General features: G+C 40.1%; 2 protein-coding genes across 8 annotated transcripts; both read right to left on the bottom strand.

Annotated features, from left to right (window-relative positions):
- Nucleotides 1–14,741: 14,741 nt before the first annotated feature.
- Nucleotides 14,742–57,078, bottom strand: MND1 (meiotic nuclear divisions 1). Of its 4 annotated transcripts, XM_065634220.1 has the most exons (8): nt 56,980–57,078; nt 55,573–55,638; nt 54,725–54,782; nt 52,759–52,907; nt 36,211–36,285; nt 34,275–34,389; nt 17,271–17,315; nt 14,742–14,994 (listed from the first exon to the last, which is right to left on the bottom strand). In XM_065634220.1, exons 1-8 carry the CDS (start codon nt 56,980–56,982, stop codon nt 14,888–14,890), a joined length of 618 nt encoding a protein of 205 aa, XP_065490292.1. In that variant the 5' UTR covers nt 56,983–57,078; the 3' UTR covers nt 14,742–14,887. The 4 variants fall into 4 exon arrangements, with proteins under 4 accessions (XP_065490292.1, XP_065490293.1, XP_065490290.1 ...); XM_065634221.1 differs by lacking the exons at nt 14,742–14,994; nt 17,271–17,315; nt 34,275–34,389 and adding exons at nt 41,587–41,676; nt 51,902–52,159 and having other exon boundaries at nt 36,210–36,285; XM_065634218.1 differs by lacking the exons at nt 14,742–14,994; nt 17,271–17,315; nt 34,275–34,389; nt 36,211–36,285 and adding exons at nt 51,403–52,159; nt 55,748–56,522.
- A 4,417-nt stretch (nt 57,079–61,495) lies between these two features.
- Nucleotides 61,496–133,364, bottom strand: TRIM2 (tripartite motif containing 2). Of its 4 annotated transcripts, none has more exons than XM_065633653.1 (12): nt 133,285–133,364; nt 101,876–102,057; nt 99,527–99,764; nt 93,048–93,199; nt 92,232–92,412; nt 88,377–89,100; nt 79,431–79,534; nt 77,991–78,158; nt 71,591–71,759; nt 69,857–69,927; nt 67,115–67,255; nt 61,496–66,104 (listed from the first exon to the last, which is right to left on the bottom strand). In XM_065633653.1, exons 2-12 carry the CDS (start codon nt 102,007–102,009, stop codon nt 65,952–65,954), a joined length of 2,235 nt encoding a protein of 744 aa, XP_065489725.1. In that variant the 5' UTR covers nt 102,010–102,057; nt 133,285–133,364; the 3' UTR covers nt 61,496–65,951. The 4 variants fall into 4 exon arrangements, with proteins under 4 accessions (XP_065489725.1, XP_065489728.1, XP_065489726.1 ...); XM_065633656.1 differs by lacking the exon at nt 133,285–133,364 and adding an exon at nt 122,180–122,389 and having other exon boundaries at nt 101,876–102,054; XM_065633654.1 differs by lacking the exon at nt 133,285–133,364 and adding an exon at nt 106,608–106,645.
- Between the last annotated feature and the right edge of the window lie 10,815 nt (nt 133,365–144,179).

Below are 144,179 nucleotides of genomic sequence, written 5' to 3'. Positions count from 1 at the left end.
TCACAGAACATCTGCAATTCCCTGTAAGTGCTGTCACTGTCTTCTGAAAATGACACTGGCACTGGTACAGCTTCCTTCCAAATAATTGCAGGTACTTTCGGTTCCTTAGGGGAGCTCATTGTTGATGCACAGGGCTTTACCTCCCAGCACCTCTGCCCTTTCCCCAGGGATGCACCTGCAGCTGGCCCTCGTACCGACATCCCAGGGGCCGTGACCCTTCGCTCACCAGCTGTTCCCAGCAGCACAGCACTCATGGCTGGCTGGGAAGAGGTGCAGCTCCAGCACGGAGTCTGGATGAGGATCCCGTCAGCCACAGGAGCTGGGTGCCTAATTCTCCACGTGCCGTGCCAGAAATATACTCTGCTGGGTGCCTGAAGGGCAGGCAGGGCTGCTTTTCCAAACCTATCGTATATGCCAGGTGATGCTCAAATGAAATGCAACTGCGGTGTTGCTCCAAAGGGCTTGATAAAACATTAAACGAATAGACCTCTGAAAACAACTCATCCATTCTAGGAGATAGATTTTGGTTATTCTAATGAATTACATGCATACAGCCAAGGTCTGTTTAGTGTTCACCAAGAAATTAGAAGGTGGCTAACATGCAATATTTCCTTAGGTCTTGCCAAAAACAGCCATCTGGCGGCTGGGTAAATGCAGAAGGATCAGGACTTTCTTTAGGATATTGAAAAGTATTGTATAAATAGGTTACAAATAATAGATTGTGTTTCTGTGTAAAATTGTTACCCTTTTAACATTCAACGCTCCAGCTTTGCTCTTGGCTTTCTGAAGCATTATTCCTTATGCTGCTGACTACACACTTACACTTATATGTTTTCTTATTTTTTGGCTCAGTGGAGCAAGCAGTCAGCTTTTCCCTCATTCCTGAGGGATATCAGGTTACAACAAGTGTTGGTCTGATCTTATATACTTACCCAGTGGCATATGAAAAATGCATATTTTCCATTTGATTTTTCTCCTTGCCAGAGTTGGGTTTAATGCCACTTTTCTTCTCCCACTTGCTAGATACTGTTAACAAGCTACTAGCTTATTCCCTAATGTATAAAGGCAGGCAACAACACGTACCCTATTTAACCCCAGCTGGGGATATAGTCCTTGCAAGTCACAAAAGAGCCAGTTCATTTTTAACTACATAAATTTATAGTGCATCCCTGCAGCTAAATTATTTTTGAGTGTATTAGTTTTTTGAGGAGGTAGGTGAAAGGCGGGCAGAGGGTAACGTGACAGCCTCCCGCAGCTGCCTGCATTCCTGCCCCACAGATGCACGGGACGTGTTCCCATCGTGGGCCCCGGTGCAACTCGAGTCCCTGCCAGTGGGTACCTCTTTGAGATCCGTTCAGTTATTAAAATTGCGCAGCACGTTCAAAGAAAAAACAGCCAGAAATACAGTGCAGGCTCGCTAGAGCTGCACGCTGAGTCTGCGAGGTGGTGAACATCCACCTGCCCCTCCCTTGTCCACCACTGCCATGGCTCAGTTGAGTGGTTTCATCCATGGGATCTTCTCCGTCTCCAAACTCTTTAGGTCCAGGAGCAGGCTTACTGTCTTGCAGATGTGTGCACTCATCAGTACAATTGAAAAAAAACCAACACCTTACCAACTGATTTTCTGTTTTCTTGTTTACAATTAGGTTAAACACTTTGAAACATTAAGTAGGACTGATGCGAATAACACTTTCTTACAGAGGTGTTAGAAACTGTTAGGATAGGAATCTCAAGAGGCAATTCATCACCATCACAATTTCCCAAAACACCAAGAAGAGGGTTGTAACTACTTTTCTTATAGCAAAAAACTGTAAAAGTTTGAAGTTTGAAAAGCCTGAAAATACATTTGTGACTGGGTAATTGTCACGTGTGAAGAGCATGAACTAGAAGACTAGGCAGACAGAGAGGTATGGCAAATCATACGGATATAAAAGCATGTTACCACTCAAGCTAGAAATACTGTTTAACGGAATTATATTGTCTGTTGTCATAATGTTTTGTTTTCTCTTAACCGAGTATATAAAGAATTAGATCACTCTTCAATACAAACTTCTGAATTGGTGCCTCGCTATTTGGATTTATCTGTGGCCATACAATTATGGATGTTCAAAAATAATTAAATGCATTCATTAAGTAATCATCTTACTAACAGAAAAAATATGAAACTGAAAAGTCAAAAAAGTCCTAGAAGAAAATGTTCTAAAATTGTTTATATTCTAATATGATGTACAATAGCAAAGAGGACAGGCTGGTATTTCCAAAAGGTCAATTTTTTGTGCAAGTAACCAGTAATGAAAAGACCAGAATGACATATTCCACATGATTCACAGTCCTAGCAGCCCGAGGTAAGAGTTTGCATGGACATACTGTAACTATTAACCTACAAAGGGACACATCTTCAAGCAAATGAGCTAGGTTTTCTTCCTTTGTTTTATACAAATCTAAGCATTTAAATTCTATCCATTTGAGCAAAATTCAAAAGTGTTTTTGGTTTGGTTTGGTTTTTTATTCTATCTAGCATGACCAGCATGTGAAAAGAAAATAGAGGATGCTTGATGCAACTTTCTCAAGGAAAAAGAGCAGAAACTCACATCTAACTCTCCTGGGAAACCTCCCATTCCAAACAAGAAAACAAGGGAGAAAAAAACATAATGGACTAAACCTTGAACTTGGTTTGTTTAAATTTCTGGTTTTAGTTGAAGGTAATGCATCCATGCTTCAAAAGCATTGAAAGCCAATGAGAATGATTCTCAAGCTGAAAATGGGCAAGGCTTCTGTCAATTCCAAACATAGTTATTCAGAAAAAAAAAAAAACATCTGCTTTACCGCCTGTCTCTGTTGAGACCCCAGAACATATCCAAGGTATTTGGGCTCTGAAAACAATAGTAAAATAAAACTACTTTAATCTAGATTGCATGTTCTGACTGTATTAGGAACCAGGCTCGATTGCTTCTGCAGTAGAGAGTGATTTACAGTCCTGATCCTGCTGTCTTTAGCAACAGAAAGCTTAAGCGAAAAAAACCCCTCACAAAATCTTCTTTATTTACTTGAATTCATCTAGCTGCCCTAGGGAAGAGACTAACTTGACAGATTGTTAGTCTCCCAGTTCTCCCAGTAGAACTTGGTCTCCTGAAAAGCTCTGAAAAAAACACAGATTCACGAGTGTCTCACATGGCATTGAGCAGAGCTGTACTCCGAACCCCCAAGGATGCCAAGGCAGATGCTGAAAAACACTCGACATCTTGCTGAGGAGCCAGGAGCAAAAGAGACTGTGTTGTGCATAAAGCACACCAGGAAAGCTTCAGTTGGTAAAATTACACTGTGGAGTAAGATCTTTTCCTTAGTTCTCAGGTTAAATAGAGGTATAAGTAAAAAAATAATTAAAGAAAAAAATATAGCAATACTGTTTATGATGCTCATGAAAAGATATGCTCAGGCTGGTCCTTTCTAGAGGCTAGGCTGCAATACAACCACACTTTAAGTTTCATTTGACGGAAGCACGTTTTTCAACAAAACCTGCTCAGTCTCGAAGGCTTCTGATGCTGCAGAGAGATTCTCCACAGCAGGCTAAAGCTGCATCTCATGTCTCATTTCGACGCACAACACCTGTTTCTGCAGAATACATTACAAAACACATAGCATCCAAGGCTTGTTTGCAGAGACTCTTTGCATGACTCATCTCTGAGCGATCACAAGTTTTCCTCGAGAGAAGCTCCACAGTGCACGGCAGATTACCAAGGCTCTGCCTTGGCATCGAGTGCTCCAGCTGAAATATGTCCTAGGGCTGAGGCATAACAAGGCATCAGCAATGAGAGCAAGGCCGGAGGAACAATATCCTGCATCGCTTTACGTTGCGCTGCCTCCCGGACTTGCTGCAGAGAGCACTCCGGCAAAGTTATTCTGTTTTGATAAAAATAGGGTGCGATTCAAGAAGCTTTAGCCGAAAGGTAAGGTGGAAGCCACATGCCGAGGAATTCTGCAGCTAAAACCTCCCAGATTTTTATGCCTGAAGCAAAAGGTACCGATTTCAACTCAGAAGGCAAGAAGGAGCTGGAGAGGGAAATTGTGGGGGTGAAACCCAAGGCGCACTTGGTGGAGGTGAATGGAGGCAAGAATCCTGATTGCCTAGAGGTGAATAGAGTTCAAGTAAAAAGGGAATTTTACTAGGCTGAGCAGAGGATTCCTCACGAGGAAATTATTTTCCTCCTTTTCACGGACAAAAATTGTTCTAGTGACAGAGTTACCATGGAAACTGATTTTGAGAATAACAAGAAAGCATTTATGGTACAGAGCTTATTTTAAAGGATGGTGAACCAGCAGCATACCATTCCCCTAACTGGGCTGATAACCTGATCAGATGGCCCAAAGAACTAAAATAATATGTTTTAAAGTAGTGTGGAATGGCAATGCTAAATGGACCTGTCACAGCTTTGTATCACTGTGCTTTTATGACCTTCGAAGTGGTGGACAGAGGACTCGAAAGAAAGTTTCTGCCAGGACACGGCTTTAGCCAGGCTGACCAGCACCACATCTCTCAGGGAGTGAAAGCCAGAGACCAGTGAGCACCTCTCCTCAAGTTAATTCAATTAGCCTGTCATTTTCTTTTGTGTCATTCAGTTTTACTATGAAGGAAAGAGGTTTTTTTTTTCCTGCCAGTAGACTGAAAATTCACAGTTGTCAAATGCAAGGGCATGCACCACTGACTGAGGTGTGGAGGGCAGTGCTTCTTGCCACGGTGGCTGTGCTTACAAATTCTGGTTCTTCCCGTGGCTGCCACACAGACAAGGGAAACCGAGAAGCGCCTGCTACCCCAAGGGCTCCCGTGATGCTGACTGCACACCTTGCTGGCAAATATTTTCCTGACCAGCTCTGGGGAAGCTGCTGAAAAAAGCAACTAATGTTACCTCTAAACTGCAGCACACATTGAGCCAAGCACATGGCCCCAAACTGGCCATCTGTGATTTATTCCAGCCCAAGCAGAAACAGGCAACCCCTTCACACTGAGCACAGAGGGGGTTTCCCGTTATCCCAGCCCCTTGGTCTCAAGAAGCCAGGAAGAGCGGTGACCTTTCGGAAGGGCCCATCACCTCGCCAGTCTGCTCTGTAGAGTGAAAGGGTTAATTTCTGCCAGGGTAGCTCAAGTCCTAAGGAAGGAGGAGGAGGAGATCCTACCTTGCACAGCTGGGGGTATTCTCAATGAGCAAGCATCCTCTGCAGTGAGGAATAAAAAGCCACTATAATAATGGTTGTTGCAAGCACGAAGTCACTAGCACCTAAAGTTTTCATTCTCGTTAAATGGAAGTGCAAGCAAATGAAAGCGATTTGTTTATGTTGCCCCAAGGTTTCCCATCTTGGGAGCAGCCATGTGAGGCTGCAAGTGATAATACTCATCCTCTGTGAACAAGAAGTCTGGTTTACATTGATCTGGGATCCAAGCAAGAGGTAGAGATAAGAAAAGACACTTCTATGGTCTCTCTCGACACATAATGTTAAAATGTTGACTTCAGAGTAGAAGTCATGAGGTTATTTCCTTCCCTTCATCTTCAGTCTTTGCTCTGTTTTGTATTTACTCTCTATTTTTGTTGCTTCTCCTAGAACCTTGAAGGCTGAGGGATGGGAGGCCAGACACATGCATTATCTGTATTTCGGACTTCAAAGACAAAGAATACATGGACATGAGCTCTAAAATAAAGGGAATAATGTTCTACTAGCGCTGCCGCAGAACTTTTCACGCAAGGCTACCAAGAGCTTTTCAGCTTTGCAGACAGATGTGAGGCTGTTCTCCGCACACGAGTAACCGAGGAGCAGTATCTCAGCTCGCAGCCACCCGCAGTGCTGGAAGGGGAAGGTTCGCAGCCCAAACTCCTGGCACCAGCCTCTAACGGCCAAAACCCAAGATAAGATGACACCTGTCAGGTGGAGCAAAGACAAGAGGGAAACCCCAGGCTTTTGCAGGGCGTGAGCGCAGAAGTGGATGAGAAAATAAACCAACTTAATCAGATTTGGATGCTTTTCGGAGTAGTCAGAAATCAGGCAGGCTGTAAAGGCATTACTGCAGAAATGTTTATTTTTCAAGTAGACTGATTCTGCTCAGAAGGTTCTTCTCTGCTGCCTTCTTGGCAAAACTTCTTTCATTTTAGTAGAAGCTGAAGCCATGTGTCCCACCTTCATTGTCATTGTGCATACAAGAGGTGACAGAATCATTCCATTAGCATTGAATGGGGAATGAAACTAAAGCCTCTGAAACACATAACCTTGAAAAAAATTACATTGTTAAGTAGATAGCTTGACATCAAATGGTTTCTTTCAGTAGCTCCATAGTACATCTGCAAGCTTGGCCCTCTGATTTTTTTATTTAATTATAAATGGTTGCTTGCACTATTTCATACTAGTTCATGATGCAAAAGCACTTGCATTAGAGTCCAATTATTCATCATTCAGTTGCCAAGATAAGCATTTGTAAGGATTACTATGCCAAAAATAAAGTTGTCTAGAAGAGCTGAGAGGGGAACTGCCAGCAAATATAGATCTAAGTGTAGATCTTGCTAATGCTTTTTAAGCAGTGAACACTCCTCCCTCTGGCCCTAATTCAGGACGGAGACATACTAACCAATAATAGTAACCACAAAATAGCAAAAAGCTTCACAAAAATTGTCTTCTATCTGCTCCCCACCAAAAGCTGGGTGATGCAGCTGGAGACTTGGTATAGGAAATATTTGCATAGCAAGTCAAGAATCAATGCTTTTCATTTATGATTTTCTAATTCAGGAAGTTGGTCCAAAACAGACATCAGACAAACCCACTCCATTGGCTCATGACTGACAAGGCAAAAACCTAAAAAGACCAAAAATTTGAAATCAAATTCCCCTTTTTCATTTCCCAGGTTCCTATCAAGTTAACAGCCAAATTTGCATATCAGTAAAGGGCACTTAGCGGAAAACTCTCTCTGTTTCAGGAACTAGCATAAGCATTGAAGAAAGAATAAGAAGAACGAAAATACACAACCCCAAAATGCAGATTTATGTCACGCCTACTCAGAATAGTGGAGGCCTATGTCCTACTCAGACATGCACAGTTTTCTGAGGTTTGTACAACCTTCTAATTATTTCGATAATTAACAATAAGGAAAGGGCATCTAGATTTTTTTTTTTTTTTGGTAAAGACAGCTTCGAAGACAAGATAACCAGTTTTGAACAAAACATTTTAAATTGAAGTTTCGATTTTGAATTATTTTAACTGTTTTCATTCTTACTGCCTCCAGTCTAAGGACAGAACAGTAAACCAGTGCTTCTATAACACCTTTACTTGAAAGGACCAGAAAAAGTTGATGGACTCCAAGATGGATTTGAAGCTGGTTTGTTCAATATATCTGTTTAAAAAAAGTTACTTACTCACTTACCACTTTGATGGTACTTACACCAAAACCAGAACATATCACCCAGGCTTTTTTTCCTTTTTTTTAAATAGCTGAGGATGCTGATGATAAATACCTAATTGAAATCAGTGCATAGTGGAAAATAAAAAAATCAACCATCTTACCTTTCACTAGATGATACTGAAACTGGTATTTTTGAGCTTTTGGTATAACTTTCTTCAGTGTTATTTCTCACATATTCTTCTCAAACAGATAAGATATTTATGCCCATGGAATAACAAATAGGTCTGTTACAGAGCCTTGACTTTTCTTTTTTTAATCACTGATCTCAGTGACTGACTTTTTAAAAACATAGTGAAAAGCATTTTCCCTAGAATGTATTTTAGGAGGGAAGAAGGCCCACAGAGGAATATAGTTTATTGTGATGATTAATTGATGTCCATGCAAAAAATTAATCAAAAAGCATTTCTACCTGGAAGTATGTCTTTGACCAAGTACAGCATAACAGGGGAAAAAAGATAAACTGACTCAATAGCCAATAAATTTTTCTGAGAAACTGAAAACAAGATACAAAAATCTGACTTTTATATTCCTTCAAAAATCCTCCAGAACGCTAGGATCAGCCAGAGGCATTATTTTGCATGGTTAGTAGTGATAATGCAAGAAAACATCATGGGATTGATATTTTTTCCTCTCCTCCTTTTTTTTTTTTTTCTTAACAGAAAGGGGAATCACAGAATCACAGACTGTCAAGGATTGGAAGGGACCTTGAAAGATCATCCAGTCCAATCCCCCTGCCGGAGCAGGAACACCCAGATGAGGTTACACAGGAAGGTGTCCAGGTGGGTTTTGAATGTCTCCAGAGAAGGAGAATCCACAGCCTCCCTGAGCAGCCTGTTCCAGTGCTCTGTCACCCTCACTGTGAAGAAGTTTCTTCTCATATTTAAGTGGAACCTCCTGTGTTCCAGTTTGAACCCATTGCCCCTTGTCTTACTGTTGGTTGTCACCGAGAAGAGCCTGGCTCCATCCTCGTGACACTCACCCTTTACATATTTATAAACATTAATGAGGTCACCCCTCAGTCTCCTCCAAGCTAAAGAGACCCAGCTCCCTCAGCCTTTCCTCATAAGGGAGATGCTCCACTCCCTTCATCATCTTCATTGCCCTGCGCTGGACTCTCTCCAGCAGTTCCCTGTCCTTCTTGAACTGAGGGGCCCAGAACTGGACACAATATTCCAGATGAGGTCTCACCAGGGCAGAGCAGAGGGGCAGGAGAACCTCTCTCGACCTACTAACCACTCCCCTTCTAATACACCCCAGGTACCATTGGCCTTCTTGGCCACGAGGGCACAGTGCTGGCTCATGGTCATCCTGCTGTCCACCAGGACCCCCAGGTCCCTTTCCCCTACACTGCTCTCTAATAGGTCATTCCCCAACTCATACTGGAACCTGGGGTTGTTCCTGCCCAGATGTAAGACTCTACATTTTCCCTTGTTATATTTCATTAAATTTCTCCCTGCCCAACTCTCTAGCCTGTCCAGGTCTCGCTGGATGGCAGCACAGCCCTCTGGCGTGTCAGCTACTCCTCCCAGCTTGGTGTCATCAGCAAACTTGCTGATAGTACACTCAATTCCCTCATCCAAGTCATTGATTAATATATTGAATAATACTGGTCCCAGAACTGACCCTTGAGGCACCCCACTAGATACAGGCCTCCAGCCAGACTCTGCCCCATTGACCACGACTCTCTGGCTTCTTTCCTTCAGCCAGTTCACAGTCCACATCACTACCTGATCGTCCAGACCACACTTCCTCAGTTTAGTTGTGAGGATGCTGTGGGAGACTGTGTCAAATGCTTTACTGAAGTCAAGGTAGACCACATCCACCGCTCTGCCATGGGGAAAAATCATTTTTCCCACTGTAGACTGCAGAAATGAGAAAAAAAAAAAAACCCAAACCAACCAAACAAAACCCAACCGAACAAAAAAAGTCACAACAACAACAAAACCCCAAACAAACCAAACTACATTTTTGCACCTCAACGTAAAAATCTGATTTCCAGAATGCCACCGAGCTGCAGCCTGAGGCAGGAGACACGACCAAAGGTGGCCAGGGAAGGAGGTGGATCCCTGCGTGACACGGCTTCAGTATGCAGGTGGTAACTCAGGCCCTTTTCACTGCAAACACAACTTCTTCCCCCACTGGCTTTCTCTAGGAGTCATAATTTTTAACAGCTTTTCCTTTTGAGCTGCAGCAGCAGCACAGTTCATCACCTCCCCTGAAAAAAGGTGGCCCCTCAAACTGGTTATAGGATTTAATTGAGAACTGGCTGCCAGCTGAGCAGTCAGGGTTCTTTGAAACAAAAGGATGGACTATTTCTTAAAATGAAGTCTTTCATGTAGAAAGGCGCTTTGTTTCTCAGAATAACTTGGATTTTCATCAAACAACTGGAAACAGAAAATTGCCCAGCAGGTTTTACTTGAAAACTGTTCTTTATAAATACTTCACCAGGATTTTTTTTTTCCATGAAGAAAATGTTTCTAGCTAGGTTAGGTGAAATAATGACCGGACGACCAAGTTATCCATAGTAGAAAAACTGTTCATTCGTTTGTGGGATGCTACAAAGCTTCTGAAGTGACCCTGAAAAGTTCAGTGCTGATTGTGGTGTTCACAGACGATTTCGCCCTCTAGCCTTCTTGACAAGCAACCTTCTGCACATAAAGAGGCAAGTCTTATTTATAGATGCTTGCCTTCCTATATGCCCGTGCACTGGAAGGTGTGTGCGCTGACAGGTGTGTCAGCGAGAGGAGGAGTAAGACAGACAGCCATCTGTACAGACTGCAGCGTGTTGCTCCATCAGCCCACGTGGCTTCTGTGAGCAGATCTGAAAGGGAAATGACAGTGGAGGGATGGAAGAGAAAACACAAAAGGGACAAGGGAAAAAGGGAGCTGAAGAGAAAGGCTATTGCTGGTGCGAAGGCAGATAGATCCCTTAAGCACAGGAATATTTACAGAAGCGTATCTAGATGGCAGCTAACTGCAAACAGAAGAATCCAGTCCCTTGTGTGACACCGGGGGTTAGCCGAGGACTTCAGCTGTTGAAGCCACCACACGTAGATAGATTTCTGGGGTTTCCTGATCCTCTAGAGCAGGCAAGACATCTAATCGCTGCCTCAGCAAAGCCTTCTGTAAATTTACAGTGCCACAAATCCCCAGACTAATAACCTCGAGCAGCAGAAGCAACGAAGTCTGGCTGCCAAGAGATCATTTTCCCAGATCCCTGTTCCTTCCCACAGAAATGCTGCACACACCGTCCCATCTCAGCCCCAGCAATGCTGCCGGACTCACATGAACTCCACCACCAGCAGCCACCAAATGCTTCCAGGTATTTTACAGCCATCTTTGACGTTTTTCCTTCCTCCTCGCACCCCCAGCATGCTCTACCCCTTCTCGAACTGGCAGGGGGGAAAGGGAAAGCCTGTATTTATTCAGGCAGCCAGCCACGCAGAACAGGTAAATCACGAGCTCACAGCGCAGCCCCTCAGACTAAATTTGGCTGAAATCCACTGTGAAATTTAAGAGCACTGGGAGGGAGAAGGAGGAGAGAAACGACAGAAAACATAATCATACCAACCTCACCTCTGCAAGAAACAAGGTGAAGATAAGCACCAGCCAGATCATCTGACTAGCAGAAATACAGCTGGGTGACAGAAGGACTCTGTAAGGAGCTCCTGCATCAAACTTTGTAGTCACCATCACAGGTTGGGTTTCTTTTCCCATCGTTCTCCTAATAAGTTTCACTTCCAGCTCTGCCACTTGGTCACAGCATCACTGTGCCCTTTGCATCAGAGCCTGGATTTTCCCTTTTAAAACATGTAGGTTACTACATCCCCAAAAAGTAATGACATTTCAGAAGGTGCATTAATGAAAGGCTTAGCAGATGAATTACATCAAAACCAACACTCTCGTGACTGTTAACATTTTAGTGCTCTGCAGGTACCATAAAAGGAGCCCTAGAGTCCATGCTTGACCAGTTAAAAGAAAAGCTGAGGAAAAAGACGTTTTTTCAGGGCAGATGCAGTCAGGTTCCTAAATAGATCGGGTACAAACAAATATTTTCTCCCGTGTCTAGGTTTGCTTCACAGTGGCTAATAAAATCAGTCCCAAGTAGTAGGCTTACCCAACAGCTCAGCTTAGTACTGCAGTGATAAACTCCTCATGAGATTATTTTGAAAAGCTGGACCTGACAATGCTGCAGCCTCTGCTAAAAAGAACCGCCTTTGATTTTCACGCTTTGCACTAGTATCTGCTTTAATTATAAACCTGAATTGTAGTAAGGGCCTAACCTTCTGACTTAGCTGTAACAGTTGAAAATATTTACCTTACATGGGCAAAAAACCCTTCAGGGCAGCAGGAAAAAAAAAAAAAAAAACAAAAGAGGAAGACATATGCATAATATAGCTGTGACATAACCACAAGAATGACAGCAGAAGTGAGCATTTAAACCCCACTATTTCCATGTCAGATTCTACTATTTCCATGTCAGATTCTTTAGAAATATCCAAGAGGCTATGTCAAGAAAACTCCGAAGAAACAAATCGGGACACAAGATCAGATTGATTGTTTTCATTTTGTTATAGGCTCATAGCCAAAAACACCTCAGAAGGAAAATAATTTTAACTTTTAGCCACTTTTAACTCAGCAGAAAACAAAAGTCTCAGCTTCTCTTAAAAATGAAAGTGAACGCACATCTCAAATCACATACTCATACCTGGTTTTACACTGTGTGGCTTAGCAGTCTGCTGCGTATCTTTTTAAGAAAAAAAGCTCTAAAAGTGAGCAGATGCAGCAGTCCGAAAGTGTCCTGGAATATTCAAGACATATAAATTGTCTCTTTTTGTCTCAGAAAGGATCTCGATTTGCTTTTCCTGTTGAAAGTCACCTTCGCTAAAAAAAGGCAGAATCATGAGAGAGGTAGTGTGAAATACATCGACTTCACTAGAGTAATAAGCATCAGTTTCTGACAATAATGTGCCTCTTCTTTCCTGTCTCTCTTTAGCTGAGAAATTTCTGTTCTGGCTGTTCTAAAATTGTGTCCTTATGGGAGGAGATGCATTCTCCCACCAGGCTTGCAAACCAACACCAGAAGAAGTCAGCAGTAGAAAACAGTATGATTGCGTATCTGTCTTCTATTCTACACCCGTAAAATGAAAACGAAACTCAACTGCAAATTACATTGCTGAAAATTCCTTGCACTCAAACTACTTAAGTTTTGTGTCCAAAGCATGAGGGCTGCGTTTGACATTTTAAACGTATTGCTCGTGCCGACTGACTACAGCACCTCCAAGCAAGTCTACTTCAATTACAGTTATTTAACTGCTATTTATTATATTTAATGGGTTTATTGCAGTCCACAATGCTTTCACCCTACAGACAGGAAGCCACAATATTGCAGCTAAATTTACATAACTGGTCATCCTCATTTCCTTTTGAATTTGGAAAGTAGCCAAAGCAGTAAAAATCAGTAAGAAACCCTCATCCCCACAGGTACCAGAGGAAGTCTTGGTGCTCTAACTACTACAGGCCATAAATTACCCGAGACTCCTTGACAAGTAGAAGTTCAGTCATGTGAAAGTGATTCTAAGAAGAACGAACCATCGACAAGTTCATGTGCTCAACATTCCTTCATATGAACAAGCCTTTGAGTCATCATCTTTTGTGTGTGTGGCAGACGTGCTCTCAAATGCAGATGGGCTGAGGAGCTTCTGACACCTGCCAGGTGGTACAGAACTGATTCACAGAAAAAAAGAGACTGTTAGGGAAAAAAAAAAAATAATCTCTTAAGAGAGATATTCTTCAAAGAACAGAAAAAGCTTTCTCTACTGTTTTACAGCACAAAATCCAACCCTTAGAATCACCACCCACGCTACATGTGTATCAGTACCTTGGTTTGGCAGCACCACGTAGCTTTAGTGGAGGGCACTCCATCCACAGGGCAAAAGCCAGGCCTGGTACAAAACACTGCATTCAGCTCAGTACTACCTACTTGCATCAAGCTTTTACCAATTAGCAGCTGGTGAGCTGTTACTCGGTTATCAACACGTTAAAAATTGGACGTATTAGGAATAAAATCTTTCCAAACACAGAAAAGGAAATGCCTCCATCGCGATGACGCTGTAAGCACGATGACATTTTATTGTGTGCCAGGCATCACATGCATTTTCCTTTGGGTAACAGCTTGCGACGCTACCTCTGCAAGAGGAAAATCTTCCACTTGGTATCTTCCCAATTATTTTTCTGTCTTCATAGACGTGGAAGAACAATAGCTAGGGGCAAACCTGAAATCCTTGGATTTTAACACACACTGAACTGCAAGGAAACATTTTAATTGGAAAGGTCACAGGAGACAGACTTCTGAGCACATCTCCAGCTAAATGTCACCTTTTCAGCGATACTCTCATCAGAGGTTACGTCAAAGGCAGATGGACATTTACACACATTTACCTTGCAGCAGGCCCCTCTGCCCTGTAAAGGTAAAGCCTATATCCTCCAGAGGGGTACAGCAGAAATGCCACCTTGCAATCCATAGCTATGGGAGGGACAAAAACCAGCCTGGACCCTCCACTCCTCCCTTTGTAGCCACACACTGATCAGAGCTAGAAACCAGCAGCTGATAAAAGAGCGAGATGCTTGTGAAATTTCACCAAACAAAACTGAGACATTCTGAAATGCATTATTTTGATTTGCTGCTTTTTTAGTCTGAAATTGAAAAATGTACATAAACCCAAAGATGCTCAGTGTCTTCAATTCAATTTGAACAGAAAATTGAATTTGGTCTCTCACATCCCAGAGTAGCATCCTAGATCCTGGTGCACTGTGGTGCAAAGCATTGACCAGAGAATGTTTCTTGGTCTCAAATCCAGTACATCCGCTGGAACAGATTTAGCTCTGATGAACTAGTATTTTCCAACAACACACAAAATATTGTCACTAAATTTACAAGCAGTTCTAGCAATAAAGGACAACTTGAAATCAGGCCTCAGACTTTCTACTCACATCCTTACCATCTTCACTGTTTTCCATTAATGGATTCTGCATATTTTTTATTTCATTGTCAAGATGAGGGAAAAATTCATTCTATTCCATATTGCTCCCTGTTATTTCCACTCCAAACACTTCAAAATGTTTAAACACAAATCCCTGGAGATTCTACTTGCAGTCAAGCAGAATAAGAGCAAAAATCTGCCTCAGGACTTTGTGATAATTATTTCCTATAAGCACTGTCTATTTTCAGTTTGTCTTTCATAGAAGTAACCCAGTGATTTACTGTCCAGAGAGTACAAGGAAAAAAAGGAAATACAACAAATATTTTTAGAATTTTATTAACTTTAACAAAACCTGCAAATTGAAGGGTGGTCAGCTGTTTGGAGGGGATTCAGATACACATTTAAATGCTAATTGATAATATACAACAAACTATGTACAACTGTGTCAGCCATCAACTGCTGAACACTAATCAATGTAATCCAAATCTTCTGGGATTCCAAAACTTTTGTCTATTCTGCTCTCTTCAAATCCAAATTTACGTTTGGCCCAGGACTTTATTGAAAAGATGTTATCTGTAAACAGAATGAAAAACATTCAGTTTTTAATGCTTAGGAAAGCATGAGCTACATTGGCTACAATATAATCCTTCCATTTCCACTATCAGCATGTATGTGAAAAGAGTAGATAGTGGGGAACACCACTATTAAGCAGATTTAGAACAGAAAATGGGATGCTTTTGTTAATGACATATTTTACTCAGTACTAAGTAAAACATGCTTCTTTTTTGGAGGTTTCCTTGATCTTATCTTGCTCCTCTTCTATGAGAAGACTGAAAGCTACAATTACAGTGTAAGCCTGTTCTAGAGTGATGAGGAAAGTGTGAATATGCATAATAAGTACTTTATAGGTCCTTTTTCAACTAGACAGCTACTGTGTGACTGTCTACAACTGCAAAAATCAGATTCAAATTAACCATAAGGTCCTTTCTAGTCCTGTTTGTTCAGATAATATGTATTCTATTTGAAAGTAAATAAAAAAAGATTCAAGTAGCTTTATTTTAGTCAGCATTTCTCTTGTAGCATCACATTATTATTTTAGCATATACATTCTCTTCAATTTAACACCATTTTTCACTGCAGTATTGATTGAAACTCACCACTTCATTGCTAACACCATAAATTGCAGCATAAGACAGGAAGTATTCACTGTGTCTGCACACCTGAGAAATATTTTTTCTTTAACCACCAGACACTTTGTTTTAAAACCGTCTCTTCAAAAGAAAAACCATGCTACAACATATAAGTGAATTGTCTTATTAAACAGCAAAGTACCTTCTACAGCCTTACCTCTCTCAAGACCTTGAGACCAACAGCCTGTCACCAACAGCAGAAAGCCCTGATAACAGGACCCCTAGAAGTTATTTTCAAATACGTAACAACCTTGCTTCCCCATATGCAGTAAACAACCCAGTGCAAATGAAGATATAAAATAATAGACAGAAGACTATAATATCTTGCTGCACTTGGCATAACGAAGAATAGCCAGCAGTCCATCAGTAGTAGATGAATTCTAAACAAAAAAGTTACAAACAATTTTCCAAATAATTTTTTAAAAAAGGACATACATATCGCTTGCTCTGCAAAATGGAAATTACAGCAATATAGCTGTCCTTGTTTCAGCTGGGAAAGAGTTAATTTTCTTTCTAGCAGCTGGTATAGTGCTGTGTTTCGGATTGAGTATGAGAAGAATCTTGATAATATACTGATGTTTTAGTTATTGCCAGGTAGTCAAGGACTTTTTAACCTTCCTATGCTCTTCCAGGTACACAAGAAGCTGGAGGGGACACAGTCAGGACAGCTGACCCAGGCTGGCCAAAGAGGTATTCTATACCATACGATGTCACACTCAGTAAATAAACTGGAGTTAGCCGAGGGGCAAATACTGCTGCTTGGGAATGAACTTGAGCAATTGCATTGCATTGTGTATCACTCGTTTTGTATATTCTAATATTATTATCTTCCTTTGCTGTCCTATTAAACTATTCTTATCTCAACCCACGACAACAGCAAAGCTGAGCAAAAACAGAAAATTGAGTTAAACTTCCATACAAATGTTATCACAGTAATCTTCTTCAAAACTGTGCAGCATTTTTCCTGCATGTTAAATCTGATGAATTAGCTTCAGGAATACCTACTTTACATTAGCATCAATCATATGGTAGCAGCAATAAGGTTCCACAGAGCATTTTACTCCTTAGAAATAGACAAAAATTCAGAAAGAAAGAATTAAACTTTCTGAATATCTCAAATTATGACACTGCCAAACTAACCACCACCATTTCCAGTGTCTGTCTTTTAAAGTCTTCCTCATCTTGAAGAGATTTTAACTCAACCGAAAAAATGAGCTGCCAGTTTTAACATGGTGTGCAAGATGGTTCCAGAAGAACAAACCTGCTCTGTTACATTCACTAACCAAACTGAGAAAATGTATTATTTTGAATCATGATGATTTATATTTCTGTATATAAATATATTTACTCAGTACTAAGTAAAACGTCTTCTTTTTTGGAGGTTTCCTTGATCTTATCTTGCTCCTCTTCTATGAGAAGACTGAAAGCTACAATTACAGTGTAAGCCTGCTATAGAGTGATGAGTGATGTAAATTACAATTACAATATATATATACAGAAATATATGTATTTCTGTATCTATATATATTTCTGTATCTTTTTATAAGGGCTATCCTACATCATATCTTAATGAAATTTAAAATTGTTAACAATAAGGACTCCTTTTACTCAAATTCTTCTAGTCTGAAGCTCTGTTAAGCAATATAAATGCATACATACCAGTCCATCTATTGGCCGCCTCCTTGGCTACTTTGTTTGTTTGTCCTGAAATAGAGAAGGAAAAAAGAAAAGCATACATCAGAGTAAAATCATACAATGAATGATTTCAAGGCACAGAGATTCATTTTTTTTTATTGATGTCATTTTTAGGGAACCATACACTGTAAGGAAGTTATTCTACTGCTTCCAAACCTTTCTTCTGCTTTACACTTTTAAGGTTCCAACAAGCACAAAGCTAAGTTAAAGAAAAAGAGGAGCAAAGAAACAAAAGATACCATATGAGCAACTTTGAGTTTTGGAAGTGTATTTAAAAATATAGTAACCCTGGTCTGGTTTGCCTGGGGGCTTAATTGTCTGTACCAAGATTGGAACTAGATACATGGCCTGAAGATACTAGAGGCAACTGAGGCGGAAAATATTTTATAATCCTCTCTATACATAAGTAATCCATTACATAGATATGCATGGCTCTATACAGATAAGAAAAAGACAAGTGTTACAGCCTATCACATTAACCCAGAAGTTAAGCATCTAGTTCTGGAAGGCTTTCCCATCTTTGAGAACCACCTCAATTAAATGAAGACAAAATAATGCTCCTGGTTATTAAACTTGGCTTCCCACTCTTACTACTGCTCCAGAGCTAAATACATAATAGTAAATTACCATTACTACAAATAGCTTTTATATAGTTTCCATGAGGCAAAACCGTACCAAGAAAAATTCCTGTTAGATCACCTTGCTCTCATTAAAGTAAATACTGAATCAAATCAAGCAGGTTGGTTTGTAACATGGGAATTTATCAGAATGGTTATGGTTCTCACGCCCACATAACAGTTACTTCCAGCTAGTCTCGTTCATACTTGCTTGATAATACTCAGTGGATTGGTCAGCATGAAAGTTGTCTCCAGGGGTACTGAGAAGTGAATATATGATGAAGTACCCATTGTTTTAAAGATTATATTTCAGGTAAAATTAAATTATGTTGAAAAATCATCTGCTAGCACACAGGAAGGTAAGCACTCATTATTCTACCCTTAATACTTCAGTAAGGGATGTGAAAAATGTCTAATTAAGAGTAAAATACCATTTTAAAATCAGTGTAGTTTTTAAAAATGACCTACAATCAGAAAGTTTGGGCACAGCATGAAGAAAAACAGAAAATTAAGATGGGCAAAAGAAGGGAGAGGGTGAGAAGACGGTATTTTTGCTTGCTTACATGCTATTCCTTATTTCCTTTGCTGATTTCTTGTTGCCACCCCGACTTGTTCAGTTCCACGGCTGGCAGCACTGACGACACACTGGCAGTCAATGGCATTTTGAACAATATTTTACCTAACGCTACTTAAAGCCAGTCTGCAGAGTAAGGGCTCCCACTGGTCAAGATTTTAAATGTGTTACCTATGATAGTTCCCTCAGCATTTTCCTGAAACTCTAGAGTAAAACTGGAAAGCTGTATTTCACTCCAAGTAACGAAGTTTGAAATGAAGGGGGGTAAAGCAGGACATATGGTACAGTGCATTTAAACAAAAAAAAAAAAAGTGGCAGCATGGTGCACTGTCACCCTTCAAACATTGCCAACACATGTTCAAATACATACGTGTGATGGTGTGTGTTTAAAATGTGATTTCTTGCTGCAGTCAAAGAAAAGGCTAAGGTGACCAGCAGATACAGGTTGGGCAACAGGGTGGTTAGAATGGCAGTGGCTGCCTGTAACTGAGCTGTGCCTAGAAATGAAATCATGGTACTAAGAGCAGGAAGCTCTAATGAGGAAATCCCACAGTGGGCAGTGCTTTCAACAACTTAAATAACCGAGAAATAAAAACAAACAAAAAACAATGAAAGAAACTCCTGAGAGTGAAAGTTATACAAATAAAATGAAGAAATATTTTAACCATGTCATTCTTTCCATGTACCACCTGGGACTGATCACAGACTGGCAGCACAGTGTCATGGTAGAAGTGTGAAGGATCACAAGTGGAGCCATAACTTCAGGATGGGGAAGGTAACATTCAAACAATCTGGTTTAATATCAAAGAAGAGGCTGCCTCGGTCTTTCAGAGGCTAGGAACACACATGCCTGTATCACTCTGCTGCCAGGGGTCAGGGTTGGGGAAACAAGACCCACTTGTAAAGCCTGACGCACGTGATATCTCCAGGAAACGCATTCACAAGAGGCTGGGGCAAGTGTTTGCTGCTTGCAACTTCCCATTTAGACTGGCTGCTCCACACGCCCATATGTACGATAACATATGGGGATGCAGGTATGGATTTATTCTGCCTTGTGGAAAGCTGCTTAGACCATCAGGCATATTGTATCAACAGCAACGCCAGCTAGCTTGGCAAGTTGCAAGGCACCCGTTTGTTCCTCTTGTCCAGCCTGAGCAAGCTCATTCAAGCAAGACAGCTTACAATGTCTTGTCACCAAGTGAGACTGTCACTGCCACTGCTGCAGGATGGCACTGCAGTCTGCTTAACCACAAATTCCTTCGCTTACACCTCAATACACCTCATCCATCCTTCAGAAGCTACTATGTCACCACCTCAGCTGTTGCCTCCTGGCTATGGAGTGAGCATTTAGCTATCTGAATTCAAGATTAAATGCCTTGGGATCAGGCTTAACTCTTGTCTACAATTCCACTGCTGGATCTTGTCTGCCTGCTGTATCCAACGCCATGCCTGAAAGAGGAGGGAGAAACAGGTATTGGCAGTGTTGGGCCTGCATCACCTGAAGACACCAGCTACATCCGCATCACCGACAGCTTCTTCCAGAGAACCCCAACTCCATCACAAGAACTGAGAGAAATGAAGGAATCTGCACCTTGACTACCTTCTGGAAACCTTTTACACTTGCTTGTTGGAACTTTCACTGGTTGAGTCATCTGTATGCGAACATGCATAGAGGGTGCAGGAAAGGAGGAGTAGTAAAATAGACAACCCCCAGACACGCCTGCTTTTGTGTACTGATGGAACTCAAAGTCATGCTCCTTCTGACTACCTGTCCTCTAGCTCCACAGCATCATATAGCCATTGTCTTCCTAGTTTTTAGAATGCACTGAAAAGACAGTTTAAGACCAAAAGAAGACAATAGCAATACAGGAGGCAACATATGTTCCAGATCCTTCCAGATGTTCTTATTACCACTGTTAGGCCCTAGTTACACTCTCCTTTATGTCTATACATCTGCACATAGGCTGACAATATGTACAATTGCTGTCTGGAAGCAAGAGAATACTCCCTTTGTTCTGGCCATTACAAATTTATTTCACCAATTTGTGTGACAATGCATCAATAGACTCGCTTGCTCCCGTGCCTGCAGGATACGAGTCATTCACTTGGCTGAGACACACACCTGTGCCTGAAGCTGGTCACCAGAGGATACACTTGGCATTTTTTAAGCAGGAAAGCGGAAACTTGCAGTTTCTCTCCTGAATGGAACAAAAGCAACACCTATGTGTACGGCAACGCAGGGCCCAGGAGCAACACCTGTGTGTACAGCAATGCAGGGCCCAGGAGCAGCATGGCTTGCAACACTAGTCTGTTACATTAGCAAAACACACCTGGAAAAATGCCCTGAACAGTGAAAGACTAAGGGTCAAAGAGATAGTGCTGGCCAGTCCTTGTGGAAGTCTCTTCTTCCCTCATCCCCAGGTATATCTGGAGAACTGCATGGAACTCAAAAACCCCAGATTCTGGGAAACGAACCATTGTCCTAAGCATCTGTGATTGTCCCGATCACAGCAACAATCCCCTGTACACCCTTAAAGAAAAGCAAAGGTAGGGAAAGGAAGGCCCAGCAGCGGTCAATGTCTAAAAAGAAAGCGAGGGAGGGTTGGAAACTTGCTTTTTAATGCATGTGAGTGACATTCTACCAGCAACCTGCAGGGATTCAGAGGCATGCCAGGAGACAGAGCTGACAGAAGGACAAGTGGACAGCTGCAGCAGGTGCCGTCAGAAGCCTTCTAAAGCAAGTGGACAGCATCTGGTCAGGAGTGAAGTCCTGCAGCACAAAACCGTTGACGCAGCAATGCTCCTGAACAAATCTAACTGGCAACATATATCGGCTCAAACCTTAGCATGGTCAGGCCATGTAGTTTCTGATCTGCCTCAGGAAGCCTGACAGTCATTCTCAGCATACAGCACAACTACAGCCGTCTCTTTCCTCCTTCCCCCAGATTCACTTACTTTTTTCCGGGAAGGGGTGGTGGTCCAAATTAAAGGCCCTATTCACATTCCAAAATGTAATGGCCAAAACCTGTTGAAGCCTCAAATATTTCTGCCAGAGGAGAAGACCATGACATGCGTCATCAACACGATACAAATATATGCTCCAGGAGACTGAGTCTTTCTATCAGACTTCAGACACTTCCCTTGGTGAAAAACACTTGCAATAGCAACAAGCCCCACCACGTCTTCCCAAACATTTTCCAAACCTGCTTTCGGGTTCTTTTAAAAAGCTTTTTTAAGTCCTACACATATCATTAAAGAAATACTAAGGAAGCAGTCACTGAACAGTATTCAAAATCGGACTGTAAAGGTAACATATTAATATTACAGCTCCAACAACCATACTAAAAACATCTCAACAGCCAGAACCAGCTCACAACCACCTATAGGCTTGGAAGTGAAGAAAGAGCTATAGCTTTCTTTTCTCTCTCAGTTTCTAGTCTGGCATTTTCAGGGTAACTTTAAGGATTATTGTAACTAATGTTTTGATGTGTAAACAAAATTTTCAGGTCCAGGAATCTTTAATTCTACAGAATAACAAAAGCTATTTACATTTCTAAAACTAGCACTGTTTCGTGCCGGTTTTGACCTACCACGACTAATGCCACAAGAGAATTGTATGGATTTCCTCCCTTAAAAGCCGCAGGTCTGCAGAGGCAACCAGCACCTTTTCGAGCAGACAGCCACCCATCGACCTGGGAGACTGTTTGCAGATACACGCAAAACACAACCGCAGCCTTCAGCACGTGTGTGAGGCAGTAATTTTACTGTGTGAATCGCAACTCTTCTGCATGAAATGCAGAGAACAGCTGCAACTGTTCTCACAGGCCAGTGAGGATTATTAGGCCAAAGCTTCCCAATCTCTCTCATGGAACCCGTCAGGGTAAATTAATTGCATTAGGGGGATCTGAATTCCAGTAATAATTCTGCATGCACTTGGACTGAATTTAAATATGAAAAATGGCAACTACCATAAGAACAATATACAAACTTGAATCTCAGATGTCTCTGATTATCCATTGCCTTCTGCAGAGTTATCCATGCTCTTGCTCGCAGTCTGTCCTCACTTTCCAAAAACGTATCACCACACTGCGACAGATTTATGTTTCTCTACCTCTCTTGCAGAAGCATCATTATAATATCCTGTGATGCAAAATTTCTAAAATCTTTCCCATTAATGAAAATGTGTCATGCAAATAAAGAGCCCACCTCTAAAGGTCGGGGTAGAAGGTGAACACAGAAATTATACATAGAATCATAGAATCATTTAGGTTGGAAAAGACCTTTAAGATCATCGAGATTACCTGTGATCCACAGAGAGTACAAAAACTAACTGCCTAATAACTCCTTCTGACATGTCCATCCACAAACTGACACCAGAGACCCTCGTCAAGAGACTGTAGTTTGCCACTGGAGGCTATTCGTGTCCAGTCCACATTTGAGTATCCTTGAAACTAAGTAGTCTACACCACTGTCAGCAGGGTAACTCACAACATAGCGAGAACAGCTTTACAAGAATGTTTTGTAACGAAGCATTAGGCAGAGATACCTCTACACTATATGCAATCGTTACTTTCCCCCATGCTTCTTAAAGAGGTGTTTCCTCTTATAAACAGAATAAAGAGCTCTCGTGTAGAACAGCACATCAGAATTCTGCCAAGTCCTCCGAATCCAAAAGAACACATCATTCTACCCTCATACTCCAGTATCCCACATAAAACTTATCCCCATGATATTAATCAACAAGTAAAAATGCTTCCGAATTCACGACTAAATTCAAGTCAATGCATGGATATGATTTCTCATTTAAATGACATCACAAATTCAACAGAGCCATTTTTACAGACATACTATTAAATAATAAAAGAGTATCTCTTTTTACATTTAGACTCTGAATAAAGTTTCAGAAATAAGACATTTATAATAGAAAAATACAAAATTTTGATATATAAATGAATTAAATTAACATTTCTGTTGCAATAGCTCTGTGCATGTGTGCACGTGTGTGCTTGCAAATATGCCTGAGCAAATACATAACTTAGCTCCAGCCTTGTCTCTGTGGTGAGACACAGCACTGCATAGTAAAGCTAATAATAAGCTGATCCACGTCTCTGGGAATATGCTTTTAAAGGGTCTGTGATCTTTGTTAGTGTGTTTGAAAAAAGTGTCAAGTCTCATCAGTAAAAGCTCCTTCTGTCCCATGTGAAAAGGTCACACTGTCAAATTTCATCAGGATGTACACATTGTCTCTTTGAAAAATGTCCAACAGAATTTGTCAGAATTGCTACCAAAAGATTCCTCTATGCAAAATACACGCTCTTGCACTTAAGTTTACTATATTCATGTACCCAGAGAAAAAGATCATTTACCTTGCAAGTATTCTACCTGAAAGCCCAAGCTGAAATCTTAGTTGCATAGCTAAAATACATCTATTCTTATCCAAAGAACAGAGGGAAGCAATATGCTTACAAAAGAGAAAAAAGTGCCCCAACTTTCTGATTCAGGGCACCCTAACAACACTTTGTTTTCCCTTCAATGGACAAGTCCTTCCTCCCCACTTCATTTACTAATTAACACCATACCCGCAGCACAACTAAAAGAACTTGTAAACTTCTATGCTGCTGAACTGCATTTTGCAAGGAGGCCCATCCCAGAACACTCCGGGTTTTGAGGATGTCACTCTGCTGCACATCTCGTGTGTCACACGAGTTGCAGACAAGTGTCTGGAAGGCATCGCAGGAGGGACTCCAGTCTCTGCACCCATGACTCACTGCATATCCAGCCTTACCTATGCCATTTCTGAGGCGTTTGTAGCCTGGTTTTAAGGTTTCCAGTGTTAGAGCTTTTATGACCTTCAAAGGCAATCCAGTTCTGTGTTTGACTGTTGCTACAATTAGGATAGTTTTTCATCTAACTTGTTTTCCCCTGAAATTTAAGGCTATTACTTATTGCCTAGCTCTCCGTGAACCTGAGCAGAAGTCTGTTCCTTTCCTTTTTGAAGGACATACAGGTATGTGAAACCCACCAGAAGCAGTCTTCTTTTGAGCCCTATTTTTGTAAATGTTTTTCTCCCAGAACGTGTCATTTTTGCTCTACTCTGAATCCTCCCTAGTTAGTTATATGCCTCTCAAGTAGGATATCCAAAACTGACACAGTTAAAACTCAAGCCTCACTAATGCAACTTGAGTAGAAAGACCTTCATGCAGAAGCAGAAACATAGCCAGCAATGAGAGGTATCTTAGTATGGCAATTTTTATTTTCTCAACAAGAATGTCTTAGATTAAACTTGTAAACTACTATAACTCTGATATCTTTTTCAAACCCTCCCCCTTAACCAGCTGCTCCAGATCATTTGTGTAACACAATATCCTTGAATGCATATACGTCCTTGCACTTGCCACTAATGAATTTTGTTCAGTGTTTTTCAGATTATCTTTGCAATTCATCATGCTCATATTGAAATCTCACCTTGTCCTTTGCCTATGCAGCCTCTCCTAGTTTTGTCACCTGCAAATGTAAGAAAAGCATATCTTCTGCTCTATTATCCAGCTCATTAATACAAATCCTGAGCAGATGCACATACATGACAGATCCTATTAGAACTTACTTGATTCAACCTCCCTTTGTGATACTTAGTTACTAATGAATACATCTTGAGTACAATTATAACATTTGAGATTCATACAACTGCAGTTTCATCAGGATTGTATTTCCCTACTTTCCTTACCACAGTATCATGCAAAACTGAGTCAAAACACCAGACTTCTCCCAGTCTGCCAACGTCTCTTACAGCAGCAAAGATAAAAATCTCTATGTTCTTCTAGGTGTTTCCAAATGGCTTCTCTATTCCAGATTTTTTTTTCTGATATCCTGTTCTTTCCAGTGAAACTACCTCCTAAGATGCTAAAGTGAGGAGGGGAAAAAAAAACCCAACATTGGAAATACTCTCAAATACACTACCAGTGCCAGGATTAGTTTTGCACTCACAAAACCTGCCCTGCAAAATGTCTGCAGTTAAATAGTACAGAATAAGGTATTTATATTAGGAATATACGCTTGTAATATACAGTCCTAATCCAGATAAACTCTACCATCCCATACCATATGGGAGATTTCCTAACATGTGAGACTGGCAACACGTTTTTTTTAAACAAGGCCAAGGAAGACTACATTTGACAGTCCCGCAACTTAGCATGAAGACAACTAATCAAAAATCCGCAGTACCTTTTCTGACCTCATTTTGCATATGGAAGTCATGAAAATATATAAACCAGTATTTTTTTTTTTAAATTCCTTTGAATATCACCATAAATTTGCCCAAACAGCCTGAATAAAGGCTACCATACACAACTAACCTAGCAGGTCTAACACTGGGAAAGAGAAACAAAATAATCACTCCACAAAAGCATTTTTGTTTCATATGTAAGTGATCTATAGATTACTTCCATTTGGTGCTCTCCTAAGGGCTTTAAAACACGACCAAATGGATTGCTACCGACTCATTTCTAAATCAAGCAGTGCCATAAATGTAGTCCCAAGTAGCCATTTTCCACGTCACAAATTTTATCAAGTGTCTACCATTCCTAAGCAGCTCAACGGCTTTTGCCATAAAGATTTACTGGCTCAGACAATAAAATTATTCTCACATATTTCACTCGTCTACTTCTTACCCTACATATTTTTTTCTGCCATTCCAATATAAACAAATAAGGAACACAATAAATAGAAAGAACAAAAATAAGCCCTGTGAACATTCTCATTTAATTTCAAGAAAAGGTAACTTGCCAGAGTAGCCAGTTTATTTAAGCAGGATGTTACATATGTTAGCTAAAGATCTGATCTTCCAACTGTCTCTTTTCCCAGTGTCCAAGTAAAACCCCACTGGCAAAACACAAGTGATTTTTTTTAAAATTTTTTAAATTTTTTTTTAATGCTTAACCAGCTAAAATGCAGCTTCATTTTAAAGCAAGCTGGTCTAAGTTAACACTCTCCAGGAAGAATAGTCTTGCTAGAATATGCTTAAGGTACAAAATCACAAAGAGGCATGTGTCTAAACATTAGGACAGTTTTTCATTGCAGACTAACCTCTTAGCTACAGTCCAAAATTACGCCAAACACAGAGATGGAGAAATTCTCTGAAAAGCCGAGAATTAGGGCCTTTCACTGAAAGCCGAGAATTAGGGCCTTTCACTGAAAGCCAGATGATGCCTCTGAACCACAGCTTCCCAGCTTCAGTCAAAAGCCCCACATTTCACTTTAAGCTTTGTACCTTAGTAATACATGTGCATCTGAGGCTGCAGTAATCTGTCCTGGTGGTCATCATTCTTCATGGCTGTTATAATTCTCTTTTCTTTTTAAGTGCCAGAAGCTGCTCAGCCATATTTTGCCCCTGTTCCTCTCTCATTCCGTTCTTTCCAAATCCACTTTCTACACAGTGCAACTCATTGCGGAGTTCGGGAAGAAGCCCTTTGAAAATCTGTCACCTGATGTGCTCCTAGTTGGTCAGAGAGTCCCTGGTTGCTCTTCAGGGCAACTACCACAAGACAGACAGTCCTGGGAGACCATGATGAGTTACCACGTGCACAAAAGCCTTCTGAAGGAGGCAGTGAAAACCTTCTTCAGACAGACTGTTTGGTGGAAAGAGAGATTTCAAAGACCTCAGGAGGATGCACCACAAGACAAGGATCTATACACCATCAGTCCTTAACCCAAGCTGACAACTTGCTGTTACCACTGGTGAAACGCAGCAGAGGAATGAAAGGCCAAGGTGAGAACTCTTTAACCTGCTTTTATCAGGGAAGAGCCTTTAACCACCACATTATGGCCTCCTGTAATCACAGCCAGACTCTGCTCTGCAAGTGTTTGCTCTGTCGAAGGACCAGCATTTTCAGTAACTGAACTGCAAACAAGCCTCCCTTGATTTTCAAGAGGGAAAGAAAATTGGAAGGGATGAAGATCAAGGAGCAGAAATACTGCTTAAACTTGCAATTTCTTCTCGCTTGCTATGATTACCAAAGGAGCTTGGAGCGTCAGCGATCAAGTAGACATTTGTAATTCCACTCATTAGTACCCTGTTCCTTTTTCAACTTTCACTCAACAGTTAAAATTTATGTTAACTGTGACCATGTGTAACTATGATTACATACAAGTACTTTTATAATTTTTATAAAGAAATAGAAAGAAAGCTATGTTTAGTTTTAGTAAAGCATTTTGCTTTGTCTTTTAATGTAGCTTTTGAACAGGTAATTTAATTTGCCAACCTTCCAACTGAATGACATGCCATTCAAAGAACCGTATGGGGAGCGGTGGGATGTATAAAAAAAAAAAATGTTAGCTTGACGCAATTAGTTGAGTAAGTATGTTCTTACATTATTGGTGCACATCTGTATGCATTCACTCCATAGTGAAGGAGGAAAAAGGTAAAAAAAGGGAAGGGGGAAAGCAGGCTTTGTGGTTTTGTTTTTATGAGTAGCAGATAGCCCACAAGTTATGTACACAAACATACATTGTCTGTCTCCTGTCATATCCTCATCCAGATCTTCAGGAGACGAATACATTCACGATACAGTTCTCTGAAAGACTAGACTAAGTAAAAGAAAAAAGGAGTGCTTGCTTATAAATGTCTTATTTTTCTATGTACTTGTCAGCAAGGGACTGGTTCACTCCAGAGAAAGCTCAGTTTAACCCTCTAAGGCTACCAGAAGTAGAAGACACTAGCCTAACTTCAACAGAATTACTAATTTCTAATTGCACTTTGTTAATGCTATTGACGCATAAACCGTAAAAAGTACAGCTTGTCTCTCAGATGCCAGGTGCATATTTCATGTTTAGTAGCTATTATAGAAAAATCCTCTTAATTGCAAACGGAACATATTGAATCTAGAGATGAATAAAACACCCACTCTCTACAGGCTTGATCTGTACCCTATTGATCTTGGTGGCACCTAGACCAAGCTTAAAATTATTTGGAGATGTTCATTTCCCTAAGTAAATCATTGCATTTATTTAAAAAAAAAAAAAGCTACTTAATAGTTCATTAACTGAAAGCACTGACAAAGCTCTTCAGTTTAAACAACCTTTTTCATATGTTTTCTGAACAACAGTCTTTGGTATAAAATACAAAAGGAATCTCATTAAATCATTTTGTAAGTAATCAGTGTTTTGGAGAATTTTGACTAAAATTTTGACTTGATTAAAGCCCCTCCATTAGTCAGGATAGTCTAACCTTCATTTTCTTTCTTCACTACTGTTTCCCCTCTGGGAACAGGCAATATTCCCAGTATTAGTAAGAAACCTCAGAAAGAATCTAGCACTTGGTACTAAGTTTTTGTAACATTAAATGCATCTATATACATAACAGGTTTTCAAACTGATTTGAACGTAACAGTTAGAACATGATAGCTGGGTGTATCAACAACAACAACAACAAAATCCCAAACCAACCAATATGCAACCCACAAAACCCAGCAGCTAAATGTTTTCAGCATTCGGTCTCAAGATATGAAGATGAATGAGGAAACTGATAAACCCAGAACTATTTTCTCATACTGTCTGTATACCCCGATACAATTCTTCGCAACAGTTTGTCAAGTTGAAATCTTTAGTTTAGAAACATCAGAATGAGAAATTTTTGAAGCATCTACAATGAAAAAAGACACTTTAAAGTACATACTACATACAGCATGACATTTTCACAGTACTCAGTAAAGTCCGGATGTTTTCCCAAAATTTATTTTCACACAGCCATGTAAGTATTAGTTTTAGAAAATAATCTAACCATGAACTGGACTGGTAGTCATGCCTCTGAGATCACACTGTTGGAGGATAACTATCTGGATATTTGTGGTTCGAAATCCTGTCCATTTGAACCACTTACACCTCTTGCTACAGGGTAAAAATAAGCGAAGAGAGCAGAAGTAAGAAGGCTGACACCAAAATTGCTGCATTACATGTGTTGCATCTGGCAGTTTGCTCATTTTTGAGAATACAGTTTGTCTAGACATATCCAGATCACTGTTTTAAAGGTAAAAGCTTAAGACATAATAATTAGCAGTAATTGGACATTCTAAATGAAACAGGAATGCTGACAGGCAACATGTAAGACCAGCCCCATAAATATTAGCAAACATACCACACGGAAGACACTGACTGCAGTCAGCATATATCTGTTTCTGAGATTACTGTCCTATGCAAAGGCACAAAGTAACTGAAGCATGGCTACTGTGAAAAAAAAAAAGAAAGTTAAGACCCAACAATGTTTTAATATAGTATAAATCAACATTCCTCTAATTACAGTGGAAGAACAAAACGTTTGAAATTCTAGAAATGTTTATTTTACAGTGAACACTGAAAATGTTTAGCTGTTTCCAATTACAAGCTGGCCAACAACTCAGAGCAAGTTCCATATCATTTATATACTTAGGCTGCGAGATAAACCTTTCTATAAAATTAATTGTCAAAAAAAACTTTATTAGTTCTTTAACATCTCTCTTTGGCATGCAGAAAGAATTAAACTTATGCAGCAGCTTAATGTTACATGAAGGTTGTTTGTTGGGGGTTTTTTTTGTCCTTACAAAGATCTGGATAAATTCCGAACTATTGAAAGCTTGCATTCTCCATGCCTTTGTCCTCTACCATAATCCACAGAGAATTTAGCAGCATCACATATATCCAACTTTGCATACACACATTATGTCATATAAGCCTTTCTCCTGGAGGAATAGAGAACCTCTTCTCTACAATGGCTGCTTCCCCATGAGAATATCCCCAGCCTACAAAAATCTGCCTCGAAGCTGAGAAGCAAGGGCTCTGTCCTGTGCCAGCTAAAGCAGGATTACAAGTTTAACAGAAGTATGAAATCCCAGGGGTTTTTGTTTGGTTGTTTTTTTACTTATGATTGTTGTCAGCTTTGCTGCCTTTAATGTTGAGGAAGAATTTATTATTCAATCCTAACTCATGCAAGATGGTGTAATCAACATTTCCAAGTAGCAAAGAAGAGCAGCTTCAACCACTGAACTACAGCGGTCATTAAAATAAATCCACATATTTTGCAATTCTAGATGTATTTTTACAATACCCTACCTGTAAGATGGAATTATCCAAATATATCCACAAGACCAGACTATTATGTAGCTTCCTCTAGTGGCCAGTACCTAAATCTTGTTTCTTCTGCCATTTACTGTAGTTAATTGTTACATACGAATATTGAAATTCTGTGTTCATCTGTTGTAAACTTGGGAAGGCATTACAGTCAAATACAAAAGCCAAGAAAATGAAGCCAAAACATATAGCAAAACCTTTGCTACTGATATTAAATGGACAGGCAGCAAAGTCAGCAAAAAACAGTTAATATTTTAGCATTCTGGTTTGTCCCCTTGTGAATAGGCATTATAGTATATTTAGTTACACGGTCAAACATGACTTTCCCACCACAAGACTCAGGAAGCAAGACAGATGTTCAGCTTTTAATTGAGTCTTCAGATATTTGCTATTGAATCATCCAGACTTCATTTTGACCCTGGAGTCGGTGTGTGCGTGTGTTTTAATGAGGCTTGTCACTGTAGAACGTTAACCTATCAAACACCAATAGGTTTGCTTCTGCAATACTCCTTTGAGTGAAAGAGCACTTAAAAAGGCACAGCAAAGCATTCACCAAATTTGAAGGCCACTGAAATCAGATGACAATTTGATACACCCCCAAAATACCACAACCAAAAAACAATGCAGCTCTTTGATTTGGCATGGGAAATCGATAGAGTTAAATTTTATACTGAGCAGCAGAAGGATTTCCTTGCAGGCCAAAGTCATTAAGGAAGAAGAGGCAAAACCCAAATGTAGAAAGTGAAAACTACCCATTACAAAGCATATTATATTGAACAATCCAATGCCTAGAAAGAGCGCAATTATACAACATAACAGCCATCTCTGATTTCTCACTCAAAATTAAACTAAAGTTAGCAATCTGCTCAGATAATCTAACTGAAAATAATCACAAGGATTATGTTATCTAAATGGTACACCTAGTAGAAAAATCACATCACACACGTGCAGTTTGAAAATGCTTTAAAACCTGTGATCCTGTAACTTTGATCCAAGGTTATTCGATGAAACAGTGCCAGTAACTTTCACGTCTAGCCGAACACCTTCCATTGCCTGAGATTTTTATTGCTTTCTTACACTAAAAACCATAACTTCCTGCATCGTTTTGCCTTTGCACTTCCCCACACTCTGGAATGAGAGAAATACCTTCAATCTTCCCCCACTCCCCTTAAATCCTGTAAAATTCCATTCAACTTTCACAAAAACATTAAGCTCCCAAAATTGACATCACCATTCATTGACTTATACATTGCAAGCAACAATGTGAACTGCCAGTGCAACAATGACTGATGAAATATATAATGAATCAGAAACTTTCGAATTGGAGGTCAGGAACAAATTATTTTAAAAACAGGACTGCATATTCCCCTGGGAATCCTAGAGGTAGCCCAACAAGGTTAATCTTACCCTTAAATGCTCATCCCTCCATTGCAGAAACTCAAGTGGAACTTCCAAACATTTAAAAAAAAAAAGAGGAGAGAAGAGAAGGGCATGACCAAAGCAACTAATGATCACATTTCTTTCCTTTTTCCTCTTTTCAGGATATTAGTCTCTGTGTCACCAGCTAATGCAGTTAGCCCTAGCACTCAAGCTGTGATTTGCCCCCTTGTGCCTAGTATTCAGTAACATGCCCACTGCAAACACTTCAAAAGAGAGGCTCTTCAAATCATCCGGTGCAACACTTGCTATAAGGGTACTTCAGCAGCTAAAATACCTGGCACTATGAATGTCTCTGCTGGCAGTTATCTGCCTAACCTCATTCATTTTTACAGCTGGAATCAGCTGGAATGTGTCTGTTACTCGTCCTCAGGAGAGCACACAGCGAGGGATTTACAGCACAGTAACTAACCTCAGGTCTCGACTTTGCTTATTCCCTGGCATACCATTACATCCTTGGGGAAAGATAATGCAGCTGACAAAAAATGTCACAGCCCCTCAAAATAAATACCAGTCCAAGTTTGGGATGTGCTGCCAACTCTGTTTATGTTCTTGGCTTTTTCTCAGCACATTTCTAAAGCTGCGGACTTTGTTAGAAGAATAAGGAAAGAGAAAGATTCAAGCAGATATCTTCTCAGAAAAAGGTCTGTGCCTGTTCCTCATCACTCTGTAACAGCATTTTGCCATTACAGCAACGGAACATGCAGTGGTGTTTGGGTAGCAGCATAAGAGCCTAATAAATAAAACATGGAAGTTGAAGTAGAGAAAATTCAATAAAATCTCATGCATGATTTTCATTTTCCATGCTAAGGATCAGAATATTAAGTACATTTCAGTGCCCAATACTCTCTTTAGTATTAAAGTCACTCATCATTCCTCGTATTCCATCAGAATTAGAAACTCCAACTGAAACTCAGAGACAGTACAAACAGTATGTCAACAGTGTAATTATCAATAAGTAAAAATTGAGGGTCTCCAATTAAATGCTTATGTTCTAAATAGACAAGACTGTGACGGGTGCCTCAACCCCTTGACCAGGCTGGTGGTGATTTGGCGCAGCCTCTGGAGGAGCAAAGGCAAAGGTCTGAGCCGTGGCCAGGCCATGAACTCCCCCAGCTCCCCCCAAAAGGAGCAGAGTGGCACAGTGAGCACCGATGCCCGTGAGCTTGGAACACCCGTCATGCGAGAGATGGATGAACAGCGGGCAGCTTTTCCAAGACTCATTTACCAATGAACAGAGAAAGTTGTGGGCATGAGGAGTCTCATGCATACCTTCCCATCACATGTGATTTGACTACGAGCCAACCACTTTATTCCATAAATACAACAGCCTGGGTGAGCCTTCTCTGAGCTCTCGCTGCTCGGCAATGTGGTTGAATAGTGGTCACCTCCCCTTGAGCTGGGACACCTCTCAGGGTTGCTCCTTGAGGCACAGAGACCTTTTACCAACAGCAGATCTTTGGTAAGCGACTGATATCACGTATAACCTTGTAGTATAGTAACTTGGAGCTTGCCTTGATAACTTCGATTGCATGCCGAATTGATACTAACAAAACATTACTCAGCTGGAGGGTTCCCTTACCCTTTGCATCTCCAGTCTCTGTGTGTAACATTCTAAGTCGAGGTTACCTCAATTTTCCTCTCTATATTTCCTCCATGCAGTAATTAATAAGGTCAATCTTGCCATCAAACTTGCTGAACCTTGTCATACCACTGTTAACTCTGCTAAATTCCATATAATTCACCGAACTTGGTCAAATTATTATTTTACCTCAATAAATATATTGCTGCTTCTCTCTTTTGAGTGAGGTGCATTCCATTCATCCACAACAAGGACAATGGAAGTAAAAAGATATTTGTTTTGCTAGCATGGAATTCAAGGTAAACGGGAGCCAGTAAATACTCTTCCAACAGACATTCTAGGCTTCAGGACACTTACAAGTTATAGAATTCGTATGTTTCCAGAATAAATGGTCCTGATATTAATTATAATGCATCAGAGCATTTCCATTTTAGGATTGTTTGTTAACTGCTCAGTTGTTGGCAGAGTAAATATCAATTAAAAATACCTTATCCAATATGACAGAACACAAAAAGAAGCAGTCACTGTACCTGTATTGTGTTGCTTGCAGCTTTAAAAAGAAAAGCAGCTATTCTTCAGTTTATCTCTGCATACCAGATTTTAAGCTAAAGAAATGCATGCCTTTTCACACAAAAATTCACTTTAAACAATATAAAACTTACGCATTTCTTCAACGACGTCTGGATCACATTCTCTGTATTTGTCTATTTCTGCCTTTAGCTGCTCTTTTTTCTGCCGAAGGGCAGCAAGTTCCTCTATAAGAGCTGCACGTTCTGCCTGAGGATTCAAAGTATGTTGGGAGATATAAAAAAATCCAAAAATTTAAAAAAAAAAAAAAACCAAACACAACAACAGTAATTACTGCACAGAACATTTTTCAAAAAAATAAAAAGACATACATTTAAAAGCTGTTTTCACAAATGTTTACTGTCAAGGAGCCAGTTTAGCATTTCATGCACGCACAAAACTCTCAGTGACACTGAATGATACAGAGGTACAAAATGTAAGGAAAAAAAGGCCAAAATGGATAAACACAAGAAAAATTTTTTACCACCTTTGAACTCGATGTGGTTTGACAAAGTGTGAACAGATCTGCTTATTTCTCAGCTTAAAGGCTAAGGCATATTTAAGAGTGCCAGTCTTGTATTAGGCAGCATTACAGAAACAGCTACCATTCACACTTCCATAAATCAGGATGCTGTCTATGAACACCCTCTGAATTTATTTTCTCCCTCTTCTTTCCACAACATTTAAGAGCAGCAGTCTCAAAAATAAATTCAGATATTTATGACATGGTAGTCTTTGCTGGGAGAGTATGCAATATTGACCTCAAATATTCTACTGATCAATAAGAGTCTGCAGACTGACTCAACATGAGCTCTCCCACAGCCAACTCAGCACATATTTCTGATTCAGCCTGGACTTAGAGCCACACACTGTAACTGGCTGATATTCAAAGATCTCATGCTAGGGTATTGGGTAGCCTGGCTTTTTTAGCCAGATAGCATCAGTTTATAAACCACCAGGTTTTTAGCCAGTGGCAATCTCCACAGCAGACCACCAGCCTGAAGGGTTTTTTTAAATTTCCATGTTCCCAATGACTTTGCCAACAGCCTGGATTCGGCACATTCTGAAACTGCAGGTTGGAAATCAAAAGCTTCTGGATGCTGAGGTATGGAGACTAGCTGCTCAGAGACCTACATCATGACCGGATTTCTCAGGACTTCTTCTTGATGTATAATCCGGAACCAAAATGTTGGAAGCACCAGCCAGAACAGGACTTCCAGGACCAACAGCTTCTTGTGACTAGGGCAAGCCACATGGTGGACACGTCCAAGTCTTGAACAGTCCATTTGGAAGCCTTACGAGCACAACTACATGAGAAACCTGCCTGTGATTCCCTGATTACGGTCAAACCCAGAGCATTTCTGTATAACATTTTGGATTCTAAGATCTGGCACCCTGCAAAATTTCATTCCACCTGAAAACTTCTGGCCATCCCTGTTTATGCATTTATTTATTGGAGGTTTAAACCAGTTTAGACTGAACAACTCAAAATAAATCAGCAACTTAGAATACTATGTGAAGTATTTCTAACTAATATGCAACTTCATATATACATATATAAAAATGTGAACCCTAAATATTACTTTGCAGTGTTAACAGCTTCAGCACGCAAAGAGCACCAAGCTTACAATAACTTAGAAATCTAGATTATAAATTGGATTAAAAAAATAAGACCCTCAACTCCTAAGTTTGCAATCACTAGATTTGGTAGTTCAACAACCACTGGGAACTTTGGTAGGTACCTGGAGATAGCTCAAGTTTTAAGATACCTTTAAATCTGAAAAAGTCTGGAAGATTACCAGACTTCAGGCAGTCACACATTTTCTCAGCCTTGGAGCAGCCAGTTGTCAATATTTTACTGCATGAGCATCGAAGGAATAATCTATTATTTGATTTTTCTCTCTCCCTCTCTCATCTCCTGTACTTAAAAGTCTTAATGGATTTCTCACAACTACATTAGTAGTTACAAACTGTGCATACTTGTGACCCTGTTTCCCAGTAGGAATGCCTCCCCCCTGCAAAGCAACTTACGGTATCTTCACGTCCAATTTTTGATTTCTCAATGCTTTTTTGTAAAGTCTCTTTTTTCTGACTGCTTTCAGCAAACTGATAAAGGAAACAAAGAACAAAATCAACCTATTTCAATAACAGATATTAAACGTACCTATAAAAATGTGCATACACAAATATATTTAAATAAACAGGTGGATATACACTTTTGAGTATATAAATTTATATATATAACTATTTTGATAAAAATAAATACAAAATAAATACAAAACCACTCGAATATAAGTCTGAGGCTCTGAACCACAGAAAATTACAGGAAGCAACCTGAAGTGTAAGAAATTTTCACTCCCATGGCATGTAATCTTGTTACGTACTGCATGTTCAGTATGAGGCTAATATCCTATTTCATACCATAATCTGGCATCTCTACACAAAGGACTCCATGACATGGAGGCTTTGGATTAGATTATTTCCTTGGTCCTTTTCCAGCTATCTTTATTCAATGGAAGCAGTGACAAAAGCTGCAGCAGATGCACCTGCTCAGCTGCTGACACCAGCCTTCCCAAAGCCTGGTGTGCCACTGGCATGGCCCCAACCCCTTTTGCATACTGCTGAATAGAACCCTCGAGAGCCTAAAGGCATGCAAAACCACAACTCCCATTTTCTGTGCTGTACTCACACTGCCAGACTTCAGAGTTCCCTTCCCTTGGGCCTGAGGCAGAGGAATCTCACAGAAGAAGTTGCATCCCACGGGGCTCGTGTCAATACTCCCTACATTTTCCCATTACTGCACGAGAAATCCCTCGTCAAGAGAGATCTCTCTCTGTTAACCTGCCACCCATCTTGAACCAGACCCTTCCAGTTTAGCTGGAAGTTTTCCAGAGAAACTTTGGAAACTCTTAAGCTGAGCAGGACGTATGACATGAATGAGAACACACACACACAAAATTCTAATAAACTATAGTTTGGAAACTAATTATTGCATTTGAAACCAATGCCAAAAGAAGAAAAAAAAAAAAAAAAAGAAACAATAGTGTGCCTTGTAAGTACTCTTTGGTTTAGCTTTAAGATGTTCTAAGCACCAGAAAGGGAGAAAACTAGTATATCAGAATAGTTGTGAAGACAATGGATGTGGCTGTCAGAGACCAGGTTTCATTCTGCCTCTCCCCGAAAACCCTCTCATGAAGTCTCCACTTCTATGTTCTCTTTCTCACTGAGGATCCCACAAAGTGGAAAAGCATTCCTAGACATTTCTTGCAATCCCTAGCCTTGATAATTTACCATATCATTTATATTCTTGTGCAGCTGAAACACCAAGAGCACATTCATAGAATGCAAACAGAGCTGTTTTGAGGTATAACCACTTCTCAATTTCTATTTAAACTCATGTTCAGCACATATTCTCAGAAATACATATTAAACATAAACGCATGATAAATGTCAGGCAGAGCTTACTGCCAAGTCTTCGAGATCAGCCATTCTGGTAAAAAGAAACTCCATACTGGTGATCCATATAGATTGGGACCCAAACCAACTGCAGCTCACTGGGATTAGAAATCCCTTTTATAGCTCAATTTTTAAAAGTTATTCTTTCTGGATAAGTATGTGTTCATGCATGTGTGAGTATACATACAGACAAGGTGGTCTCCTTTCAAAAATAACATTTTAGTTTTTTCTTCAATTTATACAGAAATTACACTAATGGTAAGGCATATATGATTTGGGGGAAAATATGTCCAGCTGTTTACTCATCACTCTCAGCGCAAGTAACCACAGAGGCAGTGTGGGTTTCAGCATGTGGCTTGACGTACACCAACACGTTAATTTTGGTGGCTAGTTAAATAGTACTCTTTCTGGACTTTCCACAAAATTCTTTAAAAAATTAAGTGTGTTAGTCCCTACATTATGTTATACTAAACAGAAGTATACAGTTCAGAAGAGGACAAGTACTTAGGTGTAGCTTGCAATTCATGAAGCCCAGGGCAGAGAAACGCCAGAGGACACATCATCCAGTATCTCTGACTGAAGAATTTTTCTGGAACAAGACTCCCAGAAGAAGCAGAGAAGCCAAGGAGCTTATCTAGGGCCATATACTGCAAGTGCAAAAAATAAGACAATGCTTTCTGCAAAAGAGAGGTCATAAAGGTGTCACTTTCTGTGTTTCTGTAGGGGGTTTTTTTGTTTGGTTGTGGTTTGTTGGGGATTTGTTTGTTTGGGGTTTTTTTGGTTGGATGGTTTTAGGTTTTTTAATATGTATTTGTAAGGTTCTTTAGGAACTTTCCTGCGATCTCTAAAATGGAAGCACAGAAGGAGCTCTCAGAGAGTTGCAATAAAATCATAAAAGCTGGTTTCCATCTTGGATGCATGTTTCCCACTATGGCATCTTATTATTTTCTTGGTCCTCTATATTCCACAACATTTAATCACGAAAGAGACAGTAATGACAAACACTGAGAACTACAGAAATTCCTTAGATTCTGACCTACATAATATGCAAGGTTGCTGTGCCATGAGGTTAGAAGATTAGAAGAACTTCCTCTGTCTAAAAGCAATGATGATTTTTATACAATTTTATTCAAGATTTTGCTTTCTTCTCTCACGGCTTTTAATTTGTTTGTTGTTGGGTTCTGTTTGTTTGGTTTTAGTTCTGTCTTCACAATCAAGACTTTACAAAACAAACTGAAACCACAGCTCTTTGTGTATTATTTAGAAGCCACAGTGGGTATTCCCATGACAACAAATAAAAGATGAAGATAAGGAAAGTGTAGCAGAAGGAGGCAAGATATTGAAAAAAACAAACGTAGGACAAGGATGCAAAGCATGAGGAACAGATGGCCGGGGTCTGTGCAAGGAATCTATGACGATGGGAGAAGCAGGAAGGCTTAGATAAAGAGGTGGGAACACAGCTGAAAATAATCATACATGAAAGAAGGAAAGACAGGTCAGCAAGGATAAAGGAGATGGAGAAAGGATGATACAATTGAGAGGTAAGGGCAAATGGCACATGACAGGTCATAGGGCACTAAAAGAAAAAAAAAAAAGGCAGAATTTGCAAGTGTTTTGTACATATGACAGCAGAGCATGACATCTGGCCAAATACAGTGACTCGCTTTCCCACTCACCAGCTGTAGCAAAGCCTGATTGCAAAGAAGCACAGTAGCAGATGGAAGATTTCAATCTTTGGAGCAACCTTGGAACATTTTTCAAGGGAACTGGCAAATAATTTCTCAAAGAACATTAACCACCCTGTGAGGGTTGGAAGGGACCTCTGGAGATCATCTAGACCAACCGCCTTGCTAAAGCAAAAAAATCTGACTCCTGCAAATCACAGTGAGATTGATCTGGAGAAAAAGCTGCTTAATATCTCCCCTCTGTGTTGCTTAAGAGAGATGTATGGTCAGACACGTGAACAACCTTCTGCCACAAATATAACTGACCGGGTGTGGAAAACAAGTCCAGAAAGAGATATTCTACTGTACTAGAAAGTTTCATGTCTCCAGTCTGTCTGACTCCTTCAAAACAGCACATGATTAAGTAAGATGCAAGAAAGCTGGAAAAACTGTCATCTACAGGAAAGCTGTTCAAAGGAGGAGGGAAGACTAAATTAAAAAGTGAAAACAATTATCCACAAGAGGATTCTCAGTGTTTGCAAAACATGCTGGGAGCCTACAAAAAGACAGATTAATGAAGTAACTAACTATCAGCTATAAAACAGGAGAGTTGGGAACCGGTTCCTTTTATAGACCCCTGTGGTCAATTAACTGACCACTGGCCTAACTTTGACACTAATTCAACCCAAAGTCCCCCAAAGGGATGTTCCTTCCTACTTTGCACAGGTCTCACAGTGTTTAGCTACACATTTGTGCTGCAGTTTGTATGTGCCGAATGCTCCGTGCTGATGACAACCATCAGTTCCATCACAGGCCTTGGGGAGCAGTTTGTATCAAAGGACACAGATTAGATGTATACAGGTAACTTATAATTTACTACGCGTGCATTATTACTGGGGTTCCGCTTCGGCAAATCGGTGATGTACATTTGGAAGAGGAACATTTAACCCTGACACACAACAGCAGCAGGGTTCATTTCTCCTCCTCAAAACTTGCCTGATACCGGCTCTAACTTGCTGTCCTGGCTCTACACTTGATTTTTTTATTCTCCAGCAAAAGTTTTTGTTGGTCGTATTCCTTCTGATTCCTCGTTCTTAGCCACTCTAACCACCAATATCCCACCAAACATGTAGCTTGTCTCCCTAGCACATTAAAATACCTACAGACCTGGTGTAAGCCATGCAAACACAGGCCCTAATATGTACACTGGACACGAATCAAACCAAGGTCTTGTACGCCAACCACCGGGAGCATTCACAGCTGTTATCCCACTGTCATTATGGTCTTACAGAGGAATATCGTATGCCAACTTTTCTTTCAGCCAAAACACTCAACCAAAAATGGTATTAAAAACTACTGCTATTGTGAGCACCACTCACTGTGGCGCTACAGAAGAATTCAAGACATCCATTTTTTAATTGTTTCTAACTTTGTAGTTACTTACTTTGGGTTTGAAGCTCACTATGCTTTGTTTCAGGCAAGAGCTTGTTTGCTTTTGGCTTAAACAAGAGTGTTAGGGTGACGTTTGCAATAGATGGTTGTATTTCTTTCCAATGTTAAAGCTAACCCGCCACTGAAAAACTTAAATGGAATTGACAGAAAGCATGGAGAGAAAGAACTTCAAAGCATTCCTCTAGATTTTAAAGAAAGATAAAAAAAATCTGAAGCCAGAAAGTAGACTAATAATATATAGAGAGTAAAACTGCAAAGATTAACAGCCAAAGAGCCATCTGAAAATATTGAAAACAGACCTGCTGTGTTAAAAGAAATACACAGAACATTACTAGAAGAAACCACTCAGCAATCATTGCAGACTAAAACAATAAAACTTAAAAGAGGAAAAAAAAAAAAAGCAGCGCATCAATGTGCAGAACTGCTTTCTAAATCACTACACAAAGTAAGCACACAACTACTTGTTTTACATACACAGTCACAAACACAGACATGCCAGGGCCTCCAAGTACACAGAAGTAAACTTTTAAGCTAGCTAATCATGCTGGCTGTGGAGTAGAGACTGCTACCGTGCACTGCAGGATTGTCACTTCTGCTCCGCGCCCGGGATGCCCAGGTACCACTCTGGAAATGCCATTTTTGCATATAACCCATCCAGCGAACTGAACCACAACAGGAGCAGGCCCCAGGTTCACCAGGACTTGAGTCAGGGACATTAGGTACTTTTAGTGAAGCACAGACAGCAAACACTCACTTGTTATGTAAATATAATTAAGAGATCTTTTTTCCTTTAAGGCTTGTGAACAGAAGAGAAAGGCAGCATGCAATGTCTCACCCCAAGTCACTGTCAGTCACTTCAGCCGTATGAAGTAGGGACTCGTGTTTGCTGGGACTTAGAAGGAGCATGAGAGAAGCAACTGGGAGACTGCAATGGTTCAAGAAATACAGATAAGAACAAGAGTAGAGTTTAAAGCAATAGAGAATAAGAATTTTAAACTCAGAAATCGAAGAATAAACAACAAGATTTTTTTCAGCAAGAGAACACCATAAAATGGATGGGAAACAGACTGTAGAAAAAGAGAGTTAGGGCCCACCATATTTCTATAGTCACAATATTTTTCTTCTTAAATTCTGCATTATAGGTATGCTGGAGAAATAAATGTTCAACACAAGAACTCTCTTCTCTTTATGCATGCTACAAATTTTACCATAAAAATATTACCTCATTTTTAATGTAGTCTTTGAAAGGGTCAGTTCAAAAACTTGGGAGAAGGTAGGGAATAAATATAGTTTTCTGGAGAAAAGGGAGCCCCAAAACAAATTATATTTGCTATTCAAACGGAAGGGCTAGTGCACTGATTCGTTTAAGTAAACAATGCTTGTTCCAAAATATTATGCTATTAATTCTGCCAGTGTGCAAGTTCTATGTTTTTAAAGAAGTACTGAAGAGGTTACAAATGGGTATTTTATAGTTTTGGATCGTAAGTTATATCAGTGATTAAAAAAAAAAAAGTATCAGACACTCAAGCTAAGTGAAAGTTTTTTTCAGAGATCTAACTGAACAAATATCTGACTCTACATGCAATTGTCTGACGAAGGGCTATAAAAATGCTCAAAAGAAAAAAAAGAATGTTGAAGTTAGATCTCTGCGCTCATAAGCAGTATTTATATGTTTTGCTAGAGTAGTCATGCGAGTAATACTGATTTACTTGCCCCTCCCACAAACACAACCCATTTCATGTTTCGAGATTAAATTTAGGCCTATAATCCTGACTTATTTAGCATGTTAACACATGAGAGTGAGACTGAGATATCACATGGTAAATTAGGCACAGCTCTGTTCTCAGGTCACGCTGAGTGTGAGATGAGTCCTTCTTATTGCAATGGCTTTGGGATAATGAAAAAAGAATGTGCAGAGTATCCAGAACAAAGAAATGAGGAATTCTCCCTCCACTGGAACCTTCACCCATCCACATACAAACCTTATATTGCTATCTGCCGTTATTTGAAATAGTATTACTATAATATATAGTAAACCCCTCTACATTAAAAGCAGCTTTTAATTCAATTATTTTCCGTATTTTTAGATTTGCCATAATTGTTAAGTTAGAGTTTACTTCGACAAGATGTCTTGCCGTGAGCTTTTGGTTTTGCTCCATTTATTTGGAACACCATTTGGCAAGTACTAGTTACGCAACAGAAAATAACCACTCCAGGCCAATCTCCTTAACAGACAAAAGGTGAAAGAAACAGTTGTGCAGGCTGAATGGAACAACTGAATTTCTCTGGCTGCTTTCAGAGTTGGCATAATTGGCACAACCTGAGGGACAGATGGCTGGCTGGCTGCTCAGATACAAATACCAAGTATGCCCAATCAAACTAGAAAAAAAAAAGAAAAAAAAAAAGGCTGAAACGTCTCATTCTTCAACCCTATTTCACAAATGCAAGCAGTGTAATGGGGAAAGCTGAAAGAGCCAAAAGGCACTTGCATGACTGACAGAACTACAGAAAATTTTAATAGCCGGACAAGAAGGACACTTGTTACTGCACATTAGCATATTTAGTAAACCTGTGAAGTCCAAGGTGATAGTTAACACGTCTGTTGAAGGCAGAAAGAACACTGAAAAATATTTTCCCGTGGAAAGAAAGGAAGATAAATAAGAAAAACTCAATTTTTTCCCTAAAGGGCTTTTAAAGATTGCTAACCTAATCAGCTGGGCCATACACTGACAATGCTGTCAGGGACTAAGCACAGACAGTCCCAAGTTAAAACACAATATTCATCTGATATTCCCTGAGCCCAAGTTCTGTCCAAAGACTACAAAAAAAAATAAATCAAAACTTTATTCCACAGGCTTTAAAAAGGCCCAAATTCTACACTAAGATATTATCAGTAAAATACATCTATCAAATTTCAGAGTTTTGACAGCACTCTTACACATTCACTCTTTATGCCAATTTAATTGTTTTCAAGTAATGCTCAGACAGCCAAGTCATCTCAAATTCCTCATACAAAGAATAGTCTTTGATGGAACTACCATGTAATCAACAATGAGCTGTTTGACTATGTCAAGAAAGACCTTTCCTCTAAAGTCTCTCTGCTTCAAACTAACTTCACACATTTTGGTTTTGTACTCTGGGTTTTTACTGGTTTTATTTAATTCTTTCAGAAGAGCAAAATGCTATGAAGTGAGACTTGCATAATTGCATGCTAGTGTTTTCATTTCTGCATGCCTGCTAATTTTCTGAAATAAAATACGCTATACTAATTGAATGACAAGATTTTAAGGTAAAAGTCAAAATCCAAATTAAATAAGATTACTTCTCACCGTTCCCATCAAATCCAGCTTTGAAAGTAGTATCGCCTCCACCTCATCCCCAGGCTGGAAGCTCCTGGCCTTACAGCAGAGCCGAACTTAGATGTTCTGTGCTGTCTGGCAAACCCCTAAGCCTTTAAACTTGCTCAGAATGCTGGGGTTTTGCTGATACGCTGTCACTCACACCTGCCATGCTCCTGTGGGTGCAGGGAGATATGTGGGCACAGGGCTGCCCCTGTGCCAGGTTGGACCGCGCTTCTGCAGTGACAGCCCCATGTTTACTCTCAATCTCTTTGCATTTCAGATCAACAGTTTCACTGCAATGTCAGGAGCAGAGCCAGCAGCCAGTGTGCAAGCTTCTTTGAAAAGGAAAGGTAAATTGTGTGATGACATTACCTAAAAAATTCACAGTTTCACAGAAAACACTGCTAGAAATAGCTAGTACTTTTTCCTGCGTTATATCAGAATGAATATATAATATATGCTACTGGGGCACAGTAACAATACATCCTTTTTAATGGTGCAGGATTCTTCTTTCAAATTTACTTTATATTCTTTACAGTTACTACAGAGCCAGATTTTTTTAAAAAAATTGCTCTTAAATCATGCCAATTTTAGCTTATGCTCATGATGAAGGCAGGAAAGGAAAAGCCTACGCTTACACAGTTGCCATCAGTCTAGTTACATATTAACAGCTAGTAAAAGGAAAAGCATGAAATTCAACTAATGAACACCAAATTAAGAGGTTGCTTAATTCTAACAGAAGCCTCCAGAGCACCGTATTTTTAGAAGCCTGCCATGACAGCAGTAACTAAGCATACCCTCCAGGGCTTTGTAGCATGCCATTAAACATAATTCCAGAAGGCTCTAATAAGTTACAGCATTAGAAGAGTATTCTCTGTTGGACATTTTAGGACTTGCTAAATTCAGAATCATTTCAAGGCACCAACATTTTTTTCAAATACAAGATGCAAACAGGTAACAAAAAGCCTGGACTGCTTCAAATAAAACTTTATTAGCGTCTTCTAGGAGACTGATGCCGGGAATAGGCTTTACAGCATCAACAAAGAAATATGCATAGATATAATCGACATATTCTCAATGTTTAAATGATGCAAAGCTGCTTGCTTTTAGGATACTTCTTACTGCCACAACTCCCACTGGATAGCATGAAGTTAGCTAGTCATACCATTACCAGCTTCGCACTTGGCCATTTCTTTATGTGTCTAGTCCTTCATTTCAAAGAAAACGCACACATCTGTGAAAGGCTGCAGGTCAAAAATAGGAAGAGCTCAGTAATCGCCTCTGTTGGGAGAGTCATTACTAGGTAAGTGGAATAAAAAAAAAAAAAATTAAAAAAAAGGCAAGCCAGAAGGGAATAGAATCACCCAACAGACTGGGGCTGCAGATTATCAAAACAGCCAGGCCAGTCCAAGGAAGAACAAATAAATAAATGAAGTAGAAAGCTAATGAGATGGCCTCAAATATGAGGGAAAAAGGGAGTCCCAGTCTGGACATGGGAAGACTGCCGTAACTGCTTAGTCAGCACGTTGGGATCCTGACTATTTATTACAACGGGCATTAAAAGAGAAAACTTAGACTTATTTTTCCTGGAAAGCAGTAATTTATTATTTTTTTCTGCAATCTAATCAAATTAACTTGTAAGCACATATATTAGAGAAAATATCTAAACAAATAATTCCTAACACAAGTCACTTGCGCTAGTTGCAAAAGTACTGATGTACTTCTCTAATTTTAGAGGACGATTCTATGCTATTTCCTAACATTCATAAAAAGACTAAAAAGATAGCCCTAACCTTTTGTAAAAGCTATTTCAGAAAAGCTTATGATCATTGTAAACTTTAAGATACTTTATGCATACAAGTCCTTTATGTTCAATAAATGGAAAAAGCAGTTTTAAAAACATACTGAATAATTAATTACTACAGCTATTAGACTGATCACAATGTGAAAATCTTGCACCCAAAAAATAAATTGCTCTATCAAAAGCATTAGGCCACGGATTGCAAAGGTGTTGCATATGTACCTCTAGGGATGGCCTGCTGCCCCTCACCGAACACCCGCCACCTCCACGCATCTGTACCTCAGCTCAGGATCGCTCGCTTCAAGCCAGCCGCCTCTGAGCAATCGTACCTACTTGAGCCCAGAATCAGTCTCCAAACTGTGTGGAAATACCCTGACAACTGAGCCAGTCGACTGGATCAAGGAGGAGGCTGCTCAGGCTGAAACAACCTGTACAGCACAAGTTTCTCCTGCTTTAGTCAGTGGTCTCAGTCTCTATCAAGCAACTTCCCATGCAGTAATCCAGTCACAGTATTTGAGGAGGAAAAATGTATCTGTCTAAAAGGATAGAAATAAACCAAGCTACATCTTGAAAGAACTTTATGGTTAAAATTGAAAATTTTCTGTGTGCATTCTGAACAAATAAGGTTCTCTCCTTTCAGCTATGTTGTCACACATCTCTAGGAGGCTCCAAGCCAGATTACTCACCAATATGATTATTTTCTTCCATTAACTACTTTCAAACAATGTACATTCCTAACAAAAGCGTCTCCTAATATAGCATTCCCTGAGTCCTTTTTAAAAATTATTTTAAATAAAATAAATCCTTTCTCTTTTCATATTTCAATGCTCATAAGCACAAACAATTTGGTCACCCTATTTTGACAAGTTCATTCCTGGGGTTGTGTTGTACGGTTTTAGAAAAATTTAGAAAAATAGCTGCCAAAGGAGAGCTAGGATGTACTGACTTCTAAATTCTTCCCCTGGCTCAACACATGAGTCATGGGAAGTGAAAATCCCTCCTCTTACCAACCCTAGGGCAGGGATGTAAGGAATGAAACATCAACTAATCTCTTTCATCTTAACCAACACTGGCCCAATGCAATGCTTAGTGGGAGAAAAAAAAATTGCCAGAAACTCTCCCCAAGTCTCTGTTGCTTATGTGTTTCTTGAAGGGAACACAGGGAACAGCATAAAAAGTCCATCCCTTACCTTGCTTTAAAAAGATTCTGTTTCATCACTGTTGCAGCACAAAGTGACACCACCTTGCTCTCAAAAGGAACAGCAGCTATAATGCTGTTTGCCATTAAACTTTCTCTTGCAAAGCCTCAGAATACAAAAGAATAACCCACGAGAAAGCAATGTCATGAGAAATGACATAAATGTGTCAACTAACAATAAAACGGTGAAAGGAACGGTTTTGAACTGAGCAGTGACATGAACTGTCACAAACCAGACTGGGGAAAGGATGTAAACTGGTTGTTTCCCCAAGCTACTGGATTACAGTGCCCACAGCCAATAGTTGCAGTAATAACTTCAAGATCTTTGAGGAACGTGGTATTTCACATACCTGTCTGTTAAAAATATTATATTATGCTGTGGCAATCCCCTATGACCTTATGGTTTGAGCACATATCCCTGTCATACTGAATGCCAGACACTCTTTGATGTCACCAAGGATCACTGAAATTGCTTCTGCCTCCCTGAAGCCCTGTAGTGTCAGTACTAAACTGTAGTGTCAGTACTAAACGTGCCCAGTACAGCTGCAGCTGAGATCCCCTGGACAACGTGCTGGAGAGGTGGGACACTCCCTATGGCTTCTGAGGGTTGTGGTCTGCAGCATCATCAGCTCTTAGGTGAAAAAGGCCTCACTGTTCCTAGTGACTTTAATACTTAATTCAAGCCAGCATAAAGCAAAATGCAAACAAGCATTAATTCAGCTTATCTAAAACAGACAGCACAGCTGCAAGTGTTTTACCAAAGATGTAGATGACAAAATTAAAGAAAATCTAAGCGGAATCTGTTTATACTAAGGTGACATGAGAAAGGTTTTTCTTTTCCTCACTCACTGATATACCATTTCCTACCTCATAAAATTGTTGTCAAGGTTTTGGTTGCATATGTGCCTTCTCTTCTTCAGCAGGTAACATATCCATCACATTCATACCCCTCGTCTAGCAATATGTACATCAGACAAATATAAAACCCAAACACGCAAGGAGATTAATTGTAGGAAACATGTTAGCAGTTCTTGCCTGAGATTGAAACATGACTGTGATTAACATGCTGGAGTTGCTCATCTCCAGTCTCCTCATTTTATGCATGCCACAAAATCAACAAAAGGCAGCAGAATCATCAATAAATGATCTTTCTGCTTACACTGCATAGGTCAACTTCTTCGTTACTTGAACAAAAACCCCTAAGCTTCCAATATTGTTATGCCCAGAATAAACATCTAATTTTGTCAAAACATAATCGATCACAGGTAATTCAAAACTTCAGAACCTGACTGCCAAGAAAATATTGATGAAGAATAAAACCCCATCCTTGCACCTTTTCTTGTGGGAGGAAAAAAACCCCACCCTTTCAGTAAAGCTCCCACAGTACTCTCGACAAAGGTGAAGTTCCATGAAAAATTTTTCCACTTACAAACCCTGTTAAAACCACACTTTTCAATCCACACCCTTGCTCTAGTTTCACCATCTCATAACTACACTAATCCAACTATAAACTTATCTAACCAAAATGCAACTTCCAGCATCTCTTACTTTTTCAGTGGTCCATTTCAGAGCTGCCTAAGTATAACCATGAGATGAAGAATAAGCATCTGGCAGAAGACATAAACCTTTAGGAGCAGCCATGCCACTGCAAAACAAATCAATACAAAATCCATAGGGACCTACTTAGCAATTCTTACTCTGAGAGCAATCAGCAAAACCAAAAATTGCAGCAGATGCTATACAAACTAAAGATATTTGCTGTTCTTGCTTTTCGGAAAAATGGGAAGGAGTCTAAACAGTAACCCTGGGTTAGAGGGCAGCACCAAGATCCTAATTCTGATCAGATCAGCACAAGATTTGCCATGTATGTCAGGCGTTAGCATCCCTCTCCAAACACCTGTCCCCACAAAAGCAAGTCGAAAGATAGGGTTGAGGGGGAAGCTATGTCAACAGAAACTTTATTTTAAGCAGCATTTTTAATTGCCATATCTCTGCTCAAGGGGATCACACTGATGACATAGTAACTCCTACCTGAAAAAAATCTAAGGTATACACAACCACTGTGAGGTGTAGCATGAAACATCCAGACAAAACTGGCTCTTCCTTATAAATCCTGAGTCAGATTTCTTTGCTACTCAGTCTCCAAATTGGGATGTGGCTCAATAATCACTAAAAATCCTGAAACAAAAGGTTCATTTCAAGGACAGTTCCCAGACCAGCCTCACCACCATCATGAGCCCTGCAAGACGCAGAGAGCTACAAGCAGCTTTGCTAAAACATTATGAAGTATCAACGTATGCAGGCAAAAGGTTCTGTAGCAGGCTCAACTTGTCAAGTGTAAGCCTTAGTGCTATGAATTAACATAATTTGCCTCATGAAGAAGCCTGTTCTGTTCCTCCACATTATTTTCAAATGTCTCAGTTCAGCATTTGGGATCATTCCTTTCCTTTCAGCACTCACCCATGCCCTCAACAAACAAAAACATTGCCTCCTGGTAAAAAGCTTTAATTGCAACATGAACTGAACTGCTAGATTTTGAAACTTTTGCTTTAAGTAAGGTGGCTTGATTCCAGCTTTTAACTGCTGAAGAAGGAGGCCAACTCATGTAGTTGACAAGTGATCTGGACAAGACACAGAAAGAAAACACGTCTCTCAGCATGCCACAAGCTGTACACAGGAATGATCAAAGACAACATGCAACAGAAATGGTACAATAGCTTACTTTTTTTCTCTGCTTTGCATGTTCTGACAAGAAGTTTCATGATACTCAGTGACAGGATTTAGAAATCCTTGAGAAAATCTGCATGTGTTCGCATCATTAATACAAACACTAAAATAGCTAATTTGAACTCACAGACGGAATCTGTTATCATCTTGTAAAAATGTTCAGAGAGCTATTCATCGAAAATGCCACCTTTCCACTGCATGAACAGAAATGTTACTTTCAGCTACTGAAAATTTTTCCCTGAAATGCTGAAACACTTCAATACTCATCAGAAAAGCAAGGTAGTGAATATAAATCTTTTTACAGACTCACAACATGGTCTAAAGAGAGCTCTTATATCAGTAAGCTCATATATTAGAGCCAGGACTTGGTTTACAAATAAGGGTCTGGTAACAAAACTATTTCTTCCAACTAGAACAGTTCTACATTGCAAAACAGATTATATCAGGATAGTTTGTTTCCTACACAAAAATAACCATAAAATAATATTACAATACAATAACTGCATGCCTATCACATTTCCATAATAATAGATGGGTTTATGTTTAATAATGTAACAGTACACTTAAAGCTGTACAGCATATGCTTGTAGATAAACCCTGGATACTTATGGTAGAGCACATTAGGCAGATTCTGCAAGACATTCCAAGGAAGATATTCATCAGGATATGCCAGAGACCTGCTCAATCGATTATCTTTAAAACTCATTATGGGACCAGGCCCAAGAGCAAAGACAACAAATATCAAGTCCTTCATTCAACTACTTGGCTATTATAAACAGCATGAGCAAAACCAGAAAGTATCCCACAGCAAGTCATTTGCATTCAACAAGACAGTGGCACTAGGGTGTTTGGTGAACAAAGCAGGAGTTTTGGCATGCTTTGTTCAATTGCTTGGTTGGCATCTATGTTCTGGCAAAGCAGACTGGTCTAAAACGTGTGTGAATATACTAGTAAGTTGAGTAACTTTACTAGGAAACCCTGTTCCAAGTCAGTGCAGAGGTAAACTGATCTGCCTTAGACAAACAAAACTTCACTGGAAGAGGAATCAGTGCATTGTTACTACCAGTCAAAAAAAAAAGAATTTAAGTCCAGTCATGCCAGACTCTTAAGTCCACACCTGAAAACAGTACAAGCATATCCAGCTACATCAAGGAAGTTTTTAATGTCAGGACTCATTTGATGAGTTCTGAAAATGAAGGCAGTAAGCAAGCATACAAAATTGTCAGTGGGACAACTTAATATCAACCGAGTTTCAGTACACGTAAGGTATAGTTCATATCTGTGATACTAACAGGTCACCTGAAATGCTGAGAAAGTTACTCAAAACATAAAGCAAGTCAGTTGCAAAATCTGAAATTAAAGAGTAAATAATTTTGATGACCCACACAGTACAAGAGCTCTCTCAGGCAGCACTTTCCAACTCATCCAAAGCACCTGCCTGAAAGGTTGTCAATGCACAGCTCCAGTTAATGATGGGAGGACTGCAGTACTTCCTCCTTACTGCCACAGACCCCTAAAGGTATCGCTGGCTCATTTAAAAAAAAAAAAAAAAAAAAAAAAAAAAAAAAAAAATCACATGAATCAGTGAACAAGGAAAAACGAAGTGAAAGTTCTAGCTAGTCTTGATCTTGAAACCTGCAGCAGACTCATCAGGCATGTGAGAGTATCAGTACTCTCCTCCCTCTGCCAGATCCACACAAGGAGATGCACAAAATGCCTTTGGAGAGCTGTCTAGAGCATTCAGGCCAGCAATGAAAACATTCAGGGCAAAGGGAAATGATCTTATGTTGGTTAAAACAGACCAGTGGACTGAACTCTTCCAGGTTAGTAATGACTGAGATTTACAAGCAATGACAGCACAGCAAGGGATAACTGCTGAGGTTACCTCTCAGCTGGTCACACTGCACTCTATGCACAAACAAGAACTATCAACTGCATTGACCAGTGTATTTAATTTGCTTTGGTGAAAAGTTTTCAGGTTCACAAACTGCTTTTTTAATTCATGTTGAGGAAAAAAGCATGTTTTTATACAGTTGATTTGGAGCTTTAACGAAGTAGCTGAAGTTGACAAAGCTGTACGTACGTAAGATAGAAACAGTGACACCAGAGCTATGCCTGAAGAAAATAATGTCTGTAAAAATGCATTTTGCATTAATTCAAATGATTCTTTGATGAATGGACATGAGGGAACGTGGGACGCAAGCATGGGAAAAGCTGGCAGTGTTGTGGTGCAATCGGACAATAAAGCTAGTTTATTGATCTTCTTATCATGTACTCCAGTTGCAAATAAACTGATGAATAGATGCTTTCCCACTCCAATTAAAAGCAAAGAAGACAGTTCCTAAAAAATAGGAAAGAATCAGATCAATAGAACAGCAATGCTGCAACGAAAGATGCCTTGTTCTTCTGCAGAGGGTCATAACCAATTTGCTCTTCTCTCCTAACCAAAGTGCAATATGTGATTACACAAGTGCTCACAAATTAAGCTATCAATAAAAACAGACAGAAAAGCACAACGGCCATAAGTAGTATCCATTGTCACATTTACTCAAGATATCCATTTCAGTCCTCTCACGGCTTTCAGATCATTACTGCATGATGACCTACATTATATAAAAGACATGTAATAGCATACACTGCCTAAATATTTTGAGGAAGTCCTTAAACTATGTTTTGCATCATGAATAACATGCTTTCAGCAGCTAGTAGACAAGAAGTCCTCTCAAGGTCAAACAAGAGCAATCTCGAAAACTTTTCAGAAGGGATAGCAAGATAATGAGAAAGTCAAACCACACGTGCCACATGATTCCTGTAGTTAAATCTCTGTGTGTGCCCACATACACACACGAGAGAACACAATATGAAAAGGAATGACAAGAGGGTACAGGGACAAAGCAAACCCATTCAGGTAAACAAGTCCTTGCATTAAAATAGATTTACCTGAGACTCCAATTCTTCCAATTTACGCTTCCTGGCATGAAGAGCTTTGCTTGGAAAAGCCCAGAAATAATTGGAAGTTCCAATTCTATCAGTGTCCACCATGCCATCATCAACTAAGCTTTGCAGAATCTCTTTCACTGACATTGAGGCTAATAAAAGCAAAAAATACCAAATTAGAACTGCATAACGTCTAAACTATGGATATTATGAATACCATAAGCCATCATCTACAATCACCTGCAGGAATATTTTACTATAATGTCAGCTAGCTGGACAATTTCAACAGGACACCACGCCTGATGCTTTACTTGAAGAAATGAATCCCTTTAAAAGCAGCAGCTTATACATAAAGGCTGCTATTCTACACAGTCTGCTACCAGATGTTTGTAAAACATCGCTCATGAGTATCATAAAACATAGATGCAGATTGCAGTACAATACCAGTACAAACTCATGAGAGGGTAGTTGAGAAGTTGTCTCGCAATCTTAAATTTAACATGGATTAACTTATTATTTCTTCATTAGGAAGGTAATTACATTTCACTTCATAATGCTTATCAAAGCATTTAACAGCAGCAGAGGCACTAAAGCCATTTGCCTACAGACTCAGGAGGGGCAAATTTTACTTTTTATTATATTCAGTTCCAATAAAGAAAGTAATCTGCAGTCGGAAGGATCCAAAACACTTCTGAACATAATTGCTCATTTTCTAGCAAAGGTGTAGTATAATTCACCATTTAAAAAATGATACCTGTTCAACAAAGCAAAGTAGTTATTATCCTCAGGTGCTCCAGATACAAAGACTTTTGAGATAATTAATGGTTTTCAGTGTCTGACTTGCAATGTCAAGTCCAAGGAGGTCACAGATCAGGAACATTCAATTTTTTGGAAGCTATAGGCTGGATGCCAGTAGGGGGGTGTTTCCATAGGCTAGATGTTTTCTTTTTTTTTTTTTTTTTTTTCTTCAGAGTAACTGTGGCTTGGGTTGCATGGCTAGATGTCTTCATATTCAGAGGCAGGATGAATTTGGACTATTCGAAGGTGCTAACGGTTTTAGAAACTCTACACTCCAGATTTTTAAATATGAAATTCCATTTCTTGTCTTTACTGTTTTGCATCCTCTTCCTGCAATTTGCAATTAAACATATGCATTGACAAACCAATCAAGACAGCATCACATCTCTTCAGAAGCCTATGAGTGCCTCTGTTAGCTGCTGATGTAACAGAAAACCACCGCTTTGCAATATTCACGTCTGTGGTTCTTTCAACAAGTTCATTTGCTCTTTCTGTGCCACAAAGATACACTAGTCAAGGACAGTGGCAACTACACAAACAATACGCTTCGTCCTCCTTTTGTCAATCAACATAGAAGGAAGCAAAATGAGGAACATATAAAACAACTCAACAGCATAAGATAAATCCTCTTGGACGAAATCCTAAACCAAGGGATCTCATCAGAAAGGCTTTCATTGACAAGACAAACCCCTTCCATTTGCAGCTGTCCAGTCATTTTTTGGGGGGGAAACTCAACAGAACTTTGACCGTGGACTAGTATTCTAAGATATTTGCAACATTACAGACAGAAATTTGAATCCTCTGTTCACTGCCTAAGTACACATAACAATTCCATAGACTGACAGTCACTGCAAGTCAGGCATCTCAGAGCCCAGGAAAAACCCCATCCTGTGTTTTAGTGGTTAACTTGGAGTCAGCTGTGACATTTTAATAATCTCCCATTTTGGCCCTAACACCTAAGTGACAAACAACAGCAAACCGAGGTAGGAGCATGCTGTTAATATAACTTTTAATGCTACAGCCCTGCCATTGACCAGTCTCCCTTTCTAGTTATTTTTTCCATTATAATTACAGGCAAAACCCTAAAATTGTAGCCTGAAAAATTTACACTGTATGACCTGTCCCAGAAATGATTAATAGCTCAAGAGAAATAGCTTTTGTAAACACTTACTAATTCCTTTTTCTTTTGGAGCAATCTTCTCTATATCCTTCAACTGGAACACGTCTTTCTGTGCAAAACATAAAAGACACTTTAGCTCCAAATGACAGCATCATCTAAGCCTGAGTGGTTTTTACACTAAATCAATGCCAACAAAAGCAAGCAGGAAACACATTGCATATTTATATTTTGCTAGGCAAGTATCCCTCAATAGAATTAGAACATTCTGAGAATTTTTTTTTAAATACTGTTATTGTAACAAGGCCTGTTCTTTTATTTGGTACTCTAAAGTCACCGCATTTTACCTGAAGTTAGACTGTAAACCCCTTGGGGCGGACAAAGCCAAGGTCAGACTGTCAGCACCAGATGCGCCACATCGCTCAAGTACTCAAATGTCGCAATGTTTTTTTAACAGGTGAAACATCGTGAATTACACGTCACCAATATAACTGGAGCTCTGCTTCTGGATCTCCAGGTTTCTTCTCTGCAGTGACTTCTTCCAGGTCTACTCTCATCTTTCCTTACGCTCAGATTTCTTCCTTTTCCCGCAAGCATCAGTGAAATAACTCATCTCTTGCTATTACTCTCATGGTAGCAGACTCAAAATGAGAAGATTTGCATGGGGAGCACATGAAGCATTTAACACCACCTGTGCATCTTCATGCCTTAGCTCCACCCGAGGATGAGCCACCTGATCAGAAGCTACATGAATCAAGCCCTGTCCCTGTAATTAATACATTGATGACACAGGACGTGAGTGAAATGCGGGATATACAGAGTTCATCTACATCTTCAGTTAAGCTCCTTTTAGGGCCTGTTTTCTCACCGATATAAATGCAGGACAATCACAAGTTACTTACTGTTTCAAAAAAGATCTCCATCATGCGAACTCTCTTCTCCTCAAAGCTCAGACCTTTTTTCTTGGACTAGAACAGGAAAAAAAGCCCCAAACATTCAGCCATTTAAATAATTAATAACTACTCAGAACTCAAATCTATTTACTACTGAGTTACATTTGCCTTTAAAATAACTTACCACTAACCCCAGACTTTCAGATAAACTATTTCTTCCCAAAGAATCATTACACCAAGTTAATCCACCTGTAGTCTATTAAACTGATGGATGTATAAACTGAGTTTGGAGCCAACCTTTCACACAACGAAATCCAGCTCAAGCCTCAATGTTTCTCGGCATACCCAAACAGTTCCTTGTTTTACTTTACTAAAAGTGTGTATTTATACCAATTCTCAGCAACTCATCCAAATGTTTAGTAGTCCTTAGAAAGATAAGAAGGAATATTTGGGGTTTGCCGTTTAGAATTTTTTATTAAAACTTGTGATATAGAGACACTGGGCTGAGATGTAGGCCACCGAAGTTTTTTAAGGAGATAAAAGTGCATTTTGAGGTACTACATCCTTCTTCAAATTTCCTACCCAATTTTGTAATTTCGAGGTCACATTTTAAAAACTGTGTTTCTCTTATTTCCTTTCTCTGCAGTTGTGTGACCAAGCAGTAAATAACATGGATTGCAAGAGAAGCAAAAGGCAGAAACCACCGTTCACAAACTGCTAGCAGTAATACAAAACCGAGAAATACCCTCCTCTGATCACGTGCAGAGGGACTATTTTGACATGCCCTTTGTAAAGTTAGGCTCTAAAATATTTCACAGAGAATTGGGGGTTTTATTAATAGTGTTCAGCGTAGTCCTCAACAACCCAAAAGCGGTGGCCCGTAAGGTGAACCAGGAACAAGTTTCGCCTGCCCCAGCCCCTGCTTCGCCAGCTCCAAGAACCTGCGCTGCTGCGTGCGGCTACAGAAAAAAAAAAAAAAAAAAAGGGATAAATATTATTGCCCTTGAGTCAATGGAAGTCTAGTAACATGGTGCTTTGAGAAGGATGACGTGCGTTTCTTGCCAAGTCCTGACAGGAGGGCTTAACCGCTGCCTCCTCCTTAAGTAAATCACACAGTAGGGCAGCATAAAATTATAAACGTGCGTCAGGAGCAAAATGGCCAGATTGGTTTAGATTGCAAAAACTTTACTAACTGTCCCGTTGGCTTCTCCCTCCTACCTCCTTACCCGGTGTTCCGCACCAGGCCCAGCAGCTGCGCTGTCGCTCCTGAGGTGGCCACAGGCGCGGACGCGGCTCCGGGCCCTGCGGCTCCCACCCGCCTCCGCACGGCCACACCGGGGGCCCGGCCCACCCGTGGGTCTCCGTGGGAGACTCCACTCCACTCCACTCCACGGCTCCACCCCGGGCGCCGCTTACCATGCCGTTGATTCCGGCGCCAGCGGGAGGGAAAAGGCCGCCGGGAGCCCGCCTGCGCAGCTCGCAGCGCCGCCCGCCGCGGGGCCGCGTCCGCACAGCTGAGGCGGCGGGGCCGGGCCGAGGGGCGGGGAGCAGCGGCGGGGGCCGGGCCGAGGGGCGGGGAGCAGCGGCGGGGGCCGGGCCGAGGGGCGGGGAGCAGCGGCGGGGCGCCGCCCGGCGCCCCGCCGCTGCTCCCCGCCCCTCGGCCCGGCCCCCGCCGCTGCTGAGGAGCAGGCCCGATGCGGGTTGCGCGGTGCGAGGCGTGATACTTGACACCGTCGAGAAACGGATCCTTGCGATTTTACGCACCAGCCTTGCTGCACCAGAAAGCGGATTGTCGCTGCCCTCTGGTTTTATGCGTTACTTACAGCGCCGTGGTTGGCTGCTGTGTTTCTTTCAGACGCGTAGGCGCTCGTAGGTGAAGCCGGCAGGCAAAACTCTGCTTTTTGTCACCAGCTACCGATGGGTTGCACACGGTGCAAATGACAGAGAGTGTTAAGTTTTGTGTTTCCCAAGCTTTAGAGCACAATTTTATTGAGTTCTAATCTTGTGTTTCTCAGTACCTACTTCATATTTCCCGCAGACAGTGCGATGTTCTTGACGTGTCCTTGCCACATCTTCAGTATATATTTGCCGTATTATTGAAATTAATAAAAATGAGCAAAATTTTTAAAATTGAAAAATATTTTAAATCCCACAAAAAATAAGGTGGGTCTGATCGTCCGGGGGGGGAAAAAATACTCGTTTCTGAATCTCTCTCAACACGGGTGTGTTTGACAGTCTGCGGGAGACGTGCTGTGTGCCTGCGGGCAGCTGCGCCTCCGAGACGAGGCCCTGGGCCTCTGTGCCAGCGCTGCGGATTCTTTTTTTCTCCAGGGTCCAGCAGCAAAGGTAAAATATTAATAATTAACAGTGGTCTGCGATGATGCATATGGCACAAACAGCCCATGGTAGGAGCAACAGGACATGGAGAAGTAAAAGCGTCTCTTGTCTGTGGAAGCACATCTGGTGTTGCTTGAATTGGTTGTTGCGATGACTGTTCTAGGGACTTTAATTACAGTTCATTTTAATTACTATATGTGCTGTAAATTACCCTCCCTCAGCTACAGCAGTTCTGGGAAACTGCTTTGCAGTTTAACAGCAGTTCTGGGAAACTGCTTTGCAGTTTAACAGCAATGGGTTCGTATCTGCCATACTAATCATAGGGTTTAAATTCAAGCAAATGAAAGCATGCAAACTGAACTGTTCAGGCAGCCCCCAGCAATATTTTCCATCGTCTTTGCAAGGTGCCCCTTCTTCTGAAACATGAGGTTCTCTTCCATGCAGACTTGGCTGTGATCCTGTGCCTCATCGTGCACACCAGTGTATTACTAAAAATGAAATGCAAGTTAGGAAGGACATTATTAATACAAAGTTTAATATTCATACAAAACACAAAGCTGCTTCTGTGCTTCCTTGTGCACCACGTTTTCAGCTCGCTCACCTGCGATGAAGTCTGTTGGCACGCCTCCTCATCTGCTGTGAGGGCTCATGTTCTGTCCCACCGCATTTCCCTTCCTTTGGCCAGCCCTCAAAGCCAGCATGTCCCCGCGCTCCCTGTGACAGTTGTTTCCCTCCCGTCACCGTGACCTCCTCGCCCAGGATGTGGGCCCCTTCCTGAAATAAAACTGAGCTCTGCTCCTTTTTTTTACCGCTGCCAAGCAAATGATCGTTACGGCACTTGCAAGGCACCTGTTGCAGCGTGGGTTTTCTGCAGCCGACACGTGAGCAGCAGATTGGGTGTGCGAGCTGAAGGTGCCGCTGGGAGAAGGGGGAGAGGGAGGACGGGATTTCAGAGGGACGCTTACTCTGAAGTGGGCTTGAGGCACGTACCTCGGGGCTTCTGTTCAGAACAAGCACCCAGCTCTCACCCCTGGATGGAACTGACGTGTGGCTGGAGCACACACCTGGAGCCACAGCTGGAAGGTGTTCCTGGTTTCAGCAGTTGAACGTGATCACAGCAACCAAGCCAGCCCAGCACATCTGCCTCCAAAACATTAGGTCACGCTCTCAGGCGATGGTGGGGCAGGAGGCCCAGCAGGTTTTCTCCACCCCCTGGAGATAGCCAGGCTCAGCTGTCCTGGGTGCACTGGCAGCCCTGAAGCCCTTTCATGGCCAAATCTCTAGGCCTGATTTACTCTGTAATAAGAGGATCCTTAACACCTCCCAAATTCTGCAGTGCCAGATCAAAACTCACTAGTTTGAAAGAGCACTGGGCGGAAGAGGTCCCAAACACAGGGAGAACACACAGGAGCATCTCATCCTCTGTCATGTGAGGGTAGTTTCCCGTTACTGAGTAAAGTGGAATGAACGACTCTTAAAATACAAAAAGGTCTGACATATTTGACGGGCTTCAGAATGTCTAAATATGGTATTTCACAAAACTGCTATTCATATACTATTCATATAAAAACTAGACAATGGATAGAAATACTGTGGAAGGGTGATTCATAACGGTGCCTTTCTATTACAAGATTGTTCTCCTTTCCCTGTGATTTTCTTAAGCTTTAGCAGTTTGGGCCAAAGTTCTCTATGCTGGGTGCCTGTCTGAGATTTTAAAGTACAGACAAAACACTTCCTTGCCATTCCTGGGGTAGAGAAAATACATTGCTTTGTCAGTGTTAAAATATGCTTAGACGAGATTAAATTTGTACCCTCCTTAATTTGGCTCTTACAAATCTGTAACTGAATGACATTCATAAACTCTGTTTTGAAAGGACATTAAAGCGGCAATGTCAGGCAGGAAGGCTGGGAAGTAGGAGAATGAAAATTGTCTGACCTACTTTAATTTTGTTCCTTTCATATATATGCACCATAGTGCAGTCTTTAATTACATGAGCTATTTTTTCAGCGGAAGGAATTCAAGTTGAACAGCAGATCAATTTATTTCCGGAAAAGTAATAGCAAACCCTCTGAGTCCTGTGGCTACCTGCCACAACATCTGTATAATTGACAGCAAAAAGATGCTTCAGTAGAGCTTGAGGATGGAGGACAAGCAGATCTCTAGGAGATGCTCATCCATAGGAGGTGATACTAACTCCTCGGAGGTCCAAGCAGTCTGTGGTGCGATGTGGCCAGGGATGAGGAAGCAGTGTCATCCATGAGTATCCCACACGGGCCAGTCTCTACAGCATTTGCTGCCTCATTTCATCCTCAGATGAGGATCCTGCTGGACTGTAAGCAGATCTTCTCCCTACAAACATCTGACATGGTGAGAAATGCTAGCTGGCCCTCGTCCAAAACTAAACTGCTTCCACAGCTTTGCTAGCAGAGCTGCTGAAGTGAGCGCTTACCAACTCATTGGGGTGAGTAGCTTAAATACCGTTTTTTGGTAACTAGGCATTTCACTAAAAGAATGAGTGAGCATTCATATGCCTTGCTCAGCCAACAGATCTAAGGGTCAGGAGCCTTCAACTGGAGGTAGCAATAAGCAGCAAGGGGCAGGTATCTCTTCCACTAGCACAGCTGGGGCCTGGGGAGAACATCTGTCCACAGAAATTACACTGACTGTTCCAGTTCACCCAGATAAGTTTTGTTTGGTGCACATGAGGGAGCATTCACGTGAACTGTCAGCAAAACTATGGGGACAGTTAACTGCAGATCTGGATATGAGACAGAACTTCAGCCTACAGAACAATGAAACGTGTTTGAACATGCAATGATACGTTAAGTGGTCAGCACTCTAAAGACAGAGATCCTGGCTAAACGTGGGTGCCCAAAATACACACACCTTTAGTTATTTTGGCCTTACCCTCCCTGACGCTGTTTCTCCTTGGTGATACTGGGCTCTGTATTCCGGGTTACAGCACTTTTAAAAGAAGTTCTTGCTGCCACATTTGTGTCAGTATTCAAATAAATACCACAGGGAGGCCAAAGAGGAAGTTGGCCTTTTACTGCAGAATTTTCCTGGTAAAGGGCAGTGTTCCCCAGTTTAAACGTTCTGTCTGTCTGATTTTGCTCACTGGTCGAGAGCCCCTGCTGTAACGATCCAGGGAACAGAAAAAATTTCTGTCTAGTCCCCTCCAGTGAGGTTGTTTCCAAGCCAAATGATATGTCTGAAGATTCTCTTTTACTTCGTGGGTGAGTTGCTAATCACACTGAGTTCTCAGAGGATTCAGGTTTGGAGCAATGACCAGTGACCAAGAAGACATATGTACTATGTAAAATGAAGTTAACGTGAGGTGAAAATTTGTTCTTACAGGAAAGGAGTCAGAGTGAACTCCTGAGGCAATTTTTCTGTTCTTCTACAATAATTTATGTTTGATTTTCTGCGGCAGACCCTTGAAAGATTATAGCACAGCATAGCTGAAAGGTACTGTATACTTCTCTGGAGCAAATGAAAGATTATAGCTCATAATCTTACTGCTGCCAATGAAAACATTAGTTTTGATGACTGAAGAAGGAAAAGACAAGGAAGCTCCAATTCCTCACCTTCTTCCCAATAAGGACCCAAGTCCCTCTTTTCCTCTGTGTCTACATAAAAGCTTAAGATACATGAAACAATCAGTTTTCTTGGCTTGTGACCTGTGGTGTCAGGGTTTCCTTTTGGAAAAAAAATACCCATCTTCCTGCATTATGGGGCTATTTTTAGGGACAGTGAGTATGAGACATGAAAAATAAATCCTCAACCATGAAATTAACAGAGGAAACAAGCTTTATTTTTATTATTTGAAATTTTTGTGCGTGGTAAAGATACACATTTGACTCTGGTTTTCCTACTTTTCCAAGACAGAGTAATTTTTTTTAATCGTCGGCTAAAGCATCAAGAATACCATGACACACAGGAAGCTAAAACTACACACACACGCAAACACTTTGATGTGCATCTTTCATCCTTGACCTTAAGGAGACAAAGTTTGTATTTAGCCTTATGGGGATTTAAAAATAAAAGGTGAGAAGAATATTTCATTATGAGTGTCAAGAGAGTGCAAGGCTTACATGTACACGAAACATATGAGATTGACTTACAAAGATGGAATGTACAAAGACTTTTAAAAAAAAAAAGGAAAAAAGACAAACTCACTCCTAGAACTGGAAAGCTCCAATGTATCAACTGGTAGAGATTGCTAACAGGGGTACTGCCATACACTGTGCAGCTTAGGGAACATTCCCATGTCATAAAGACAAAGCAAAAGTATCAGGGTTAAGGCCATGTTGCTCACAAACATCAACTGAAGTGCTGTACATTCAGCAGGAATAATACAACCCGTTAGGAATCTTCTTGCTCCGTAGCACAAATACCTTTCGCGCACTCTCCACAAACAGGCCAAAACAGTCACTGCTCCTCATTCTTGAAGAAAAATTTCAATGTACATCATGACTTCATAACTTGCTGTCACCCACAACCAAAAGTCATTTCTTTATTATAAACACAACGTATTGGGCACTTGTAGTTCTCATTATGGCAACACTAGATCCTTAGTTATAGAAAATATTGACATAAAATCAACAGCCCTCTAGCTCTTACAGAAGAGCATTTACTAATAAAGAGCTCTCCATCTACATTAGGCAAATGCTTGCCTAAACTATTTTCTTTTTCAGCTACATTGCTGCTGGTTTAGCCTATATAAAAGTCCTCTACTGTTTATATTGGATTTATCTGAATAGATCTTTTTATTCTATTCACAAAACAATGAAAATACAGTTGGCTAGTTTGTCCTAAAATGCTCCAAATTACACAAGATCTGATAGCCTTTTGAAATAACGTCTGAGTTGAAGATTAGTTAAATGAAGCACATACTTTCACCATTCATGCTGTGCTGCTAGTCAATTAGCATTCCAGGGAAGTCAAGGGAACTTTTGGTTATACCTGAAATCTGGCAGCAGAATGCCAATAAAGCCTTTAATAAATGCAAACAACTCAGCAAATCAAGTAGTGCGATTCTGATGTTCACTTAATTGGATGAGAAAAAAATCTGCCAGTTTTTTAGAACATAATTTCTGCTTTGGTTGCTCTCTGTAAGGTTTGTAAGCCAAGCATCTTCGCTAAGTTGGCTTCAGAAGCTAAAAGCAATGTGTTTCTCAGTTTCCCAGTGCCAGGCAGATAAGGTCAGACCTTGGAAGGGAATGCTCTATATGCTGCTGAATTTGAAATTGTAGTTGGCAGCATTTGCTATCAGAAGGAACTCCGAATGAGTGACATTTTTCAGGTGCAGTGAGTGCTGCTCTGGTGATAATGTCTGAAAACCCAAAAGACTATTCAATCTTAAGAAAAAATCCACATCATCCCTAACAGCTGTTAGCTGGGTTGTAAGAGAGTTGCGTGCAGCATTCCACATTCATCAGGTTGCACTATGTTGACATAGGTTATATAAAATCCTGGTAAACAATACTGAGTAAAAGGGACCGAAAATCTTTTCAAGAAGAGTGCGTACATGGAACATCACTGTCTTAAGTATATGTTTTGTTATATAGATTAGTGTCTGATTTCCAACTCTGGTTTTCTCAGAGTTTCTGGCAACAGAGGACTTGGCAATGTTTCCTGAGTGGAAACCATGCAGGTTTAGTAAAATGTTATTACGAAAATCCAAATATGGAACTAGATTTGATTAATATTATCCATAACTGACAGCAACAGCACATTTTTCATTTCTTTTTTACGTCAAAGAACCTGTGCAACCTCTTTTCTTTGTTAATACAGTTAAAATGCTACATAGCTTTTCTTCATTGATAAATTCACCATTTAAGGGCATTCCAATGTCACAAGTTATTTCTTTGCCAGAAGGTTGTTTATAAGGACACTTAGAAGGAACCTGCTTGATCATCAGAAAATTTGATCTACAACTGTGTTAAATTTTGATAGGACAGTTTATTGTGTAATGACTGAGATATTGTCTTCAGAATTTTAGGACAAACTCAGTTCAAGCAGAGGATATTTTGTTCTCTTGGTAGTAACAAATTTGAGTTTTAACATTTCTGGAATGTTACCATCTGTTTCCCAGGTGCATTATATAGTCCAAACCTTAAGCCTTATACACAAAATATTTATTCCAATGAAATAAGGAAACTTATCTTGCACAAGAATTTGAAAATTGGCTCTATGTGCAAAAAATAAAGGAAAGAAGAGGAAATATCATTAAGAAACAGTAATTAAAAAACAGGCAAACTCCACATTTAAGAACCTTGGGGGTCTGCATTTTTACAAGTCAAATGCATCTTTACCAAAAAACCATGCGTTTTTCTCAAATTCATTGAAACAACCACCTTAACCTTTTAGAAATAAGACAAATACTTACACCGAGTAATTTAACAAAGATTTCTTTCCATTTTGCAAACATGCTTAAAATACTCCCTTGTTCCTGGCCCAGTGCCCTTTTGTTTCAAGGCCCTAAAAATGAGAAAAGACAGTACTTCCCAGGCTATTGCAGGCATTGGCAACAAGCTCACCAGCTCCTCAAGTGAGGTTTAAGAGTGAGCACCACTCTGTCTATATCGGGCTATGGTAGCAATTCATCCTTTGACCATTGGATTTAGAAATGAGAGTAAAGCCAACGCTACTTTAAAAAGGACAAGTTCACACTTAAAAAACAAACATGAAAACCAGAACTAAGTCATATAATTGTAAGTATTTTCAATTAAATTAATACTTCAACAAAGAACACAATAGAGAGATCTGGCAGGAAGAAGGAGGGACATTTTTCAGAGTACTGCCATTGTCAAATGGCATATATACGTTCCAGTTTGCTGAAATAACCTACATTTACTTTATTTTTGTGTCAGTCATACATACACACATACAAAAAAATCAGAACTAATCTCGCAGTCCTTATTTTGTCTTCTAACAAAATTCCCTTTGATGAAGGACTTCAGGAATTGGTTCAAATTCATTCTTATTTGTAACATATTTTTTGTCACGTAAAAACAAATAGCTTTGGTAACCCTTGGCTCTCCTATACAACCTCTGTTTACCACAGTTCCTTTGGTTGTATAATGTAGGTCCTCCATAGGGGTACCTCTCTGGCTTTCTGTCCTGTGTGATGCTGAATTTTATTTTATTGGTTAATACAATGAGTTGCTTTAAGGAAACATGGCAATGAACACATACAAAAGAGTGGCACACATGAGGTTAATCGAGCTGACATTGTAATAACCCTGATCCTAATAAACTGGTTTGGTGTCAAAAGGTCTGTTGTTACACAGAAATCCAGTTCTCACTAATGTATCACTACAATTAAGTTTTTCAGAGCTTTAGAAATGTCAGGTCTCTGCAAAATCTTTCCAGAACATTGAGCAAGAGGAAGAGTGAAAAACAAGCACATGAAACAATCCTTCATTAATCCCACATGAGTAGGGAATTTGCATTGATTCTCATAGTGCTAAACGTTGAGCTGTGTTAGGTCTGACAGTTAGAGCTAGATGGATTTTGTGAGACTTAACCTTATACTAAAAGGACCTACTTGTTATAGATAGTAAGACCGAAGAATGTTAAAAGTGTAATACCTACCATGATAATGAGATCTAGAAGATTCCCAGGATCACCTCTGGGTTAAATAATGCATAACAATGATTCTTCTTCAGATTTGGAAGCTCTGAGCAGGAGCTACCCTTCGCAGTCTTCAAAATGCTTTGGGGGACTTTTCCCAAATTTTTCTCATTTTTGCCTAACCAGTTAATTCCAGTTCCATAAGTTGCTGTTTGCATTTAGTATCACATTGTCTTTATGAATTCAGTTAAAGAGGATTTCGTATATTAACCCTTACAACAAAAAGTTCAGTGAGAAACATAAGAGGTGCAAGTCCTATGTAAACAAGGTAAATTTAGAAATTAACGTAAGAAGCCCATAAGAGGCTCCTTCATTATTAAAAATGAATTCAAAGTAGGAGATGTCCTGCATTGGATCTCTAGGATCAGTCTTGTCTTAAGGGTGGACGATTATCCAGCTCCAGAGCTCATTGCTACTGTAAATATCGATAGACCTTGAAGCAGTGATTTCCAGAGTCTGCAACTACAACATGGCCATCTGAAGTAAGGGCTAGACCTTGGGGACCATAAAGAGGGTCAGCAGAGGTGTTAATGTAGGATAAAAACGATCCACTTCCATCAAAAACCTTTGAGGGTGAGAAAGCATAGAATAAATGTTATGAGTAAAAAAAGGCAAAATAACAGACTCGGGTCTGCTCTCAATTATACTGTTATACTTCTCATTCCTGGAATGGATGAGATACACTGAACAGGAGAGAATCTGATCTGTAGTTCTCATAAGATAAAAGTTTATATACAAATGCATTTTCTTATTAAAAAGAACTAATTAAAGCTGTTAGGATCTTTGGCAAGAATTAAACATGCAATGAAATAACGACAAGAGCACTTCAGCTGTTCGTTGTTCTAAGAATAGCCAATGACAGTAAATCAAACTCAATCAGGAACTCAACCAACACCTTGTTTTCCTAACAAATATTACTGTTGTGGCTAGCCTGACTCTTAGGTTCCCACACAGAGAAAACCAGGAATTTGTTTACACTATTGACAGTGCTTCCTGAGAACAACTCATAAGCAGCTCCTTCATTTTTATATTCAGTGAAAATAATACATACACTTAGTTATTTTTTAGATATTCTTTGGAAAACAAGAAGACTGTGATTAGTACTCAAAAGATTAAAAAAAAAGTGCAACTCTCAAAGGCAGAATATTTTATCAATATTTCAAAAACATGAAAAAAAATCAGCTGCATTTGGCTCATGGTCTATACAGATCATTTGCTTTTTGGTATTTTTCCACCATATCTCCAATTTTCTGTTATGGTGATTATAAATTACTATCATCTCAGCAAGGCTTGCAAGTCTCCTAAATCATTAAATAGCTTTTGGGGAACTACTTGGAGACAAAAGACTTGGTCACAGTAACCATCAGAGTTGCTAGAATTCACACTGGAAAGTCCACAATCTGACACCATCCCTTCTAAAAGGGGACAGACCAGCAATGAGGTATATCAAAGGCCATGTTAGAAATCGCATCACTGCTATCCTGTTTCTTGGGAAGTCTCAAGATTTCAGTGGTCAAGAGTTATCAATCCATTAGTTTTCCTAATCAAGCACCTTTGAAATACAGAAATTTCTACCTGTATTCGGCTGTTTCCCCAATCTGCTACGATAATATTTCCATTAGAATCTACAGCTACTCCAGTTGGTGCATTAAATTGTCCATTTCCTTCTCCATTTGATCCAAACTTCAGTATGAATTCTCCCTCCTGGTTAAATACCTGTATGGGTTAAAACAAAAACCTGAATATGGCATCATATCAAATATCAATAATCTACTACTACCAGTTCACCTTTAACAAAACTGAGAATTGAAGAGTTCCCAGGAACACACCTCCTCTACACACCCACACATTGAAGATGGGAAGAAATGTGCCCATCTCTCCCTCCAGCACCATTAAACCATAAGGTATTTCCCTTCTCACTTAAGATCTGATTCAGCTCAGACACAGAGGGAGAGGGCTCCAGGAACCCTTCTGCAGCTTGTGCATCTTTAATTAAGAAGAGCTGAGTGCAGATACGGCACTGGGAGTCAGTCCTGCAGAAACACAACCAAGCAGATGCACTCTTCTCTGACTTTTGTAATCTAACACATAGTGAGAATCATGGCATGCTGCTCTCTGTAGAGGCAGTTGAGCAACTGAGTTCTCTGTAATGGTAACAGGTTTAGACAGCAAAAAGATGGAACCAATCAGTGACTATTCTGTCAGTGACCTGGATGCACCAATGGGACCAAGTGAGATACAGGATGTGTCATTTATGTAGTACCATAGGCATTTGCTATTTTGGTCCATCTTGGACCCACTCTCAGCTGGGCCACAGGGTCCAACAGTGTTCTTAGAGACCAGCTGCGGCTTGCACAAGAAAATACAAAGACTGGACAAGTGCCAAGTGCACACCGAAGTGATAAGAAGATGGAAGATGTGAGGAAACCATCCTATTCTTAAACACCCACAGTGAACAGAGAAAAACCATTTGGGGGAGGAAATTAATTAAGTACCACGTTGGTGCCTTAGATGATGAAACTAGAAAAAAGACAACTTATAAGAAAAAAAACAGGCAAAGATGTATTGTTCTCTCCCTGGGTTAAAATGGGGATGGTGAGTGACCCAATGAGAGAGCAGCCTACATTGAGTAGGATTTTCCATAGAACATGCCTGAAGGAAGGAACACGCTTGGAGGTTAATGGGGGAGGGAGGATAATGTTGCTGAGTGAGGATGTTTAATTCAAGACACTGGTGGCAGGAAGAGGCTTTGGGATCCACAAGAGTTAAATTTATTTATTTACTTATACGTTTATTATTTAAAACAAAATTTACTCTCTGCTCTTTCCCTACCATCTAAGAAAAGATAACAGCATTACCCAGATTATAAATTACTCTCCAAAGTGTCAACAATTACCTATACTGATTTAGAGAACACGACAAAAATAAGAATCTTTTCCAGTTAGTACCAAATTCTAACAAATAACATTTTCATCCCATTGAGTCACACCAGAGACAGACGGGAATGTTCTGTTCTCATTAGGAATGTAATAATTATAAATTTGCTAAGATGCCACACTTCTTACATCTCTTCACTTGCTTTTTTTCATTTTAGTTTGCCCTTGTTGTTAACTCTCTCCAGGCATTCTTGTTAACCACAGCAAGCCCTGCTGCTGGAGGGGTAATTTATGGAGTCATAGGCCTCCTGCTGCTAAACCACATAAACAATCTGCTTTAGGGCTCCGACAGCAGTCTTAGTTTCTTTTTTGTAATCCAAACCACATGAGTTGCTACTTCCTCTCTAATTCCAAAAGGGTACAAGAGCAAGGTCGCTATTCAAAAGCTACTGCTGAAGACATGAGTGTTTCTATGCTCAGACAGTGTTTTTCTATTTCAGGTGAATATATAAGATTTATCATTTCAGTTACCAGCAATGAAGAGCTTGACTGAGGGTTCGTCTTTGTGTTCAATCAGAACATTAGGTGAAATCCCAGGGATTTCACTGGCGTGTGGGACCAGGGCACATGGCTGGAGGACCCAGGCAGGACAGTATTCTGCTTCCTGTGTCCTCCTGCTGCTGTGTGTTGAGGGAGGGAGGGCACAAAAGGGGACTGAAAGGGAATGTCACAGCCTGAAAACAAACCCGCACGGGTGAGTAATTTCTGAAATGGCCTGTAGCCCTTCCATATAGATTTTCCATCAAATGACATCTCAACATGTATCATTGTTTGGTTTATTACCGGGACAAAGAAACAGACCAGCCTATCTTACGATGACTGTTTAATAGGACATGAGTCAGGACTTCCCACGGGTGTAAGGACTAGCGGCCAGTTCTGCCCAGTGCAGGAGTGATTGGGTGAAAACCAATGGTCTACCAGGTTGTAAATGGATCCAGATCTTAAAGCTTATAGGTATGGAATTAAAGACTGTCAGCTATCTTTAATTTGTTATAATTGTATTCAACTAGAAATGTGGGAAGCTTTTACTGGGAAATTCAAAAAGCAGTTACCAGACTTACTTAAAACAGGAAAGAACACAGAGTAAGTAACGAGTTTGGCAGAGAGCTAATAAGAATAACCAAGTCGATAATATTTATCTCTGGTACAACTTCTGTTTAAGTAATTGAATTAGAGAACATTATAGTGGCACCAAAGGCAAAAAATTACATGTCCATTAAGGAATACACAGCATGCAGATGTCTCTGAATGTGCAGTCCTTATATCAGACCTCATACATATATAGAGTGTGGTCTCTTTGTTTATAACAATACTTTATTTTCACCAAGAAAGTACCATAATAAAATAAAAATCTTTCCAAGTTGCCATTCATTGACAGTACCTTGACAGAATGGTTATGAAAATCTGTGATGATAATTTCATTGTTGCTGTTTACAGCTGCAAAATGAGGACCTGCAATGCAGAGGAAGAAAAAAAAGAATAATAAAACTAAACCCAAGAGTTTGCTTAAAATGACAGAATATAATATTGGCTTCTGAGAAATAATAGCCAAATTGAGAATATCAATTTCAAATTAAGAGTGATTTCATTTCACATTTTAGAAAGCTCAGCATGCCTTTTTGTAAACATAATTTCTTTTTCAACCGGTTGTCAGCTAGTGTTATCAATAAGCATTGTTCATTCCTCCCTCTCTCACATACAGATGACTATGTAGATATTTATGTGCTTATTAACAAGACAAAACAGGTAGTGCTTAGGCCTAGAGCTGTGTACACACTGAAAATAGTTCTCAAAAATGTTCATGTAAAGTCTTAATTGAAATCTTCTATGCTTTCTGTGCTCATTTCTTACAAGCATTTGAACAAACAAGTTTTAGGATAAATACAAAAGTTACTTAGAAGAACACTGTCAGGAAAAAAAAGTGCGTTTTTGCTTTACTTTGTGTATTGAACCATGAGCTCAAACTCAAAAAAAAAAAAAGTAGCTTGAAAACAGGCAAGTACCTGAATCAAAATACTTGGTGCTATTTTGAGTCATTGAACAGATCAGAAGTTAGTTTCAATTTTCACAGTACATCAGTGTGAACTATTAAAAAGGTGAAAACCTTTACACTGAAAACGTTCAAGTAATGACAATTCACCTGGTTTATGTAGCCTACCACCAAGAAAAGGTGATATATTTCTCAAATGCACTGTCACAGAGTATTTGAATACTGATGAAAGAAATGCGACATACCCAGAACATTTTGGTGACACACAGCTCTGTTAGAGCCAAAACTCTCCTCGATTTATGTATATGGCACTTGCGCCAATAAGACTAATAAGAATAAGATATATCTAGATACATATATAAAAATAAGAGATCTCAGGTAAGACAAAAGCAGTTATACCATTGATGCTATTTCTCTCTTGTGCTGTGAACCAGTCAGAACATCAGACCAATGTATAACTACTTATTCGAAGTGCCCCAACACCTGAAAAATGACCTGGATATGTAATTTGGCATCTTCATTCAAATTTTGAAAGAACAGCTATTTGCTCAAAATATATCAGTGGTTTTTTAAACTTAATTGCATGTTCTAATTGAAAGATACCATGTGCAAGAAGTCAGTTGAATGTAAGTGGCAATTTCCCCAAACTGGCATTTTCTGTTTGCATAACTGTGTGCTCCTGACCTCAATCTTAACTTTATCCTATTACACTCATTTTCTAGTGGGAAGATACCACTTAGGGCATTGGTTAATGTGTATTTGATCATTGGAAACACGAACCACGGTCTTTGAGTTGACTATCATGAGCAGCCAAGTGTGGGCATTATGAAGCATTTATAAAACGCTAGTTAAGATCAGTCTTTCTCAGGTCATTGATCTGAAATCCTTCCAGGCACAGAAAGGTAGATAAAACAAGCTGGTTACAGCTACATTTGCAGAACAGATGTTGCAGTCTTCCTGTCCAATTAAACAAATGGTGAAACGAATAGCAGCTCTATGTTTAGTAGAACCTTCCCCCACTAGGAAAAATGAGGAGGATATAGTGTCTTCAACATGCTCAACCATCATGCAAATGTGAGCAGAACAGGCAAGAAAAGGGGATGTACATATTACCATCAAGTGTACCTGCAAATTGCTTGTCCCCATTTCCTCGACTACCAAACCTGGTGACTATTTTTCCATTTGGCTGGAAGATGAAAACACAGCATGCTTTGTTGTCCACTACAATGATGTGTCCATTACGATCCACAGAAACACCTTTAGGGCCCATGAGCTTTCCAGACCCAATTTTGGCCTAAAAGGGAAAACACAAAACAGTAAAAGATGTTGGCATGATAGAAATAATTAGTGTAGTTCAAAGATTGTATTACAGGCTCACAGTGGGACAGAAAGACATTTTTGTCATCAAAAGTTTCCCAGAGGGGATGGTTTTCATCAGCTCTGATTGTGTACTTCATATTTTTTTCCTCAGCTGAAAAGAAAGACTGCTTTCTGTATGTCCTTTCTCGAGTGGAAAGTCTGCCACCTCAGCAACTGAGTCCAAATATACAACTAATGAGAAACACAATCATCAGATTTGTGTGTCTTGATAAACTACAGCATCTGTCAGAAACCATCACAAATGTCTGTATAGCCAGCAGTAGTGTACCAGCAGGATAGGCAGACAGGCATAAAGGACTTCTGCCTCCTACTGCATACTATTCCCAAGTCCAGCAACCACCGGGTTATGGACACGGAAACATGCCTTTACCACTGCCCACTACATCAAAGCACTCAGAGCTCACTTATGGAGCATTAGAGCTGGGTGGGACGTAGGCCATGATGTCCTCTGTTGCCTTTCTTGGGTGAATGAGACACCATGAATTTCAGAGTGCTCTTTGAAAGAATTTGTGCAAAGCTACAGCTCAGGCTAACCTTCCACCAGATCCACGTGAGATTGCTTCACTTGCTGCTTAGACACATGAAGTGTCAGCTGAAACCTGCAAAGGAGATAGCATCGTGCTGCCAGACAGCAAATACAGCAATCTTTGAAACACTTATCAAATCAAAGCTTGCTCCTGTCTTAGGTAAATAAAATTATTTCCATCATTTTTAATACGCTTCATGAGTACCAAAACACCTGGCAGCATAATTAGCAACAGCAGGGGAACTGTATTCAATATTACATATTGTATCAATGGAAAAACCTTCAATGGGGATGAGGTGGATCTCACGCACAATTCTTTAGAAAGACTAGAGAGCTGTCAAAATGGATCAGAAAATGTTAGAAGCATTGTTTAGCAGGATCAAAAAGAAGGGGATCTAAGAAGGAGATCTAAGCAACAGCATCCTGTCCAGCTCAGATCAAGGAGAAATTGAGGCAAAACCTTCAAAGAACCCATGAGCTACCTGGGCATACACTCAAGAAGATTCTAGGATCACCTCACAACCCATTTCACATTTTTAACCATTCTGTTCTTTTTTCAGGCAGAGATTCCAGAAACGTGTTTAATCTACATAAAATCAGCTGAATTCTGACCTTTCAGTCAATAAAATGTTATTTTCTACCTAATTGTTTGGGGTGGTTTGTATTTGGAATGCAGCAATTTGCTTTGTTTGGGTTTTCTTGGCTTGTTTGTTTGTTTGTTTAATGATGGACAGATTTGGAAGCAGTTATCCAGGTTGGTCCCAAAAGTCTGGTCTCCTGCCAGCAGCTTCACTGTGCTGGACAGGCAACTCACCAAACAGGCTGTATTGAAATTATGGATCCCAGAATTTTGAGATCCTGTAGTAATTTGAGAGAGACATCCTACAAACCAAGGTCCATCTCTTCGGTGGAGAACATAATTTCTTGCTTCCATAGGAATTTAAATGAAACAGATACAAAAATATTCATCTTCTGTATGAAACAATACCATTGGCTTTGCAGGGTGCGACAGATCACCACCAAGAACAAGCAATGCTTCTGACTTCTCTGCCCCTCATCCCTCCCTCTTGCAAGTGGTGAAGAGTAGCTGAAGCTCTGTTAGTCTGTGACTAATTATCAAGCGGGACAGATCATGGGCATGGAGAAGATCCATTTCCTAACTAATTTATCTCAATTCACTAATGTTTTCAAAGCAAACAACCATGTTAGTATCTGAAGGAGACCAACTACCCTTAATAAGCCCCATGCTCCTATTCCATGGTACATTCACATGAGTAGAGTTGCAGGTAAAAGTAGGAGCCATCCGAAAATAAAACGATCCATATTCCCTGAGGCTGTCTGGTACAAAGTCACCACTACATAACCTCTTTCAGTCTCAAACAAAGAAAACTCCAGGGAGTAAATCTTGCAGCTTCAAGACTACACTTAGCCAACATGCAATGATCGTGTGCCTGTTTTATGTTCAGGTACATATACTCTTATAAATTGCTAAATATTTAAGTAAAAACCACCTAATTAAGTCATGCAAAAATATCCCCAGGGAAAAGTATTAAAAATAACTTTGTGTTCACCAGGGGAAGGATATGAGCAGACCTACAAAATGTATTCAGGTTTTCATAACAACAAAGCAGCAACAACATAAATCAAATGCAAGTCAGTAGATTTATTTCCTTTGGGGTGATTAAATCATACTCCATTCTTTCCTCTGGGATGCCCATGTGTTTCTCTGGTTGTGCATTGCACCACTTCCTTACCATCTTTCCAGGATTCCTATGGAAAAATGACTCTTCCTGCCCATATAAATACATATGAAAAAAAAAAAATCACGAATAAGTCATGTACTGCATTAATGGGCACTCAGTGCTGAGAGGAGTAATAAAAATCTCTATTCTTGGGCCAGGATTTAAAATATAATTTGCAAGCAGCAATAAATTATGCCCAGCTAGAGTTTGCAGTGCATTTTGCTAAAAATCTCTGTTTCCAGTTTAGATGAAAATATGCTGATGACACATTACCAGGTCTGGATGAACATATGCTTTGTATATTTTTATTTCAGAAGGTTTCTTGGAATTATAGGTTTGATTATTTAGAACAGAACATTATGAAACCCAGTCACTGTATGAATGGAAGTATTTTCAGGCTTTTCTGCCATTAGAAATGAATAAATTCTAATGAATCATCTGAACCCTTGATACAATTAATGTGTTTAACTGACTTCAGTCAAGGATATTATTTCCCTTATTTTATAGGCTCTTATGAATTTAGACTGGTTTTCAAATACGTGTTTGTAAAGTCACCCTACCCAAGTGGAAAGTATTCTACTGTGGGATATTCCTAGAGGTTACAAAAAAAAAAAAAACAAACACCAAAAAACCCCAAACAATAGCAGGCATATATAAAAATTTATAAAGGCCTTTCCACCGTAGAAGAGTAGGTGTGTTAGAGCTTCAAGTTCAATTCCACCAATCTTGTTGCTGTCTGAAAGGTTTGCAATTGTCGGGAATTAATTTACAGACTTTCAACATACCTTCTTTTCCTGTTTAAGAACTTCCCTTATGTGGAGATACAGCCTTGTCAAACATTGCAATGTCTCACAATAAATGGATGTATTTTTCATGTGACTGTCTTAATTCAACTGTGACCACTTAACCACACCCCACAGAACTATTCCTATCTGAACATGCAACCAGCTTCAAGCACCTCCCTTCTTCTTCTTCTGAGACAAGAAAAGATTAAAGTCTGACAGATGAAATGTTTCCTTTCATCTTTTCCCACTCATCTAAACTTGATCTTAACTTGACTTGCAGCCCTCTTTGGCTGATAACAAGCTATCTTAGATACAACCTTTCAAGGCCAGAAAGAAAGTCATTCTCTCCTCAGAGGACCAGGATTGTTCTCTTGGCTGTGTTCTCCAGTTTCTTCTCTAGGTTTGAACACCACCACTGGCACAGCAGCTGATACTGCTGCTTCAGCATGTGTTCTCTCCTTAGCCTAGCAATATGTCTTCCTCTAATAGTTTCTTAAGTAATTTCAGAGTAATTTACAGAAGAAGTCAGCACTGTTATCTGCCTTTTATAGATGAGGAAAATAAAGCACTGGGAAGTGAAACGGAAGAACACCCGTCACCTGTAGGATCCATGGCATAGCCAGAAACAGGAGCCCCAATTCCTAAAACTCTCTATGAGGTTTTATTGTTCACAGGATAATAATACAGACTTTCATTTTAAGCGACTCATATTTTGGTGTAACCTTAGAGTTTGGCCACCTCAGCATTATGCAAGTTTTACAGCCTTGAGAAAACGGAGCTCTGTCTCTGTTGCTACCAGCGACTGAGGAAGGTGACACTTCTCTGCATGGTAGTGGGGTTGCTGGGATGAATCAGCCCAGTGCCGTCATCAGGGAGATGCCTGGGCCTGGCTCCAGTGGAAAATTGCCTTCCGGTTCAAGTGACTATTAAAATGCCACTAAGGGAGACTAGGTAAATACAGAAAGAAAGGGACAACAACAAAAATAGCTAGATTAAGTTCAAAACAGCCCCCTGATAATGCTGAGTTACCAATTAGCAGACCACCTGCATCAGAGATCATATACAATGACTTGCAGGCACAGTCCTTTGTAGGGAAACATTATTGTCTGTTTATTTATCTCTCTGTGCATCTTAGTAAGTGTTCCCCTGTAGGAATTACAATTGCCAACATACAAGAAATTACAGGCTAGATCAGTTATATCCATGCCCTGTGCTTCAAGTATGTGATTATGCCTGTCCTCCATATATAAAATGCTTCTACAAACATTTGTATATTTTTTCTCTCAGAAATATAGCCTGTTGCATTCAATCTAAAAATAGCATTCATCTCTCATTTAATAAGTCTGCTCTCAAGAACTATAAGGTCCAATGCATTAACTTGCATTAACCACACAAACATTGCCCCCACAGCTCTGGCAATCTAACAAAAACACTGACTAAAAACAAAGCTAGGTTCCACATCGGAGGAACTACCTTAATACTTCATTTTTTTCAATACCTGTCTCCCTGCTGGTAGTGTATAGCACATAGGGTCCTGGCTCCTCCAGAGTCATGGCTTTTTCCTCCAGAGCTGGATTTATAGCATGTCTTAAGAAGTAAGGAAAATGAGCCCTCTGTACTCTGTGTCCAGATCAAGCTAGTTCACATTAAAGATGTCAATAATTATTTAAAACACACTTAAGTTATTTAGAGTATTTGTATTCTAAACCACATTACATCTTTCTTTGGTTTTGTTTTGGTGTCTTCATTTCATTCAAGGTTTTCAGCCAAAACCAAGGTTTTCCTGTGCAGATGTACATTTTCAAAACTACTTGACATGGCAAATGACATACTCTGCAAAGGCAAGTAATTTGTATTTTTTTAACACTTGCATTGCATAGTGGTATTGTTGTATTTTAGCTTCAAGTCTACACAGGATCTGGATGCTTCTAAAAGCATACACGTCTCTTTCCCAAATGGAAGCCACTGAGGACTATGAAAGTACAACTGCCTATTTGCTACAGTATTCATCACTTCGCAAAGACTGCTCAAAGGAAGGCAATTTGGTACACACATGAGCAGCTCGGGACCTGAGCTTTTTGGTCATTAGGCTGCCAGAAATTTAGCTAAATAGGCAATTTCTCTTTAACGCAGGACTCTAGAACTAAGTAACTATGGCAGAAATTTCCCTGCAGGTCCTTTATCTCACTGAACAGTGTGTACTCTGCTAAGAGTGGCTATTTCTAGCATGCATTGCCAGACTCAGTAACATGCATTCAGACAACAGCACCAAATGGAGGTAACAGTTAATTCTCTCTGGAGTTGTGCCTGAACCCAAGCAAAATAAATACTGCAGGTTGGCAAACATCACTGTAGTATAGTAGCTGCCTTCTTATTTTACTCCTATTAAAGGGATAAGAGTTGCTATGAAAATAAGAGGTGTGCTTTTCTCTGAACTTCTGATTTCTGAAACCTAAGACATTAGTACTGCATTTTAGTTTTTCCAGTGCACATCACCCCACTTAAAACACTCCTGTCTATGCTGTAGCACTGGAACAACATCCTGAGTTGCTCTTCCTTGCATTTATTACAAACAGGATCATACATGAGTAATACACTTGTTTTGCTGATATGTGTGGAGTAAATAGAGGAAGTCACCATCGGTCTGCTACCTTCTTTTCTTCCTCCATACGTCACTGAAGAGCCTGGTGTCCTCCTCATCAGGTTTTATGTCTGTCTGTGTGTATGGACATATATGCACACACTTTTCTGTATAATCAGAATACTAACGATATGAAGGTTGTTGAGCTACTCCAGCTAGACTTGATCACATTAGTTATCCTTGACTATAAGTTATGGAAAGACATCCAAGTACCTACTATGTAGAACTGTAAAATGGAACATGTCTTCATTTGGTATAACATTGGTATCACAGCTGTGACCTCTCCCTATTAATTATACATCGTAGCTGTGTCATGGTTTTCCACATCACAACAATGGAATTTGGACTAAGTTACAACCAAACTATGTAGTTTCTTGACAAAAAACCCTATTACTTTCCAATCCTTCATAAAATGGAGAAAGCTCAGGAGAATTCACATGGTAACTCCTACCTTAAATTTTCCATCTGATGAGAATATGCTAACCCATTTGTTATCATAATCTGCAATAATGATGTCACCACTGGGATGCACAGCCACTCCTGTTGGCCGCTGCAACTGGCCGGGAGACCTTCCTCGTATGCCAAAACGGCTTTTGAACTGACCATCATTGGAAAATATCTGTAACAGAAAATGCTCATTTTAAAATCAAGTCTGCATAATAACATCAAGTACTTCTTGGAGCTTAGATTTTAGCAAGTCCCTAATGAACACAGCACTTTTACATGGTCCATATTTTAAAGTGATATGCTTAATTTAAGAAGAGGCTTCCACCTGGATCCCAATTTCAAAATAAATAAGTTCTCTGCACTTACATTGCACTGTTTGTTCAGTGATCTCAAAGTACTTTATAAACATTAGTGAATTAAGCTTCACAATACCCTTCTCAGCTGGAAGGAAGTCGTATTACTCCCATATTAAAAATGAGGAAACTGAGGTACTGAGTGACGCAGCCACGGTCAAACACCGAGTCTGTAGAAAATATAGGAACAGAACCTAAAACAGAACTTCAAAATTTAATTATTTGACTTAGGGATAAGTACTAGTCCATTTCCTGAGAGATGCTTTAGCCACATAAAATTCAGTCTATTGGTTGTGTCCCATGCCAGGTAATTAGACATTGAAGTTCCTCTGAAGTGGCTGCAAATTACAAAGTGTGAGAGTACTGATGAATATTTGACTCTCTCTCTTTGAAAAGGCCTGGAAAAACGTTCTTACTGCACATTGTTGCTTGTTCTCACGTACTAAAGAGCAAGCCACACACTGCTGCCTTGTTCATTGCTACCACATGGGCAGCCTGAAGAGTGCTGACAAATTGTTAATGGCAAAAAAGATACATGGCAAGCAAAAGAAAAAACATAGCTTGATTTCACAAAGGTTACAGAAGCCAAGAAATCGTGGGTGTCGGAGCTGTTACCACAGAAAAGATTTGATCACGATGTCAGTCAGAAAAGCCAATTAAGTAGATTAAAAGTCATTTGAAAATTACATCTACATGTTTATTTCTGTATTTGCTTAAGAAATAAAATTTGTAGCACTTTGACCTAGATTTATATTTGGAAACATGGACTGATAAATTTACAATGTAAAATGGTATTTACAAAAATTCATTTTTCCAGATTATTGCACTGCTTGTTTTCTTCATTCTTTGCCAAACATCATAAGGAAGGGAAATAAACACTATCATAAACACTAGATATACTGTAGATCTGAAAAATATAGCTGCAGGTCAAGAAGATGGAATTATAATGAATGATAAACAAGTTGAGATCCTTCTGTATTTTCTATATCTGCTTGAATTGTACAAATTCTGTCTTTCCTGGACTACAAAGAAGGGAGAGGTGTACGGGTAGGGAGAAAAAGAAAAATACTGGAAGTGGCATATCCTCATACCTGCACACACTGATTGTTACTGTCTGCTATTAATATTTTTCCATTTGTAGATGCAGCTACACCTTGAAGATTTGTAAATTCCCCTTTGTTTCTTCCTTTGGTGCCTAAAATTGAACACAAAGCACATAAGAAATCAGGTTAGATGGGACTTACCAGTTAGGACCTAAATGCCAACAACATGCATTTAATACATCCTGGATCTATAGATTTCTGTTTTGAAGAGTTCTTATCACTGCTACAACTTTAAAGAACTGTCTCAGTAACAGAACCAAAATTCTAAGTGCAAGCGAGTGTTCTTACTCTTTGGCATGTATACCATCTAGGCTCCCATCAACGTGATTACCTCTTTGGCCTTCAGAAATAGAAGGCTTCACAATCTGCCTCTTGAGTGAGGGAACTAGTACAATGTTTTTTCATAAGTGATAGACTTTTTTTAAATTGCAGATTTTTATTCAACTGAGAAGGCAATGAAAGGGGCGGTACTGTGGGAACATACACACAGAGGCTAAGATAAGAACCAGGACAGATGACAAGGTTTTAGTACAATTATCTAAATCTCCTCAGTGAAGTCACAAAGTTGAGATAAAACATATTGGTGATCACTTTGCATGGGTCCATTTCAAGAAAGGGAAGTTTTGTTATTCACTCATACACAGTTCTTAGCCATAGGCTTTAAAAATTTCCTTAGAAGGGAAACTCAGATGGAGGACTGGTTTTGAGTGATTGGGACATGTGGGCCAAAGCAAACAAATACCTGGAGACAGAATGCTTCTGTGAAGACCTTAGATTATTCTAATAAAGCAAAATACAAAAACAGAGGTCCCATTTTTACCCAGGACAAATGCAATAGTGATTTACATAGAACTGTGTTTTCCTCAGTAGCTTAAGGGGATAAGGAGCTGTAAAATGTCTAATTTTCACAAATGTTCATTAATTTTAGGTGCCTTGTTACTTATTAGTTTGTTCTGCAACGTTCCAAGGAGAGTCACACAGCAAACTGACGTCTTTAAAAGGTCAGCCCTAAAGTGGCTGGTCCAAATTACACCTGGAGCACAGGAACAGTATCTGAATTCCTGCTTTGTTTGTAAAGGAGGCTCAGGGGTCTTTAGACAAGATTACAATTATGATCTTCGACCCTAAGGTTATTAATAATGAATGCATGAATTTTGAAACAAAAAGACTATATAAGATGTTCTTTCCAAGACTTGGATGCAGCACTGTTTTTCTTGGTTAAGTATTTTTACAAGCATTTACTGGCTGCATATCAGACATTAATTGGTTTCAAGATGTGGTTTTAACTGAAAAACTTGTATTTTATTTTAGTCAGTCCAAAATATCCTGGAGCTCAGTGATTAAAACTATGATGCCCAATATAAGCCATATATAATTTGTATTTAGCTCTCATTAGGCATGTGTATGCTCTTAACAACCCTGCTTTCTGCTGTGGTGATGGCTGTGGGATGTGGATTTCCTGTCACTGGCTAACAAGTAACATTTAATTCCTCTGCACTTGGTGCTGCGAGCATGTCCCTTTGTTTCAAGGCTTGTTTTCTCGAACTCCATATGCTCCATCCTCTAAACAAGGCAAATGCTTCTCAATTTTTGTGCTGCAAGGGAAAGTGCATATTCAGGGGATAGTGAGTTACACAACAATTACATTACCCACACTTGAGCCATTTCTGTGTATTGTTTTAATGACCAGTGCCTGAGGAATGCGTGCAGTAATTTTTTTCCACCATATGCTAATGATAAGTTTCCTTTTTGCCTTTTAGCCAAAGAGAATGGATGAAAAGGCAGAAACATTCTTTTTACTACTGAGAGTAAAGGGAAAACATTTGTTAGAAAAGAGGAGGCATAAGCTAGAGCATCTGGAACCAACTAGCACCAAACTTCATGGAATGTATGCTCTCTACCCTTAGAAAAGTGTTCTTGAAAGTCAAGGAATTTAGTTTTTAAAGATAAGAGAGACCTATGTAGTTACTCTTCAGTGGGACCTTGTAAACATGCATCAAAGGGAAAACAGAAGAAATTACCCAGGAATGCCATAGCCACATTTCACACTAAATGTAAGAAATAATATTTTATTAGGCACAGCATGCAGATGAAATTCAGCTCCATGCAGTATCCTTGTGCACAGCACTTTGCAGCTATTAAACCAATCACATAGGTGCTAATTAGCACACAGGCCTGAAGAAGAAAGCTGAGGTTAGCGAAGCACAGCTTATTTCCTAACTTATGTTCAGGAGGAAATGAGGTAAGTTTGAACTTTCTGATTTGAATAATTCATTGTGCCAGCAAAGACCTGAATCCAAGCACAGGCAGTGGCAGAAGTTCAGATGATGAGAGGAAAGCTTGTAGTAAAGTATGTCAGCCTCTGGAAAACCAGGCTCCTGCAACTGGCTGTCAAAGGATGGTCATTTCTCCCTGTACGCGGAGATTCCTGCTTCATAAACATACCTGCCTGAGAGTCTTCAGTAAATCTTTTACTGCAAAATACCAGCCCTCTGTGCCAAGGTATGCCATGTTTTGTCTTTTTTCCGTCACGAACAGTCATCCATCACTCCTTAGCCTAGGGAGGCATCAACTTTTCAAATGCGCAGGGCTGGAACCAGAGGACAGTTGTGGGATCCTCATTCCAGTGTTTCCCAAGCAGCCTGGTTTAGAGATGGCAGCCTGCATCTTTTGTGCCTGTCTTTGCCCAGCCTTACCTCCCTCCTGTTCTGAGCTACCGTGGGGTAAAAGGCAGACATTTCACTGCAACTTCTGTGGCAAGCTGCTGGGAGCTGGGAGAGGATGGCAGAGTTTTCAGAAGGGGAAGGCTGAACAGAATTATTAGGAAGCAGATCTGTGGTGTGTGGAATAGCTCCTTTTATATCATCTTTGTATACAGATAATAAACAGATTTGCCTTAGCCCTGTCTAATTCCTTCTGCTATTACTGAGTGTAGCCTGCACAAACCAATTAATTGAGCTTTGAAGATATGCTTTCAACAAAACAGTATCCATTTTCAGTTCAAGACAATCTAGCACACATAAAATGCTTCATAATTTCAAACTTTTATTCTTGCACAATAGAGGCCAGATTGACTCTTGCCAAAAAAAGAAGGGAAAAAAGAATCTAAAAGCCCATTAACAGCACAAAAGATGTTAAAAATTACATCATGTAACTGCAATAAGAATCTGCTCTGTAAGTGCTGGGCATCTGGAAAACCTGTTGGACAATGCACATTTTTGATGTGCATACTAATAGAAGGAGCAGTTTTTGCTTTCTAAGTTTTACTAATATAGATAATAACCTCCCTGCTTGCTAACCTAGATTTACCAGCTTTCTAAACCAAATAAAGACTATGTCACTGCCTCTAGCAGGAAGGGAATGGATTCAGAGAGACAAAAACCCCGCAGAAAGACTACAGATTAATGGAGAGACTTCAGGGGTTGCAAGCAACCATAACATGTTGTGTAAGTACCTGCCTACAACACTTGAAATACTTCTTGGACTGTTCTCTACGTGGTAATGAACAAAAGGATAAAACTAAACAGCATGGAAAGGTCAACATATGCACTGCATAGACAGGTATCAAGGAGTTGTTTTCTTGTTCCCTAGCTTTGTTTCTTTTTTCCTCAGAGCGCCAAAAGATATTTAGTAAAAGCTTATACGTTATGAGGATGTGATGCCATCTCTCATAATAGATACAGCTGAAATGCAAAAGGCTCTGTAGTAAAACTGCACCAAATCAGGTTGTTAACAAGCTATGTGCTTATTGTAAAGCAAATGTCAGTGTTTCTAATCCAAGTTCCCATGCAAATCTAAGTTTTAAAATCAATCGTTCCATTGCATGAAAGCACACAATGTTTGTAACCTTTAAAGAATGGATAATTCAGTAAGAACTCTGGCAGATACTCCTACACACTGTTGGTAGTGAAGGTTGGGTTGATATGTATTAATTTGCTTTACATGGCATCTGCCCCTTAAAGCTTGGCCAAGACCACCTCCAAGCCTTGCTTGTGCAGCAGAGCCCTTGCCGCCACAGCGGGGTATGCACAAATCTGAAGGGTAGGTGTACCTCAGAAGCAGTTCTCTGCCAGTACAGCAGCAAAACCCCAAATTGCATGAAGCAAACCAAGACCAGGTCTCTGTCATGAGGATATCAGACCCACCTGGAGATTTTGCCAGCAATGTGATGTCAGAGTTTTTCAGCCCCCATCCAATACAGGTGTGACTGCAAAACCATGCAGTGTAACCCTGGCCAAGTTTCACACTGGCCATCACAAACCCATAAAGAGTTCATGACAAGCCTCAGAGGGATTTAAGTTAATGAACTGGAAAATGAAATTCTATGTCCCCGTTACTAGGCTTTCCTATTTCTACAGAAGTATAAATTCTGTATAGAAAACATCTCACTATCTCATACTACTTATTAATGGGTTTGTTCCAGGGTTCTGAAGCAGAGAATGAAGAACAACAGATTAAAGTGTGTCAGAGGGGCCTCCGCATTTAATGTATCATACTTCTGCGCTACACGGAACACCTAGACCTACACAACCCTTCCTTCTCCCAAGTCCTTAGCCAGGCTGTGATTTGGCCAGGACAAGACCTTGCTGGAAAGGCAGAGAAGGGACAGGGGAACGGGAAGAAGAAGGTGCTGCTTGCCAGAGGGAAGAAGGTTCCTCTGGACCATCCATACAAGGGGGCTAACTGCAGTTGGAAAAATTAATGTTTTTTTCAAGAAGATGTTTACCCAAGTAACCCACTTGTATTTTTGTAAAAGCTCAAAAAGTGTGTATCTATTGGCAGCCTTGTTCCTTTTAAACAAGACAATCCAAAACAGAGTTTCAGGCAGAACCCCTTATGCTCCCCCTGAGCCTGCTTTTAAATTGCACTGAAGCTACTATAACACAGATCTTGTTCATGAGTTTTTATGTGGAGTAAATTCACAATAAGGCTCCTTATTTCACTATTGATAACAGACCAGAAGATGCATCTGCACCTGGTAAGGAGGCTGACAGAAGGTATTGTTAAAGGCACTTGCCTTCTCCTTTTTTTTTTTTTTTTTAATCAGAGTTAATTACACACGTTAAATATACCAGCTAATCTTAGATGTGCAGTTACATCACTGAACAGACAACTAAGCACAGTCTGAGGAAAAGGAAAATTGAACTTTCTAGCGGAGAGCCAACTATCCATCTGGCTGAATCTGATGCCAATCCCAAATATAAATAAATGAAGAGAAAAAGCAGTTAAAGTGCGAAATAGCACCACTACTGCTAAATGGTGTCAAAGAACCCACTCATGAAAAGTGCCAGAAGACAAAAAAAATACCAAGGCATATGGCACATCACGGCAAAGCTAGAGCACAAGATGGGGTCCTGGAGAGAGTAGTTAATTGATGCCACCCATTGCTCTTAACCCTCCTTTGGAGGACATGGGAGAGATTTACCAGGGAAGGTGGAAGTGGCTGAGACTGTGAACATCCCTCACCTCCACATACCGCTGCTCAGCACAGGTCTAGGGCACAAAAGCAGAGTAATGGAAAAGAGCCTTCCCTCTCACTTTAGTGCTTCCTACCACTTGTAGAGGTAGCAAAAACCATTGCACAACAATTATTTTCTGGGTATCTTAAGCACACTCGTGTTTTCATTTGTATAAACTAAGTATGTGCTACACAGATACCGCATGGACACACTCTCAGAGATTACACCTGTTTAAAAAAATTTTAAAAGACTGAGGACGTAAATTATTGAGACACAAGAGGAGGAAGCAAGAAATATTCTGTTCTTGTAAATAATAAATTACATGAATGTATGAATGTGCAATCGCTTGACCTTAAAATATCTGAATAGAACCACCTGCCATTTTAAAAGCCATGAATAACAGAATTGGCAAAAGATACAATGCCCAATTCCCCATGAATGAAAGCACTTAACTGTACTAATGTTGTATTAATGCTATCTCTGTTAATACTAGCACAAGAACAATATCCTGCTAGGAGCTGATCAATTTACTTGTGCATAAAGCCCATATATCAGCATATATACAATAGCATACTCCGTATACTTGGATGCCCATAGGAATATTACAGTATGATTTTCCAACACAGCTCTATGAGCTTCTGGCAGCCAAAATATATGATTTATCTTGCCCAGTTTAAAATACAAATGCAGATTTGTCCGGGGCTGTCGGATGAATTCAACAATGGGTTCGAAATTGAGATATGCAGTCGTGTTGGAAAACAGTGCTAAACTTTATTTTATATTACCTCATCAAAAAATGAACTGAACCTTAACTTTTTGAAGTGTGGTGACACTGGAACTAAATGAACTCTTAAATCCGTGAAGGCAATCCCTGTGAAAATATCAGAAGTTTTACTTGTCTTCATTAATTTTGCATATTTCGGAAGAGTGTAAAAAGTCAGAGCATTACAGCTGCAATGGCTTAAGAGACCTTTCAGATGATGCATAAGCCCACGGAAACCCAGAGGGACATCTCTATGTTAGGTCATTCTGTGCAACAATTGGCTGAAAACTGAACATGTAATAGGATGAAGTACTACTCTCAGCTCAGTTTTTCAATAAAATAGCAACCTATATATCCCAAATGGGGACACTCCTTAGAGGTTTCATCTAAGCAAAAGCTCTGAGACATGCATAGCTCTTGTTCTAATTATTTTCTCTTCTTTTTTGGGAGGGTAGAGCGGTGAAGAAGGGGAGGATACAGAACTCCAAAATTAAGCACATGGTCACAACTGCATCACAACAGAAAGAAAGGACACTGCACTTCTTGGAAAACATTTAAGACTTCTAGAGTTTATGGTGTGTTGGAGACAACAGTTAAAAAAACCCAACCACCAAACAAACAAAAAAACCCACATCACCACTGCCATACCACTATTTGGTAATCAGGCCAGAAACTGCTCACTAGAAGCAAGGGATACAGAAGCAGAAATTACAAGCTGTAATCACTTTAATCCATACTAAAAGCATTATAAGAACAGTATTAACAGGTTCTAAATAATTTAAATATTTTCAGGACATATCTTTAAAAAAAAAAAAAGATCTACAATTTTCACACTAGGACAAATTACTGCTTGATATATGTGAACAAGAAGGCTTTGCATTCAGTGAAAGTGTCAGCCCCAATGGGTAACAGAGCTCCCCTGTGCACCTGTGCAGGCTTTCCTATCCTGCTCCTGCCTGCTACAGACCCCACAGACTCTTTCTGCCTGAATCTGTCCATCCAGCCCCTTCTCTGTCTAGCAGACAACACCGCAACTGTTCCAGAAGACATTAGAGAGAGGTTTTCTTTCTAGACCAGGTTCAGACATTATTCTTAACTGTTTTGTTAAGCTTGTCTAAAAAAAGAGCCCAAAAAAGATCTAGGCTACATTTATACGTGCCCTCTGCCACTGCTACCAGCACCAGCAGTGAAGCGGCATTTGAGAAGAGCTACAGGTCCATTTGCATTCCAGCAGGAGCCTGAGGCTGATCACTCTGCCCCATGCAAGGGCTTCTCTCCCCATGGGATCGCTAACAGGCTCTTCCAGTGGTGACTAAAGCAATAGCTTTTGCAACAAGAACACCCTCCTGCTAGAGGAAGGGCTATGTCTGGGTACTACTTTAACAAAGGTTGCCTATGAGCTTTGGATGGTAGAGCATGGCTACTACCAAGTAGGGCTGGCTTTACTTCAGTGTGAATTGTTCTACATCATATTCGTAACTTTTTATTCAGCAGTCACCAGAAAACTTAGCCTCAGTGACAATAAAGCTGGATATCGTTGCCTCTGTGAAAAAATGCTTTGATTTCTTATGTTTATGGGGTCATTTATCATACAAAGAAATGCACTGGCCATCTCAGAAAGGCTGGTCATTTTATGAGTAGCTCCATCCAAAGGTTTCAGTGTACTGTCCTGTTCAGCCAGCAAAGCACGCTTGCTGAATACATTTTCTGATATAAAACCATTACATTATTGCATGTGCTCTTTATCACCACAAGAAACCTATTAGAAATACTGATGGATAGAAATTGGCTGGACAGGGCTAACCAACTGACAAATGATGTCCAGATGAATTTTCAACAGCATTATTTTAAAACCCTCCAGGATGAGCAACCACCCATGCTCTGCTACAAAGGGGAAAGTCACCTTGCCGAACGGTTGTCAAACTTTGTAACACATACTGCTGAAATCCTAACTTGTAAATATTAAGAATTAACTTGCTTTTTTCTTCAGTTGTGCAAAGTGAAAAGTATTTTCTAACTATATAAGCAGACATTATAGAAATACATTAAATGCATACTTTTAAAATTATGAATTATTATATAGCTTAAAAACAGAGCACACCAAAAGACCTGAAAAAAAAATCACAGTAAATGACCCAAGATGTTATATTTTACCAAGCATTAGAAGTCCACAGATTTAGAGATAACATCACACTATATAAAAAAGCTAACATGTTTAGAAAATAAAGGAAATTGTCATTTTGTCCTATGCTGACATAATGAAATAAATATATATGACCATAGGATTCAGCATGTATAGTTCCAGGTTAATTAATTAGATTAATGTGTAAGGCAACAGTTTTAGAGGAGGAATCCTCCTAGTTCTCTTCTTGCCTTGCAACTTTTTAAAGAAGTAATTTAATCTAATATGAAGCACTGATCTTATTATATTTTTATTTTATGATGCCCAATAGAGTACAGAAGAGGTGGTAAAATATTTTATCAAATGTATGCATTTCTCAACTCAAATTCCAGTTAAATATTTGCTGCAAACAGAATTTCTGAAGCATGTGTTTAAAATTTACATATGAAAAAAGTCGAGAGTCCTAAAGGCATTATCAGGTTGCTCTACTTACAGCTTTAACTTTAAAATAATTTAACTTCTAGATTTTTTCATCCAGTTTCCCTGAACTATTTTTAAGTATGTCAATAGGGAGCAGACAAGCCACCTACCTACTCTGAAGATCAAATCATCTTCAATGGGATTCTCTTTTCTTTTGCCAGTGCTGTACATGCTTGCAGGTCTCTTCACAGCTTTCTGCTTCACGTGACCACTGCCAGGAGATTTAACACGTCTCTTAACCCCTTCAGTGGTAGGGGACACATCTGCTGATCTGACCACTTTAAGTTTGAATGGGCTGCCCTTGATATGTTGATCATAAAGTCTCAGTGACAAAGTGAAGTCCCCCTCTTTTTGAACAGTATACAAAAATTCATAAGTGCCATTTTTATTGTCAAGTATTTCTCCATCTGCTACACTCCCATCAGGTGTGCTCAGTTCAGCAGTGAGGTAAGCGTTCCCAGATTTACAGAGCTCCCCATCCTTGTCCTTCGTTGTGATGGTGACGGACATGGGCTGCCCGATCACCGTCTGACGCAGCCCCTCACCTGTGGCAACTGTTTCAGAGGCAACAGCATTAGTGGTTAAAATAGTACCCAGATTGTGAATGGACTTCTTGAGACCTTCTGTTTCCACTATGAAGTCCAGCTGATCGTTTTCACGGGGCTGTAACGGGAAGTCCCGCTCAGCCAGTTCATTCAGCTTGTCACTCATTTGCTTCTTCACCAGCAGAACTTCAGTTTCAGTGCCATGGTTGAGCGCTTGTGCCGTAAAGTTGCTGCAACTTTTAATGCTTTCTTGTCCTTCAAGTAAGGTATCCAGCTGTGTCTGGAGGACCTGTGTGCATTACCAAACACCAGATTAGCATCATGTTACAAGAACTATCCTAGCGAGATGTAGCATGCTTGATGTATGAAGGCCTTTGTAGAAACACAATTTATAGTGCTTTATTTTAGAGTTTGTTTTAAAGTTTCATTTAAAAAGAAGTAGTGCAACACTGATTCCCTATATGTTCTTGGAACGCTGCAATACAAAAAAAAATGTACCCTGTTTTGGGTCTTCAAAGCTTCACAGTTCCACTGTCACACCAGATTGAACTATTACCCCACCTGTCTTGTTTCTTTTTTTTTGAACCCTGCTCCATCTGACTCTCATCAGTCATAGTTAATGAGATAGTTACTGAGCTGTGTGCACAGAGATACAGATATTTTGGAGTCATCAGGCCCACTAATAAGGGAGGCTGCAAGAAACTTCTGGAAACTATTCCTTCAGAGCCAAGGGAAGCCTTGCGTTACTCCTCTATGGAGACAGACAAGAAGGTACTCTCAAGATCTGTACATTCATCCTGACAAAAAGTGTGATTCTTAATCTAAATAAATGAAGAAAGGAAAAGTCTCCCCAGCAGAAGCGAGTAAGTTGATTCCCCAGTTTCAGCAGGCAGAGAAGCAAAATGTAAAAGATGGGTCATGGATATTGGGAAGAGTTGGGTTGAGTAGCCTAACATTTTGGTGGGCAGCAAGTAGCTACTCTATAGTTAAGAGTGAGGGACAGCTTTTATTATAGGCTCAGTTCTGGCCCTCCATCTAAAATCCTTGAAACAGTATTGACCTCAGAATTATTAGGTGTGGGCTGGGGGCAAGGCTAACATATTCTTTTAAACCAGTTTTGCAATGAATTGGAAAAAGGATCCCTGAATTGTAACAACCTAGCAGAGAAATTTATGACAGTCAGGAAAGCCCAAACATTCCAGCTACTCCAAACACTCTCCACTGATGAAATTCCCAAACCAAAGTACCCAGTCACACATGTGGTATGTTTTTCCTACAGAGAACTAGGGCACAGACATTATTGTGGATCAGAAAAGTTATTTTGTTGCAAAGTAAATATTTTTGAAACACTTCAATTGGTTTTAAAGTAAACTTAGAGACCCTGTGTATTTATTGCTATGGCATACTCTTCCCTTGCTGAGACACACCATGTAATGACACTGCAGTCTAAGGGCATTTTTCTTCTGAATTTTACAAAGCTATCTGCTTTTCAGTCACTATAGAAAAAACAGGCTGATGAGTTACTGATATGGGACTTTGCAAGCAAAACAGAATGAATACATTTCAATACTACACTGAAATTTCTAATTATCTGCTTTTCTAGGCATCTATAAACCTCTCAGGATTCGATACCAGGCATTTCTCATCTGCCTTATCTTTATTCCGGGACATAAGTAGTTAAACAGATAGCAAAGCTAGTAAGTCCCAGGATGACAAAAACCCCATATACTTGGCATAACAAACCACAAACTGAGGAGCAAGACAATTTGCATTTATGTTTTAAAACCATTATTTTCTCAATATAGTTTTCTTTCATTACGAAGATGGAAAATATTCAGTCCTACCATAACTAATAATTACAATGTGTTTGGAGTATTTTACACGAGGCCTCTTTCAGTCTGTTGGACAACTGAAACTGAATTGCCAATTTTTGTTTAGTAAAGTGTAGCCCTATCATTTTTTCATTTTTGCAAAGTACATTATCAGAATGATGGAATATTTGGGTTTGAATTATTTTGCAGGAGTACTATTCATTCAAAAGCAAAATCCAATTCCAAATGCTCTTTTTTGTGTAAACAGAGGAGATGCCTCTTTTACTGCTTATGTGCAGTTTCGTAAAAATTTGGTTCTCTAACATCCAAACTCATCTTTTTAACTATTTTAAATCCCTTTAAACAACAATAAGATAATTTAACATCATATTACATCTTGTGTGAACTTTGTGCTCACTCTAAGTATATTTGCTTGCTAAGAAAATAAGGTTTTGTGACATCTTGGATATGTTTAGATGAATCTGGGACCAGAGTCCAAATTTTTTATGCTAAAAGCTCCTCAGCTGCTGCTTAGCTCTGGAGATGACTAAATTCTGTGCCCCAGGGGTTTTGGGCTCCCTTTGTTCCTGAAAGTACACATCTTGTGCACATGTTAGAATTCCTCCATTTTCACAGGCTCAGCAGCTCAATAACTTCCTAAGGATCAAGCCGTTCCAGATCCAAGAATGCAGCATCCCTCCATTTCAGACATCTGGAGATGCTCAAGCTGCTCAGTAATCACAGAGAATGCCCAAAGATGACAATATTATCAGGCACTCTTGAAACTCCAGTTATTGATGCTTTCTTTTAAAGGCTACTTTGAAGGAAGAGATCTCTCTTTTATATAAAACAGACAACTGATGCTCAAGACGACAAGGACTAAATTCTTTAATTTGCCTGATTCAGACGTAGTAATCCTCAACAAAAACCCTACCCACAAGGATATAGGCTTCTCTTTGAAAAATGGCAGACTTCTGTTTTCTTCTTCTGAAGCTTAGTCTACAACACAGGGGAGGGGAAACAGAAGATTCAGTCACCCAGGTAGGAAGTAAAAGAGTGCATACAGCTCTGGCATCTACTGCTCTCTGCATTCCCCTGAGAAAGTGAGATGTCCCTCCAATGTTTATGTGTTCCAACAAGTGACATCTAATATGAAATATGTTATCAGCCATTTGAAACGAAAACTGTTTTAAAGCAAAACAATAAGCCTCGCTGAGTTCTTCAGAAGAAATCGCTTGGCCTGTATCTTTGGGGAGGGGGTAGCGTGGTGTATCCTAGGATTGCAGCCCAAGGATTTCAGACTTTCCTTTAGTGTTCACTTATTTTCATCTGCACATTAGCATGTTGGCTTTAAGCAGATGCCTGTTTAGTGTGTTGGCCATTTTAGATCCTCACACACTATGCACAAAGGCTACCTGCCCATACAGGGTCTGGATTCCATTTATAAGGCTAGGCACCCACAAGCAAGGTTCTGCAGCACCTGATTTCAGGAAAACAATGTTCTCTTCTGGATCTCAGACACAATTTGTCAAACTGGCGTCCTGCATAATTTGTAAAAACGGGCTGATTAAATTAATAGCTTTTCATTGAAACAAAACATGCATCTTACTTTGTGTTTAAGGCCATAATTCACTTCCAGTTCCATAAGCAGCACGCTCTTTCGCACATTTAAAGTCTTCTGGAGTTCATCAAAAGTGGAATGAATGTCATCTACAATGCTAGCCTTTTGGTTGGTTAACTGGTGTATGATTTCAGATATAAAATGAAGTGCTGAGTCGATCTCTGGAAGCCTGAGGGAAGGATTAAATTACAAAGATTGCTGTTTCAAAAGTCATTGAACATTGGCCCTTGCCCTGATATCTTTTGAAGAAACAATCTCATCAGCAGGCTGTCTTTAAACTTGGTTATTTCCCAGAAGTAAGTTCATTCCATTTATAACCATATAGTGGTTTTGGTCTGACAAAATAAGGCTAATACGGGGCCTTCCCTTATTGAAATCCATCAGACTTTAGGCATTTCCAACTAGGAGGTCTTGGATCCTCTGTTCTTTATGCAAGTGTATGTACTTGGGAAGATGTAATAGATCTATCTGTAGCGTTTGCATTAGTCTTTTAAACATCGAGTATTATTTATCATGAAATTCATGACTGGCTAGTACTTTTCTCCTTAACATTTTATGCCCCTTCTTTGGAGGACACCTGCATTTCTAATGGCTTCTGTTTTGTGAAAGACAGGAATATTTTGCTCTTTTCTCTAATCCGCCAGTGCATCACACTCAATGGATTTTTTTCCTTATACTAACCTCACTATCCCTGTTTTCTAGGTAAAGGTCAACAGCACCAGCACATTAAAACATCTACCCAAGGTAACATGGGAAGCCAGTGGTAGAACTGAAAACAGAAAATAATTAGAGAAGTCTTCATACCTTTTGTTGACAGCATCCAGCTGGACTTGAAGGGAAGCTTTGTGTTGTTCCACCACATCCTTGAGTGGTACCGTGGGATGCTCTGCGTGTTCTCCCTCTGTACACTCCCGGCACATGGCTGTCTCACAAGACTGGCAGTAAAACTCCATCACCTGGAAAAGCACACAACTCTAAATTCAAACATGGCACCAGTAACATCACTCAAAGCACATCTTACTGGGTCTTGAACTCCTGTTAGTATCCAAGCTCTGAGACAAAATTTCTCCTTTCTTAGACACTAACAATTTACTGCCTAAAAGATGGATGTTATTCTTGTGTATTTCACATCAAAATGCTGGTTTAAATGTATTTCATTCTGTCAGAAGGTATCAGAAGAGCAGCCTGGGAAACAGAATGCTGGATGTCAGGGCTAGCCCTGACATTATCTTTATACTGTGTAGTAGTAAGTTTTGGCGTCTCTCTCAACTACTCCACAAAACAAAAAACCAGGGCATTCAAGTCCCCTCACTAATTCGATCCTTAGTCTCCCCAGATGGTCTGCCAAAGAAAGTGTAAACTTGGACTGTTTTGCATAACAGGCCCATCCGTGGAACATGAACTCAATAGAGCTCACCAAAGAGCATGTTTATTTGCTAGAGAAAATCACCCTAAATGAACCACCATGCTGCAGGGAAAAATCTCCACATCCCATTACTAAGCCCTTAAAACCATCAAAACCTAACATCTGAGATTATAATAAGAGTGCTGATCTACACTTGAAGGAGGAGGAGATTGTTTCAACCGGCTACATACTCAGTAAGATGCTGTCTGGAGATGAAAAAAGATCTTTACATGTAATAAACACTCAAAATTCTGAATATATTAATGAAGGAAAGGAAACAGAAAAGTGCTGTGCCCAAAATCGTACGTTAGTCAAAACAATGCACATATATGCAAATTTGGCATGAGACTTTCTTTTACATCTAGGAAGTGCTTGAGCACAGAGCAGTTTAGGTTTACTAAAAGTGTATAAGGAAGTTCATAGTATATGCTTCAAGGCGAGACATTGGCAGCTCTCTTACATTCAGAACATAGCATCAGAATCTTGAATAACTCGGCTGATGCTTCAGGCACTCAGGCCTCTGCACAAAGATGCTTTTGCTGGAGATGTTGGTTGACAACAAGATGGTTGTGTGGAACTGGCTGTTTTCGGGTGAGCAAAGGGGCCTGTAACAGCACTGTGCAAAGTAGCTGGCTGCTCCAAGTTGTCTTGAGAATTAGGAGGGAGAAGCAAGAACCATGATTTGCATGTGGCTATTAGCATTAATAAGGATTTTCCTCTGATAAGCTCCTTTCCGTCTTATTCCCATTCTTCCCTCTTATCTCAGTTCACAAGATACAGGATTCATATGCGATGAGGGTTTAGTCATTTGTTGGGTCATTCATGTAAGCCAATTTAGAGAAAATTTAAAAGCTGCTTCAAATAAAATGTGTAAGATCAAATATATCAGCAAGGAAAAAAAAAGTAGACCTTCTAAACAATGACAACGCCCAACAACACTACTCCAGTCACTGTGAATTTACCAGTCTCACAGTAGTAGACCTTCTGAGGCCTGACGGTTACTTTGGTAGACACGAAGATGTGACGCAGTCTTACAGTGCATAAAGGAAATTAGTTAAACAGAGTTTAGGATTTAAATTATTTTCAAAGGCTTCAAAAATTTGCAACCAGAAACAACCAAAAGGAACAACATTTTATTAGGAAATTCAAGTCTTTTTATATGGTAAAAAAAAATCATTTCTTTTGAATGAATGTCAAAAGTTCATCTTTCTGCCTCTTCATAATTTAATGCCTAGGTTCAAGATATTTTTAAAAAGCCCCTTACTTATCCAATATTTTTATCTTTGGATACAATGATTAGAATAATTTAGTACTTCTGTTTCCTGTTGAACACCACATAATAAACATAATTATATTTGCAGCAACATAGATAAGAAAGCAAGCATTTCATTGGCATATTAAAGTTTAGCCTAATCAATATTCTTCCTCTTCATACAAGCACCAGAGAATGGTAATAGCAAGCAGACCACAAAGACCTAATGTGTATGACTGCATAGAAATAGTCCTCTTTGCCTCAGTCAAATTCAAAATGTTTTGAGTGAAGCAGATTTAATTTCCCATTAAAATGTTTGGATTGTGCCCTAGCTGAAGGAGAAATAAAACCTAATATTAATACGATTCAGGCTTCAAGTGCCTAGATAAGCTGATTTCCTAAGACTTCGTCTAGCATTTCTCAATCAGGTAAGATTAATTTCTAACTATAGACAGACATGTATTACCTGTCTTTTCCTCTCTGCCCTCAATGCCCAACATGGGCATAACATTTTGTGACATTCCCAGAAGGCTTTTCACAATAACGGGTTTGCTTTACAAAACTTCTCCAAAAAAAACGTTTGCCTGAACTTATCCTTTCTAAATTGAGGAGAGCCCTTGGGCAGGTTATACTTTGGCATCTAACACCGGCTTCAGCTATATTTCCACTGAAGTCAACAACAATGTTCCCATCAGCTGTAACAAAATCTGCATTAATACCCACTGGTTTTGAAATCCCATCCACTAAACTCCCACCTTAAACCAGACCAGCATATTTCAGCACAATGATCTAATTAGAGACCCATGTATATCTTCACTATTGTAACCTAACTGAATTTACAGAAACTTTTTCATTTACATGATCAAGGATGCAGATGCTTCTGAATTAGATTTCACAAAGCCAAAGCACACTACTTCCAGCCCTTCAAAGTTCAGGTCTTGAGAAAAAGGCTCTCACCAATCACAAGCCCCTCTTATCTAAAAATCATATTTGAATAATCACATTGTTCATCTTCTGCTTTCTATATGTTTGAATTAAAACAGCAGTCCAGAGAAAAAGGATGAGTTTGCTCTTTGCCAGCATTCTTCTTCATCTCACACACATGCTTAATTCTTCTGTCCCAGGGCTAGTGTGTACCTTAGCTTCATATGTATTGGCTTTTAGAAGATATAACTTGCGATTTCCTGAGGGCACTTCCCAGATAACTGGTAAAATTTACAATGTGGGCTTTTGTTCTCCCTATTCATAGCTTTTGCCTTACCCATGCAGCAAACCTGAAAGCTTTAAGCAAATTTTGAAAAAAGTTATGTGAGACCATTATGACTTAAACAACATGCTTACATACAAGTGAACCACCCAAATCCCTGGTATGACTTTCCAATTCAGTCAGATATGATTCTGTCAGTCACCGTATTGCTTCCTAACTGTATTAAATGTTCCCCATGAGACAGAACTAAATTTCTCCAGCAAAGAGCTCAGTTTCTTAGTTCTAATGCTCATTAAGAGTCTAACACCAACATTCTGAATTTTGTCTTTAGCCTCAATGACGCACTGAATATTGCAGAGAACAGAAAAAATTAGATTTCACTTTAATGGGATACACGAGTAAATGACATGGTGGGATTTACAAAGGTAAGGAGAAAAGCAAGGTTTGAAAGGTATGTTATGAAGTGACTTCATCAAAATATCAAGGATAGGTGTTCTTTATTTTTCTGAAAGAAGCATACAGGCAGTAAGCAACACCTGCACAAGTTCAGGAAATGTTTTTCTAGACAAGATCTTATACCTGTCACGTTGCCAAGCTATTCTGTGATCTTTTGAGAAAAAGCTGATCAGAGATAAGGCAAGCTCTCTTGTTACAAGCATTTAATGTAATATTGGGTGTGCTCTCTATAGGCAGAAAATACACTGCCTCTGTAAAAACATGGGTCCTAGGCTCCAGGCTGGCTTTCACTTTAAATTCAAATAAAACCCAAGCATGGACTTTTCAGGATGGGTGACTGCAAAGAAGCTACACCACTCATTACATATTATGAAGTAATGGACCTACAATTTCACAGTCTTCCCTGTCTTGGCTGTTGTACCTGGCCCCTAAATGACTGTAGATGGATCTTTCCAAACCAGGATGCTTATATCCAACAAGAGTTGCAGGTGTTTAGCAGTTGAATAAAGCCAATCTTATTCTAATATGCAGATAGAAGATAAGAACCTTCTGTTAGGTTCAAAAGTTTCATAACATATGTGCCCAATTACCCCGATTTAACAAGAACATATATTTGTGCTCTGTGTTGGGTGAATATGAGGAAGCATTTGTTTATAGCTCAAGCACAGGAAACCATCTATCATGATAAGATACTACAAGCTAAGTTTCATTTTTCATAGGAACACACACAACAATGATGCCACAACAGAGGATGAGAGAGTGTGTGCAGAAGAAATACGATACACACACATGTATGGAAAATATAAGTGGTGGGAATAAGAGACCAACCTAAAGGGAAAGTATGTTATCTACATGGCCTGAGGAAGGCTAAGATACAAGCAGACAGGCAAACGAATGAGAAAGTATCTGCGCATCAGTTTCTATCTGATCTTAATCAGAGAGGTTTAAATCCAGCATGGCTAGAAAGTTTTTTGAAAAAAACTTGTTTAAACAGAAGCTTATTTCCAAGCTAATACAAATAAAACCTGGTAATATCTAAACGAAATATACTTGATGCAATTTTTCCCCTTGATAGTAAAAATACAATGGGTCTGACCCTACCCAAAGCACTATGTAAAAATTAATGGAGAGAGGATTCAGTGAAGAATGGCTGCAGGTTCTGTGAAGGCAATCCTCTCTCACTGCTGCAGCCTCCTGCAAAGCTGCCAGCAGCCAGGCACTTGCTCCTTGCCACACAGTGCCCTCGTGCTGGGCACCCATGAGGCCAGCACAAGCACATTTCCTCAGTCGGGCCCAAGTTGCCCAGCACCCTGCCCTGTGCACCCTGCCCTTCAGCCAGACCCACTGGGCCGGCCTCACGCAGCTCTCCCCAAAGCTCATCTCTGCTCCTCCCATCACAAAAGACTAATGTGTGTGCTTTAGCTTTTAATTTCCTAGCTCACAAAGCTTTAAATTGGAGTAACCCTCAGCCGGTCCCCAAGCCTCTCAGATACTTACTTAAGCAAGAAGATATTCCCATCACACGCTACTCAGCATCCTAAAATGCATGCTATGTTTCAAGGTAAGCCAAGTAAGTTTGGTTTGGGGGACTTACAAAACCACCTTTCCCTAGAAAAGAGTTCTTAGAGAGGTATAAGGTGATATTTTTAATTGTAGGCAAACCAGTTTTTTCTAAGCACACCCAAAGAATCATCAGCTGACAATGTAAAATGCAAAACAAGTAATCTCATTTTGACTTTTTTCCTGCATTTCATAATCAAATGACTCCTATCACAATTGTTATATCAGAAAAGAACTATGATTCATTTTAAGGAGAGCCAATGAAATGCAAATGAAAACTAGGAATGTATTAATCAGTAATAACTACACACACGGAGGTATAGTACACATCAAAAAAGTTACGCCAGTTAATCATTAATCAGAGTGTACAGCACATCAGCTCTACGAGTCCACCTAACTCCAGCAGTCAGTAAAGGAGAGGAAACTGAGCAGTTCCTCTGCAAGAGTAATTACTAATTATCAGCTGAATTATTCCTATACAACCGATATACCTAAACTGATTATCAAATAAAACATTCTCAGAAAGTTGTCTTAAAATACTGGCACATATTTCTTGGCTTGCATAGAAGCACAGCATTCAGTTTACAACACAACATTGCTCAGCTTTGCAATGTGATCTACTCACGTGTTTGCATAAGCTTGGCTATGGAACAGGAGTTCATGTGCCTATCATGAAGCCACACAGGCTAACATTAAAAATTGTGAAGTAAACAGAATTAGAGCTGTTCTTGTCATGATCCAGGGATACTTGCTCAGTTGGGGGTACTTGCCAATGAATAAATATACTTATATGATATGAGGGTGTATGTGGGAGGAGGCTGGGCAAAAAAATTAGGTGGGGGAAAACCCAAAGGACTGATGCATGAGATGCACAAAACACTGCAGGATAAACAGAAGCTCTGTGTTTCTAGCCTGTGCTGAGCTAGGACATCCTTTTACTTGGCCTCATGTCAACATGCTCACATAGCTTTTGGTACTGTCTCAGTGTGCAGGTAAGTTAAGCTTATAAGGTCCCTGCCGCATAGTACGTAAACAAGCCCACACATTCCCACAGCAATAATTGAGTCTACCAACAAGAGAGCTATGAAAACCCATCCCAACGAGGCACAGGTACAAGGTTCAGCACTTGCAGGACAACAATCTTGAGCAAATGTGCTAAAAGACAGTATCATCCAAGATGATTGGTAAGATGAAATAATATCCTGACTACTTTAAGATTCTCAACTAAGAGCATTTGAGTTAATTTTAAGAAACCCTTGTCTTCTGTTGACATATTATAAAATCAAAGAGCTTGTGTGATTCCAATTCTTCCACTATCTTTTTAGAACAAAATATCCATGAGAAACCAGACCAGTCAGTACATATCAATACCTGTACATATCAGAGGAGTTCATCTCACTTACATTTCCATCATGATTGGGACAGGAGAGCGGTTTGCCTGCAGCAACAGCGGTGACAGTCTCCAAGATGGAGGACTCTTCGATGTTGTTGTCTGGCGTTCGTTGCAGGACATCCATCAGGTTGGTTATAAAGAAATTGTTCTGGAGTGCAGAAACCCCTTTCTCTGGCAGAATGGAGGTCTGGCGGCACACGGGGCAAGAAAGGGTTAAGCTATGGGCTGGAATGTAATTCTGTAAGCACCTATGGGGAAGGGAGGTGGAAGGGGAGAAAGAGAGAGGGAAAATATCATCAAAGAGGGAAAAACCTCCCCTCACTTTAAGAACTGGTTCAAAATAGTGCTACCCCTACTTATAAAAGGAAAGGTACATCACCAGACTTCAGAAGTAAAAGTGGTTAGGGGGATTTTTTTTTTTTTTATCCCTTAGATCTTTTTTCCTCTGCTGCATGAAAAAAGGATCAATAAGCTGAAATAATTGTAACGGTTATGTGCCTTTCTTTGAGATATTTGTGCAGAGTGGATCCATGCTTCCAGACATGTACTGCATCCTGCTCACATGATAGTAAAAATGATAAACTATCAGATAAACTTTGACAGACATTAAGTTATCGCAACAAGTATTTGAGCCTGTGTCTGACTAACCGGTGTTTGACCCTGGTCTTTCCAATAGAATCTCCTTTATTAGCTTGTATCTGTGGGTTTAGTATTTCAGAGCTAAAACCTGGTCCCAGTGGATATTTTTCTATTTCTTTCAATTAGGAAAGTTATTTGGCAGTTAGCCAGAATCAACAGAGCTCTCTTTACTACATAGAGAAGCATATCCTAAGTTATCACAGTTTGTGTCAAGGGGAGTTTGAGGGGAAGATTTTTGTTTGTGTTTGATTAGGGGGAGAGGTGAGTTCTGTTTTGTTAAACAGTTTTGGTTTATTTTTAAGAAAATCTGAATTTCACAGAATATAAATTTGACACAAAAGTTCTGTGATCAACAACGTGCAGCAGAATGGCCACTTTTGGCCTTGAAAATCAAGTTAACAGCTGCTGGGAATGAAACATCCAACTGCAATTGGCAGTTCAGTATAGTCCCGTAAGCTTTGCAGAATACATTTCTTCAGGAGTCCAAAATTCCTCATGAGATGCCAACCAAGAAAGTGTGACCTTGCACAGCTACACAGCTCTCATCCACTCCCACGGGCTTTGCTTGCACCGCTCTTCATCCTCCCTTGGCAACCCTCCTCCTGACCCCCCGAGTAAGAGCTCTGTGAAAGGAGAGCTTAGGCTTTGTACATCAGCGGTACATTGGAGGAGTTCTTCCAACCTCTCTCCATAACCAGATCAGCATAAGAGGATTACAGTGAAAACCAGAAGCTGACTTTAGGATTTACACAGGAACTGAAGTCAAGAAACTTAAGACATGGTGGCGAAAATCTTGATTTCACTGACTTCAGTGAGAGTTTCACTGCTGACTGCAGTAAAGTTGGGGTTTCCTGTTCATCTACAAAAGACCATTCCATCTGACATGCTCAGAGATCCACAGTTTTTCTTGCACCCTGTGCAAAATTAGATATGCACACAATTCTAAGAGGTGGAAATCTCCTGAACTAAATGTTCACACAAACAAGCATTTATTAAAATTCTCCTGCCATACAATGTATAATCTTAAGAGCTTCATCCCATCATCAGATAAAGAACTCTAACCAATAATTCTTCAACTAACTTTTCTACAGATGCTGTATTTTTGCAACTGTTTGATGGATAATATAACGTTGAAGTATCACTATGTATATTCAATTCATTCAGCTGAATACAGTAGAAGGCAGGTTACTGTTTTATCACATCTCTTTTCAGAGAGTTTTTCCATTTCAGTAAACCAAGCTGCAGAATAATGAAGACATTTAATCACAGGTTATTAATAATGTATATATCATGTCTAACCCTTGGACATTAAGTGATGGGATAATTATTTCACTGCTTAGTAAATCAACGAAGAAAGGTATTTATTGTTTCTAATTATAAGCTAATCAGTATAAATTTGAGGCTATTAATTTGAGGTCCAAATTCTGCCATCACCTTTCACACCGTTTTAACTGTATTCATTAGTTTAATTTCATTTATTATCATTGACTCTTGCATAAAGGGAATGTATTCCAAATATCCCACTGCTGCCTCTTCTTCCTGCTGCCACAACTAACAGTCTTTTTCTGTATCCCTGCCCCTCCAGCCTTCCTAGACTTTATCATGCCTTAACATGACCTTTACAAGTAAAGAAAAAACTCCTTGTCCACTAAAAGATGCATTGTTCTGTGCTTGTTGCACGACACAAATACCTCGTTACCAGCATGAGGGAAGGACTTACCTCTCACAGAAAGTGTGCAGGCAGGGAAGTACTTTGGGGTTCTTGTATCGGTCCAGGCATATGCTGCAAATCAGAAACTGCTTGTCAATCTGACGGACCACAGGACTTGGGATGTTGGAGCCTTCACTGGCCATCCTAGACCACTGACATACGGGTCCTGTTCCCTTCTACCCTGCACGCTGCTGGAGTGGTATAGGGAAAAGAAGAAAAAAAGAAAAATGGCCCATAAACTTAATGAAATAACAAAACCAACAAGTAATTCACTCATGTTTCATTCTTACACAGGAATTCGTATTTCCATATAAAACAAAAACGGTGAAGAGTTAAACTTCTAAAATGGTTTATCACTGATGAGAGCCTGGGAAACAGTCAAGTCTACAGCAGCACACATAACACCTCTGTCTGAGTAGGCATTCTGGAAAGGCATGTTGCCTCTGGACTGAAAGAGTTATAGGGCTGTCTGTTTTCAAAGAAATCCCATGATAAAAACATTCTTGCGCCAGTAGGTTCAGCCAGTGCTAACAAACATAGGATTTCTTATATCTACACTACTGCTGGCAAAATGCTTAAACAGGAACTGCACCAGGCAGCCAAATGGCTGAATCACAAACAGAGTTTGGAAAAGGTTCACCTAACCATTTTTTTACCTTATCAGTGCTAGTGTTGCCAAAGATATGGTAGGTTTGGAATCCAGGAAGCCCTCAAGAAGGAACCTCCAGAACCAGCCAGCTGCTGGGAAAGGAGTGCTCATATTCTGTATCAGCAACAGGGGTGAGGTAGGTGAAGTGAAAATCTTCATGATAAAAGAAACCAAGCAAAAAATAGGCAACTGATAGCTGCTGAGAATCAGCAAAGGTAAGGTGAAGGATACATGAAGGACATCCAAATAATAAACACAAGAAAAAAATCATTCTAGGCAGAAAGAGTAGTAAGAATCATGTTTCTAGGACTGAAGACTCCTTATATTCCTGGCATATAAAGCATGAAATAAAAGGGTAAGAAAAAAGCCTACTGACTGACAGAATTGAAATCACAAGTTAAAGGAATGCCAGCAGGTTTGGAACATCTCCTGTCCTGGAACAAGCCACAGGGATAGAAAAACTTAAGGTTTTTTTTTCAGATGGAGGTACACATTATAGCCAACACGACTAATATGTGGACAGAGAAGACAGGGGAGAAAAAGGAAGGAACCAACCTCCAAGAAAAGTAAACTGCCTGCTAAAATAGTTTAGGAAAACCTGAAAAGCAATGGCCCTGGCAGGGTGGACCATCAAGAACTCCTCTCCTTCAGTGTTTCTAGCAGGCAGGAGCACAGGGAGGCACAGGCTCACTCCCTGGGGAGCGAACTGCAGCGTCTCTGTCGAAGCAATTCCTGCCCATCCTCCAGCACCCACAGCGAACCAGGGGCTCCTCTGCCCTGTAAGCAGCAAGCCTAGCTGGGCTCCTTCACTGTAGGTATGCTCCTGACATAGCAGCTTCTTCCCTAAACAGTTTCTACCCCAGTTTTTGGTCATCCATTTCTGACAAGTTGGTATTTGGCTTGAGGGCAGTTAAACTTTCCAAGACAGAATAACAAAGCCCTCTGCCTCAGTGCTGATCATGCTCATTCAAAGGTTACTCAATTCCCCAATCATTTGCATGACCTGTAGTATTTTATCGGCAGCAGTACATCAGATCTTATTCCTGTACTGAATGCACGGCACACCACTCTAGCAGAGTTCAACTCTTGCTGTTTGCCTTGAGCTGTGTATTCCACCATACAGGTATGGTTACTTACTACATTGAGCAAGTGGCTATTTCTAGGACAATGACAGTGATTATGGAACACGCTGTACAGACTTCCCTGATAACAGGTTCCTGGGGAATCACCTCTGTCCTAGCATATACAGCAGCATGAAGTTATTCGCAATTAAAATACCCAACAGCAGTAACTGACATGTAATTCGATGCACAACACTTACGGTGGGCCCTTTTGTTCCCCTTTTTTCCAAGAAAGGGTAATTTTCAAGGTTAAAAATTGATATGCAAGACAAAATGTGAACATTACATAAACACAAATCAATTTCACCTATTTAAATGCCAGAAATCACACACATGAAATCTTAGGAGATTAGGAACCTGTGTTACTTTTTAAAAGCTTGAGTTAAAAATGTCTTTACAAGAAGTGGAGCCAAAATATCCAGCTTTCACAAATGGGGGTAGAAAGAGCAGACTATCAAATATGCATTAATGTATCCATGCATTTGGCAGTATAACATCCAGAACATCAGTTATATGTTTCAAAAGAAAATTCATTTCACCACTGATGCAGCTCTGTTTGCCTCTCACTCTCGCTACCCAAAAGTTAGGGGTGGGGACCCAAACAACACAGACAAGATAATCAGCAGCAGGAAGACTTCTTTGATAAAAAGGACACTGATATATTATGAACAGTCTAATTTTTTTATTATAGACTAAGAACAGATATTTAAAGAAAAAATAGTACTTAGATATGAAAGGTCTCCAGTGAATACTGCCTGTCATTTAACAGAAGAAAGTTCTCTAGCAACCAGATATTTTCTGTAATTTCATCATTCTGCCATCAAGTACAGCTACACCAGCAAATAGCATTTATACAACGAAAACTCCTGCTGCCTGAAAAGTTTCATATTGATTTCATCAAATCTTCATCTTAGTCTTTTACATTCCCCCAATCTCACTGCAATATCAGGTGATTCTTAGCATTTCACACACAAATCTCATTCCAGTCACTTTAATTTTCAAATGTTCACACCTTAAGCTTTGTCAGTGAAAGAAACCATTAACAATTCAGAAATAAGTGCTTTTAATATTTGATGTTTTGTGTGGAACACAGCAGGCCATGATTGTCATTTATCCCCTGTGCTCACATAAATCAGGTTCAAAACCTGCAGCTGAAAACAGAATTTCATCAGTACATTTCAAGCTTCGGCCACTACCTGGTACAATAACTTCTTACACAATTGGTTCATTTTAATAAGTTTTTTGAGAATGGAATTTCCAGGATTCTGCAGCCTCCCTGAGCCAACTCACCTTTGATGCAATTTTAATGAATGTCATATAGCTACAAGAAGGATGATTTTGCCCATTGACTCAATGAAAGCAACTGTACAATCAAAGACTATTTGAGGAAAAGCTGGAGATTTTAGATGATGCTTTTGAATTTCACCAAAGACAGCATTTATTCTAATTTACTGCAGTACTTGCAGCAATTCCTCAAAACAGCAATATCAGTTTCAGATATATGAGAAGTGGAAAATTTTGCAATGTAACACTATTTTTACCAAAAAACCCCCAACATTCTTTTTTGTAGTACCACCTTCTGAGCTCGGGATCTGCCAGAGCTCTTTTTGGATGTTCATTCTGTCTCACAATCTAATAAAGAGCAGCTGAAGCATGAGCTTTGAAAATAAGTCTGAGAATCACTTCTCCATATATTTACACTTCATAATTTAAACATGCAAAGCCAAGGGTTGTGAAACATTGCACCAAATGAGATAAAACCTCACCCATCTATCTATAAGAAGCACACACTGGAAACTCAGTTCAGGTTTGCTAAATCAAGTGCAGAAAATGGTTCCGAAATGTATAGCCTTTGTCACCTCTTTGAGGCTCAAGGGTTACTACCTTTCCAGCTACCCCAAAAGTAACAATATTCTTTTTCCTTCTGCTTGGAGATACGACTATTGATTTTCATTTAAAATATACTATACAGCAAAGAATAGAGAAAACAATGGCTCTCTAAGCTATTGGAAAGCCTTGCCCAGAGCCGCATGCACGCCTTCGGGAACGAAAGTCAGGGTGTGGCCCCACGCATACGAAAAGAACTTCCTATAGTATTAATATTAGAAAAGGGGAAAAAAATTATCTTACAGCACAACAAATAACTGCTCCAGAAGTGTTGTTTCAGATTAATAGAACCATGTAATAGGAAAGTGCACCTTTTCTACAGGTATCTGCAAATGAGCTCTGGAATTTCTCAACAGTTACCAAATTCTCTATTAGTCTCTGTGGCCCAGCCGAGAAAAAGACATTGGAAAAGCTTGTAACTGTCTGTTCAGTTCCCGGGATTTATTCCTAAAAGAGCAGAATTCTCTGTTGCTGATACACTGCTATGACCGAACTCCACCCAGCCAGAGCTGCAACTAGCCTGAAAGTACAGCCTGAGGAGAACAAATTGCTCGCAGCTTGTTCATCCTCTTCTTATCAATGGTATTCACAACCCAGAGGGTCTATTCATGTATTATGAATGAATAGGTTTCCAATGGCAACGTTTCGAAAGGAACAGCTAGGCCTCGAGAGCCATAAGAAAGGGTGGGGAGCCTCAATAATGTTGTTTCAGGGATTGGAGGAGCTGGAGTTTAAAAGTCTTTAAAAGAGATGTATCACCTGTCCACAGTCTTTAGGAATAAAGAACAGATTCAAGCCACTTCTAGCAGCAACCCCAAAATTAGCTGACACAGAACACACCAAACAAATTAATAATCATAACTGCCACACAGTCCAATTGTGTAAAAGGCTTGATAAGCTAAATTTGCATTCCTCTCTCTCCCACTCCTGCAATCGGCTTGGTGCCTTGTTTAAAACACAGCAACCCTCTTCATTCTTACAGCATGCAGAAGCATAATGAACGACCAGAGGCCAAAACAGAAGGAGCAACCCAGCAGCAGCCACCAGGAATAACACTGAGCAAACTTGAGCATTTTAGACCTACCCATCTTTGTAGAAAAATAGCTTAATCAGTGCCGTGCTGAGGATAAAATCCTTGCAGGGACGGAGCTGCAGTTCCGCAGTAATCCAAACGAACAAACCATCATCTGTTAATATTTCAAGCCTCACACGTAAAACTGCTTAAGAATCCCTATCACAGCATAGTCATTATTAGATGCACAACAGATTTTGTGCTCTAAGGAATGACGCTCCATTCCACGAAGAGGACAGATGGAAAGAAAAATGGAAGAATAAGAGGAGGCCCAGTGAAGTCGTCATGAAATTTTTTTCCCCCGGGTCATTTGTAAGTAGGAGACCCCTTCAGGATTCAAATCAATCAATCTTTATTTAGCACATCTTTTTCTCACTCAGCCTGTGTAGAAAGACTGCAGCAAATTGTGCAAGGGATTGTGGGATAGGGATGCAGCAGAGAGCTGCAACCAGATTCGCTGGGTTATTTTTTTTCCTCCCTACTCAGCAATCAGCTGTTTCGAGGCTCCGCGCAGGGCCATTGAATTTGGTCACCAGAATGTTATTACAGGATTAGCAGGCAGAGACAGCTACCGCTGTGCATCTGGCATGTCAACGCAGCTAAGAAAGACGTATGCAAATATTACTTGCAAATCGGAAAAAGGATTTAACTCCAAAGGGGAGAGTAAATATTATGTAACATTCATTACCAGGACATTCGCCACAGATGAAATGAAAGCACTTTCGTTTATAAAGGAAATAAAGCTTAACATTTAATGACTCCACCCTGGTATTTCTAGGATTCAGAGTATTTCTTGGAACACAATTCTAACCTGCTTCAACTTTCAGCAACAACAGAAGACCCCACAAACGCTCTTTGTCTCTCCAGATGTTTAAAGCAGAAGCATAGAACCTCTTCAGAGAGCTGTGCTACTGACACACAAACCCACAGCGCTTTCTTCTACTACGAAGCCGCATATTTGACCTGATTCAGACTCAAGTCAAATATTTAAGGCAGCAATTAGTAAACTCATCTTCAAAGAAAGCGAGAATCAAAGCTAACACTGTTCAACTTCTGTACAAATGTTAATGCAAAGGTGTATTTTCTTAGTTAATCTAACTACTTATTTAAAAAAAAAAAAATCACAGATCAGTTCAGATTTTACTAGGCTACCACCAAAGGAAATAAAAAGAAATTTGGTGTCCGGTATTTTTCAGCTATGCAGAGAAGGTTGTTAAAAAGATGCTTGTGAATACACAGACACTGCTGAAGTAGAGCAACATAGAATTAGCTTTGTCTTCCAGTATAACAGCTGGTGGTTTCTGCAGACAAGGTAGTATTTGCATCTCTAAATACAGGGTATCTTTTCTTTTGGAAAAACAAATCATATGCAAGTATTTCAGCTGAGGCTAACAAAGCTTCCCACAAATAAAAGGACACAAAGGTCCATTTGCATCAAGAAGAAAAAATGTGGGGTTTAAATACTGTTGGTGCTACTCTGACTTAATTAGGAGAGATATAGTTATTTTAAAAGTTTAAAATGTTGTCCTAAGGTCTTTAAGCACAGTTTCCAGAATATAGTATTTATTCCATTTTTGGACTGATGAGGTAAATAGTATTAATAAACATTTAGCATGACTGAAACGTAATCTAAATTCCTGATAAAAATATAGATTTTGCGTGCATCATTTACTCTCCACTTGGCAATCATTTAGCCAGATTGGTTTTATGCATCAGGCAGATCCAGCCTGGTTTCCCTGGGTAATGCCCACAGGGTGAAAGCATGTTGTAATCCAGTTTATAACCTGAAACATCAAGCAGCATGTATGCATGTGTTAGGATTTTGGGTGCTTGTGCCAAAACACTGCTCCTCTGATTCCCTCAACATGTTCTGAACTCTAGAGAGAACAAGGTGTGTTTCATTTTAGCTCCAACATTCAGCAGGTCAGAAGAAGCAGGCATCTGCACAGCAGGATTCACAGTTTAAAAAAAGGCCAGAGATTTGAGGCACATTTTTGGAAGGGTGGCTTTTTATGTTTGGTTGGGGGGGTCTTTTTGTTTTCTTTTTAAACTGTCTAGAGAACCCCCATTGCAAAGAGCAAGCAACATATTTCACTCCCACAACAAGGAGATCCAAGGCCTTTTGTTTCTGCCACTGGAACAAAGGCTTAAAACAAAAAATCAAGAGTGAAAATTCAGGAGTGGCACCCCCAGAACCAAGGCGGAAGACTCTCAAACATAAGTATGCAGACATCACTTAGCTGCTTGCTTTTCCTTGCTCATTTCAAACATCAAACTTACGTACACTAAAACAGAATGACAAGTATTGCTCAAATTTCTATTTCCATTTACAGTTAGCAGTAACAACTACATGCCCCTCAAATCAGAATCAAACCCATAACGTACCTCATGGCCAAAGGAGACTGCACGAGTCACAGCTGCAGCCGCTCTCACAGGGATCTATACCACCAAATGAGAGATTGCTTCCAAGTGCAGTTATCTTATAATTAACTCTGAGAAGCTGCCTGCTGACAAGAAGCTGATATTCTGCAAATAATCCTGCTTCTTCAACAAAACAAAAATGTGGTACTGTAGCAAGCAAAATGAGACAAAAGTCATAGCATTTGCCTTCAGATTTTTGTTCTTACATGTTGAATATTGATATGTGGGTTTCTTCTCCGTAGTGAAGAGGAAATGGATTCATCGCTCAGTGAACACACTCTTGCACTTTACCCCCAAAGTAGTTACTACCAGCCTGTTTCAAATTTATTGTGTGTGTGTGTCTTTTGAGCTGTGAGATGGGAGTGGGGGTTGTTGTTACGTGCTTGGTTTTGTGTTTGTTTTTCAAAAAGGCTACTTTTCCTCAGGAATTTGCTGCACACATCATTACTGCTAACTTATGAGTGAAGTAAGTTCTTGAGAAAACAATATATAGGACGTGCCATATTCATAGTGCCATGGAAGAGAGGGCTAGCCCCTGTTATTGTCATGATTTTGCAATAATTTATTATTTTCCCTGTTCCAAACACAACCTGCACTCATATTCTTAGGGAGCCCATAAACAGTAAGTTACCAAAAAACCCCACAGCTAATTTACAGACCATAGGTAGTTATTAGTATATCCTTCTCTAATATTAAATTAGTCATCCAAATTCTCCAGGTTAAGATTAATGGTCTGCACTGAAGCCCCTACTATAAATTGACTGAAGGGAGAGTAGTCCAAATCAGCCTGCTGTACAAAAGAGATTTTAAGATCAGTGGGGGGAAAAAAAAAAAAAAAGTGTCAGCCCAAACTAAATGGCCAACTAATACAGTCCTGGCAGTTAAGACTACCTGGAAAATAAGAGATGGGAGAGACCAGAAATCCACTACCCAAAGCCAACATGCTGGGAACCAGGGCTAGTTTAGGAACACAAATATAGGAGAGGATGGGCTGCTACAGCCATCACCCAGCTTTAATTTGACCTTGGCACCAGGAAGGCAAGTGGGGTGAAACAACCAAGCTCTGCCATTGTGGGACCATGCCCACACTGGGAATCAAGAGGCCTTAGTCATGCTGGTGAGACAGCGGAGGTGGAGACACCTTTACCTTTCCCCACTGTGGCTGTGTACCCATGCAGACCCAGCAGCTCCTGCAGAGCAAGTGTAGCTTCCAGCCCTGACTCCACATTCTCCAATAGCCCAGGCTGTGGCTCACATGGTCTGCAAAGAGCCACAGCTTCCTCCCACTGTTGGCTTATAGCTCAAGGGCATGTCTGCCCCAGAAGGAGCTATGCAAGGGCCTGCTTCCTTCCCACCAGCCACAGCCTGGAGCAACAATTACTCCCTTATCTTGTGATCCAGTGGAGCAGTTGCTTTTCCCCAAAGCTTGTGACCCAACGCATGGCTTGTCATAGCCTGGGAGGCAAAGAACTTTAAAGGTTTGCCTGGGATGTAATGCTGGACTGCTAGAGACCTTCCCAGTCCCCCCAGCACCCATCCTCCTATGCCTTTGCCACCTTGTTCTATTTCCTTCTACCTTCTGCTTACACCTAGTTTAGCCTGCTGAGATTGCAGCTTTTGTAGCACAACTGCAGCCAGGCTGAGACAGCCTGGCCTCCCTGTTCAGCCAGTTTGGCTGATATGACTGCACTGCCGGCCTGTCTCCAGCACTGATGTTTCAAGCCCGGCAGTACCAAACACAAACTGCTTTTCTCCCCTCTGTGTTATTCTTTCTCTTTACCCTTTTGGGTATTTGCTATTGAGATGGCCGGGCCAGGCACTACGGTCATCAGAAACAAGCTCAGTATCCTGGCATTTCTTCTGCATGGCAATGGGCTCACCTTCAGGATCACTGTCAGATGTTGATGTCATGAATCAGGTTTCTTTTAAAAGCTTTCAACTGCTAAAGGCACAAGGATAATAGGAATAGCAGCCACTGCTATAAATGAAATCCTTGCTTAATAGTTTAACATATTTAATGCTTTGTTGCTTTTTACTCCTTCCTTTCCTCAGTCTGTAATCAAAGTTTTTAATAGAGTGAACACCTGAACTGCATGGGTGGGCCTCTAAAGACATCAACATAGTAATGCTTTATACTCCAATTTGTAGAAGAGAGAAGGGTTATGGCTGGCATCTAATACCCCCTTTTCTTCTCTCTCCCTCCATCCTCACAACTTCTGCCTCCTCCTGCAGTACCACTTATCCACGACCCTTTGGTGGTGTAATAATCCTGCTTCTACCCCATCTCCCAACTGTCCTATCCTTGGATAGAGAGTGGCCCTGCTGGTGGCTACCCTGCACACACCGAGGGATGACACTGGCAGATTAGAACTCGTGTGAGCACACAGTCATCACTCAGTTGAGAGATAAGACCTACTTTAATGTTGTCTGTCTGAGGTTTTCAGGACCTCATTTTGGGCCAGGGCCTTGCACAATAAATTCCAACACGCTCGGAGCACACTGGATTTACTGCACATTTGAGTGCTTGCAGTGGAAGCCCAGGAATCCCCAACCAAATGGGCAACATTCTCACAAATGAGATTTCAGAAAGAAGGGGAAATTAGGAGAAAAGGGTATGCTGAGGGAAATGATAGGATTAAACTGTCACATATCAGGTTAAATGACAGCCTCAGAGCTGTCATTTAGAGTCCTCTCCATGTTTAATAAAATGTCATATTCTCAGGTGACCTATTAAAAAAAATATCTGCAGTGAGGTTAGGTCCAAATAATTATTTCAGGGGCTACATGTTGTGCAGGCTTAAGTAAAAGGATTTTAAATTGTACATTTGCCATCCAAAGCAGTGAGTCAGAGCGTCTATACTGAAAAAAACCCCTACCCTGATTAACTACTTAGTGCTGTAAACATCACCCTCACAATTGTAGATTTTTGATCTCTAGACCTACCTCTTTTGTTAACACTGACAGAAAGACTCTGTTCAGCATTTATAGGTACACAAGCTCAAATAAACCAAGCTGAACTGACAAATAATTAAAACTGCACATCAAATCACTGCTGCTTACATAAACATCTGCTCTAAAATCCTACTTGAAATAAAAATGCTCCATGGAGACTCCATACTAATCACTGTTAACCCTTCCAGGCACAGGATAATAGGCAGTACAGACAAAAAGCAGGAGGTTGAGCAGGGATCTGTTTGGAAATAGGTGACTGGCCTTTTCTACATACTGTTAGATATAAGGTACATTGAAAAATGGTTTAGGCATTTTCTTCAGACTTGTTGAGCAATGGCAAGAAAAGTCAAGGTAAGCAGCAAATGCTCAGTGGTCTTGGTCCTGAACTGTGGCATGAAGGCTGAACTGCTCAGAGACCATCCCCTCCACTCCCTCCTGAAACACTCATCTGGATATCCACCCCACGCTGCGTCTTCACTTGATCTTACAGTTCTGCAGCTCTCCCTTTAGGAGAGGTGATAGACATCAGGTATTGGAGCTTAGTCATGTGCTCTCTGTTGAACACTGCAAAGTAAAATTCTTCTGTTTCTATTTCCATTTACTTCAGCAGGATTTTGTTGAACTAGCACAATGTCCAAATCAGCAAGGGAGAAGGCAGCACCAGCAATCACCACATGCCACGAAACTTCACAAAACTAACTTAGAGACTGCTAGCCCTATAGAATTTATTTCTTGCCAACTTCAAAAATCTCGTTTCTCAGCAGACAATAAACCAGGTAGAAAAAAAACAGGTGTTTCCCAGCAAGAAACAGCAGACAGAACCTATGCATTAAAAAAGCAAACAATGGAGGCAGAAAGAATCCACGTGTTCTTAGCACAGAGCACAAAGCAGATAGGGTGCCTGAGCAGGTAAGGTTTCTGCCAAAAACACAACTGGGAGAGAGACTGAGGGGAAGGAAGAGCCCCTGTGAGCAGGCTGAATTCCGACTCATCCTCTGCAACACTTACACTGTTTAAAAGATGAGATATTAATTGCTGCACCTCCATAGTTACCTTAGGTTTTGTACAGTACCCACCTCATTTTCTTGCCTAGAGCCCAGCAGCGATGTTACCTTCTCTGTCTGCTAAGTCTTCTTCTGAACTATCTTTCAAAAATGCAGCGATATGTCTAAACATTTATGTCGTCCTTGGGTTCAGAGAAGACCTTGCTGAGGCGTTAAGTGGCAGGCAGAGCTTTACCAAGTCAGGCTCTTCATGTTGGCAAAAAACGCAACCCTGAACTTTCACAGCAAGTAGGTAAACACATAGCTGCATACAGCAGGCAGTCTGGCAGCACCAGCAGCAGTGAGAAACAATGTCAGAACAACCTTGGCAAAAGGAGCTCTGTGGGTTTGAACAATGGTGGTAGGCACAGGAGCCGAACTGCCCAAACAACACGAACAAAAAGTCATCTACAGCTCCCATAAGGAGCTCCAAGTGTACAGAGCCTGAGCATGCTGACTGCGACGTTGTGTCCCCCTCCCCACTCAGCGGGTCACTCTGACTTAGCAGTAGTCAGCTCCAGCACTTCAAAACATCAGAACACCCAATGGCTGAACTTCACCCAGTAAACACGTCTTTCCAGTTCTTAGCAAGGACACTTGTTTGCTGATCACATGCCAGTGCTCCTATTTAAAGAACAGTTGTTATGGGAAAAACCTGAAACCTTTCTACGGCAGAGGCAAAGTACTCCCCAAATCTTCTGCCTTATGTGCAGAAACGCATCAGTTCCGTGTGCGTTTCCACAGCAGAGTTTCACTACAGCCACAGTAAGACACAGTTATCTGACTACAAAGCCCATCATACCACTGAGCAGGCTGGATCTCCAGACAGTCCTAGTGGCCCTTTCTTAGGACCAACCAAGCAGCTACTCTGGCTCAGCCCAGGTTTTCTTCAGGCGTTTTCCTTGATGTACAAGGTTTTATACTTGACACAAGTTGCAAGGAGCAGTAGTAAAAGGTGTCCGCCTCTATCCTTCCTCTCCAAAAATAACTCTGCTAAACTTCCTCTTAGACAACTCTTCCAGGTTCTCATCACATAGGGCAGGTTCAGGCTAGATGTCCAAGCTCCCACAAGGGAACTGCCAGGCTGCTCGTAAGCAAATGCAACTTAAATGCTTTTGGAAGCCTGATGACAGAGCAATCACTAGGTTTTTGATAGATGGAGCTTGCTGTACTCTGAGTTAATTTTTTTCACAATTTATTTTTTATTTACAATTTATATTGTTGCTTTTTACTCTTCCTTTTTATTTGCCACAGATGAGAAACTCTTTTAAGGCTACCAGTAATGTGGTGGGTACTCCTTCATCCTGTGAGCTGTGAAACCCATTGCCCCAGGATGCTACAGTTGTTAATATTTTACAGACATTCCAGGAGAGGAGGACAAATTCACACTGAATAAATTGATTAAAGATTTTAAAATTAAAAGACATCAGAAGCAGAACTGGCCAGAAGCAGAACTGAAAGCACCAATCACTGAATATGAAAGAGCATTCTGGAGAGTACCATGGTATGTCTGACCTATTCTTATGCCCGTCTGTAGGCATCTGCTGTCGGCCACCATCCAAATTATAAGTCTAGGCTACATTTACTTTTTATTTGACCCAGACAAACCTTCCAAATATTTAGTTTAGACATCACAGGACCTGTCATAGTAGTCACTCCCTTTTGGCATAGTTAATGGACATTAATGGCTTCACAGACCTGTTTTTATAATATCACTTTGCAGAGCCCTGTCATTTAGGGATGTCAGGTGAAACGAATCCATCAGACAGCTGCCTTAATACACTACTGTTGCATGAAGAATGCCACTCATGGCCACAGAGTACCATGTACATCCATTTCTACGTCATACAAACAAGACACACAACAATGGAGACTGACCCCAAGCAGAGAACCCTTTCATAGTGAATACAACACTAATCTAGCATTTCTCCCCGCTTGCTCCTACCTTTTGAAATTTGCTTTATCCTTAAGGAAAAAAAAAAATACTTCTAGTGATATTTTCTTAAGAGTGACATCTGTCTTGTTTCTCCACAGAGGCACTCTGTATTATTCTAAAAGCAATGCCATAGAGCTTGGGGAAATCATGCCTTGGTCACTATCCTGGCTCTCTTCATTTAAAAGTTTAAAAGGTGTCCACCTTAGTCAACAGAGGTGCCTCCAGAGGGTGCACATCTTCAGAGCAGGCCTTCTGCAAGAGCACATCTCAGAAGTGAGATGATGGTTGTCCACAGGGTAAAGGCCACCATTCAGGAGCACTGATAAAAATCTGTCCCAAAAGTTAAATATGGGAAGAAGCCTTCTTGCTCTTCTACTTACTTGTATTCAAGACTGTGCTCTGTGTCAGCTTCTGATAAGACAAACAAAAATTCTGGACTTTGTAAGCACAAGAAATGGAACTGTTCACTTATTTTTGCAGATCCCCCTTACTATATACAAAATATTTTGCATGCACCAGTCTAGTCTGTTGGGGTTTGGTTGGTTGGTTTTTTGTGGAATGACTAAGCTAAGGGTTGAGGAGGTTCTCGGCCTACACAGAACATGTAGGGCAGTTCTTATAAAACGGACCTCTGTTACATACTATCTTCTGTTTTCTATGTAATAAAAGGATTGTGCTTATCTCCATTGGGAAATTTTAAGTAAAGGATTACATTTGTGAATGAATGGAAAATCATTCCCCTTTAATTGCTAATGAAGTATCTCAGAACATGTTTGTATTTCACAATCAAAATTTATTTCCAGCTATTTAAGATGCATAACTGCAAGGCAAAAAAATTACAGCCACATATTTGATAAATAGGATGAAATCTTCATGGTGCAACACATAATTTTATCTCTTTATTATAAAATGTTTTCTGAGCTGTGATGCAGAAAGATCACTTGTTCCCAAAACTATGTAGAAGAGACTAAGAATTAGGTAATAAGTAAAGAGAAGAGCCTATTCTTAGCAGAGAGTCCAGCAAGCCTTTCAAGCACATTGGGAAGACCACACACTAACCCATATCAGTATTGTCTCAGAGTAACAATCAGGGCGAAAAAAAACCTCAGATGGTATGAAATTAGGCTGTGGCTCTGCCTGGTTTCCCAACCCCAGTACAGTGCAATTACTTGAGGTCTAAGTATCAAATGCAACCTGCTTTCAAGATTTAAACAAACAAACAAACAACACACACAAAACCAACAAAACAAAAACACCACACAAAACCAAACCAACAACAACACCACATACACACAAAACACCTGCAGACCTGCAGAAGCTTATCTTGTGGGAGTTAATACCTGAAGGTTTCCATTAACAGTTCCACCAATATAGGGATTAGAGGAGAGAAAGTTGTAGAAGAACATTTCATGAATACTGTTTCCTCACTGGAAAAGGAAGAAAAATGTACTGTACAAATGCAGACAAACTATGGCAGTTTTTTCTCTTGAGCAGTTTATGTATGTTGTAAAAGGCTTGTTCCTCAGTCCTGGGTTTTAATTCCTTGGGCTCAATTTAGTTCCTAAGCAGCCTGATATACACTGTTTACAACATACAGCTGTTCTCAGAAGAACCAGGGTGGCTTTAAAGACACCTGACATCATTGAACCTGGTGGCATCTGCTCTTTTAGAAGTCCTGTTTCTCACAGAGTATTTAAGTTCCCTAATAATATAGATCATGGGCCAAATATGGCTGGGGCTAAACATGGTACACATGCTAAGTCACTCCAAAGACCACTATAGAGATTAATGCACTCAGAGGCACACAAAACCATAGTTGATGGGATATTTCCAAGACCATTTCCATGTTCAGCAAAATTTTGAGTGCAATCTTTTTTTGCTGTTGTTCTGTAAGTAATTGTGTCAAGTGTGTTTGCTCAAGAGTCTGTCACTGCTTTGGAGGGGGTTTGTTCTGCACAAGATGCAGGAGCATCTTTGCACATCTGTATTTTCATACTAGTCAGAGTTATGTAGCTCAGAATAATCTGTCCACTGCTTTTTACTTGCTAAATCAACTCCTGAGTGCTTCACAAAACACACTGGTAGATACTACACACCTTCAAGCTCACAAATAACCAAGTTCTACTAAACTTTGACATAGAAAGGGGCAGGCACAGTATAAATCTTTGCAGAGATGAGCACTTTCACTTTTTCTTTAAACCATCACTCTATGCATGAAAATTTTTCAAATGACAAGTTCAATGAAGGGACATCTTCAAACCTAGCATTCACCACCCATAAAAAGAAAAAGAGGGGATTTTCAGTCTAAATTTGCAGAATTGAAAGAAAAAAAAAATCACGAACAGAAGCTGATGGTAGCACAGAACAAATAGCTTTACATGACAAAAGAACAGAAAGTCACCCAGAAATAAACTGATCATACACATGTTTAGGCAGACTAGTAACACTAAGACAAATAAATCCATACTGGATTAGGAGCAGGCAGATCACTGAACATTCATCTCATGCATTTAAAACCTGATCAAAAGTAATTCCATCTACTCCAGTTTTTATGTCTCTTCCACAGAGGGTGTCCTGAAGATCTGAAGATCAACATCCACCTAATTAATTGCTCCTAGAATGCATCCAAAACTGATAATATTCAGAAGGTTTTAAAGTGAGACAGAATTAATAATACTTTACACATGAACAAAAGTGCTGACCATAAAAAGCAAAGTCGTCCATTCTGCGAGAGGAATATTTAGGGTATACATTATTACAGTGCATTTTTAAGTAATTTGTTTTCTCCTAGGGGCAGGGCATGTTCTTAAAGTTATTGTAGCCTAGAGTTAATATCAAATAGTAAACCATCGTAGCCATTCTGGCAGCAGTTTGTTCATAAACTATTGTAGCAGCCTAGTTTTACAGGACATATTTTGATGCTTGTGTTAATGGGATCACCATGTAATATAAGAAGTGCCAGAATACATGCTGCTAACATTTTTCACGCATCTATGATAAGTCTCCGTCTTAATTTAGCTGTGTCTCTTTTAACCCTACTGCAACTAACAAGTAGCAAGATGGATGGAGCCAGCCAACATCTACCTGCCACACTATCTTGTTCAGCATCTCAAGACCTATATTCCAATTGCTGTTTCAATTCTTCCTTTTGAATGGGATTTGCTTTTTAAGTTACTGCCCTAAAGCCCAGCTGGTAAGTGGGAAGGGTGCTTGGTTGCCAACAGACTTCTCAGCTGACTAGATCCTTGGCTGTCCCCACACAGTACATTAGAGTGACGTGTTACATCATTTATTTAACTGCTAGTTACAAACTGCTATTCCTGTGATCAACTAAATTATTGACTTCCAACTAAATTCATCCTTTAAAATAAGCAATGCCCAATCCAAATACAGCCAACTACCCCAATTATTAGGAGGAGTGACATGCAATGCCAAGATATGTCTACAGATTCTGTGACAGAAAATGTCTAGAATCTATGATAGAAAACAAAGACAAATGTCTTTAATGTTACAATTTATACAATAAATATTTAGTTATTTCAACCACAGAAATAAAACCTGGTCTTAATGGAAATGAAACAATTCAGAAAGTTCGTCATGAAATGCCATTTTCAATTCTCCAAAGGTCAACCTGAGTTTTGCTCAGTGGGAGGTGAAGTGCTAAGTGTTTGCAACCAAGCAGCTCTTTATATTACAGGCACATGTCAACATAAAACTTACAGCACACCAAGGGACTGCCTCCAATTAATTTATGTCACATAACAAATACAAGAGCGGCCCCAATTCTAACAGAAGAAGCAGCGTGTCTTAAAAAGTAACATACCAAAAAATGGAGGTATAAACAGGTGAAGTCTATTTCTGTGAATACTAAGTCCTGTTATTTTCCCTTCAGTATTGTAGAAACCTCCAAACAATTATTATTTCTTTTCCAACATTTATTCCTCTCGATAAATATTGATTTTGTTTCGGTCTTTTTTTTTTTTTTAAGAGCTCATGTCATACATTTCACATTGTTAGCTTCCCCCTACACCCCCCCTCCTCCCTTTTTTTTAACCTACAAACATCAGCAATAACATAACCACAACCTGCAGTCTCTGGAAATAGCATATCTAATTTCGGTTGAAGGTGTCAGCCAAGTATAGGAACTGCAACAGCAGATTTCAATCTGACAGTCACTGGACTTCTTCAATGTGGTCCCTGAAAGCTGACTAAAAAAAGCAAGTTCATATATGTTATCCTGCAAAATATGGATGAGCAAAATTCCAAGAGAAAATGTTTAGGACTTGAAAAATTTAAGAAAAAAAAAAAAGGAAAAACTCCATGTTGGACTTTTCAGCACTTTTATAGATTCTTTGGAATTTAATACAGAATATTGCACTGTCCTTAAAACTATTTAAATCTGAAGAGCTATTCCCTTCTATAATGCAATTGTATTAAGGATCATTCTTGATAAACTGAATTTATTATTTGAAGTAGTTTGCTACCGTGTATAAACAAATAGTTCGAACCAGCTACACTTGTATCCTCAGGCACATTTAATTTTGATGAGGCAATATGCTTGCCAACTGATCAAATCCAATTCTTTTACGTTTGGCTCAAGGATTTATCCTTAACCTACCATACCCCGTGCCTTTGTTTTTGTATAAATATTTTGTGTGTCTAGACACTGTGATTCTATGTTTCTGCAAAACTGTATGTTTAGTAGTTTATGCAGATTATTACATTTCAGTTACACGGTAGTAATGCACAACACTTTGTTCTCTGCGTTAGGACACCCAAAACCTTTTCAGCTCATTTAATTCCTCAGTTTTCCTCAAAAGAATCAGGAGCATCGCTGTGTTTATATTAATACAAGCTGTTCAAATCCTAGGTTTGCTATGAATTAATGAAATTCCATTATCAGGCAAAGACAGGCCCAACGTGTTTTTGCAATGGCTTCAAGCACCAGTTATCTGGGATTTTCCAGTAAACAACCTGACTTTCAAGCTAAATTTGGCATTGCCAGAGAAATATTACTATCATGGCTGGGGAAATCCCCCAGAAGTAAAGTCTAATTTTCTAAACACAGTGCATGCTGCTGGACATCACAGAATTCAGACAGCACTTGAGTGCTGTCAGGCCATGGACAGTGCTTGTCTCAAACCCAAGACTTCACTGAACTCATATATTCTGGTTACTACGAGGAAAGTAACTTTCATGAAAAAGATGAACATTTAAGACCCCAAAAAAAAGGCATTAACCATATATATACTTCTAATTTTTATTTTGTATCTGGCATGATACATTTGCTGCCTCCTTTTATGAATTACACAGGGAAGCCAAAATATTTTGTCCCAGTTGGCTAAAATAAATGTTTCCATTATTTTAATTTTTCTCTCTTCCCAGAAACCCTATAATCAAACCTAGAATTGGTTCTGTCATAAAACCCACTTCATGTTTCTTTCCTTCCGGCCCTCAAGCAGCATGTGTTAGTGGTGCTCCCTGAAGCAACAAAGAGGTTCCGTTTACCCTTCTCTCTGAGGAAAGCCATAGTGTATTAAAGGTGTATCAAAGCCATTTGTCATGAAAAAGGACGAATCTCAAGGACTGAAGTGAGCCTTCAATGAAGAAACCCCAAGCTGTTCTTTACAGCCGAACTGTGGGCACTGCAGTTCCAAATCAGACCACAGAGCTTCTTCCCAACTCAAGTTTGTCAAATGCTTTGCTGAGAAGTTGAATGAAACCTTTGGTTTATGGTAAGCAGTTTTGGATGAGTGCCAAAGCACAGAAGCCTTATTTCATTTGGTCAGCAGCTAACAGAAAGATTCCACCTAAAACACTCTCCGGAAACAGGGACTAACCTCCTCTTTCTGCTGGCTGTGCTTTCTAGCAGGACAATGCAGTCCCAAGACCAAGTACAGTAGCTTCCTGCTACCTTCTCTCTATAATCATTGCAGGCTTTAGATGTCATGAGTCCATCTTCCAGAAAATTACGGAACTAGCTTTAAAATAAACAATTTTATACAGATTTTAAAAAAATAAACCTTCTAATATGCTTTTCAAGCCCTGCAGTTTATTTTCCCAAGTTTATTCCAGATATTCACATTGTCTAGAAGACCTCATTAGTATCACTAGTCAATTTAATTTCAGTTTTCACACAAACAGCAATATGGAATTTTAAGAAAAAACTTTTGATTATTGAATCACAACAGCTGGCCACAGAACTGTTATCCAGGTAACAAATCCATTGCCCTCAAAGACAAAAAATCCAAGGCTGGAACAGAAAGCAGCTTTTCTTATGCCACATCCTTGTCCAAGAAATATTTGTATAGTCGTTGTACATTCAATACAATTTTGTTATTTGTCCCCATATAAATGAACATTTATGTAACTGGTTTGGTCTAATGAATTTTTGAGTTCAGGGTGATTTTTGTCTTATTCTTGGTATATTACCTGGTACGTTATCATTATAAAGCCTTATTCATATTTAAACCTATCAATCTGTCTGACAGTCTGCCTAGACTACATTTTGAAAATAGTAAAATAAACTAAAAGGAGAGAAATGAACCAACATAAGTAACCTACGGAGAGCTACGCATCAGGTAATGGCTCAAGTTACTCTTCGTAAAAGCACAACAACAGAACGTGACAACATTAATGCCAACTGCCAACTTCAGAAAAACTGAACACATGTGAAAAGTAAACTCACTCTCCTAATTAGACCTTGGTGTTGTCCTCTCAGATTTACAGAGTCATCATTTTGCTTTGAATAAGCATCATTATTTCTTTCCTAGGCAAACTCCATGGCTCTGTTTCAATTATTTCTTTTAAATATTAAAGAGCAGGAAACATTTGTTTTCCCTTGTCACATCCTGTCCTGTTTACACAACATCACACAATCCCCTTTGAAACACTTGCTCTTACTGTAAGCCTGACACAGACAGTTAAATCAAAACATTTGCTATTATCTTTTACCAGCTACAAACAGCATTCTGCACAAATGCTGAAAAGGTTTAAAGGTTTCGACAGCCATCTAAAGCCAAGCAAGCACGACTGTCAAAGAAAGGTGGTGTCAAACTGCTCAGCTTCCCCGCTGCCAGCGTGACTTAAAGAAGAGAAAGACAAAGCGATTCACTCACACAGCAGAGCTCCTGGCAAGAGCTCGCTTGCTGTAAAACCACTGCTCTCACAAAATGCTCGAAAGCAGAAAAAGCACACGGACAGTTATAGACAAGTGTGAAAGGGTAACTTACATTCTTTAGAAAGACAGTGGGAAAGGACTGCTGCAGTTTCTTCGTTATTTTACACTGCTGTTGGCAGAGCAGACAACCAAAAAAGTTCACCTAAAGAAATCTCTCCTTTTAAATCTCTCTCTCCCAGTTCATTTACTCTGGAGTCTCTCAGCCTGAAGAGATTCAACAGTCGAAAGTTTATCCCCTTGTATTTCCGAATGATATGGCCGACTCTCCTTGGACACATACCAATGATGCAGTAAAAATAGACAAAGTGGGGGGGAGGGAAGAAGCAATCTAGCTTGAGCCTGAATCTTCTTAACTCAGTGTTTTCTGTAAAAGCTGCTCTTATGTCAGAAGCTCCTATCCCTATACTAACTTGCAGCGCATAGAGTCATCCATCTGGTTTTCATAAGCTGCAAATTACAGGCAAAACATGGAATATATACAGTCCAGTCTTAGCAGAATTCCCCAGGCATCAGCCTTACAAGTAACCTGAGGTACAAAGGCTTTGAAAATAAACAGCCAGCCCCTTGCCAGGATGGTCTCCCGCCTGCAGATGACTGACTGCTCCCCCGGGCAGCCCCCAGCAGCCAAGAACACCGCACACCAATCAGGAAGGTGGCAGCCAGTTTCCCCTCTCCCTGCGGAGAAAAAACAATCTTGCAGCCCTCCCTCCCAGCACACACAGCCTCTCTGGAAGGGAGGAAAAATCCAGTGCATTACCTGAAACAGCTCAACAATTTAGCAAGTCATTTAGAACAACCTGGTTTTTATAAACAAGGAAGTAAATGCTGATCCCTTTACATCCTTTAAATGTTTCCAGGCGGGAAGCAAATCTGTTGTGCTGGAAGGTTTGGTTTCAGTTTGGGTTTGTTTTTTTAATTATTTTTGTTTGTTGTTTTGGTTTGTTTGGGTTTGTTTATGTTTTTCTTTAATAAGGCAACTATCAGTCAGCAGACAGTTGCTTAATAGAGAACCTCTGGGGTGATCTGATCCATTAATTACAAGAATGAACATTTTACGAAAAGTATCACAAGCCAAATTTTGAAAACCACCCAGTAGAAGTCCATGACTTGAAGCTCCTAAGTCACTTGCAGTCTCTATTTTCAGCTATTTAAAGGCCTACTACCTGATTAAATTCAGGTACCAGAGCCTTGAGGGGTACCTATATTTTTGTATACTTCAAGGCTTTTGAGTCAGTACTCAAGAGCACCACTTTCCCAATAAATAAATAATCAGTAAACAGATTTTATGGTGGATAAAAAAAGTTTTGACGTACTTAGAAGTAAAGTTGTCATTATCTGCCTGTTCTTTTACTTTAAAATATCAAGTTTTATTTAGTCTTCAGTTTAGTCAGAGGAGTTTTGCAAGCTTTTCTACTGGGAATAATAGTCTGTTTGAACAGTGCGAATCTCTAAATGCTTTCACTAAAGCATAGGTGAATCAGTACAGTGAGTCATTAACAAAATAAAAACACCATTGTAAACAGTCTGCCTAAAAGTCCCGAGCCTTTTCACTTTCTCAGTTTTTAATCTTTGCACAATTAAGATTGTGCTGATTGTCTACTCATCTTGTACCTGGATCCAGGATTAACATCACTGGACTGTTAATGTGAATGAATTTTCTTTACATGTATTTTTGCTTGTGCTATCACAATTCCTCTCAATAGCTGTATAACCTATTGAATAGTTTCAGTCACATCAGGCAGAATGCTAGAGATCTCGAAGGTATTATATTCCTACAGACTCTGTGAAAACAGTCAGCCCTCCAGATGAGTGAAATACAATCTAGTGATCCAATGTAAAAGGCTAGACATCAGCTCAGTCTTATTATTTGACACCAGAACACCCCACACAAACAAGAGGTATGTGAGAACAGGTTTCATATGCCCTACTGCTCAGCTGCTACTACAGTTGTGCATCTTTGGCCTGCATTATAGCATTTTTCCTCCCTTCTGCTCTGTTCTCCCATCAAGGCGGTAAGCAGTGAAACACTTGAAATGCACGGATGTCAACCGAAGCAAATAAGATTATTTTTTGAAACAGCACTAAATAAGGTTTGTTAACAGTTCAGTTCAGTGGGATGAACTGACTACATCTTGTTTTTATCCGAACTGATATTTTCCATGAAACCAAAGGACCTGATCTTGACAGAACAGACTTCTAGGCTTGGGGGCAGACATTATTTAATGGGTACAGCAGAGTAGCCCTTGTGTGGTTTTCTGGACAAGTAGGCTCCCTTCCCCCCTGTATTATCACAGCACAGGACAAGTTGAATGACTGTTACCTTTGGAATAAGAACTCTTTTTTGTGAAACATGGAGTTAACGTGGAGAATAAGTGGAAGTAACCACTTTCAGTCTGTGATGCTCGTGCTGACTGAATGTTTTTTCCCCCTGAAGAGCAAATGCATCAATTCACACTGATCTCTCAGGTACTCTTCAATATATCCATTTTATCTCAAAAAAAAGAAAACCCAGCCCACTTACTTCAAAGGCTGCTTTCACAAATAAACACTCTGTAAGAAAACATCAAAAAAAATTCAAGATTCCAAAGTAGAAGACTGATTTTAATGACCTTTCATTTTCAAGGGTCCAGGGATCATTTTTATTCACCACGTTTTTCTCCCTTCTTTTCTGTTCTCCATTTCCTCTTTCATATCATCCATGTGGGAGACCATCATCCTATTGTTCACAGATAGCTCCTGCCTCCAGGCAGGCTGGCTATGTGTCCCCTCACTGTTGCCTGGATATTACTAAGGCACCATTTGATTCCCACTTTCTTACACTCTCTTTCCATGAACTTTGAGGCAAACACCATGTTCCTATCTAGCACAGGGATGTTAGCTTTCTGGAGAAATGGAGATGGATGATATTCATCAGATTGATGGTGAGAGAAAATTTACTGTAGAAAGCTTCATATAGAAAAGACTGCATCAAAGAACAGAACAGACAGGGAAAACAATCTACTAGAGCAATTTGCCTTCTCAGAAAAATGGTGGCTTCCATTTGGGATGTTTTCTAATGCCAGCTACAAAACAACCCTGTTATTTTCCATGTAAGTAGAAAGCAACCCTGATTTTTCACCAAGATAACTACATTAGAAATGTTAGTAGGACAAGAGTGGAATAGGATGCAGCTTAGATATTGATTAAACTGATATTATTTGCAGATTCTTGAAAGGTTTCTTCGAACACCATTGCACGTTTGTTTAAGCAGGGAAAAGTGCCCTCCTCAGTCAGTGACTGACAAGTTGTGATGCACAGTAGGTGGCAGAATACGTATCTCTCTTGGGCTGGATTCTGCTTCCATCTAGTCTAGTGAGGTTGTATTGAGACTGCTGAATTGCAAGGGTATAGATTAAAGCAACCTGTTTTCCATGCTGTTCTTCTGCAGTTTAAATACCAAGAAAGTGGCAGACGAAAGGCCTGCATTTGGTGGAGGATGCACCATGCCATTTAATTTGAATCTGTGAAATTCCCTGAATGAAAAAAGCTCAGGATGGCAGATTAACAAACCAGGAGTGCACCACAGCTATGTGCTTACCTTTCATTTTAGCAGTACACTACTTGGTGTAGGATTTTAAATGGGTTTATGCAGACTTCTAGTCAGTCATAGTTTAAGCCCTAGATGAATCTTCTGATGCAAATAAGCTGGAAGGCTTTGTACAGACTGAAAAACCACAAGTGTGATAAACTGAGACAAACTTTGGAGGAGTTGAAGGTGAAGCTTCAGTTCACTTACTGTTGATGAAATAAAATAATGTAGATTTTTGTACTGACAATAACCTATTTTCTACAGATGAATTAGCAGTGATATTCTAAATCATTTTATCACCAGCATTTTAAAGCCAGCACACGGAATATCTTGGATCTGGGTTCAGATGCTAAGCTTGTATTTAGTTAGCCTGGCCTGACTTACTATATATTTTAGTTTAGTACTTCAGCTTGGTACCCAGTGACTTGAGTTTGGCAAAAGCTGTCACTCTCCAGAAAGGCACAGAATTGTTAGCTGATCTTCTGAAGAGATAATGTAGTGTGATAATCGTTTGCAGTCTGCTCCTTCTGTCAGATGAGAATTGGGCTCTTTCAGTGCTTTTGGTATTTTGCTTTATAATGTATATATTTTGCTTTATCATGTATCACTCCTTTTCCACAGCAAGAAAATAAGCAGCTCAGACAAAAACATAATGCATTAGAACCTTGATGCTGAGGAAGCCCCCCAGCTGCTGCTGTTTTCAGTACAGCCTGCAGTAGCCACTGGCTCTCCCCAGAAAAAAAAGGGAGAATAAGCATAGCACTAAGCCACTTTTTCCCATCAAGTCTCAGTAACATCTGTGACTGCAGGGATCTGGGCTTGCCTGGGGCACATGATCTCATTATAAATGCTTTGGTGACAGAGAGACATGCAGCATCTTCCTTTCCAAGCGAGTTAGAATGGTGGTCCCTTCCTCCTACCCTGAAGCCCACAGTACAGGAGTTAATGGCTGGATACTGTGTATTCTTTAAGTAACAAGCCAGCCAACAGCATGCAATGCATATGCCCCAGTGGTTTTCATCAGGGAAGGTCAAATATTGGAAGAATGTCATTTCAAAAAACAAACATTAGACTGTTCTCAAAGGTTCCCTTCCCCTCTCTGGCTGCACACTCCTACTTCTCACCTTGCACTGAGGCATTTGTTGGACTCCCAGTGAACAGGTACAGCTCATTGCCTGACAGAAAATTGATCCATGACAAAATACATGAATTTTCTGCAAGGTCAGTGAGGTGAATTAGCTCACGGGGGCACGCTGAGTGCTGAAGCTGATACAGATGTGGGGCATTTTGAACCAAAGCCGGGGAAGAAAAAAGACTGCCAGCCAAATGCTCAAGCCGCTTATGAAAATATACCATGAAACAGCACATAAGCCCCCGCAAACTCCTTTTGACTGTAATCTTACTTCAAGCTCTAAGTTGCACTTCTGTGGCAACCATGACCCTTAAACACTGGCATACACTGTTTGTTCCAGGCTCATGCTTCTGCTCTGTACTGCCCTGAATCATAGTTTGCTACACTCAGAAATTAACCACTGGCTCCTGTAAAATCATAATGTCTCCGTATTACTGTTTATCACAAACGTTCATTCACATAAGCAAGCTTTCTTTCAAAGCAAGTATCCAGGAAATACCAATGTATACATTTTCATATGGCTGCATTCAAGAAAAGTTCTGAACCAAAAGTAACGTGTCCAAATCCCTCTTTTTGTTTGAAAACATCATTCATCCAAGAATCAGAAATGTTACCATGTGACCAGTAATATGAAGAAATGAGCACATGAAGAATCACAGCAAGCAGTTCAAAAGCAGCTCTGAGCCTGAAGATGGTTCACAAGATAAGTGTTGAATACTGGACATTTTGTTTGCCAAGAGAAACAGAAAGAACTACATTTTCTAAAAAATACACCATGCTCATATATTTCTTGGCTTAGTCTTTCTCCGACGTTGCCTGGAGCTATCCATTCTTACAGCATGCAAAGGGCTAGTATGTGCCTGGTTTATGCTGGACCTTCCCACTTTCCTGCCCTCAAGTACAATGAAAAAGAGGAAAAAGAGGAAAAAGAAGGTATGTTGAGACCTTTGGGCTCAGAAATTTGAGACTCTAGGGGAGAAGAAACAGCACCTTGTTTCTCAGACTGCAAACACTGGGCTGTTGTGAGGAAGACTGAGAGTAGAAGGAGAATATGGCAAAGAGCAAGGGGCTCTGGGGAAGCTTTTAAGGACTGTGAGGCAGGGAAAACAAGCGTCTTAAATGGTATGGAGTACAGTGGTTCAGGATGATGAGATCTGGGAGGCCTGGGGGAAAAAAAAAAAAGGTAGCTCAGGATGGAAGGAGAGGAGTTGCAGCAGAAAGATGAAGAATCAGTGAACTATGTGGCTCAGGCAGGGAGGCATGGACCACAGGCAGCAGCTAGATGCTCTACACTGGCATGAGCTGGAGACTGGGCATAAGGATGAGAGGCCTCAGGCTACTAAAAGCTGGAGTGAAAGGTTGAGAAGCTTGAGGCTGTGCAGGACTTTGAGGCAGGTGGGAATACAAGATATTTCTATTGAGAATACCCTAATTTATGTACCTGCGCACATATACAAGAATGCTGTCTCTCCTCTTTTTACCCACATGATCATCTCTTCCCACTCCTCTTTTTTGCAGTCAGAACCACAGCAGCTCTGGCTCGCATCTTCCCATCTGTGTGTTGAACCGTGACAGCATAACTTTTTACATAGCCACTGTGAATCAAGGAAATATTTTGAAGTAGTTCTGGGTCCCAAAGTGTACACGAGTGTCAAGCATAAATTTCAAAGTGATAGAGGAGAGTGGAAATCAGGAGAAAATTATGGAGAAATGGAGAGAAGGAGGCAGGTTTCTTTAGACAGATGGTCTCATGAAGGCAATGTCTGAAAACCGTAATATGCTGAAAGTTCATCCACTGCCGTGCTGGAGTTAATAGTAACCTCACCAAATACCTATCAAGTTACTCTTACACATTCAAAAACTAATTGAAATGAAGGCCAAAGGTACTGCTCCAAAGCTAAGCATCCCAATCAGAACCAGAAATTTAAAAATACATATAAGAAAAGATTGTAATTCTCACAGTCCCATTTCAGCCCTTACATAACCAGTCCCTGAATCGCTGTTAGTGGGAGTTTTGCCAGAGTAAGGCCTGAAGAACTCTGTACCAGGACACTACTATAACAAACAGTAACATCTGACTGTCAGGGTACATTGAGGGGTTATACTATACCTTACGGAGCATTAGGTAAAGTGTCAGCTGAAGATGCCGTGTAAGGAGAAAGATGTAAGAATAAAGTGAGCCCCAAGTATGATCTGATTTCCTGAGGAAAGCTGCAGTGCAGTCTTTGAATTTTGATGGGTACTATACTTCTCAGTTTCACATGCTGTAAACCAGCAGTGATAAGAGGGAAAGGCTGGCTACAGCCATGATATTTTTTTTAGACAGCAGCAACCAGGTCAGAACACAGCAAGCTACCCACTCAATTAAGGACATTTGATACTACGAGCTTAAATTGCTGCTTGCTTAGATTTTCTGTCCAGCTACACAGGCAAAAAGGAAGGAAACTGCAATATTTAAAAGCTCCTTCATGGATGAAGGAACAGTGGCATCTATAATATTTCCTGCCTACTTGAGCACATACTGGGATACGATTTGCTTTCTGGGCCTGAGAGAGGTGAGCTAGAGAGAGGAATCTGGGTGGGCCATCTGGAGGCTGCAGTTAATTTTATACCCATCCTGTATGTGCCCTAAAAGAAGGTAGTTTGCAAGACTGAACCTTTGACACACTGTCAAAGCAAAGCAGCAATGCAGAGACCCTGTTCTGTAAGCCAGTGATTCCAGTAAGAAGAAAGGTTAGGGCTTGCCCATGGAGTCCAAGGGAACATCTTCCCAGGACAGGAACAGAGCAAGCACAGCCAGTACAAGTATCTGTATGCCACTGAGGCTTGTTTCTATCAGCATTGCTGGCCAGCTGGGAGGCCAGGCACATCAGACAGGAGGAAGAGTAGTCAGAGAAATCAATGGACTATGGTAAATGCAGATTTAAGGCAGCACAGACCTGAAGACCACTTAGCCACTGCAATTCACTTCCTGTGATAGGCAAGAAAGGAAGGACATGATGCCTTTTCTTTCCGTCTTGGCCTGTGTTTTCTATTATATTTCAGGCAGGCCACTCTACAGAACTGGCCCCATGGCAAATTCCTAGTTGAGAAACTTCTGTTTTCCTGAGGTGAATTTTGCACATATAGCCTGCCTTGCAATCCTTTTCTTTCTTAAGTGCAGTGCTTTCTGAGTAACACCACCAAAATAAAATCCACACGTTAGAAGGAGACCCTCTGTTCTTGACGAATGATTAACATCTGAGTACTACAACCCTGCTGCTCTTTCTTTTTAAATACAGAAGTCTGTATGCTCAGATTCTTCATTTTTTAGAAGCAACCAGTATGTTCCACTTCAGTGACAACATCTTCCCTTACCTAGAAAAGGATCTAATACCTAGGAAAACAAACCTGAAAAATAAAATAAATACATAAAGAAAATAAAGAAAATAAAACCACAATGAAAGATTTTTAAAGCTTTCATAGGTATGGGTGAAAGTTGGGGATACTAGCATGGAAGATATTAGTTCATATTTAAGAAAGAGGACAATTTACCCAAGGACGCTGAGGACAGGTTGTTTGCAAATCTCAGTCTCTTCCCCTACAGAGACCTGAGTACTGATGGCAAGTGATTTTACAAGGAAGTCTATACAAACCTGACAGAAGGCTGCCACTGCTTCTTTCAGGACCTCAGACTTTTTCCTGTTACCTGGCAGTTCAGTTTTCTGGTCAGACTCAAACAATTGATGGGATTGGGGCACAGGCGATATTTCACTCACAGGCACTCTCTTATCATAACTGTAATTCATGTGTGTCAAGCATATAGGACACATCAGCAAAGCACCCACTAATAAGCCAAAACCCTGAGATGAAAAGCACCCTTACAGCCTCCTGCTTTTGCCAAGAGTTCAAATGCTCAGGGTGTCAAGAATAACACCTCCAGTAATTCAAGATTTATTAATCTACAGAGCTTCTCTTTCCCAAAAGATTGACTAGTTCTGGGAGCTGGTCTGACATTCTCAAAGGCAAAGGGGAAAATCCAGTAGATCAGATTCAACATTGCAGGGTTTGCAATCTGTCAACCATAAGTATATTTGGGAGTACTCGTAAGAGGTCATGGTAGGAGGTCAGAGTTTCAGTCAACCCCAAATGGATATCTCCCACTAATTGCTGAATAACTGAACAATAGCTATTTTGCAAATGTGCCTGCAGAGCCTAAAGACTCAGCCACAGGAAAATGTTGGCGAGGGATCTCACAGTCAACATGTAGTGCACCTGCAGAGCCAGGAGAAGAAAATGAATTGCAGTAAAAACACAGCCCCGGGAAGCAGATCTTAGTTCTATTTCCAGCTTTCTTGCAGAATTCATTTCCCTCTTTTGTAGATTGAGGACGATACACTTATCTGCTTCCCAGGCTATCTGAAAGCTCAGTTAATGAGTACTAGTAAATCATTCTGTTTTCACAAACTGTCTACCATCTCAGAATCAGAAAGTACAATTATAACATATGCAGTTCAGAGTAGTCAGGTTTTTATGAAGGATGTTGATGCAGTGCTCTGTTTTAGCAAGCCCTGTGCATACATCTTGAAAATTATCTCTCTGGGAGGAAGACACATCAATTTTCATCTTCTGCCTGTTTACCGTGATGTAAATCAAATAGGCGCAGTCTGCCCCTACAGAGCAAGTCATGTTGTGCTGAGCTGGTAATGCAGAAGGAGTTCTTTCTTTAGTCAAGGGAGAGACAATGTGGTAAGCATATTGATTATTCCTAACTATGTACTCAGAGAGCACAGCAAAAACTCCTAGGTGCGTATTTATGCCTGATGTGTATCTCATGGCTTTCTTTGTTACTCGATCTATAGACAAAAAACAATTCCATTTTCATCTTTCTAATCAAGGCTTAGTATCTATCTGGTACTTAGAGAGAGTGACTGAAAACCTCTGGCTTGTGTTCACAACCTGGCACAGAAGCAGCTTATTGCTGTAATTAGCTTTAGTTCATACACTAGCACGCATGCATTGTATCGCTTTAGAGGAGGCTCAGTCTCAGGGCTGAACGACTGCGAGCATCAACACCCATCTAGTTAAAACGTACTAAGAACAATAGCTGCCCATAATTTGACCATTTTTATCTGAAAGTTTCTGTCTAACTGCCTCTTAGCCACTGCTTCCCACAGATAATATTGCTTGGCTGGCCCTCTGCAATTCAAAACTCATTGAATGATGCAGTCCTTAAAAGCATTATAGATGAGTCGAAGAGTTGAGCCAAAGGTCTCCAGACTGCATCAGGGCTGTCTGCAGAAGCTGTGCACAGCCCCAAAACACAAGCAGCATGGCAGAGATGAGGGCACAACCCCCAGAACATCCCCCTATTGGCTACATCCATAGGGGGCAAGTTAGACAAGCTGAAAAGAACACGGCATCAGGCCTCATTTCGGATTCGCTTTTACTTTTTGGTATGACTCAAGGCTAACAAAGACCTGATTGAAACTTAGAAGTAAGGTTATGCCTGTGATTTTAAAAAGAGGCATAACGAAAACATTTATAGTGACAGCTTCTTTCCCCTCCTCCCAGGTATCTTGAACCGAAAACCTGAGCTGAATTTTCTGGAGATCCTGGCACTTCTGGTTCAGCTTCTGGTTCACTTCCAGCCATGCCAAAAGGAAGAAGAAATCTAGACACAGACTTGCCAAAACTTCAAGGGCAGACTAGTTCTGAGATTCTGCATGGTATCCAGCTCTGACTGAACATTAAGATTTTCTTTGCTGATGTAAAGGGTAAAAGAGAAAGTCTGAAAAGTCCAGCAATATTTGCAATGCAGGATTAAATTGAAGAATACTGTCCAAACACGGAGTATTTTATTTAAAATTCTGAACATTAGAAAGCATATATTAAAGACAAAAAAAGTCAGGTTTGTTCTGTCTCTGCAGTCTTTTTCTTTGTGGAGCTGTGAACATTTCCTAATAGCAGCCAGCAAAGAGAACTGAAATCTCTGAACATGACTTTGCTTTTTCTACTGCTAGGTATGTATCTTAGAATATGACAGTATCTTTCAACATTTTTGGAAGCATATATTTTACAGTACCTCACTTCTAGTCCTTCCACACTTTTCCAAACAACACTACTTAAGATCTTGCAAACCTGCTGCTGTTTGAAACATGACTGGATGATCAAATACTGGAAATGCAGCTGAACATGAGCACTAGATGCAGATTAAAGTCATATAAAAAATAGGCAAGTTTAAATGAGTTGTGTCCCTACTAACTTTTTCCCTCTTGCCTCCCAGGAAGGTCTCATTTGAGACTGAAATAGTGCAGTCCTTGTAGTCATGACACTGCATACAAAGTAGCTGCTCTTTTACTTCAGACAGAGGAAATACATTAATAGCTGCCTCTCTGAATGACAGCGCCTACCTGCCTTGCTAAAACATGCCCTTAGTCTTATGAGAAAAGCCACAAGAAGACAGAAGGCTACTTACTAGTGTTCCATAGAGTTCCATAGGGCAGGAGTATCAGAGACGGAAATTCACTGTGCCTCTGATGAGAAGATTTAGCTCCCTGCAGCATTCAGACAGTTGGTCCCATTACAGCCATCAGCCGGCTGAGTTAAAGGGTGGCCTTGCACAAACATAAACAGCTTGTCAGCACAAGCCAAAGAGGCGGGCCTGCTCCGCCAGCCACAATGCGAGCCAATGATTAGCTCCTTCGCATTCTGGGTGTGCAAGATATTGTGTTTCATTCTTAAGCAGGGGAACAAGAGGGACTGACTAGGAAGGGCTAGTGCTTGACGGTTTGCTGCTAGGCAGTGAAATGCTTAAGGTGGAAGGCAAAAAAAAAAAAAAAATCCATAAGTCAATTCAAGAAAAGCATGTATTTGCTGCATATTCATACAAATGCTTTTAGAAAGCCCACAGGCATCCCCAATGCATTGTTCCTTTTAGGTCAAACAAACAAAAAACCTGTGAATTAAGTTTAGCCTGTATTCATTGTAAAGAGGTTTCACTTGCAAAGTCTCTGATTTTTCTTCACCCTTTTTCTTATTTTCATCCTTCCTAACACACTTTGTTTGCTAACACTGGGGTTTCTCACTTGTCTGTCACAAACGTTTTACCTCGACCTTCTTGACCTGACCCCCAACCTTTATTGATCCTCCTGTGATTGCTTCTCTTCACCTCCATCTTAACCGTTTATTCTTTTGGTTCTGATCTCCCCACGAGAGCTCGGTCACAACACAGGCCCCTCAGAGTGATTCTGTGAGACAACCAAGCTGATCTAGCATCTTACCATTGTCAAAAGTGGAGGTGCTGAGTGTCCCCTCTTCAGCACCACACTATGCCCCCCATCTGTGTCTCCCTGCCACTGCAAGGAAACATAATGTAGCACAGAAGCAAACCTCTGTCAGTTTACTGATACTAACAAAGAGACAGAAGTAGTATTGCAGGGAGTGAATACTCCCTGAAATTTAAGCTCCTTCTGATCTTGCCTCAGCCATCTATGACCTCACCTGTCTCCCCAAGTTCCTCCCTCCTTTGTTGTTTGAACCGAATTGTTCCTAGCTAATTCAATACCCTGCTTACAGCTGCTGATCCCATTTCATCCCAGCTGTCCTACTTTCTCTACCTCTAGTTTGGCTGTGAGGTCTGTCTGCCACCAAAATCAGTCTCATCAAGTCTCTTATTATAACTCCCTGCATAAATATCATGCATTGTACTTTGACCTTAGCCTCTTTGAGCTCTTTTCTGCTTTGGAAATCATTAAAATCCTCAAACATCATGCCATCATTTTTACTTTCACTGTTTTCTCTCCCACCTTTCTGATCACTTCTTCACTCAGCATCTACCTCTTCCCCTCCCACACTCCCAAGGCCCCGTTTCTTGTTATATTCTACCCAGCTTTTACTATTTGCTTGTGTAGGTTGCTGTACAACTTTTCTGTCAACGATTTATAAGCATGCATTTCTACTTTTCAGCTTTTGGCTTTTCTCCGATCTCATATTTTACTGTGTTTTAGGTGTACTGTACTAAATGCCTTGAGAGCTCCTAATTTTAAGATCCTTTTCTGGGGCAAATTAAAGCGGTCCAATCACACTACATTCGTTACTGTATAGTCCTGGCAGAAGTAATTTCCCTGCCCCTCCGCTTTGGTAAAGGAGCTGAGCACCCTGCAGAAGCAGATGCTGAAGTTAGCACCTCGTTCAGATGGGCAGGCATATCGCAGCTCTCAGGCTTCTGCTGACAGGCTGCGCGTGAGTTCTGGCACATATCGCTGCATCACAATGTGCTGGGGTCACGTTTGCAAGTTTTTCTTCACAGTGAGACATCCTATGCACCTTCTTCAATGATATCTGAGATTCTGGTGCAATTGCACGGCTCCATCAGCTGCCAGCCATGTATATAACCTACACTGCCTATACTTTTATCCAAATTTCCTGTTTAGTTAACCCTGTGCTGTCCACATTATCAACATTATTTTACCAGAGTTATCTTCTAATATTTTTAACATGTAAGTCTCTGCCCAGGTCCACTGTGTGATCATAGTATTTGATTACTTTAATTATTTTTATTACTGAGCCTGGATCTTATTCGCAATGCACCTACATTGTTATCCACAGAAAATTCAGCAACTGAGATCATCTTTTGTTCCATAGTCCAGCCACATTGCCTACATTCCCTGAAAGCCGTGCTTTCTTGGCCTCAGCTTCAAATCCTTTTCAGAGTTTCTCCTTTCTTATTGATCCACTCCCACAGCTCTCTTCATCACAAGGCCTGTCTTTTGAGCCTTCTCTCTTCCTACAAAGCTCTCTTTTTTTTTGTTAACCTCATCCTCCATGCAGAGAATGCCCTGCTTCATCAAAACAAGTTATCTATTCTTTCTTTTCTACAATCCACATGTCATAAAATATATAAAATAATGTATCAGAATGAGAGTGAGAAGCAATAAATATGCGACAAGTCATTCCGGAAAGAGAGATGTTTCGCCTGCATATATAAATCATATGTGCTAGAAATTTTCTATCAATCAACCATATACCATATGTTAGGCACCTTACACTGTTAGATTTTTTTTTTTTAAGGAACAGGATAGGCATCAAAAGCCCTTGATGGATATGTATTAAGTGTCCAAACACTGTACATGTGATTGTGAAAAGACTGCTATGAAAAGACTGTTTGTAGATGCACAAGAGAAAGCAAGTTAGCTATTGCATCTCTGATTCCCATGGCAATCTATTTAAGATGCTAATTCAGTGTAGCCACAAATAAAGAAACAAAGAAAGAGCAAGAATGAGCTGATTTAGTGGACTATGTTGAAAAGGCACACTTTAGACGAAGTCGCCCTGGGTATAACTCCTGCAACTCCACTCGTAGAATTATGCCAAGGACGAAGCTGCCTCTTTGTCCTTAAGCCTTGTATGACGCAGGAAAATTACCAGCACCGTGAACTGTACCAAGCCAGGCACCAGCTAAGAGAGATGGCCAAGCTGATTTAACAGCTTACTTTCACCAAAAGGGTCATTCTGCCCACGCCCCCCGCCCCCGCTCCCTTCATCGCCATTCCCAGCTGCACAGGCCTGCTCCCTTCCTTACACATACATGTTCCAGGAACAGTGTTAAAGCTCACAGACCAAATTTGTCTTGCTGGATATGTTTTTCAGACAGGTTTGTGATCTGACGCATCTCCCTGCCATGTTAAACAGCACAAGAGCCAGCACAGAAAAGCAGTAAACACATGTGGCTGGAAGCAGGAGAGGGAAAGAGGTGGAGGCCAGAATCACCACCTTCTTTTTCATAAGCAGAAAGCTGGCTGTCATCCCTTGATGACACCATCCATTCTGGGGTAAGACCTAAAACTATGAGCCCTAAAACCATGCCACTCGTAAAACACAAGGTCCCAAAAGCTCCTGTAACCCCTTGTTTGATTTCCAGGAAGCATAAAAAATGTTTTATTGAAATCCATTTTCCAAAGGAAGGTGAGGTTTTATTAAATGTAACTTTCTGAAAACAGAGTAATAATTTTATTTCCTAGGAAAAATATTGCATAGGAGAAAGATTCTGACAGGGAAAAAACCAAAAACAAACCCACACAACAACAAAAAACGAACAAAAAGCCACCATCACAACAAAAAAAACCCCAACAACAACAAAACACACATTTATGTTTTCTGTACCTGAAAACAGAAAGTATTTGGGTTATGAATCACTGTAACTTAACTTTGCCATCTCCCTACGTTGCAGGCTCCATGGGGTAATATTTTGATTGCGTCCCCTTCCATATTACCATCCATGCATCTGGCTCCTACCATTTATTGTTTGCTTGGTAAAACTGTTTGTTATTGGTGGAGTTTTGTTTGGTTGGTTTTGGGGTTTGTGTTTTTCCTTTCACTTTTTGTGGCCTCAGCCTAATCTCAGTCTGCCTTTTCTTCTCAAAACACTATCCCAGCTGGATGTCATTTTGCCTGTCCTCTCTTTCTCCTTTGGAGGCCAGTAAGGAACCTCAAGCCCCCTGAGGCTCAGCCTGACCAGTTCATACCTGTGCATCTGCTGAGAGGAGACCTCTCCTGCTTCTTAAGCAGTAGCCACAGATGCTGCAGAACAGAGCGGAGTAAGAAGATTTTTGTCATGTTTTACTGGCAAGGTTTCAATTATAAAGTGGGTCACAAGTTATTCCCAGAAAGTACACAAGCTCAAGCAAATGAAAGACTTTGGATAGTGACAAAAGAAGTGAAACTCTGTAGATGAATTGTTTCATTTTTCTTTAAAAAAGGAAAACAAGTGGCAGAAATGGCAAGGGGAAGAGATCATGTGCAGATGTAGCACACTAACATATGAGGCTGCCATCGATGGGAACTTGGGCTTAGTCCCAGATCAGAACATGCGCATTTTGAACTTTGAGTTCTTGGACCATTTCCTAATTAGAGAGCAAGTGACACAATATGGAACTATTTAACCCTTTGGTGGTACCTCATGAAGTCTAGCAAATGCCAGAAAATACTCTGGAGATATGTCTAACCCCTGGAAGCCACATCTGACTACAGGAAATATCCCTGTGTTCCAAAGGGTTTAGTGAAACAACTGCTGTCAGCGCCTCACTCTTCATGGTTTTCTACACAAAAAGGTCAGGCTTACAACTACTCCTTCCTGCACTGCTGAACTGTTGCTGGGATCTCCCCCTAATCTGCCAGCTCCTCATCCAGCATCTGCTTCTTTTCAAGGCTTTTCATGTCACCTCCAAGCTCATCAGTAACGCCATACCAAGGATCAGATCAAACAGAGATATGTGCCTGGAACTTAATAGTGTAAATAATGCTTCATTGCACACAGGGATTTGCTTCTCTTCTTTACAGGAGTGGAAAAGCAGCAGACTATTGTAAAATTGTATACTGTAATCAAAAATACAAACATTATAGCAATAGAAGCTGCATGGAGAGCAACAAGGCTTACATAACTGATGTACATCAACAGTTGTCGTATTATTTCTATCCTATCTGACTATCACTGGTGTTCCAGTTAGATCTGGACCAGTGATTTCATCTTTTATACCGCTCTGTAAAGTGGTAACATTATGTCTTATGTATTTCACAGAAGTACTGGGTGGATACATTTCCAGTGCTTTGAAGCTTTCAGTGAATACATTTTGGACATACAAAATGTTACTACTGTTGTTATTGATTTGAGAAATACATCCTTTGAAATCAAATAAACAAGATAACTATTTTGGCAGGCTAACTTTTGTTTAAAATTTCCTGCCACATCTAAGGTCACTCATTCCAAACATAACACAAATACACTAATAAAAGGAGAGGTGCCTCCAAAAATACGTGCACTGCGGGTAAAGAATAACTTTGGGATTGTAGAGCAGAGTAAACCTACAAGCTTAAATTCCATCTGTGCATGTTTTCTCCTTATTTTCCTTGAGTCTCGTGTCCTGGTAAGAGGTGGTTCACAGGGCCCAAGTGCCACAGAGCTCAGAGGAGGTCTTTCAATTACAAACTGCTCTTTGCACATGCCTTTCATTTGCCGTACAGGTGTGCTCTACCTTACTTGCAGATTAAGGGCCTCAATTTCCTATCTCACCTGGCAGTCTAAGCCTTAAGGTTTGTCCAGACTGCACTGTGACAGCAGGGTAGCAAGAAGTATCAAAGCTAGCTCTAAACTAGCTGTCTAGTATTGATGCTGCTAAAGTACTGGAGAACTCAGTCAGGAAGAGAGGAAAATTACTCTGTCTTGGGCACCATGCTGCCATAACTGGGCTTCTATACCCAAGCTGACTATAAGCTACTTTGAGCTGTGCTACACTACAGGCATTTCTTTATTAAATTCTGTTAATGAATCTAGACACAACATTTAAATTCCACTGTTGTTCAGGGGTGATTCATGAACTTCTAGTGGGATTTTTCAAACAGTGCTGAAACACTCCTTAGCTATGATTAGCCTTAGATTTCACGAAAAATATTTCAGGACAAATGTTTTGGCTTTGGAGTAGACCTACCGAGTATTATGTACTTCTATAATGAGCCACTGACACCAGCAGCACACACATCCACTCTAATTTCAAATTACAAGATGACTCATCTCCAGGGAACACTTTTCTAGGTAACAGTATTAACACACAAATTTGTATAAAAAAACATGCCATCTCCCCTATTAGGTATGGTCTTTGCAATGTGGGCTTGTTCACAAGGAAAAGGAAATAGCGTCCCCAGTTCCTCACACTTCTCTGTGGGTTGAGAGGCTTCTGCTCACACAGAAGAACTCAAGGGAGATATTCAAAAGAACTCTGTGGTATGACAGCAAGGTTTTCACAAAAAATAGATATGATTAATTAGAAGACTGCCTTCGAGATAGCAGTGGCTCCTGCTCCCATTATAAACCCTATTCATCTTGAACTCAGCAGTAAATATCTCATTTGCTTCTTTGGCACAGAACTAAACCTCTGCATCAAGAGCAAAGGATGCTCAGAGGTATATTTGCCCACCACAGGAAAAATGCTCAGATTAGCAATGCAGTGACCTTGGTTCAAAGCAAGCCCTTTAATACATGCCTTCCTTTTAAGAATGAGAACTCCCACTGATTTCACTGTCACATCAATGAGGTCAGCCATGGATTTATCCAGGAACTAAAAGGAATTAACTCCCTTCACACACACACACACACTCCTACCCTGAATAATGGCCAAAGTGGTCTGTGCCTCATGGTGCAGATGTGACTTGTCCCTCCCCACTCCCAATGTAGATCAGCATTTTACCTCCCCTTAAGTGAGACTACCCATGTGTTTTATGTCATCTGCATACTTGCTAAATGGAGTGAGGGGCATAACAAGACAAATGCTATACCCAGCTGACTTCTACACCCCCTTCCTACCCAGCAAGCCTAAAGAAAGTGTGCTAGTTACCTAGCATGCGGAAACACTTAAATAAGTTAAACACTTGAAATGGAACTGCAGAGACTTGAAGGTCAGAATCATTCACCTGAATGAACAAATGCTTTTAAAAGATGATGTGTACTTATAGAAATCCACAAGCAAACACAACAGTCCAAGTTTTTGGTATCCTCATATAACAGGCTAGTAAGAGGAAATTTTCATTAATTCCAGGTGTTCTCAAGCCAGGTTCCTGGTGATTACCCATTCTCCTATAAAAATAGGGCCATGCTTGTTCTCAAGCAAAGCTCTGTTACAGAGGTATTCTGAACGGTAGGAGAGGGAAAGAAGACCTTAGTATCAAAAGACATTACAAACTTTAGCCATGCAGGAAAACTCAGTTAAAATATAAAAGTCCCCTGATCCAAGTACCATATGGCTAAATACGCCACATAATCAGAACCAAGCTACCCCCATGTCTGGATTTAATTATGTCATGCCATTTTATAGCAGCCTAAGAAAACTGAACTGGGGGTCAAAATAATCCCAGAGTAATTCTTCAGTCAACCACACATACAAGAACCTGGGTAAAAATGGATAACAGACAACATCAGCAGACTGAGCATACAAAGGCTCTTATTAAAGGCAAGAAAAACAATCGAGCCTATAGAAAAATGGCTCACTGCAGAGGGAAAGCACCAATGCTATCACAAATTTCTGTGTGGTCTATAAAATTCAAGCAAACCTACTAAACTAATGCATACTGAAAGAACAGATTTCTGTTCAATGTGCTCTTGCTGATTTGAAAATAAATGGAATTCATGAAATACTAAAATGCTTCAGAAATAAATACTTTGTTATGAGTTCTGCATGTGTTTAAAACAAATTCTTAAGAAAATATCTGTATGAACTGTAGGTTTATATAGCAAATGTAAGTTGTGGGGAAAAATTCGCATAAGAACATACTCGTAATTAATATGAAGTACAAAGGAAATGACTGAGAATTAAACATGACATTTAGTTTTTTTATTCAATGTGAGTCTAAAAATCTACTAAATTATATATTTTTATTTGCAAACAAAAATGTCTAGTTAGATTTCTTGCACATGTTTACTTGGGGGAAGGAACTTACAGTCTTTTGATATATTACCTAGCCAGCAAAGAAGTTTGGGGGTATTGTATATTCTATTTCCAACAAATAAATAAAGAAAAATGTATATGCAAAAGCAAAACCAATGCTATCTAAATTAGCAAAGGCTTTCTGAAGATACACAGAATGAAATAAAATTAAAGTCTCTACAACCTGGATCCAGCATCACTATGATATTTTCATAGTAATATGAAATCAGGTCTATCTCAGTCTGGTTTTTGTTCTGGTTTTTAACTGCCGTTAAAAAAAACTCCAACTAAACAAACACACAATCAGGGAGCTCTTGAGCAAGGGGTCCCTGATTTCTGTTAAAATAGTCACAGCTGCACTGCAGCCCAGTGCTCTACCATGGCCTTTGTGTTGACCCTGTCTGCGACATGGGTTAAATTATAGCTTGCACACTGTGATACTATTTGCATGCAAGGAACAAAATCTGTTATGAGGCAATATCGCACAGTACCCAGTGCCTGGATTATTAGCAAACCTCAAAATTTTCTGTGCATTCACCAGTGATTTTCTGTGTGCTTCACAAGATCAGCAATGTGGCACATTTAAAGCAGGCTTCTCGCTTTGAAAGGACTGTTGTTTGCTCTTGGTTGCTTTCTGACTCAAGCTGAAGAGACCCCACAGAAGGCGGCAACGATAATTGCAATATAATTGCTAAAATTAAGCAATTGCTTGGATTTTAAAGCTATATTTCTTGGTCATTTTAAGGATAGGTTAAAGACAGCAAAAAAGCACAAGTCAGCCAGACAGGAAGCTTATCTTGCAGTCAGTCCCACCAGCATTCCTAGATACGATGATGCCTAAACAAAACACATGTGAACCCCTTGATATTCCAGAGGACAAGAGCAGTAATGTGCACAATTCAGAATAATAGGACACCTTCACTCCGTAAAGAAAACATTCCACAGATTCAAAAATCTGTTTAGCATTTGAATGAGGGAAAAAATAAAATTTTCCAAGTAGCATTTCGAAAAAAGAATTTAAAGATGTATGGACCAATCTTTTTACCTTTCACTTCCTTCCTCATCCACAGTAATCTCAGCCTCTGCAGCAAGTCCCAATATGACTTTTTAGAAGGGGAAGAACCCACAGAGAGATTTAAAACCATCTCCAACAGAACAAATTACCATTCAGGTTGTGGTTTGTTTGTTTGTTTTTAAGAAATTTCATTACAGCTATATTTAGGAACCTCCATGCTACATGGAGGTACTGAATGACATGTCTGTCCACAGCAGCATTTTTTGTATTTTTAGTGCATTTTGATAGTGTCATCTGTAAGCATGCTTATGTCATATTTCTCCATTACATGACGCTGCTTTCAGCAGTTAATAGATTGACAGTCTTTAGTTGCTGCAGTGAAATTTTTCATACTAGATGTTTGCCTCATTAAAAAAAAAATTCAGCCAAAATCATTATTTCTGAGAATAAACTAAGAAAAATCAGATTGCTTTGCAAGATAAAAATTCTGGTGCCTTTGAGAACCATTAAAATCCTCTGCTTTGCAGCAGGACTCTGAACACTAAACAATAGGGAGAGGCTTTATTTCAGAGAATGTCTTTTTTAAAATCACAGGAATATGTACACTAACTTCAGTGTCCTGATGCATACTCATTTGGGAGATGAATTTTTGATATGATACAGGCAGGTTGCTTTCTGTCCTTTGCTATTGTTTGTGTAGAGTACCACTGATGTTATAATATGTTGGGGTTTTTTTTATGCCGGGGATGCATCGATGTGAGTACATGTGTAGCTATTTATGTTTAGTCTTGTTATTTGACACTCATTAACAGAATTACAGAAAGGCTCAGGGGGAGGGATCCTCTGGATGTCATCTGGCCCAACACCCCTGCTCAAGCAGGGCCACTTAGAGCCAGTTGCCCAGGACCATGTCCAGTCAGGTTTTCAATATCTCCAAGGATGGAGATTCCAGAACTTCTCTGGGCAAACTCTGCCAGTGCTCAGTCACTCTCACATTCAAAAATTGTTTCCTGATGTTCAGGCAGCACCTCCTGTGTTGCAGTTTGTGCCCATTGTCTCTTCAGTAGTCACTACTGAAAAGAGTCTGGCTCCATCCTCTTTACACCCTCCCTTCAGGTATTTGTACATGTTGATGAAATCCTCCTCAAGCCTTCTCTTCTCCAAGTTGGACGGTCCCAGCTCTCTCAGTCCTTCATCACAGGAGAGAAGGTCCTGTCCCTTCATCATCTTCATGACCCTTTGCTAGACTCTCCAGTATGTCCATGTCTCTGTTGTACTAGGGAGCCCAGAACTGGACCCAGCACTCCAGGTGTGGCCTCACCAGTGCTGAGTAGAGAGGAAGGCTCACCTCCCTCAGCCTACTGGCAACACTTCTCCTAATGCAGCCCAGGGTACCATTAGCCTTCTTTGCTGCAAGGGTACTAATATTTGAAGAAAGCCTGCTTTGGCATGCTAGCTTTTGACACCAATTAAAATCTTGAGTTCTCATTGTAAAAACAGGTAATGGGTCAAATTCCAGCTGTTCTTCTTCTACATCTACAAACCACTATAACATCTACAATTTGTAAGAATAACACACACCTGAATTTGGGCACAAAATTTTTGGTCAAAGAGAATGGAACAAACCTCTAGAAGAGACTAGGTGAGACCAAGCAATGCACACAGTTCTTTTCTGAAAAGTCCTTTCTTCCTCATTCATAACACTGATTTCTCCTCTATGATGCAGCAAGCCTCAACCAATGGTTACAAAGAGAAGACCGATAACATGTAAAGAGATAAAAACAGAAATCCCATTCAGGTAGATATTTTATTCCAACAAATTAAAACATATTAAATACTCTGTAAAGTCTTCTAGAGATACCAGTACTGTAGTTAAATTTACAT

This window comes from Caloenas nicobarica, chromosome 4, assembly GCF_036013445.1.
Source record: "Caloenas nicobarica isolate bCalNic1 chromosome 4, bCalNic1.hap1, whole genome shotgun sequence".
NCBI lineage: Eukaryota > Metazoa > Chordata > Aves > Columbiformes > Columbidae > Caloenas > Caloenas nicobarica.
The sequence above is the reverse complement of the archived record's forward strand: the minus strand, read 5'-3'. Positions and strand labels throughout refer to the sequence as shown.

What these genes read in the sequence shown, in the direction of transcription:
- MND1 (XM_065634217.1), bottom strand. An exon ending in TCCAAAAGAAAAAGGAATTA is followed by an intron (nt 52,908 to 54,724) that starts GTAAGTGTTTAC and finishes TGCTTTTATTAG; the next exon opens with CCTCAATGTCAGTGAAAGAG. An exon ending in TGGAAGAATTGGAGTCTCAG is followed by an intron (nt 52,160 to 52,758) that starts GTAAATCTATTT and finishes CCTATTTTTTAG; the next exon opens with GAACTGTCTTCTTTGCTTTT.
- TRIM2 (XM_065633653.1), bottom strand. Translation starts at nt 102,009, where the DNA reads ATGGCCAGTGAAGGCTCCAACATCCCAAGTCCTGTGGTCCGTCAGATT. An exon ending in CATCAGATGGAAAATTTAAG is followed by an intron (nt 71,760 to 77,990) that starts GTAGGAGTTACC and finishes TTTCCCTTTTAG; the next exon opens with GCCAAAATTGGGTCTGGAAA. An exon ending in TTCATAACCATTCTGTCAAG is followed by an intron (nt 67,256 to 69,856) that starts GTACTGTCAATG and finishes TAACCCATACAG; the next exon opens with GTATTTAACCAGGAGGGAGA.